The following is a 144,179-nucleotide window of genomic DNA, read 5'->3' as shown; positions in this document are numbered from 1 at the left end:
CCAGCTCAATGAGGATTGGTCTGGCCCACAGCTTAACTATCCCATCCCCTGTTATAATCGCTTTAGCGGCTTGGAGGGAGTCGATTGACTCCCATCCAAGTCATCTGGCCCAAGTAGCAGTGGGGAAGTGTTAGCTATCCCTGAAACTTATTCTAACACAACCAGGGAAGGTCTAGTTCGCTTAGGTGAACCGGAACCTAGTACCCCAATTACATCTAGGGATCAACCTTTGGTCACAAAACCTATTAATATCTTGTCTTGGAACATAGCAGGATTAAAGAAAAATCTAGCAAATCCCGAATTGAATGATTTTATCAATACTTTCCATATATGTATGTTCCAAGAAACCTAGTGCTTGAACCCGCATTATAAAAATGGTTATTCTACATTTTTATCCCCGCTGTCACGCTGGGGAAAGGCCGCCCTTCTGGAGGCTTGCACATTTGGGTTAAAGTGTCCCTGAATTGTGTTGTCACAATACACAATACTGGTTGTAATGACATTTTGCATATTACCCTTAAAAGTGAGTTAGGGGGTTGGAAGTTGGAGCTTTTTTGTATTTATGCTAGAGGCCTCCAGAGTGGGCTAGCCTCGCCAATCATTGAGCTCTTAGATGGGATGTTATTAGATCTTCCCCCCAGATCCAAAATACTAGTTGGAGGGGATTTCAACTGTACTTTTGAACCCCTAGACAACGACGATTCCCTGGGTTTCAACACAGAGGATCGGGCTCAAGTCATACCACCTTTATCCCTGGATCCCATTAAGAAGTGGACAGCCAGAGCAATCCAGCTGAATGCTCTGGTATTGGACCACAACCTAAGGGCTCTAAACGGGCGAACAGCGTCAGATCGTGAGGGGGCGATGACTTACAACAAGTTGGGCTGCCCCTCGCGAATTGATTATATCTTCCTAGATACACTATCTTGGCCAACCCTAGTTGGCATGGAGGTCAGGCAATCCTCGGATAGTGACCACAATCCATTATGTATGTCAATCAAATGGTTAAATGGGTCCGATTCGAGGAAATCTGAGATGATCACAAAAGAGGTCTTTCCAACATATTGTAATCGGAAACTAAAATGGAATGTGGTCAAGTGTGAAGAGGAGAAACTCCAATGCATCAAGGAGTTAGTATCTTACGAAACTTGTAATCTTACGGGAGTGGTTCAGGCAGTAGCAGACCCCCCCGGATTTAACTTGCAATCCTCCTATAAAGATTTAATAACCAAGTTAGGTATTTACTTCACCAAAAAATCCCGGGAGAACCCCTTGCCAAACCACGAACTATCTAAATGTAACCCTTGGTACACGGAAAACTGCAGGACAAAAAGGAAAGCTATAATTTTAGCGATAAAAAGTAAGGACCCCGTAGCAGTCCGTATGGCCAGAAAGGAGTATCGTAGTAGTATAAATTCAGCCAAAAAGGAATGGGAGGAGGAGCATTGGCAACAGCTAAAGACTGCAGCCAGTGGCAAAAATTCGGTTATTTTCTGGAAACTGATTAATACCCTTGATAGAAGGGGAGGTGAGCCTATTTTAAATCATATAACAGAACAGCAATGGTTCTCTCACTTCTTAAATCTATATTGTGAAGACAGCCTGAATGGCACAATAACATCTCTAGCTATTGATCTCCAAAGTAAGACGGCCATAGAGCAAAGCCCTACGGAAGGCAAATTTACCAAGTTAGAAGTGCAGGACGCCATTTCTAAAATTTTACCGGGTAAGGCGGCTGGCTCAGATGGCCTTCCAGGAGATTTACTATTACACGACCCGAAATTATGAGCAGATTTTATAGCGTGTTTGATGAATCTTATTCAGCAGGGCCACCCAGTTCCAGAGTCCTGGAAAGGAGCAGAAGTCATCACCATATTTAAAAAAGGCAACAGAGAGGACCCTGCCAACTACAGACCAATAAGTCTAATAGACACTATCCAAAAGGTAGTTGGCAGGGTCATAATAAATCGTACAGAATCATGGCTTATGGATGAGGATATTTTATCCCATTTCCAGGCGGGGTTTAGGCGCAACGTCGGTGCAATGGACCAGGTCTTTCGATTCTGTGCAGTCTACTGGGAGTCTGTGTTAATTGCCAAAGGTAGTTTATATTTGGCTTTCATAGACCTCAAAACAGCATTTGATGTTATTCCACGCGCCAAACTCTGGTCGGTCCTTTATGATATGGGTTTCCCCAGCTATTTGCTGCAATTCATTATTAAACTCCATGAAGGGAACTTTGCAAGGATTCGTTGGGGAAGCCAGGGCCAACTAACAAGGCCGATACCGGTCAATAGAGGAGTAAGACAGGGCTGTGTGATGGCCCCCACTCTCTTTTCCCTTTTTATAAATGGTGTGGTGGACCACCTGAGGGAGAACCCTGCGGATGCACCAGTTCTTGCTGGTGAGAAAACACCAACACTCCTCTTCGCAGATGATACCCTCCTGTTATCTAAAACCCCTATAGGGTTGCAGAGGCTACTCGATCGCTTTTGCACCTTTTGTCAAGACCGAGGTTTGACGGTCAACACCACCAAGACTAAGTTGATGGTGCTGTCCGCCAACAAAAAGATCAGGAGGGTTAACCTCTCTCTTAATGGCACCCCCCTGGAGGTAGTGGCAGAACTCGACTATCTGGGAGTGAGGCTTAGTAACACCATGAACTGGAATTCCCACATATCCAAAATGGTCCTGAACCTTAAAAGGTCATCCGGAGCTATTCTTAAAAATCAGCGCCTTTCCGTCTGTAGACCCGTAGCTCCCGCTTTGGCAGTCTACGGGGGAAAGGCGCTGCCTTCGGCAGAATATGGCTCTGAACTTTGGGGTGCGGAGAATACTAAAGCATTGGTAGTGGCAGAAAATAAATTTATGAGAGACATTGTCTCGCTACCTTCTTCGACCCCTTTGAAACCATTATTCCTTGACATGGGCCAAAAATCTATTTCTGATGTAGTTCAACTCCGCCCTTTGTTATTTTGGGTACGTCTCAGAAGGACCCCTGAACTATCTAGTTATGCACTAGTACTAGAAGAGCTCCTTAGTTTGAACACTGCGAATAAAATAAAATGGCTTAATAATTTCAAAAAGCTGGTTGTATCCATAGGACTGGGTGAGTCCTGGGCCTCCCAATCCCCCCCCCCCCGAAACAAACCGTTAAAAAACTATATTGGGATTGGATTGAGGCAAAGGAACTAAAAAACTCAAAATGGGGATCTTTGACGAATAACTTCCTTGAACACAAGCCCTTTAGGAAGCTTGAGCCATTTCTAGATTTTATCCAGACTCCCCGTGATAGAACCTTGTTCCTTAAACTAAGATATGGAACCCTCCCCCTCAATATTTTCAAGGAGGGGTGGAAAGATAGGAGGGAGGCAGACTTGAAATGTCCGGGTTGTTCGTGTCCGAAAGATTCACTTGGCCATTTTATGTTTGCTTGTACTGCATATAATCAACCTAGATCTAAATGGTTAAAACCCGTTTGCAGAGCTCTTGGAGTAAGGGACTATAGATTAGCCATGCGTATTATTCTAACTAATGCCTCTACTATGTATATTGTCTGCGGGGTCGCTAAATATGTGTCTCGCGCCTGGCTCATCAGATCCAAATTGTTACCCAATGGGTAACCTGTATTATCTGTTAATGCTTGTTTCCGTGATGCCTTTTTTCGCTTTTTTAATGATATTTAATATGGGAATGTAATGCCAGTAATACAGTTTTAGGTATTTTTATATGTGTGAATGTTTGTACTTTTATGGAAATTCTTTTTCGAATAAAGTATTACAAAAAGGTAATCGGTCTGGTTTCCAAACCCCTGAGGACAGCCTTTTCGAATGCTAATACCTCAGGTGGGACCATGTTATCGGTAGTAACCGAAGTGTCTTGGGGGCACACAAAGCAGACTGGGGAATTGCCCTGGGGGGGTATCTACTAATCTCCTGGTGGTATCTCCTCATCCTGAGGAGTAATGCTCTTATTTATTTTTATTTATTTATTTCTGTGTTTTATAGAGCGCGAACTTGACCCGTTAGGGTATCAGAGCGCTCTACGGGAAAACATAGCATTGCATTGACAGGCTTAGCATCAACATGTAAAGGATCGAGTAGGGGGGGCAGGATACATATGAGAGCGAGGGCACGTATTTACAGATTACATTCACAGTTACTCAAAGCGAGACAATATATTTACAGGTTACATTTACAATTACTCGAGATAAGTTCCCTGAGTTCTTGGCGGGGTGATTAGGTAATCCGAAGGGAGGCAGTAAGCAGCCGAAGATCAGGGCCGTAGTGGTGGATGAGGCTAAGGTTAAACGAGAAATGTACCCATCAGGAAGGTTTTGGCATCCTTTTTGAAGCGAGCCAGAGAGTGGATTCTTCTGATGACAGGTGGGAGAGAGTTCCATATTTTTGGAGAAGCCCCGATTGTAAGTTATTTCCCTCCAAAAGCATGCAGGTTGGAGCAGGAGGTCTCTGGCCGACCGGGAGTTTCTGATTCCTCCAGAAATCACAAGTTTCTGTGCAAGGTATACAGGGGAGTTAGAATATAAAGCCTTGTGCATGATGCATGCTAGTTTGAGCTGTATTCTTGCTTCAATGGGAAGTCAATTCAGAGCTTTCAGGTGTGAGAAATATGGTTGAATTTCCTAGTGCTGGTAAGTAGTCTGGCGGCCGCATTGAGGCAGGCTTTTAAAGGTGCAAGGGAGATCTTGGGTAAAACCGAGAGGGTAGAACAGCCGTATTCCAGTCTAGAGATGGCAAGTGCTTGGTGCCATTTTTAGGTCTGGAGCATCGAGGAAGGGTTTCAATTTCCTAAGGTAGCTCAGGTGGAATCTGGCTAATTTGGCCATTGAATTGATGTGGTCCCGCATGTTCAGGTTGCTGTCAAGGTTGATTCCCAGGGATTTGGCTCTTGCCAAGTTGTTAACCGGTTCCAGTATGCGGTAACTATTTTTTACTGGGTGGTTTTTTTGTTCTTTATGTGCCCTCTGGTCCTGGAAAGAAATCCATTGGATATTGCCGTCTGTAGTTAGTAGAATCCCAGTTGAAGACAATAGAACTTGCCATACATGTTAGAATTCAGAAAAATAGGCTTTTAGTCAATAAGGATAAATTAGCCAATTACTAGATTGTGTTTATTAATACTTGACCAGCCAACTGATATTTCTTTTATAAATCTGCTTTTGTCTTAGCGGCTCAGAGCAAGCAATTTGATCAACTATTGTAAAACATAACATCTGCCTTTAATTTCTAAGTAAACATATAATAATCACCAAAGAATTCTTCAAAATATATCAAAAACATTAGTTTACTTTAATTGTGGATATTTTGACCCTGATTATGAGTTCGGGTATTTCACCAAGATGGACAACTTCAGATGAAATTGTGCCATTCTGAGTGCCTTCTGGCCCACAGCTATAGGGTCTGCAAACTCCAGAGACAGCATAGACTTTCAGATGTTGCAGGGACCATGGTTGATAGGATTGCCTGTTTTAAAGATTTAACGAAAAATAACACAACGAAAAGGGGAAAGCGCCATTAGTAGTTAATGGTTGCGGTAGACCAGCACGTATTCGGCTATTTCACGTTGACCACAATTGAGTGGGTTGGATACACCAATGAGGTTTGACTGGACCAGAGATTTTCCTTTTGGACTTAGTTTCATTTTTTGGAGCTCAGAACCCTCTAGCGGGGCCATGCTGCGGTTATGTCCAATATTGAGTTCCACAAGGCGGGATATCATCTCATCGAGGTTCCACAGAATCACATTTGCTATTGTGGACAATCTCTAAGTGGGAGAAACCTGATTTATAAGCCAAGCGTGGTCAATCATTGGTCAGGTAGGCTTATGTGGTTTGTCCTGATCCTCCAGTGCCTAGAAGTTGAAAAATGTTTCAAACCCAAATTTTCAGAGGAAGTCTAGTTGGACATAGCCAAGGATCCCAGGACTTCAGGAACTGCCCTTTGGGGCCAAGACTCACTTCAGCTGTGTCCACTAGGAGGGTCCAGGTCAGTTCCATTAAATCAATCAATCATGAGTTTTTATAGCGCAAGCTACTCACCCGAAAGGGTCTCAAGGCGCTGTGGGATAAGGAGAAAAAGGGGGTAGGGGCTTCCAGGTCCCGGCTAGGTGACAGAGTTCCATCCCCAGGTCACGGAGGTCCAGTTGGCAATGGTTATCAGGGAACTTCAGGAAAAGACACAGCCCTGTAACCATGTAAGAAGTCTGTCAGTTGTTTCTTGGAGTCTATGTCTTTGACCTGGTACAAGGGGAAGCAAGTCCAATACTTCAGGGCTACTCTTAGGTCAAAGACAGCAGGTCCAGTCCTCCTCTGTTCTTCCACAGGTCCAGAAGGTGATCTGAAAAGGGTGCCTATGTTTGACACATTTATGCCTGTCCCTAGCTGGTGGGCTGGATCACTTCTTGTCCCTACCAAACAAATGGGGTAGAAGTTCTCTGGGATAATCCTACCCATTTTTGCAGCAGATCTTGTTTGCCCTACTGCAAACAATCCCACAGTGCCCTTCACTCTTAAAATTCAAGATAGGGAGCTGTTCTCCACTTAAGCAGAACGTTTGTGCCCGCCCAGAGGTATGGTTGGGGTAATGAGCAGTGCGCTCCTCCTTTGTCACTTCAAACCAGTTATAGGGTAGCTCTCCCCCCCCCCCTCCCCAGTGGGCTTGGTGCCTTCCTGAATGGGAGGAAAAAACCTGAATCCTTTACAGGTTTCACCTAGCTTGTGTTTGTGATAGGGAAATCACTTTTGAAGTAAATTCAATTCCTGAGTACATATAGACTGGTCTTCCTGCCAGGGGAAGAGATCAATCAATCAATCAATCAGTCATTTGTTAAGCGCACTACATACCGGCGAGGGTCTCAAGGCGCTGGGGGGGAGGGGGGGATCGCTACTGACCAAACAACCAGGTCTTTAGTATCCTCCTGAAGGTCAGCAGGTCTTAGGTCTATCGTAGGCTCAGTGGGGGGGTGTTCCATGTCTTGGCGGCGAGGTGGGAGAAGGATCTCCCGCCGGTGGTTGTTCTTCAGATGCGCGGGACGGTGGCGAGTGAGAGGTCGGCGTAGCGTAGCTGGCGGTTGGGGGTGTAGAAGGAGAGCCGTCTGTTGAGGTAGGCTGGGCCGGTCTTGTGGAGTGCCTTGTGTGCGTGGATGAGGAGCTTGAAGGATATCCTCTTGTTGACGGGGAGCCAGTGCAGGTTTCTCAGGTGGGGGTGATGTGGCCGTGTCGTGATACATCTAGTATCAGTCGTGCCGAGGCGTTTTGGATGCGTTGTAGTCGATTGATGAGCTTGGTCGGAGCTCCTGCGTAGCGGGCGTTTCCGTAGTCGAGTCTGCTGCTGACGAGGGCCTGGGTGACTGTCTTTCTTGTATCTGTCGGGATCCACCTGTAGATCTTGCGGAGCAAGCGGAGGGTGTTGAAGCTGGAGCAGGAGACGGCGTTGACTTGCTTGATCATTGAGAGCGTTGAGTCGAGGATGATTCCCAGGCTGGGGGTCGGGGCTGCCACCAATGCCGTTGGCCACCAGGAGTCATCCCAGGCTGACGGGTTGGAGCCAAGGATGAGGACCTCCATCCGAGTTCAGCTTCAGACGGCTGATCTTCATCCAGCCGGCGACGGCCTCCATTCCTTCATGGAGGTTGGCTTTGGCGGTGATGGAGTCCTTGGTGAGGGAGAGGATCAGTTGAGTGTCGTCGGCGTAGGAGATTATGTTGACGGGCGACGTGTGCGTGCAGGGCCTTGTAAATGTTGAACAGTGTCAGACTGAGGGAAGATCCTTGGGGTACGCCGCAGATGATCTCGGAGGCTTCGGAACGGAACGGGGGAGGCGGACGCTCTGGGTTCTGCCGGAGAGGAAGGAGATGGTCCATTCCAGAGTCTTGTCTAGGATCCCTGCGGCGTGCGCGTTGTGTGCGGTGGCAGACGGTGTCGAAGGCGGCAGAGAGGTCTAGGAGGATGAGTGCTGCAGCCTCCCCGTTGTCTAGCAGGGTCCTGATGTCATCAGTGGCGGCAATGAGGGTGGTCTCGGTGCTGTGGTTGCTGCGGAACCCTGACTGGGAAGGGTCCAGAAGAGATATCACCTCCCCACACCAAAACCATTTTTTCTGCCCTGGAAGTACTGTTTACACCTCATCAAGGCTATGTACTCACTCCGCCACTGCAAGTTAATAGAAATTAGTTTCTTAAGAGTAGGCTTTTGGATGTAGCAGGAAGTATGGCGCCTTGCTTTGTGTGCTTATGATGTGTGTGGTGCATGTATGACACGGTGCAGCCAGGTCAGGGGAATTAACCTATTACCCCTGTATGTGTGTGGGTAGAAACCCGCAACAATTTCAGAAAAGCAATGTCCTGGGCACATGTTATTGAGTGAAAACAATTGTTAATACAGTCTCGTACATTTGGACAGTTATCATGTAAGGACCACTCAAGTAGTTTAAAGTCTCTTCAGTTATTTAATCTTTATCGTAAAAGGACACAACCAGCCAACACATGTTTTGTCGCAGTGGGAAGTATCCAGTGACTTCTTCAGGGCTGGGAAGGATACAAAAAAGTAATGTAAACATATAACCTACAAAAATACAAGGTTCCGTTGGAGCAGCTCCTGGCGTTGTGAAGAATCAAAGCAATAGATCACCATTACGTGTGGAAACCCTAAAGGAAAAGTGTAGAGGCATTTTATAGTGACTTCAGACAGAAAACAACACAGACCTGGTGAAGACAACGCATGACAGTACCAGATGGCGTGGGTATTGTACAATAACCCTGGAGAATTCAAATTGCATTAGGGAGCGGCGCCCGAGCAAAAGCAATAACATGATGCGTGGTGATGTGACAAAACATGGTGCCATGAGGTGAAACTAGGCTCATGATTGGAAACATTTAGACATGTGATGCTCCAAAATGTGTACCTGTTTGAGAAATATAGAAACAATGCATACAGTACTGCATGGACATGATGTAGTGACAAGTCTTTTACTATGTTTCAAAGAGTAAAGGGAATGCAAGCATTCTTAGTAGTTGGTTGGTCTTACAGCCAAAAAATCTTTTTTTCAAGTAATGACTGAACCATAAGGTAAAGGGGTTGTTTCACAGGGCCTGAAAAAAGAGTGTCAGCACTTAAAAACAACTGGCACATAATTGTAGGGCGCAAGGATGCCAGGAAAGAGATAGGAACAATAAAGCAGGCTACCTGTATGAGAAAGCGTAGATGTCTTAGGGAAATCTAGTGAAAAAATAATATGAGTAAGGGGTAAAAAAAAATGTAATGAAAAGGTCTGCACCTAAAGAGAAAGGAGTAAAATGTAAGCTCCTCACTGCTCCGCCGGTGATAAGTCCGACCCGGCTGGTCTGGATTAAGGAAATAACATTTAACAGGGAAGTCCTTGGGAGTGTTAAAAGAAACAGGGAAGCTCCTGAAAAAAAGAAATTACTTCTTGAGTAAAGTGCGTGCATGTGTGACACAAATGAATGTATAGGACGTGTGGCACGATAGGATCTTACCGATTTAACGGAGATCCCAGAAAGTAAGTTTCTGTATGTGTGTTGAGGGTCAGGTCCGCCGCTTCAGCAAGACCTGTAATTAGCATGAGCTAAGGTGTGAAGGAGCTAATTAAAACTGCGTTAAAAAAAGGGCAGTAGCAAAGTTTTTTTAATAATAATGGATAGTACAGAGGTGTACAATGCAGACCTCTGTTCCGGAAATGGACAGAGTGTTGACCCGAAAGTGCCCTTAAATACTGGCAGCTAGAAGGAAAGACTAGACTGCAACCGTCAGCGAAGGAAACCAATTGAACAAACTTCATTGCTTTCCGCTATGGGGTAAATAAGGGATTCAAAAAGATTCCTATGTGCAGAAGAAAAAAGGGGTAAAAAGAAAGAAGAAAGGAGTACAGGAGAATAAAAATAAAAGTACAAAAACACAGGGCCGATATGCAACCTGGAGCAAGATCAATGAAAAGTCAGTAGGGGAGAATAGGCATTAAAGCCTGGGCGTTCTACTGAATATAGAAAAAATAGTTACGAGGGTAATGATGACCCATCCAATAGTTAGCAAGGACGAGAATAAGATAGGGAAAAAGTGAAAAAAGACAGGGTGCACAGCACCCTGAATACTACAGTAACTCAGGAAAAGATAGTGGGTAATTCGAATGGGAAAGATAGATTAGGATGTCTACTGACAATTGATCCAATATGGAGAAAAAAAGAGCTGATGAAAATATTAACAGAATTGCAGATTACACTGCATCTGTGTGAATCCTTGTTACCGTAAGCAGTTATAATCATCAAAGTTCAGAACATAGTATGTGAACACGGTGAATTATGATTTTTGTGAAGGCATGCTGGTGTTAATTTTGACTTCAAAGGATGCAGTGAATAAAACGATTACAGCTATTTCTTAGTCCTGTACTTAGCTGCCAAGAAAGTATGCATCTTGTGGTTACTGTTCATTCCGTGTTTCACTGTATAGAGGCGCATGATCCAGGTGGCTTCAATGCGTCTCAGCCTTAGTTTCCTGTCGCCACCTCTAATGCTTGGTTCCGTCACGTCTATGTCATAGAAAGAGAATCCTTTTTGGGGACCTTGGGATGGACAGGTTGCAACATGCACAGCCATATGGTATCTTTCATCTTGTTGATGAAGTGCTCTTACATGCTCGCTGATTCTTTCCTTGAGGTATCTGATGGTGCTTCCCACATACTGGCCCTTACATTCTATGATGTATACCACAAATTTGGTATTGCAATTGATGTTCTGTTTGATGTTGTAGTTGTTCCTTTTTATCAAAGCTGGTGAAATCCTTGGTTCCGTGTTTAGCCCATCTGCATACTCAACAACAGCCGCATTTGTAGAAGCCAATTGTGCGCGCTGTGAGCCATGTGTTGTCCACAGTAGTTCGTGGAAGTGTAGGACTGAGTCTATTCCTGAGCGTCCTGCTTTGTCTATAAGTGATCTGGGGTTGGGTGGCAATGAAGTCACTGAGTGTTCTGTCAGCTTGCAGGACTCCCCAGTGTTTAAGACTTTTCCTGAATACAACTCCCATGTCAGTGTAATCTGTAACACATCTCACTGGTTGTTTGTGGGGTTGGGTTCTAACCTTGTTGCGTAGTGTGTCATCGCTGCGTGTATTGGCGATTCTGTTCTCAGCTTTGTTAATATTAAATGGTTTGTAGCCCCTTTTCTTTAATCTGCTTTTCATATCTGAAATGCATTGCTTGAATTCTGATTCTTCGCTAAAGTTTCTTATAGCTCTAACAAATTCTCCATGGAGAATCGTCTGGAGTTGGTGTGCCGGGTTGGAACTCGCAGCATGCAGAATGGCGTTACAAGAAGTTTTCTTGCGAAAAAGTTGACTATGCAACTTGTCTCCCCTGATGTATAGTTCAACATCTTAAAAAGTGATGTTGGAAGAATTAGTGTTCTTGGTGAATCTCATATTCATGTTGTTGGAATTGAGATGAGTGCAAAAGTCTTCCAATTTCTCATGGGTACAAGACCATAGTAAAAGACAGTCGTCAATTTAGCGACCCCAAAAAATATTGGAGTCTACCCAGGGGGTTCCCTTTGGGCCCCAGATCCATTCAGCTTCCAAACCACCCATGTACAGATTTGCAAATGAGGGCGAAAATCTAGAGCCCATGGCAACCCCTTTGATTTGTTTGTACCATTGTTTGTCAAAAATGAAATTATTTTTTATTGAGAATCACCTCCATCATAGTGATCAGCATGGTAGTGTGTTGCCCCTGAGTGGCTGGCCTGTTGTGTAGTTGTCTTGTAATGACTTTTAGGCCTAGATCTGGTTTTATGCTGGTATAAATGGACACCACATCTAAAGTGGCCAGAATCATGCCTGGCTGCCTTTGTAAATCCGATAGGATGCTTAAGATATGTTTGGTGTCTTGGATGAAAGATGGTAAGTTCTTAACCATAGGTCCTAAGAAGATGTCAACATATTGTGCTTGTGTCTCTGTGGGGCTGCCTATGCTCGTGCTCGAAACAATAGGTCTGCCAGGTGGGAAAGATGCCTGTTTGTGTATTTTGGGTAAGTTGTATAGCCAAGGAAAGGTATGACTAAATACCTTCATGTATAGGTGCTCGTCTTCATCAATGAGACCTAATGTATGCCACTCCGCTAGATGTTTATTAATTTTAAGGCTCAAAAGTCCTATTGGATTGTATGTGAGTGGTTCATAGCAAGTTGTACCTAAAAATTGAGTCATATTTTCATTGTGATAGTCCTCCCGGTACATGACTACGACAGTCCCCCCTTTGTCGGCTTCTTTGATTATGATGTCAGGGTCTGTAATTAATGTTTTGAGGGTCAAATTCTCACTACTCGCCAGATTGTCATTTTATTTGTGTCTAGTCTTGGATCTCCTGTGGTCATATTTGTCTATGTCTTCAAGTATTAAGTTGTAGAAGGTGTCTATGGCGTTAAACCCTGGAAGGGTGGGAGTCCATTTGGACTTAAATAAGACCACTCGCTATGGTGTAGTCCGTGTCTATGTTGAGTTCTTTAAGAAGAAGCTCCATGTTGTATTGTGATTGTTCCAGGTCTGTTAGGGAAAGAAGAAGTTGTGTGGCTTGGGCATCCTGTATGCTTTGTACATTGGACAAATTGTCACAACATTTTTATTTTCATTTGTAGGTGGATTGATACTAAAATGCTTTTTCAATTTTAAACCCCTGATGAATTTAAAAAGGTCAATGTTGAGTCTGAAATACTCACCTTGTTCATGGGGATTTAAGCTTAATCCCATGCTGAGTAGTCAAATCATGTCGTTATTGAGAGTTTTGGAAGACAGATTGACTACCTGTACTTCCTTGTCTAGGTTATCTATTTGTTATTCCCGTTCCCCGATCTAAATTTCTTTTTGTACTCGTCTTTGTCCTGCTCTCTTGCCTCTGTGGGTTTTCTGTCTAGCGCTCCACTTGTGTTTTGCATTCTGTTCTCTCTCTGTATTGTTTGAACATCCCTTAAAAAAGAAGATTTGGTCTGCCTGTTCTGTTCAAATTATCTGACGGGTTCTCAGTTTCGCTGTTGCTGGTTAAGAGGGTGCTGAGGGAGGTAGAGCTGGAAGAGACTGAAGTGTTTCCTGATCTTACTGATCTGTCTCCAGAGAAAGCAGTTTGAATGAGTTGATCATTCTTTCTGGTGAAAGTAAACAACCTTCCCTCCCTAAAGTCTGCCTCATCTCTTTTGAATTGTCTAGCTTTTCTCTCCTTGATCTCATTTTGATGTTTTGACAGAATGTCATTCAGAATCACGTATTTCATTTCAGTGGCCACTTTAAAATCTAGGCCTGGAATTTCATTTTCTGGAGTAGAAATATCTACCTATAGTTTTGCTAACTTGCATTTTAAATCAGTATCTTGATGAGTGTATTAGAGTTTGAAGTGAGAGCCTACTCCCATTTGCCTAGTAAGTCATCATCCAGGTCATCAAAAGTAGGGAAGATCTGGGATCTGAGTACTCTTGGGACTCTGTTCAGTCTAAGATATTGTTTTAAGGTGGCACTGTCCCACCATCTGAAATTCTCTGTTTTCTTAAGCCTCTCTAGTCTTTTGAATTTTTTCCTGAGTCCTTCTTTGCGCACTGAGTTACCACTGGTAGAGGCTGCACTAGTAGCAATACCTCTAGCTACATTATCAAAAAGCTCTGCAGGAATTCTATCCCTATCAGGGATTTGGAAATAGTATTATGTACTGTTACGCTGCGGCTGCCCTTCTTGTGAGTATAAAGTATTGTTTCTTAAGAGTAGGGTTTTGGATGTACCAGAAAGTGTGGTGCCTTGCTTTGTGTGTGTATGATGTGTGTGGTGTATGTATGACACAGTGCTGCCAGGTCAGGGAAATTACCCTATAACCCCTGTATGTGTGTGGGTAGAATCCTGCAAAAATTTCAGAAAAGCAATGTCCTGGGCACACGTTATAGAGTGAAAACAATGGTTATTACAGTCTTGTCCATTTGGAGAGTTATCATGTAAGGTCCTCTTGAGTAGTTTAAAGTCTCTTTAGTTATTTAATCTTTATCGTAATATGACACAACCAGCCAACACATGTTTTGTCCCAGTGGGAAGTATCCTGAGACTTCTTCAGAGCTGGGAAGGATACAAAAAAGTAATGTAAACATATAACCTACAAAAATACAAATTTGCATTGGAACAGCTCCTGGTGTTGTGGAGAATCATTTCATTTTCATTTCAAGAATCTTTATTCGGTGTTTAGAAAACACCATAAAAGCACACATATATATACATAAATGAGAAAAACATTAAATCTTAATCAAAATCATGACACACTAGAAACACACATATATACACAGCTAAAAGAAGCATTAAATCTTTGTCAAGATCCTTGTGCATGAATACAATAAAAATCCCAACATACAGGGCCATAAATTTAAAATATAAAATCCCAGGTCGTTCATTCCTCTCCCTTCGTCATCCTTAAACGAACCGCCACCTTAATAAAATTCATAATACAACATAAGGTTAGCGGATCAGAAGCTTGTTGCAAATAAACTAAAGCATCCATGGCATGTTCCAATTTGGCTTTTTTTAGTATGTCTACTAAAAATCTGCGCCTGGGCATAGAAAAATAGGGGCAAAGCAAAGTAAAATGAAGGGAGTCCTGCGGAGACCGATTGTCGCAGCCGCAGGGTCCCTTCTGCTCAATAGACATGGTAAAACCTGGTGGAGAGGCCAACATAAAAGGAAGTAAGTTCAGTCTAAAACGACACATAAGGAATCTGTCCTGTGCATTATGTACAAGATACAGATAGGGCTCCATACCCTCCACACTCTTGATCAAGTTGTAAGCCCTCACGGACTTTTTCTCTCCTTCAACCTCCGCACGACATTGGGTTTTCCGCTCTAGGAAAATTTCCCCTACTTGTTTCTTGTGCTGTGCTAAGATGGTTGTGGGGTTCCTGAAAAAATTTCCGAACCCTAACTCTTCAAGAGTGTTTCTCACATATTTGAGCCAGGGGATGCGCATACAATGAGTCCTACTCAGGCAATCCAGTAGAATTTCTCTGGTTAAATATGCGTCTGGATTTGCCCAAATTTTTAGCCATGCCACAATTGGCCTCAATTTTAATGAGTCCCCCAGGTATGGCCTCCCTAGCTCCCTATGAGCAATATATCCAACAGTACTGGGTGGTACCCTCAGGATAGATTTCATGTGTCTATTCTCTTCCTGTTCAATTCTAGCCGTATTCACAAAGCCCCAGACTTCTGCCCCATAGCTTACTTTGGAACATGTTACAGAGTCGTACAGGATCATCATCTGTTCCGGGCTCCACCTGCCCAGCCTCCTGCCATAACCAGCTATAGCCCCATTTGAGGCAATCATTTTATTGCAGCGTTCTTCCACCAGGGACTTAAATTGGAGAAGACCATCAAAGGTTACTCCAAGATAGGAGAACGTTTTAACCTCCTCTAAGCGGTGGGTGCCTATTGTATAAACTGATTTAGAGGAGGGTTTTTGCCTGCCAGGAGCACATAAGACTTGCTTAAGTTGACAGATAGGTCCAAATCACTCATATAGTTGACGAACCCATCTATCAAAATTTGCAAACTTCGGGGTGTACGCGCGAGCAAGACCGCGTCATCTGCATAAAGCAGGACGGGGATTTGCCGCGACCCAATCCTTGGAGAATCTGCTTTTAGACCCAAGAGAGATTGTTCTAAATTATTAATATAAAGGGAGAACAAAAAAGGGGCGAGGATGCAACCCTGTCTGACTCCACTTTTGCATGGAAAGGACTCAGACAATCCCCCCTCCCTGTTAAATCTTACTGTGGCCGTGGTGTCAGTGTGTAGCTCTCTTAAAATGGTAATTAGACCGCTCTCAATCCCCAGACCTGTCATCATGTCCCACAACTTCCCTCTATTGACGTGATCGAATGCTGCTGCCAGGTCCATGAATCCCATGTAAATGGGCTCATCACTGGCCAGAGTGTATTTGGCAGTCAGCATATATAGGTTCAGGCATTGATCGCTGGTGGACCTCCCTGCCCTGAACCCGTATTGGGTATCCGAAAAGATGTTATTCTCTTCGGTCCACTCTGACAATCTGTTCAAAATTGCCCTTCCCAAAAGTTTGGCTGAGACGTCGATCAGGGAGATAGGCCGATAACATCTAGGCTCGTCCTTAGTGGAGAATCAAAACAATAGATCACCATTACGTGTGGAAACCCTAAAAGAAATGTGTAGAGGCATATAATAGTGACTTCACACAGAAAAAACAACACAGACCTGGTGAAGACAACACGTGAGGGTGCAAGATGGCCTGGGTATTGTACAATAACCCTGGAGAATAAAAACTGCGTTAGGGAGAGGCAAACGAGCAACCATATTTGTATCTAGTGCCAATCCACAGATTGCAGAATTATTCTTTGTAAGAAATTGGAGTATTATTTGATAGGGGTGAGAACCCACCTAAAAAAATAATCACAATCCTTGTCAGGGCGAACCAGTTAAGTCACTAAAAAATACCTGAGCTTAACCCTCTGGTAGCTTAGCACACAAGCATTCAGTCTTAACTTAGAAGCAATGTGTAAAGTATGTATGCAGTACTCATGCAAAAAAGGGGTCAAGAGGAGCACAATCCTAAGAACAAGTAGAAACAAGTGACTTATTAATCACAACAGTTTGTGTGGCACATGGTAACGTAAGTCCAGTTCCCTCCCCGGAGCGTCTGCACGCATTAGAGACAGAAAAAGGACCACACCAAAGCTGAACAGCTCGTATTGGTAGCAAAAACCCGAAAACGGAGCCGCCATTTTGGAAACGTATTGAGGCAATGTCAAGTGTTGTTAACAGGGAAATGTTGGCCCCGAGATCTAACACCGAAACTGAATTAAGTAATGACCTTGAGTTAGAATAATAAAAAGCCCTTAAACTAGTGGCTGACAAAAGGCAGCTAATAACTAGCAAAAAACTGGCAATCTGATTCGGAGTAGTGACAATAATAAATTGATAAATGACAACATTGAGCTGCATGGGAGTATCAGAACCACACTCCTTAAATCATCATATTAGGAATGGAGACAGTCAGAATAATACAGCAAAATGTAGAGTCTCCAAAGGGGAAAGGAGCATCTTGTCATGTACATTATGTAACAACTGTTATTTTTACAACACATTTGATGTGAGTTTTCCGCAATATTATCAATGTCAAAAACAATATCAAAGGCATATAATATGCATATTTGCACAAAAATGATCATCAAGATTACAAAACTATACATCTTGGAGCACAAGATGGAATAAATATGGTGTTACTTCATGTTGCATTCAGCAGATTACATAATTATGCTTAAAGCCATACAGCTACAATACATGATATCCAACGTGAAATGACATGTACAATAGGACGTGGACCTGTAGAATAAGTGTGTTAAGCAACAGCACAGAAACATGGCACATAGATATAGTAACAGAAAGCAAAGGTGATGCAGCAAACGGAATACATGTGTTCATGCTGGCAATTAATATTGTAGTAGATATAGATTGTTACTGCAAAAAGACATGCATCTCGCTGTCTGTATCAAGCCCCTGATCCACCGATCTTAATTTGATCAACCACTGTGCTTCCAATTTTCTGAGCGCTAATGTTTTATTGCCGCCCGAGGATCGGTCCTCAAGGTTGCAATTCCATGAAATTTGATGTTAATCATGTCCGATATTTTGTGGTCAGCATAATAATGTAGGGCTAGGGGGTAATTAGGGTTGTTGTTACGAATAGCCCTTATGTGTTCTTGTATGCGCTCCTTGAGCAGACGAATGGTGCTTCCTATATAGATTTTATTACACTGGCAGACTATACAGTAGACAACAAATTTTGTGTTGCAGTTGATGAAATCCTGCACATGGTAAGTCTTTTTAGTATTGTAACAGAATGTGGTAGTTTTATTGCAGGCAAATTGGCAAACGTTGCACATTGCGCATCTGAAGAAACCCTTTGGTTTCGGAGGTAGCCAAGTATTGGTACCCACATTGTCAGGACTACTGCCCGAGGGGCCCAAGATGTTGCGTAAAGTTCGACCCCTTCTGTATGTAATTTGAGGTCCATTTTTGATAAATGGATCCAAGTCACGATCAAGTTGTAAGAGATGCCAATGTTTGCGAAGTATGCAGTATAGTTCATTGCTGTGAGAATGATTTCTGTGATTATTGCTACACGTTTGTTTCCTGCCATGGTCTTCTTGCTTTTGTTGGCTTTGAGTAGATCAGTGTGTTTGCAATTTCTGATCCTGTTAGTTGCTTTTCTCAATGTATCAGAGTTGTATCCTCTTTGTGCAAAACGCATCGTAAGTTGGGTTAGCTCATTAGTAAAGTCATTCTCAGTGCTACAGTTTCTTCTAAGACGGGTCATTTCCCCAAAGGGAATGGCCCGGATTTAAGTCCCTGGATGAGCACTGGTGGCGTGCAAGACTGAGTTGCACGATGTTGATTTGCGAAAGAGTTTGGTCTCTAGAATCCCTTTCTTGACAAATAGTGTGACGTCAAGAAAATCAATTTGATGTTTATCAAAGCTGTGTGTGAAAGACAAATTGTAGTTGTTGTGCATAAGATAGTCAACAAACTCTGTTAGTGATCTGGTGTCCCCATTCCAAATAAGCAACACATCATCTATGAAGCGCCCCCAATAGATGATATTGTTAGTCAAATGATGGGGGCAACCCCTCCAGATGTGATGTAATTCGAAAAAACCCATGTAGAGGTTAGCAAATGAGGGCGAAAATGTTGCCCCCATTGCCACTCCCGAGTGTTGTCTGTACCAGTTGGGCAGATGTTGAAAATAGTTGCTCTCCAGTGTCAGCTTAGTTAACTCCAGTAGCATTTTAGTATGGTCATAGAGGGAGGCATCACGTTTGGATAGAAAAAAAGTTAATGCCTCCATGCCCCTATCCAGTGGTATGCAGGTATATAATGCATTGACGTCAAGCGTCACCAGGGTGTACTCATCTGACCAGGGAAATTGCTCAAGTTTATTGAGTAGATCCTTGGTGTCTTCAATAAAAGCAGGTAATTGTTTAACTATTGGTTTAAGGAATGTATCAATATATTCAGATATATGCTCTGTTAACCCACCTATTCCTGAGATGATGGGTCTTCCCAGGGGTCTAGTCATGTTTTTATGGACTTTGGGGAGTACATATATGTAAGCCGCCCTGGGTGTTGGATTGAAGAGGTATTTAAGTTCCGAGTCAGACAGAAGTCCTGCAATGTGCCAGTATCGAAGTGTTCTTTCAATCAATAAGTTTGTCGAGGGTGTTGGATCATGTGGCATTATTGTGTAGGACTGTGTGTCAGATAACTGTCTCGTGATCTCTTCCAGGTATAGACTATTGTCCATTAGGACAATGTTTCCTCCCTTGTCTGCCTCCTTAATAGTTAGATGGGAATAGCCATAGCCCCTGAGTTGTTCCAGAGCATTTCTTTCACCGACTGATAGGTTGTCTTTGAATCTAGGTGGCTTGATTTGAAGTTTATCCTCTAATTTGTGTAGGTCAGATGTTACCGCTCTATAGAAACAATCTACCATGTTCCCTGGTGCAAGAATATGAGTGAACATAGACTTCTTTTTAAGCCCACTATCTATTTCAAGATTTCTAGCAATATTAAGGTAATCTAAGATGTCATGAATGCTGGGAACTACTTCTAAGCTGTCATCAAGTGACATTAGCAGTCTGGTTGTTTCAATGTCCTCGATAGTTTGTCCACTCTTAGCAGCACTGTATATAGGTATACGACACGCATTGGGTTGGTTTGCAAAGAATTTTTTTAATTTTAAACCACGGACAAACTTGAATAAATCAACATGGATTTGGGTAAAATCTTGTTTGACTAATGGACAAAAACTCAAACCTTTTTTATAGACCTTAATTTCATTGTCATTAAGCACTTGTTGGGATAGGTTGATTATAGTCACATCATCAATTACATTGTTGACATTTCTCTCCATATCAGGGAGAGTGGTAACTACATTCACTTTTTCTGGTTCTTCAAGACCGATCTGGTGACCCTTTTGTCGTCCTGAGAGTCTGTGTTTGTGTCCCCCCCCTCCTGGTTCTTTTCTTGATAATGATTTTTGGTTGAAACCTAGTCTTGTGCCCTTTCTGAATCTTTCTAGCTCCGATAAAAAAGCCGAGGCACTATTGGAAGTGGTATTCTCATGTGTGGAGGTAGAGGGGGTCACACTTCCAGTCTCACTAATGTCACTAATAAGACTGGAAAGGTCTGAGTCACTAGCTGACTTTTGTTCAGATAATTTCTGACTGTGAAGATCTTTTACTCCTGCTCTCGGTTTTATGTCTTCATATTTCTTCGCAAACGTGAAGATGCGACCATTTTTGTAGTCGTTTTCATCCCTCTTCAGTTTGCGAATTTTCTTTTCACGTAAATATGTTTGGTGGGCATTAAGGACTCCTTTTATAATTTTGAAATTCTTTTCTGTATTGTCCGGTAGATCTAATTTTTTGATTTCATTCTCAATCTGCTCTATATCATCCAAAAGTTTCGCTCTCTTTCTCTCAGCATGTCTAATGAGCAAGTCCATCATCCCATAGGAGAATGACGAGATGAGAGTTTCCCATTCTTGGAGGAGATCCATGTCAAGATCCTCAAAAGTAGGAAATATAATGACCCTGAGACCTCTTGGAATTTGTTTGAGTTCCATATATTTCTTTAAAGTCGTGAGGTCCTACCATCTAGAGCGCTCAGGTTTGCGTAGCCTCTCTAATTTAATGAACAATTGTTTTAGGCCCTGGGGTTTATTTTCAACAGATGACATTTTAGTTGATTGATTACCCTGTCCTGTAAATATATCATTAAACAGTTTATCACGATCGTCATCAAAACTCGCCATGATCTTGGCTAAAGTTCAAGTAAAAAAATTATCTATCTCGAGATCAAGAAGAATGCCCAGAAAAAGTGAGTGCAGGTAAACACCTAATAACAATAATAGAACAATTTGGTAGTGGCGCTTCCCATATGGGAATAACCGCACCTACACTTGTTATATTCAATACAGAGTAATACTGGGTTTACAATATAATGTAAAACATCAAGCTGAGACGGAGTGCTACATGGACCACTGTCACTCACTACCAGGGGTGACTCTTGCCAATCAAAGGGTTGGCAAATCTATACATGCAAAAAAGGGGTCAAGAGGAGCACAATCCTAAGAACAAGTAGAAACAAGTGACCAATTAATCACAACAGTTTGTGTAGCAAATGGTAACAAAAGTCCAGTTCCAAGTATCATGGAGTCTTCATTCTTGGACAAGATAACAAAACAAAAAGTTCATATATGATTGTAATTCCATTTATTCAAAAAACGTCATGAAAATAGTTAGAGCATCAAACAGAAACAGCCAACACGTGTTTCGTCGGTACAACCAATCAGTACCACGACTTTCTCAAGGCTGTGGAATAGAAACAAAATGTAATCCATAAGTGACTGTACATAAAGGGCCATATTGCAAGTTAGTTAAAATTTAAGGTATATTCATTATAAATATAGGTGATACAATTGTGTTTCAGGCCTATATATAAAAACAGGAGAAACGGAAAAGAAAAGCGAAAGAGAGCATGAAAAGATCCCAAATGTGAATAAAAGCGCAGAAGACAAAAAGTGAGATTCACCTTCATATGTGACCAGAGAAGAGAGATATGTATGCAGTACTCAAACTGTAAAAAACTAAAAAACAAAACTCGAGAACAAACCCAAACAAATAAAAAAATAGAGTACATTGTAATTTTAAAAAATGGCACAGAAACAAAGGGAGTTATGAGTTTTTAAAACTTTAGGTAAAACTTATTCTCAAAAGGTACAAATCCCAACTTGCGTGTATCTGGTCACACCTGGCTGGGGCAAAGTCATAGATTCAGGCCAAACGTGATGGAGCATTGGGCAGATACAGGATAATATTCATCCCACTGGAAGTTTGATGTGAAGATGGTGCAGCACAGCTGTGCGTCACTCTATGTTGGATCTTGTGACGCCTTTAGTAGGAAGCTGCGTGGCTTTGCTTTGCGCCGCTTGGATCTGGTGACACCTTTGGGAAGGAGTCGCATGGTGCTGCTTTGGGGGGCTCTACATCGGATCCGATGAGGCTTCCAATTGGGAGTTGCACAGCAAGGCTCTGTGGGCCTCTGTACCACTCTGCATTGCATCTAGTGAAACATTCAGTTGGGCTGGGAGATATCCACTCTAACTCCAACCAGTTGTCAAGGACCTTGAAGACAGCATTCGGTGGACAGTACTCACTCCCATAGAGGCCAGCAGAGCGGACCTGGCCAGGGCCAGCTGGGTCTGGTCTGCTGGAGAGCAGGAAAGGCCTCTGGAACTTGTTTTATCCCTGTAGTTCACATAGGTGGTTAGGCAGCTGATCCTTGGAGACACTTCTGGGGTCCTTGGTTAAAGTCAAGCAAGGCCGTCTTTCGTCAGGCTTCACACAGCAGGGTAGTGCTTCTGAGTCTTTACAGGTTCAGGATTGTTCTGATTTCAGTTTCTGCGGATGCCACTTTATGCCCAGTGCCTGCCTGTGGATGCGGGACAGGGCATTTGTCTAACTCTAAAACTGGTTCTGGTTAGTTCTTCCCGTTTCCCTGGGTTTGACTCCAGTCAGTGGCCAGTGAAACAAAGACTAGGAGGGCCCAGTAGTGAGCTGTATTTGCCAGTGACAGAGAAGAGGTACAGCTCCTCTCCAGACATCCTGTCAGGAAGACTTGCACCTCTCAACAAACAGTTCTGTTGTCCATTGTCTAGGAGCAATACACCTCACACCACAGCAGAGCCATTAACAGTTAGGTGACCCGGGACACTAGCAGAAAGGCACGTTTGGCTTAGCCAGGAAAATGCAAGTAGCATTTTCAAAATAATCTTTTAAAATCTGACTTGAACATCAGATCAGATTTTAAATTTCCATTCCAATGAGTCCTTGAATATTTTTTCAAGCTAGTCCTATACTGAAGTTATGCATTATAAGGAGTTATAACATATCCCATTAATTTCCTATGGCTGAGCCAGCCTTGCCACAGTGAAAAATGACTTTGTAGATTTTTCACTGCCAAGAGATGTAAAACGTAAGTACACTAATAACTCATTTGTAAAAAAAAAGTCATGCTAGGAAGGAAAATGAGTTTGAGACTTATACGAAATGCAGCTTGTGCGCAATAAAATATGAATTTCACATTATTGAATACAATCTATTAGTTCTTCATTTATGTCAATTAATATTTGCATCTTCATAATGTAAGTATGAAATATCTATGTTAAAAAAAGTATAACACCTTACAGTCAATTCACATATTCATTTTTTAACACTCTTTTCATGTTACAAGCTTATTACACTATTCAGTAATTTAAAGCAACACTAAAATGTAACCTTTACAAAGCATAAATTATTATAGCATTTATTTTTCTCATTAATATCAGTGCTCACGTTACACATTCTCATGTTAATATGCATTTTCTTAACACATAAAATGACTTAAGACATAAACATATAAGAAATTTTATGTTATCGTTTGTCAGTTATTGTTCATTTATGCATAAAGAAAACATACACCATTAGCTTATTAAACTTCTCATTAGTGTAATCTGTGGTTAGGCGTCATCACAAATCTACATCTAACATTCTGCATGCTTTTATGATGCAGTATCTAAATCACACTTAATTTCGTACATGTTCTTAAAACATGATAACTCACATTTGTCATATCCATAAATTATTGTCATAAATAATTTTTCCAGGGAGAACTCATAGAGCTCAGATGAGCAATAACATCCAGGCTCTATCAATGCAAAACACAATGTTTATGCTGTTCAGCCTGTTCAAAATGCCAGATATTCTCCTGAACAATTTCTGGCTGTGGACAAATAAGAGAAACCCAGAAACATTTCAATTGTTGCGTAATCATACACTTTGATAATAAGCTCTCCATGGAGACTCATTTCAATAAGACAGCAGCAACATGTTTTGCACTGCTCCATAACTTAAGAACAATTGTACCAATGCTACCATAACCAGCAAGAACATTAGTATTTCAAAGTACTGTATTAAGTAGAACTGATTACTGTATTGCCCTGCTATTAGAAGCACCAGATTATTTAATAAAGAGACTGTACAGAGTGCAAGCTGCAGCAGCAAAACTGGCACTAAAAACACCAAGATATACCTCTTACTCTGGAACCATGAGTGCATTAATTGGCTTCCGATAAAGGAAAGAATTGAGTTAAAGTTATCATGCATGGTATTTATGGCAGTGCAGGAAACAGAACCCATAGCCTTATAATGGAAACAAATGCTATATACCATCGAGAAATTTACGTTCCTTCTCAATGAATCTCCTATAGATTCAGAAAGTTTGGAAAGGGAGATATGGAGGACGAGCTTTCTTAGTGAGGGCAGCACAACTATGTAACAAACTACCAGCCCCTCTGATAGCCAGAAAATACATTCCTCAGTTTAGGATAAATACTTGGCTGTTTCCCAAATAGACTTTCAACACTGATGAAGGCCATGCCTTGATTTAGTAGCTAACCTGTCTTATTTTCTGCTCTAATGAGGTCAGTGCCAGATCCCATCCTCGTCGCCACTGTGGAATCGAGGGTTCAGCCCCTCTCAATGACGAAGACCAAAGCTTATGGTGCAGTACTGCTTATTTATTTTCAACAGTATTCCAAGTAAACTCCACACAGGGAGAGCCATTGTCACGTCACTCCCAGCGTGCCTCACGGCAGTCACGTGATGCCGGAGGACTGGACCGCGACACAACAGATACCTTTGAGGTGAAAGATGTGCTTTACAAATCCAATAATAATAATAACAACAAAAATAATAATAATGTCCTACTTTTTAAATACCATGCACCCTGCGCTATGAGCATTTGGTTCCTATCCTACAGGCGATATAAGTAATAAAAAGGAACATTTGTGTCATGTTGAAATGGCAGTTTACAACTGCACTATAGGCTGCAATGGCAGGACTGAGACATGTTTTTCAGCAGTATTGTAGTGGGTGGCACAATGAGTTCTGCAGCCCACTTGTTGCATTTAATTTTCAGGCCCAAGGTACATACATTACCACATACCAGGGATTTATGGGTACATTAAAAGTGTCAATTAGGGGGGTGCCAATGTTTCCATGTTTCAAATGGAGAGCACAAGCACTTTACCTCTGATGAGAAGAAGTAAAGTGCACCTAAGAATGTTGCAAACAAAAGGGGTTCATCAAACATTGGGTAGGAAAGGCAATAAATCTGGAGGAATACCACACAAAATATGGTATGTTCCAACAGTATTTAATATTGCTTACCTCTGGGTGGCCAACAGCATGGCCGACTAGGACGTGCATTGCCGGAGCTCCGGCCGAACGGCACTAAATCCGACGATAAAGATTACCCTGAGTACCACGAACTTAATCCACACAGCCCCAAGACTTCCTGAGAGCTGGGGACTGCTCCGAGACTGCGGACCCGAGCTGGAACTGCCCGAAAGTTGGAAGAGGAGCAGCAGCCGTCTCTGCAGCACCCTGTGGGTCAAGTTGGCGACCGCGACCCACTGCTGAGGCGGAGGCGCAGAGGGACGACTCCGCGGCCCTGGAATCCGAGCACTGAGACACAGCCTTGCTCGGGCGCACCCGATGATACGGGGCGACTGCGATTGAGGTACCCGGTGGGGGTCCGGAGACTAAACAACAGCCCGGCCGCCTTTACCAAGATGGCGGCCGGTGCACTCTACGCCCGGTGAGCGGTGGAGATTGACGGCCGCCTCCGCGCCGCGGTGGGACGGGGAAACGGCGGTGCGGAGGACCGGAGGAGCGGTGGTGTCGCCTGTAGCCAGAAGCGGCGAACTCCTGGGACCGCGAACCAGAAGCTGCAGAGGTGCTCACGATAGCCTGGGGAGGCTGCACCTGCGAGGCGGCAACAGAAACGGTCAGTGGAGGGGGACGTGCGGGAATGCCGGGGGCGCACTGAAGAAACACTGTGCGGTAGTGCTCAGGCCTTGACCGCATTGCGCCGGCTTCCCCCCCCCTCCCCCCCCCCACCCGCTCGGCCAGAACCTGGAAACCCCGGCGAGTGGTGATACTACCGGGCCCGCAGTGCAATCTGGAGTGGTGGTGCGTGGGGAGGCTCGAAGAGTGAGCGAGTTACTGCTGAGACCCGGCCCCCCTGTATCGGTGCGGTGCCCGGACTGTCCTCACCGCAGGGACGAGCGAATGTTACACTGACACCTCCGGACAACGGTGAGGAGAGGAGGCAGGCAGTGGAGGAGTGAGAGTGTGGCCCGCAGGCAGAGATATTAACAGACGGGGACAGAACAGCGTGGGTGGCCGGAACGCACACAGCCGCCCAGAGCTGGTGGGGGCCCAGGGAGTTCGCCGGGTGAGCCTGCAGCAACAGTGAGATACGGCGGGGGAAGGCCGCGGCCTTCGCCCTCTGGCACTGCCGGCCTCGCCCTCCCTCCCGTGCCCGTCTGACGACGGAACATTCCTGGCACACAGGCCTCGGCCTGGGCGACGCCCGCAGGAACAGTGGGACGTTTGAATGCTGGAGTCCCGGGGAAGCCAGTGACTACGTTGGGAAATCGCGGTGGAGCGCAGGGGACATCCGCCAAGGCTTCGACGGAGTGGAGACCAGGGTGTGAGGTCGCGTTACTGGGGGGGGGGGGGGCACGAGGTGTACCCTGCTGGGAGGTGCACACGAAAGACATCCCCTTCCACACAACTGCGGCGCTGGGTGCTGCGAAACGAATTGTAAATAACGCCACCGGGTTGGCCTAATCCACGCTTTGGGAGTATCGGAAGTTGCTGGCGAGTAACATCGAGCGGGATTCTTCCCGGGGTAAAGACAGTCATGGGGAAGAGAGACCTGGTGCCTAAACCCACGAAGCAGGGCCCCATGGACAACTTTGCGGCGCCAAAACATGCCGCGGAGCAGCAGCGGGAGATGTCCGGTCCGCAGTCCGAAACTGCAATGCTACTGGCAGCCATCCAGGCATCAAGGAGTGACATTCAGGAATCCCGGGCGGCACTGGAGGTCAAGATTGGAGAGGTGGGCTCCGAGATAACACTGCTGCGACAGGACTTTCGGAACCTGACTGACAGGGTGGCAGAAGCCGAAACGAGAGTTACTGAACACGATGCTTCGATCACGGCCCTGAAGAAAGACATGGCGGAGCTGCAGGCCTCGCACCGTCACCTTCAATGGAAGGTGGACGATGCCGAAAATAGATCGAGGCGCAATAACCTTCGCTTCGTGGGTTTTAGGGAAGGAATTGAGGGGAGGGACATGGCCTCCTTCCTCCACGCCTGGCTGACGACTACTTTTCCGGCGGCGCAGTTCTCCACGTGCTTCATTATTGAGAGGGCACACAGGGCTCTCCTAGCCAAACCGCCGGAGGGCGCAAGGCCGCGACCGGTTATAGCGCGATTCTTGAACTACGCTGATAGGGATCTAATCCTACGGGAAGCCAGGAAGTTGGGAGAGATCCGGATGGAAAATACAACTATAATGATCTTCCCGGATTACAGTCAGGAAGTATCGAAACAGCGCCGCTCCTTTGATTCTGTCAAGGCAAAACTGAGATCCATGAACATTACATACATGCTCCTTTTTCCTGCAAAACTCAAGGTGATTTATAAGGACAAGTCTATTTTCTTCTCGCATCCGGAGGATGTGTGGCAATGGCTCGAAGAACGTCCCATCCTGAATGGCAGAGAGGCAGCCGGACGAGACGCATTGGACAGGTCAGTGCGGGAGAGGCCACGATGGGAGCTTCCCAAACCGCAGCGAAGGAGACCCGGGAGGATGAAGAAACAAACGCCGGCAACGCCTTACCAAACCCGCGGCACCAGTGGCAGGAGGGGGGGCAGATCGACATCCCCGGGACATAGCTCGGATGCGGGCTCCAGGTTCCGCTGCTTACGAAATGGTATCCGCTCAGAGGAAGAAGAGGGGGATGAATCAGAGGGACGCGCCTCTGGTGGTGAGGAGAACGATGGCGTTGGAGACTCAGTTCACCCGCTGGTTAAAGAAATCCACAACCTAGAGCAGGACTCGTCGGGCCAGGGGCCCACTATGGACACACAGGACTCGCACTCATAACCGATGAGGCTCAGAGACTAGTGAGATCGCCGTTCGGCTAATGGGAGCACGCAAGTTGACACGCCCTTAAATGTTGTTCGGGTTGCTTATACAGTTCTTTGGTTTGTGATGGGTGGGCAATGTGGGAGGGCGACAGGCCTTCTCCCGTGGATAGTCTGGTCCCATGTTGGGATGCGACTGGAAGGGGAGGGAGGTGGGGAGGGGGTTGGAGAGGGGGGAAGGTTTTCGAATTCTCTCAAGTTGGGGTTCTGGAGGGTTGAGGGGAGGAGGGGAGGGACAGTTAAGGAGCAGCAGCATCACACCTGGCCACGCTTTGTAACACTTCCACTACAGAGACCCACCTGGAATACATGTCGTAATGCACGATGGCGGGTACACTAGACGCCCTGCAAGTGGGTGACACGGGGGTCACCGTCTTAACGTGGAATGTGAATGGGTTAGGGTCAAAGATCAAGAGGGGCTTAGTGAACGCCTACCTCCAGAGGGTGACGCCGGATATCATTCTTTTGCAGGAAACTCACCTTCGCGGCAATAAGTGCGCGTTTATAGCTAGAGGCCGTTATGCTGTGCTAGCCCATGCTGGGTACACTACAGACTCCAGGGGGGTGGCGATCCTCGTAAAGAAAACTGCACCATTCACTGTCACCCGTACCTGGCTGGACACACAGGGGACCTACGCAGGCATGCAAGGGACCTGGAAGAGGCGTAGATACACGATTATCTCGGTATATGCCCCCCCAAAGCTACAGACACGCACCCTCAAAGGGATCACCGCCATACTCATGGATACAGCAGATACGATACAAATAGTGGGAGGGGATTTTAACGATGTTATGTGCGAAGCAATAGACCGGTCAGGAACACCACGTACTCAGGGGACATGCACGGCCTTAGCACGGCAGATGGATGCCATTGGACTCACTGATGTCTGGAGATGGCTCCACCCCACCCAAGAGGCATACTCCTACTACTCCAGGGCTCACAGGGTCTTTTCAAGACTAGATTATATATTCATGTCCAGGCAAAACCTTACACCGAGTGACAGGGCGGAATACAAAGCGAGAGGATTGTCAGATCACTCTCCGTTGTATGCACAGTTGGGGAGGGGAGGGGGAGAGAGGAAGACAGAATGGCGCCTAGCGGCTTGGGACCTCCAAACGCCGGAAATACGGCGGGGCATCAGAGCAGACATTAAGGTTTATGTGGCCGAAAATGAGGGTACGGTAGATTCAGGGATCACCTTTTGGGAGGCGATGAAGCCGGTCCTGAGGGACCGAATACAGAGCAGGTTGGGAGAGAGGCGGCGAATGCAACAGGCTGAGGTAGCTAGTATGGAGGCGTCTATCCTAGCCCTGGAGACGGACTATCAGAGACAAAAGGAAGAGGTACTACTGCGAAAACTATTGGATGGGCAAAGACAGCTCAGGGAGCTGGTCACAGATGAGGCACGTACACAGGCATTGGCAACCCTGCACCGGTTGTACGACGTGGGGGACAAGTCCGGCAGACTCCTAGCATGGCTTGGACGCAAGGAAAGGGCGGCGAGGTGGGTGGATCGGATCACATTGACCGACGGCGGACAAGTACACACAGACGAGGCTATAGCGGACGCCTTTGCGGCCTACTATGAAAGCTTCTATAGAGCCAGGGACTTGGGTACGGAGGAGGACGCGCTGCAGTATATGGGCGACATGGAAATACCGACTCTGTCCCCCGAGGCTAGCGCGGCGCTAGAAGCAGAGGTGACTCTTGAGGAAATATCTGATGCCATAGCCTCGCTGAAACCAGGGAAGACCCCTGGGCCGAATGGCTTTCCAGCTGAGTTTTTCAAACGGGCTGCAGATCTACTGCAGCGTCATCTAAAAACCCTGTTCTTGGAGGCGTGCCAGACGGGGAGCTTGCCGCCAGATCTCGCCTTGGCCAATATTGTCCCGGTTTATAAGGAGGGCAAACCGAAGGACGAATGTGCCTCCTACCGCCCCATCTCTTAGCTAAAAGACTGCGGTCGGTAATAACGGACCTCATACATATGGACCAGTCAGGATTCCTCCCGGACAGGGCAACCAAGTTGAACCTCCGTCGCACGCATAACTGGCTACAGGAGGTCAATGGAAGAAGTGAGCCCCACTGGTTCCTCTCCCTAGATGCGGAGAAGGCCTTCGACGCGGTGCACTGGCCTTTCCTTATGGCGTCGCTACAGAGGTATGGGTTCGGCCCTAAGTACCAGACATGGGTCCGGCTCCTGTACTCGGCACCGAGGGCGCGTGTTCGGGTTAACGGACGGTTGTCCCGCGAATTTCTAATCGGCAGGGGCACCCGCCAGGGCTGCCCGCTATCCCCCCTTCTATTCACACTCACTATTGAAATTCTAGCGATCAAGGTCAGACACAATCAAGGGATTAGGGGTTTCTCGCGGGGCGATATCGACTCGGCGCAGGAGAAAATATCCCTATACGCCGACGACGTGTTATTGTTTGTAACCGAACCAGACACAACGATCCCGGAATTGTTCAAGGAGCTGGATGGCTATGGCGCTAGGGCAGGCCATACCGTGAACTGGCACAAATCAGTCCTCTACGACCCACACGGTCTGGAGCGGGGGGAATACCTACCGGGGCAACTCATACATACCAAGGAAGGCTTTCAATACCTGGGAATATTCATCGCTCATGACAAGGGATTATCCTTTAGCAGGAATATTGCCCGAGTCGTGGACTGTGCCTCGACGGAGATGAACCGATGGCGACAGCTCCCGCTCACCCTATTGGGACGAGCGGCAATATGCAAAATGATTCTCCTACCGAAGTTTCTGTACGCGCTACAGAACGAGTATTACCCACTGCCAACAAAAACGTTGAATAAAATCCATGCGGACCTTAGGGCCTTCCTGTGGTTAGGGAAACAGCCGAGGGTGGCCCTTACAACGCTGCAGCGTCACCAATATAGTGGAGGGATCTCCCTTCCTAACCTGGAGGCGTATTACTGGGCGGAACACCTTGCACCGATTAATGAATGGTTGCATGCGGCAGCGGATCACCCCACATACGCGCTAGAGAGGGCTAAGTTGTCCGCCAAAAACCTATTATACTACCTATACGGAGGGACGATGGGGTCGTCGCTTCTACCGGCCACGGTGATCACATTAACAGCATGGAAAAAGGCCACGGTGCGAATGGGATGGGACAAGAGGCCCACCCGGCAGACACCGTTATGGAACTGTAAATGGCTAGGGGAACTCAGTAAATTGCGTGGCTTCGGGAGGTGGGACGATATAGGTATCTCAACAATTGGTGATGTGATTGCAAGAGGGGAACTGAAGTCCTTCCAGATGCTCAAGAAGGAATTTGGTCTGCACAACACTCAGTTAAACAAATACGCACAGTTGCGACATGCATGGAGGGCGCAAAACATCACACTCACAGACATTCCAGAGTACGCTCCACTGGAGGGTAGGTTGCTTCAGGAGCAGATACTGGGACGGGCGGTATCCCTCACATATAAAACACTTACTAACAACATGTTAGGCGACTTGCAAGGATTACGGAGTAAGTGGGAGGCAGACGTGGGAGGTATGGAAGATCTGGATTGGGAGATGGTCCTCATGCACCCCCGTGAGGTGGCGATTAAATCGAGGCTACGCCTAATCCAGATGAACGTGCTCCACAGAACCTATTTTGATAGAGTGCGGCTTTTTAAAATGGGAAGGATACCAGATTCGACGTGCCTTAGGTGTCGCCGCCAGAGTGGTGATTTTTTCCACACGCTATGGGCATGCGACGCCATACAAACATATTGGGATCACATATTCACGGAGCTGAGTGAGGTTCTGGGAGTGGCTCTAACGCGAGACCCTAGGCTGGCCCTGCTAGGTATGACAACTGAGGTGGACTTGGCACGACCTCTGCTAATCTTCTTGGTCCTTGCATTGGTGGTGGCAAAGAGGGATATTGCAAAATACTGGGGGGCGGCCGAAACACCAGATATAGAGGAGTGGAGGAGGGGCCTGGACTTGTATATGGCCGCAGAGAGAGTAACGTACAAAGCTAGAGGGTGCCCTAAGAAGTTCCGGAGAGTGTGGGCAAAATGGAGACAATACCATGGTCTGGAGTAAAGCCGATATGGAGAAATGTTGAAGGACAGGAGGGTTTTAGTACGCAGTAGCTTTGCCTGAGATCCTTGCAAGGGCCACACGAGTGCTGCCTGACTAGACTAGGTGAGAGAGAGAGAGGAGGCCTTTCAAGGGGGAGGTAGGGTGGGTCTGAGGGGGTGGTGGGGGGTTGGGAGTGTATGCTGCTGCTTTGGGGGGTGTTTTATTATGTTCTCGTTGATACCTTGCATTTTACTCTGATACTTATGGAACAAAAGTTGCGACACTGACGGACGGAGGCGGAATGTTGACGCCCTGCCGGCTGCTGATTTTCTGCAAATAAGGATGCTTTTTGATGCAACAATAAAAAGAATTAAAAAAAAAATATTGCTTACCTCTGTTATTCCTCGGGGCAGCCAACCTTGCTACTATGAAATTAGCTTTTGAGTTCTAGTCACTGTAATGACATGTTTACATTAAACTGTATGTGTCATATTTTTAAATGCCATGCACCCTGCCTTGTGGGCTTCAATGCCTACATATTAGTGAATTATCCATATTTAAAATGAATGTTTTCTCCTGTCAAAAAGAGTTATTCTGACAAGTAAGACTGTAGGTTTTAAACTGCAGCTACCAGGCTACAGTGGTAAGCCTGGAATCATGTTTGCCTGGTCACACTAGTGGATGGCACAATAGTGGTATATTCCATAGGTCAAACTTAACTTACCATACCATGGATGGATTTTGGGCACCATATACAAGAGACTTATAGCAATGTTGAACATGCCAATTAGATGTTAACCAACTTTGAGATGTTTTAGGGGGTCAGGGCATATGCACTGGGGCCTGGGTAAGACAGAGTGGTAGGACAGAGTTAAAAAAACAGCAGCATTGGTCAACACAAAATGGGGGTGCTGCACAAAAATAGGCATTTTCTCACACCTGATATATTCGGGTCTGTGTGATTATTGCCTATTCTGAAAAGAATACTCGAAGTATAGGAATTGTTGTCAGGATTAGGGTCGAATTGGAGATGTCAGCCCTATTTCATTCACATATCAAATTCTGGACAACTTCTATTTGTTCAAGATGAGCAAAACATTACTGAGTGAACAATGCATATTTTAAAGTTATCAGCAGCATATGTGAAACATGCACTCAGAAATAAAGAAATATAGTCAATGAAATATTTTTTCATGTAACTCCATGAAGCATGTATTGAACAACATAACACGGCTCTAAACAGCTGGCTTTTGATTTCGGTACCGCGATTAGCCCAGTAAGGTTATTACTAATCCAGATACATTTTCAGAGGAGCTTTTAGAGAAAATAAGTTTCCTTCCTCAAAATGAAAATATGTATTGACTTCTCAAAATCGTCAGATTCTCATTACAAGGTTAGGAAATTATTGATAAAAAAAATCCTCAGGTGGTTTCTCCAGCAGCGACCGATTTACTTATTGTTCCTCATGGCCAAACAAAGCGTTTCTCTACCCTTCATTCACAGCTCATGTCTTTCCCTGGGGATCTGGCAAACAGCATCTCCTGCAGTAGCCGATTACTGTTTTTTCCCCACAAGACTGCATACACTTATTAGTCTGTGGCTTACTAAAATGCGAATAACAAAGGGCTGAATCTGGTGTCATAATCTCAAAATGTCCCAAGTTATTAGAATGTCAGCATCTGCGTCGATGACTCCGCTCTGTGTCAAGCATCTGGGTCTCAAATTATTTTTTAGCATATAAATGTCAGATCAAATGTCAATCTGTCAGGATGAAAGTCAGAATTGATCCATCTGCAGGGCTCGCACATGCAAGGATGGTCTATGTGGTGCGAGCTCAGGTCAGCCAATATTTGTTTAACAACGAGAAGAGACTTTCATTTTTAGAAACTTACCTCCTGCTTTGGTTTTGTTGAAGGTGTCCAGGCTCAATCTGGAAGAAATTTGATTTGTTCATGCTGACGGTGACAAGCGGTGCAGTTAATGTGAGGAAGTATCTCCTCAAGAAAGGCTGACTTCTACATTCTGTTCTACAGAAGTCAAGCATCATCAGAGAAAGGTGCAGCTTAGTTCTCTTTACCACACCTACTAATAATTGTAGCTGCTGCACTTGGTAAACGAACATATATTTGTTTTGCAGAATGAGAATGGCTGTGTCTTGCTGTCCATAATTCATCTGTGCCACTGTAGCAGTTTTTTTTAAGTCCAAAAGCAGTTTGTGAAGGGGCACCCTACTTCATTCATGGGTCTTATTTATTTTATTTTACTACACTGGGGTGGGACTTGGTTGAACTTTAAACAGGTGTCGCACAAGCTCTGCTGTGTCTTTGCCTGTAGCCAGTGAACAAGGACCGAGTACTTTCCGTCATCAGCAGTGCAGTGCGGCGGCGCAAGTTATAGTTAGCTGAACTAACTAGAACAGGGGAATTTCTATCGTTTTGTATGAGTGAAATGTCCAACTAACTATAACGTTCTTGAAACCTATTTTTTTTTTCAGTGAATTTCTAAGGTTTTTTAAATGCGGTCGCACCAGCTGCTAGTTTGGTATGCGACGGGTACGCATTACCGAACCGCACATAAAGTGATGTATGTATGGGGTCGCACCCGCTGCGCGTTGTGTATGCGACGAGTGCACGCTGCTTGGCCCTGTCTTACGTCATAGACGTATGGTATCGCGCCGGGTACGCCATTCCCTAATTTTTTTTATGTCTCAAAAGTATATGGAAATAACTTTAAAGTGTATATGAGAGCAACCGATAATCTAAAATATTTTAAACATTTATATATTTCTAACTGTAATAAACTTATAGTAAATATATTTTCTTAAAATCATGTTGGGTGCAGTCTCCTTGCGCACTGAGTTCGCGATTGCCATGTGACCTTAAAAAAAAAATCATTAGTTCATAACATTTTACATTGTATCTGTTGCAAAACACCACCCATTTTACTCATTCTCTCTACAGCATTTGATGAGACACACCTCACCTGCTTAGAGAGCTTTTTTGAGACTTTTTGCTATGTACACATATCTTACACTACACACAACATGCAACCATCATCCTCATCAATATTCATGGTCTGTAAAGTAGCCTTCCACCTGTGATAGCCATACACCTAAAAGTTACATAACCAAAATTTCCCCACTACCAGAGGTAACATGGTTGCATACGCTGTCCACAGCACAATGTAATGTAGTACGGCCCTGGGGCAGTATCATGCATAGATAATGAACACACGGACACAGATAGATAGTTGAAGTGGGTACAGGCACGTGCGTTCGACTCCTTTTTATTACCAGGGTCACATATCCAGTGAGGTCTGTGGTGGATGTTTGTGGAGTGAGTGTAAACCAGCCCTCAGAGAATGGTTGCTGCTATCATCAACTACAACAGTAATCATTGGATCACACACAGACATTCAATAATGCTGCAGTAAGGTAGGGACAGTAAATGTGAAATAACACAGAAAAATATTCTATCGTAAAAGAACCGCAACTTGTGGTATACTGAGACACAATCAATAGATCTGAAATAATACACAAAAAGATTGTATCATAAAGGGTCCATCAGTTCTAGTGCACTCAGATAGCCACATCAAAAGCATTCAGCATGTGCACAGCCAGCGATGATGCCTGCTGCGGGCTGGGCGTACTAGGAGTAATATCTGTTGCCGTCAACACAGCATTATCTGCAATAGCGACTTGATCTAAATTGTGAACACTGCTTTCTGAAGTGTAGGACAGAGAGAGCGGTCAGCAAGGACCCACAGCTACGTAAGGTGGACTTGAACTACACAGTTTATCATACGCGAAGCAACAAAAAGCACGTCCAGAGCCTGTAATAATAGGTATGCATTGTGCAGACAGAGCGCACTGGAGCAATGTCTTTTCGTACAGGACTGCGCCATCTACAATAGCGACTCGATCTGAATTGTGAACACAGCTGTCTGCAGTGTTAACTGAAGGCAGTACTCCCACAGACAACCATGAATACTTTTTCTCACTCCCTCTTCACAAAATACAACAACATAAATTACAGAAAACTGCAATAAATAAATCAAAACAATTCGAATTGCGATTTCTGATGTCCACAGTGTTGACTATTCAATGTTCCTTTGGACTTGCAAGAGGAATTCGGTCATTGTGGTGAAGCTAGAAGGCATCTAAAAAAAATTCTTCAAGCAAGCATACTAAAAGGATATTGTGTATATTTCAATAGACGTAGTTACTTGACTACTGGATTCTGTAATTAAACAATCACCACTCAATCTGAATTGTGAGCCATGCTGACCGCAGTGTAGGCCAGAGGCAGTATTCGTTAACGCCTCACAGCCACGTACCGTTGAATTAGAAAGCATGGAGTTAGTTGCACCAGATCGGAGGCGGTACACAGAAATAATCACAGACTTTAACTTCTGACATCCTCAATCATTGAATCAAGACCCCGTTTCATTGTTCGGACCTGCTGTACCGCGGTGTACTCCGCCGACTGGTGTCAACCAAGCACAATAACCATGTGCAACAGTTAGCTATGCAAGCACAGAGTCTGATGCACCTCAACGGAGGGAGTTCTATGAAAACCAAGCAGCAGGTAATATCGGACTTCGTCCACTTTGGGATCAAGACACCGTTCCACTGTTGTGACCTAGAGTTGGTTGCATCTGGTCGGAGGTGGTACACAGAAATAATCACCGACTTTAACTTCTGACATCCTCAATCATAGAATCAAGAACCTGTTTAACTGTTCGGACCTGCTGTACCGAGGTGTAATGTAGGGACTACAGTCAACCAAGCCCAATAATGCTATACAACAGTTAGCTATGGAAGCACAGAGTGTGATGCACCTCAACAGAGGGAGTTCTGTGAAAAGCAAGCAGCAGGTAATATCGGACATCGTCCATTGTGGGATCAAGACACGTTTCACTGTTGGGACCTAGATTTGGTTGCACCTGGTCGAAGGGGGTACACAAACATCATCACAGACTTTAACTTCTGACATCCTCAATCATAGAATCAAGACCCCGTTTCACGGTTCAGACCTGCTGTACCGCGGTGTAGTGCAGCGACAACAGTCAATCAAGCCCAATAATTATTTGCAGAAGTTAGCTACGGAAGCACAGAGTCTGATGCACCTCAACGGAGGGAGTTCTATGAAAACTAAGCAGCAGGTATCAAGACACCGTTCTACTTTGGGACCTAGAGTCGGTTGCACCTTGTCGAAGGGAGAACCTTCATCTCCACTCTCAGATGCAGTTCTAACATCGTCCATTGTGGGATCAAGACACCGTCCCACTGTTGGTACCTGTTCGACTACTGTGTTAGTAGTATACAGAGCACTCCACGCTGCTGGGTCTCAGGCTGGGCGCTGTATGCCTGTGTCTCGGTAGCCAGCATTGATCTCAGGAGCCTTCTGAGCTCGCAGACCTTGGCCCAGGAGCTTCCGCCGGCACGTGGTGGGCCCTCTTTCACATACGGCAGTGTCGAAAGGTGAACTGTGCGGCATATATGTGTTGCAGCGTACATGACGGTTTCCGAGTATCAGCACGCTGAGAGCATCATTCATGCAGCCACCTTCACTCACGTGGGCAACCTCGTGGCGGTGTAAGCTGCGCAGACCTGGAAGACACGTTCGCCATTCCATAAGAGAACCACACCCAGAGAAACGTGCCTTTCATTCATACCCCTATGCTAGCCTTGCGTATGCAGAGCCAGCCCACTGCGCTAAAGATTTGGGGGGGGAGGGGGCACGTACGTGCTACGTTTCTGTAATCTTCCCTACTGACTGTACTATCATGGTTGCGTCCACTATCCACTTCATTCAATACACCATCAGTGTATGTTGCAATATACATGTCTGTGATCTATATACTTAGGTCTGTCCGGCACATCTCCTCAACACTTTGCATTGTATACTTTTATAATCAAGAATCACTTGCCACCTTCGCACATACTTTGCTCCTATCTCTCCCGCATTCTGCATTGTGTAACAGAGGTGCCATGCCATATTTGGTTTGTGTACATAGCTAGCCACGGTTCCCACAGTACGTGATGTTGTTGTGTCTGCTAGGTGTACATGTTGTTTGTCATGTTGTATGTGATTACATAAGGTAGCGCATTTATTTGTGAGCAGTGGTTTCTCCCATTTACATATCACTGTCTTAAAGAGCATACAGAAGTTTATTTGTCACAGGTAAAAACTGCGACCACAATGGCAGTCAGTCATTATTATCCAATGATGTCCAACTACACAACGCTTCTAAGCTTACAGCCCCCAATCTTGCGTGCTTTCTTAAAAGCATGCCAACTCCCACAATTAGACCAACATTCACAAAGCTTTCTAATGGCAGTTATCTGCTTCTCAATAACATGCACTCCTATGGAATGTCAGCTGGCATACCGTATGTCTTACTGTTTCAAACCGAGTAACTTCCTGTGGCAATGTCTATTCCCACCCACACAAAGTAACTCCCAGACTTCAACTTGGCCTTCAATCCCTACTTTGAAAACAGATTTCATTAAACTAACCAAACTGAAAGGGCTTTTGTTCAGAACAGAAGTGTCCCTCACGTCTGCAAAATGTATCGACTGCAGATAGCACAAACTTCAAGTAAAATACAGTCCCTTTTAAATACGAACCTCCCATTACATTTTGTGAATTGTTACACAATTTTCAACACATCTCACACTCAAGGTCTGGCACACTTTTTTTAATAGTAAATGAATTGATTAGGTGCACAGCCAAAGTTTCTCAAAGTTTTATAAACAAATTTTAGTTAGTGTATTCCAAAAAAGGTAGGGTGCTGTATGCCGGTTAGTTTTTCACGAGCACTTTTCAAAGACACGTCGCATTCACCCTGATTTACAGACACGTCGGTCACTGGCACACCAAGAGCATGACCTTATGTCACTTGTGAAGACTCATGTGTATGCCTATTTATATAGTAATTGGATATATCTCATTTTTTCAAATCATAGGTCTCCTTGATAAAGGGCTAGGAAGCCCGAAATGCATTGGAGTAATTAACGGAATGATTTATAAACAATGTTCATGGCTTAAATACAAAGCTGATGGAATTGATATGATGTGAAATATCGCAAATGAACTTTTGCTAACTGTTAATAAATATCAACATTCAAATAGCACGAAGAGGAGTCTGTTATGTAGAACCCATGGAATGCCCTGAATCAGGGATGCATTCACAGTTGATGTATGCACTTATAACACTTTTTTTAACACTGTCTCCTCCAGCCTTCTCACAGCCTTTCAAACTGTTTTTGGTATAATACCAGACTTCATTCATTCGATCATCTCTGGAATAACAGGAACAGTGCATATAATTCTCGCTCTGTTTGCGTCCATCCTACTACTATTTTTGCTTGTAAAAAAATGGCTGCGCTCCCTGTGGTAACAACCCTGGCAGACAAAATACGCCTCTACGCAAAGCTACATCAATATCGCAAAAAAATTGAACTACTTTTCGGCTGCCTGCCTCGATCTATTATCGGAGCCAGCTACAACATGACATTTATTTACACATATGCAATTTGCATGCAACCATCTTTTTATTGCAAAACTTGCCCATTCGACTGGCGAATGGATCTATGCCTTGCCAACATCCCAACAGTCGCTTCCGATATCCAGCAGGCAATGCAGTATCTTGAAAACCATGAACTTGATTGTGCGGGCACTGGCGGATGCCACGCATAAAAGTATCGTGGCAGAATGGGATTTCTGTGCAGCCGCGAAAGATCTCCCGCAACGTGCGACCTTTGACAACATCGCAGATTGCCTGCAAATTCAAATTGCCACTCCAACATTCGAGGAACATTACTGTCCCTTCGAGGATATGAATTGGATTGCATCGCTTTTCTCACACGATGGCAACAATGACCTCTTGGAACATTACGCATCTAAAGCCACTGAAGAACTTCCGGACTGCAATATCCAAGACTTGTAAGAAACTCATGTTATTCTTGAATTGATTTTTTCCATTTTTTTTAACTTTTTCCTTTAATTTTTTTTAATACACTTTAATTGTACTACTTTCATATAATAATTTTCTAAGTATGCTCACGCGTTTGAACTCGGTTTCATTATTGCCCCTTACAACTTCACTCGAAACCAGGGATCGGTGATGTATGGCCTATGCAAATACACTATTTACTTGCTAAGTTACCCTAAACCCGACATCCATTTTGAAACCATGTCTATTCTTTGTGCACACGTCTCTCTGCCTGCCTGTTATTCATGAAGCCCTTTCACACAAATTTACTCTTCCTCAGCCTGTGCTCACAAGCTGGCGATCAAGATCAAAAAGCACAACATTGTTTAGGAACTGGTTGCCAGAGTGTGGTAATCGCATCCTACCCTTTTTTTCATTATACAATTTAGTCATTTATGTCTAATTGCTATTGTTCATGTCACATGGAACTGTAACATATAATGTGGAATTCACTGATGCAGTAGCTTCAGTTTCAATACAGCAGAAGCGGTTGGAGTTTGCGTCAGCTCGATGCCTTAGCGCTCTGCACAAGAATGTTTTTTTAAAACAGCTGAAGACAATAATGTATAGTTTGACCAGAAGGGTACCGAATCTGCTTCTCAGAAGCGCAATGTTTGTATTCCTCCTCAAAGTTCCAATGTGGGTATTACCAATTCTGACACACAGCAGATTGAATCTACTGTACAAAAGATTGCTGACAGTTCTACTGTTGATAATTTTGTGTTACAAAAAAGCAGTACCAGTGTACCTAAAAAGTTTGATGATTACATTTTGCAATTTTTTTTCGTCTTTGTTTTCTTAAAGGATACATGTGGTAATCGTATCCTACCTTTATTTTCTTCATAGAAATTTAGAATCGTTCAAGTCTAATCGGTATTTTTATGTGACATGGAACTGTAACATGTAATGTGGAATTCATTGATACAGGAGCTTACATTTGAATCCAGCTGAACAGGTTGGACTTTGCCTCAGCTGGATGACTTAGCTCTTGCACCAGTGGGTCCATTTATGGCACTTCAATAAAGACACATTTTAAATAACTTTCAAACTCCATTGCTTTATTACACACAGCCACTTTCTTAGACACACCTGATTTCACCATTTGTCTTCTGTGGCATTGCAACATTCTGCATTATATTCATCCGATTATTTCTTTATTCCTGCTTGCTAAAACACTGCATTCGAGTCTTTAGACTGGTAGGTGTGAGTAGTTCGCTTCCCACTCCCTGTATAGTATAAAGGCATACTAACACTACTTGCGCAGGTAGGCTACAGCGGCCAGTATCCTACAGCACCCACAGCACATCACTTTACAGAAATCAGCTGAGGGCTTAGGCTCACGGTTTCATCCCGGAGTCTTCAGACCTGTACCAGTGAGTAGTTTGCTTCCCACTCCCACTATACTCTAAATGCATCCTAACACCACCTGCACAGCTATGCTATAGCGGCCAGTATGCTACAGTGCCCAGAGCACATCAGTTTACAGCTCACGATTTAGGCGCACGCTTTCATCCCCGAGTGTACCAGCACCTCACCTCAGCACCAACTCACAGTGGGCAAAACAGCACTTTCACACCAGTACGGGTAAATACTAGGGGTAGGCGGAATTTGCGAAGTTGCCTTTCGCAAAATTCCATGAAACAGCAAGAAATCTCTGCATGCACGTGAAATTGAGCGTGCTCGCTGAGATTTTGCTGCACCCATCGAAACTCGAAAGTATCGCCTGTAAGTGTAAAGTGGCGCTACTGTGTTTGTGTGAGAATAAAACCAACCTGGTCACCATGTCTTGCTTCATTTATTCATTTATTTGCCGCTTTGTGGTCAACGTGCCGTGCTTTATTTATTTTTTTATTTATTTTTCACCTTTTCCTAAACTTTTTTTTCTGCCCTTCTCCATCCAGAGACGCTGCACTTTGAAAGAGAAAAATGAAAGAAACAGATTGCTTTTCCAGCAACAGAGTTTCATTTGATTTCACTGGGGAACAAATGGAGGAAGTTTGCCAGTAAGTCAGTATGATGGAGATTGAGGTAGAGTTGGACGGAAAGAAAGAGAGGGAGGGAGGGAGGCAGGCAGGCAGTCAGAGAAGTGGACACTCGGGCTCCTGCAAGTGTCTCCATCCAGGCGCTGCATATTCCGAGAATAAGTTCACAAGAGGATAACTATCAGTCAGGATTCTTTGGAATAAGGTTAGGAAACATGACATCGTGAACAATAGAACTCAATCTCCCAGCAGTCACTGGGCCACGCAAGGATATGGACATAGTTGACTGAGGCTTTGAACCTATAATACCCAACTCATAACTGCTTGTCACGCCGTAGTGATGATAGAAAAGCAAGGATATCCCACCCTTTGTGCATGTTACTGATAAAGAGACCTTAAAATGAACAGCTTTCAGATAAGGCACAACTATAACAAGGCTCTTTGTTTCTCGAAGAAAGAAAAATAGAACTCCATCTCTCTGCAGTCACTGGGTCATGTAAAAATACTGGCAAAGGTGACCCTCATTAGAGATTGGTGCACGGATATGAAAGGTAATGACATGCATTGTGGGCACATACACAGAACATGGGTGTTTATACTTTATGTATCCCTTCAACAGGGGTATATGGGGTCGCAAAGCAAACAAATCCCATGTGCCCAATATCCACAATTGAACGGCTTGAGACTACATTTCCCATGTAGCATAGGGGCCTGCAGATGCATACACACAGGAACCCTTTTTTTGGAATACCACAAATCATCCTGAGTCGATGAGGTTGGTACTATATATCCAATGAAGCATGGGGCTGCGCAATGACGTATGGATGTGTGTGCCCGGATGAAAAAGCTCAAAAACCCCCGTACACACAGCAGTCTTTCAACATTCAGGGCTTGGAGGACAAGATTATGTATGCCGGCAGGTGTGAACCTTTGATGAAGTAAGTCTTGGGGGCATATTTTCTCAGAGTACTTACTTTACTTACTTTCCTTACCAAAATGGCAAATTTAAAACAAAATTGAAAGAAACAGACTGCTTTTCCAGCAACAGAGTTTCATTCGATTTTGGATCCATTTCACTGGGGAACAAATGGAGGAAGTTTGCCAGAAAGTCAGTAGGATCGAGATTGAGACGTACGGAAAGAAAGAGCCACAAGGACCCACCACAGTTTTATGACGAGGAACAGCCCATGTCATGCCCCCGAATTCCGTTCCGCCGCGGAACGCGGACGTTTCGACATTTTTGCGTTCCACGCGGAAATGCCGAAATTTCACAAGTTCCGTGAGCGGAACGGGATTTGCCACCCACCCCTAGTAAATACTTTGCTTCGGCCAGTATGCTACAGCGCCCACAGAATATCAGTTTACAGCACTCATCTCACAGTTTAGACGCAAGCTTTCATCCCTGACTGTACCGACACTTCATCTCAGCACCATCTCACTCTGGGCAAAACAGCACTTTCACACCGGGATGGGGGTAAATACTTCACTTCACACTCCCTGTATAGAACACCCTAAACACCCCACAGGGGTACAGTGCTCCTACCCTCCATTTTCCTACTTTTTTCCCTTACTCGCCTTAACGGAAACACAAACTGGCTTCCAACACTTCCTAGTTCCAACCGAGCACCCAGAGCACATGAGTTTACAGCACTCAACTCACGGTTTACGCGCACGCTTTCATCCCAGAGTGTACCAGCACCTCGCCTCAGCACCATCTCACTGTGGGCAAAACAGCACTTTCACACTGGTTGGGGTAGCACACCCTATACAGGGTGTGCTATACACTCCCTGTATAGCACACCCTAAACACCCCACAGACGTTGCAGTGCTCCTACCCTCCGCTTTGCTACTTTTTTCGCGCTTTTTCCCCCTTACTCGCTTACGGAAACACAAAATGGCAGCCAACACTTCCTAGTTGCAACCGTTTGCAGCCAATAAGCAGCAAGCTTGTAACGCCTCAGCCAATCAGATGACAGAATTCCCAAATATCGATTCTGTAAATTTCAATATTTCTCCAAAACTACTGAACGGATTGAAACCAAATGAACAAAAGCGTGCTTTCTAGACCAAGGCCCTTCTCCCTGCCAAATGTGGGGTAATTCCGATCACCCGTTCGACCTGTAACCTTGTCTAAAGTTTCCTATGGAAATTAACATGGAGAAAACACGCCAAAGTTCTAAGCAAAACAAAAAATGCTCTTCCTATGGAAACTTGGTCCTAACTATAACTACCTACTGGCGCGCGCCAGTTGGTAATATATATATATGTATATGTGTATATATATATACATATATACGTATATGTATATATATGTAGATAGATAGATAGATAGATAGATAGATAGATAGATAGATAGATATTGCTGACTTCATAATATTTTCAATGGCAGCATCATCCTCTGAATCTATTTCCAACAAGCATAAGAAAAGAAAGAAGGCTGCATTTCCACCACTATTGAAATCTAAGAACCATTGCTGGGGAAGGTTTTAGAGCAATTAAAAGCAACACATACGAATACAGATTTTTGCAGCACTGATATTAAGAACATTCAGAGTGGATTGGCAAACCTATGAATGAGAGTGTCGGATAACTAAATTATGATTAAGGACAAACATCACTTCCATTAATTAACTTACTGGTATTGTTGGGCAAGTAGGCCCAGTGACACAATCATTAGTGGATCAGGAAAACAGGAATGGGCAGTACAATCTGTTGCAGGTTAGAGCTGTAGACTATATTTGTAAAATTTAACACGGGAACTCTTACTTTTAAATTCCGCAGAGAACTTTGACATTTATAATGCACATCATAGAGCTAACCAGCATAAGCCTAGACAAGTTGTAGTCAAAGTGTGTTGAAAAAAATCCCTCAATCAAGACACGAAGAGCAGTTCATGAAGTTACATTTTTAACGGGATGGGAGTAAATTCTGCATGTACAGGAATTTTGCTAAATAAATAGTGGCTCTATTTAATTAATTCAGCTTGCTAAGACCCATATTGATGGAATCTGGCTACAAATATGCCACCAACGATGATAATTTGAAGAATGATATGTCAAAGCCCTTTCATTCTTCAACAGATTCAATTACCTGCCTTGAACAATCTATTCCTGTACTAATGGATTATCAGGATTTGATGGACTTTAGAATGCTGTAATAATAATTTTAGGAGTCCATACAAAGCTCCTTAACTAGAGTAGGAGTAGCAGGTATGTTTCATGGTTTTCTCCTCTATGTAATCAACTGTGTTTATGCGATTGTTTTTTTAAAGCCATTATAAATTGATTGTCTTAGTTGTCAGTTTCATGTGAGCTGCAGGTTGTTCTTAGCATATTTTGTATATTAATATTTACCTACATGCCTTCTTTCTTCGATTATCTATGAGTTAACTCTGCAATCTTAAAATGACATCCCTTAATGTGAAAGGTTTGCATCATCTAGTCAAGAGGACGAAGAATATCGATTATTTAGCTAGGAATAAATCTGATGTTTCTTTTTATTACTGACGATGCATATAAATGATAAAGTTCTATCATCTATGAATAGAAATTGGGTCGGTAATCTAGTGTCTTCTTCCTTCCAAAGGTAAAATTAAACTTGATAAATATGTCATCTATCATGTTAATATATATTGTTCATCAAATAATACTCTTTCTTGGAGAATATGACTTTAGAAATTATTTACATTGTTAAAATATTGTAAATATTAGGCGGTGAATTTAACTTAAATCATGCTACATTAATTGATAGGCATTTTCCTATTAAATTCAGATGTTTTAAATCCTGTATACATTTTAAAGCTTTTTTTAAAATACAAAAGTGGCTGACATTTGTCGTCTTCATTTTCCTATGCATAAGGATTATCAATTTTTTCTAACACACATAATTATTATATAATAGATTTTATACTAGCTTTATGTCCCTCAAATTCTGATCATAGAATCCATCAAACTGACCTTTCGGACCATCCTTTAATTTTAAATGAGAGGATTTCCCTTCTCCTTTTTGTAGTTGGAGATTAAATACTAAAAGGTTTTTGAATGATAACAGTAAAATTAAAATGATGCCTGATATTAATTAGCATTTTTCTCATAAAATAATATGCACATGTGTAGGATAACACACTGGGATGCATTTATTAGAGAACGGGCTATTTCTTTTATGGATTTTAAAAGTACATCAATTGACTTCTCCATCAAAAAATTAGAGACAGGAATATCTAAGTTAGAAAGATTTTACATTCCTTCAAATAATATCAGTTATGAAAATGAGCTGTAAACACTTCAACATGAATATAATTCCATACTTAGTAAAAGTTTAAGTCTACAGTTATCTAATGACAAAAAGCAAGACCTTAATTTAACTCCAATGGACCTGAGACACGTTAAGCTTTGTTTTTATGCATTAAAAAGATTCAAACTGAACTCCATGCTATTGCAAAATAAGGTGGTACATTGTGGATCTCCATTTAAAATATAATTAGCTATTTCATGTTGTTTTAAACAAACCTCTAAGGCAAATCACCAAATATTCCTTCTAATGATTTAGTAAGATTATTGGAAGCATGTAACTTAGTTTCTATCGGTAATCATAAAAAGTTATAATATATGCTACCTGCACTTCATATTAAAGAACCACTTATATTAGCTCCTTTAACTCTGGGAAATCTCCAGGACCAGATTGTATACTTGTTGAGTTTTATGGAATAATCACTCATCAATTATTACCCTATTTTCTGCCATTATTTGTAGAATTACATAATAATGTGTAAGGGTTCTTTTCATGAGGCCATTGTCATTGTTTTCCCAAACCAAATGTATATCATGCTCTTGTGTCTATTTATCATCAAATGTCAATAATAAATCATGATTATAAAATAAATGCAACAAATCACACTTAATTTAAGTACTGGATGCCATTAAATACCATGTTTAAACGCTTTGCAATAATATCATTTTGATACATATTTCAAAGGCCTATAAACATTTCCAAAAGATAATTAATGGTGTTACTTCTAAAGCTCTTCAGTAGTCTAATGGTACTAAATAAGGATAGGTTCACACAAACAAGGGGGGGGGGTCACAGGAGAAATTTAAAGAGCTTCAAGGGTTGCTCCCCTATTTTACTATTTATCTCAGACAAAAAGAACCCTCAGGGCTCAGAAATAGGACGCGAGCAGGTGGGTATGCAAGAAGGTGACTCACCAAACCCTTGGATATCCCTTTTGTAGGACAAAATCCCTCACCCATGATGAGTTTCTAATCAGGTCAGGTGAGAGGTGCAGCGCAAGAAAAGAGTGATAGTGAAAAAGTTAAACTAGCACCCTGGTACATAATGTACCTTTCTTGATACATCCTGGGGCTATGGTTAAAAATAGGGCACTGGTAGGGAAAACATATACCTGCAGTTAGTGACGATAGTGGTTTAAATTGTTTAGCCTATTGACCCTAAGAAAAACGTGTTGTGGCTTTCATCAGGGCTGATTTGTGCTGTGTACGAGTCATGCCGTGGCTTATGAGGAAAACTGAAAATGGCGCATGCATGAAACGAGGGGTTGTCTGAACAGAGATGACCCACTCAAACCGTGCTAAACCTTACCTCTCTGTAGGTACCCCAGGCAGATTAGACTGCTACCAGTTCGTGAAGGCACTGAGGCAGCTAACATGCCATGTTTAATACGGGGCCGGGGGAGGGGCATGTTGCACGGTCGTGTAATTAGTGACGGTAAGCAGCGTCACAAAGTTGTCTGTGATTCTGGGAAGTGTAGTCCCTCAGTGTACCTGTAACGGGGGAAAACGCAAGCGCAAGTACTGCTTGTGTGTAGAATTTACACTCATCTGAAAGTAGTGATGATGCAAGTATTAACAGTAATGTTGGGGCCATTGATGTCACAGTGTAGCCTATATACCCAGTTCTGTTCTCTTATAAAAAGGAAACTCTTGATATCCCCAATGTGTGATGGAATATAGGGCTGGTCTAGAACTGTCCACTTCAGGTTTTCTGCTGTGTGGCACTTCTCTAGGAAGTGGTTAGTCAGTTTTGCAGCGTATGGTACTCTTATGTTCCATGATCCTGGTCTTGATTTTTTGAGTGGTCATGCCTACATAGCATAGTTTGTATGGGCATGTAAAGAGATAAATCAGTTTCTCACTGTTACAGTTAGTGTGTCTATTTAGTTCCCACAGTCTGTCCATCCCGATGTCAATGGAGGTTGTATGACGTGTGTTTACAGGCCCCTCATGAACCACACGGGGAATGACCCTTCACCGCAGGTAGTACACATAAGGTTTCTTGACGAGGGCGTCTATTGTCCCTTGACCTCGCGTGTACCAGACTGTCTCTCAAATGACTGCTTCTTTTGAAAGCGAATAAAGGGATTTCAATTGAAGTGTTGCCTTCATTCAGGATTTTTAAGTTCTTGATGATCGATTTCTTAATCTGGTTAGAGAATGTGCAGTAAGTGTTTACACAAATCAATTTGAAGTTTGGTTCCTTAGGAGGGGCAATTTTTAACAGAGCATATCTGTTATTATTCTGTGCCCTCTTCGCAGATCTGCATACCAGGCGTCTAGAATAGTCTCTCTTCTGTAGCTATAAGTGTCAGGGTCTCTGCATGTTCGTTGTATTTGGCAATGGACGTGCAGTTCTTCCTGAGGCATAAAAACTGCCCGAAGGGAAGGTTGTCTCGTAGGGATTTCGGATGAAAGCTGTTGTAAAGCAGCAGGGCATTCCGGGCCATTGTTTTTCTGTAGAGTTCAGTCATGAGGCCTTCTCCAGAGGGACAGGTGAGCAAGTCTAGGAAGGGATGTATGACATCACAACGCATACTTTCACAACGCATGCCAACGCATGCCATTACGATGCAACCTATACAACGCATACCATTACAACGCATAGTGCTTTGGGGCGCTGGATAGTGAATAGTTTAATTTACTATTCCAACTCCAGTCCCCGTGGACACTAGGGAAGGTTATAGGATAGTAAATTAACCTATTCCCTATCCTAAAGCGCCCCCCAGCGCAATGCGTTGTAATGGTGTGCGTTGTAAAAGTTGCGTCGTAATGGCACTTCGTAGTAAAAGTTGCGTTGTAAAGGTTTTCTCCCCTAGGAAGGGTTGCCTAGACCTACTGTATTCAAGGGTGAACCTGAGGAAGTTGTTCTGGTTGTTCAACCACTGGTGAAAAGTATTGATGGTCTCAGCCTCTCCACGCCAGATGACAAAAATGTAATCGATATATCTTTTCCACATAATTATGTGGGCCCTGAAGGGGTTGTTAGCTGTCAGTATCTGGCTATCTTTAAAATAATGCATATACATGTTTGCCTGGCTCTGGGCAAATGTAATACCCATCAAAGTATCTGGTGTTTGGAGGTAAGGGGTGTCTTTAAAGCGGAAGAAGTTTTCTTTAATCGCTATGCACGCGCAGTCCATTATGAATTCGACTGGAGTAATGGTATTGAGATCTCTCTCCTGTAGTAGGATCTCAATGGTTGTGGGCATCTCATCTTGCGGTATACAGGTATATAAATATTCCACATCGAATTATACCATGTAATCTGTTTCAATGGCAAAGGATACCTCTGTCAGATGTCTTGGGACATCAGTGGTATCTTGTAAGTATGTAGGCATCTCATTGACCAATGGTCCGATGAAATAGTTCACGAATTGGGATAATGGCTCTAGTAGGGAGCCAATTCCTTAAAAGTCAATAAAACTGAATGTTTCCTTTCTTTATATATATATATATATATATATATATATATATATATATATATATATATATATATATATATATATATTACCTACTGGCGGTCGCCAGTAGGTATATATAGTTAGGATTTTTTCTCTATGGGATTTTTGAAAATTCTATGTCTAATAACTTTGGCGTTTGTGGACGGAATTGGCTGAAATTTTCAGGAAAATGGCACATTTTGTTTCTGAGCAGCCCTTGAAAATTTGGGGGGGGTTCGTCAAGGGGGGGCCGAGAAAAAAGGGGGGTCCCAAAACGTGTTTTTAACATTGAGTTTTCCGTAGGGCGGTTGGCCTCACTTTTAGCCCGAACTGCTGAATGGATTTGCACGAAACTTGGCAAAATTGTAGGGACTGGTAGCCCGATGTGCCTTTGCTAGGTCTCAATATATGTGCTTCAGTGGATTTTGAGAAATTAACGTTCAAAAAAAGATATATATCTGTAACAGCGGACCGGGCAGCGCTCCGGTTCGCGGACTTTTCGCGGTACGGAGCTTTGTGAAGCGAAGCTGATTGGTTCTCCGGCGTCTGTGAACATTCCAAACAGTCCGTAGCGGCCGCCATCTTGTCTCTCGGTAGGATCGAGAGACAAGAGGAGGCCAAAGCGAAGGGGCAAATGACCATAAGGGGGCATAGTAGATCCTCCTTGACCTCTTAGGTTTGATGTGGAGGTTTTAAAAGGGCCCCGCGGGGCAAAAAAAATAATAATAATAATAATCTAACGGCTGAATGGATTTGCACGAAACTTGGCAAAATTGTAGGGACTGGTAGCTCGATGTGCCTTTGCTAGGTCTCAATATATGTGCTTCAGTGGATTTTGAGAAATTAACGTTCAAAAACAAGATATATATCTGTAACAGCGCTCCGCTTCGCGGAGATAAAATTATCTCTGTATTACCTAGCTGTTGCTAACACCAGTTAGCGACGGCTAGTAGGAGATAGCGACCATCTTGGGCCCCACTTTGCATGTGAGTGATATTTATCACTAATGACATGCAAAGTGGGCATGCCAAGATGTTAGCGACTGGAAACAGTCGCTAACATCGCTATCTCCTATTACCAACTTTTGGAAATATTCGCGATAAGCGCGAATATCTCCAAAAGCTACCACCTGCCCTGAGCAGTTCTTAGCCATGTTATCCAATGGGAGGTGGATAACATGGCTAAGAGCATTAGCTCGGTAATGCATGAATATCGCTGAGTTTTTATCGTATTTGCGATAAACCTTGATAATAGCAAGGTTTATCTGCGATAATTTCTGAAGATGCTTAGCGGTAAAAAATTCGTTGCTAAGCATCGTTAGGGATAAATATCGCTTAACTTTGGTAATATGCCCCAAAGTCTGTTAACGTTCGATTCGAAGGAAATCAGGAAGTGTTGAAAAACATTGTCTGCGCCATCTTGCCTTTTTTCAAATGCCACACTTTTGTCGTGCACGGCAGTCATTTTAGATGCCTTGACCAGACCCACTCTCTGCACGCTGTCGATCCTTAGCATGGCTCCCCACCCTCGCAAGCATCTCCCCCAGGCAGTGGTCACCCCCGCTCTCTGTCTTATGCATGGGTAATAAACCACCCCCCATCTGCGCTGCTCTTCCCTGAGAATCACACCCTGTGCCCGCCCGACACCTCCCTTTCGCCCTATTCACTACCGCACCCTCTGACACTCCTTTTCCTCTGTGTCCGATTGTCCAGGCCGGTCCTAGGGTATCAGCTAGCCCTGCAGATGTAGTTTATGGCCCCAGCTGTAAAGAATCACCCCTCTTCAAAGGAGTTATAGTAGATCAAGGCCCACACTCGATGAGATCCGTCACAGCAGACGCGTTCCTATTATCTGAAAACCATCCTGTATTGTGATTGGGGAGGGGACCGAGCCTGAAGCGGAAGATTCCAGGGATGACTCTTTGTACATCAAAGTTTTTACAATTATGTGTCACATTAAAAATATATAGCACTCCAACAAAGTAGTAAGATTATAAAACTTTAATAACTTATAAATATATACAAGAAAACAAAAACAGTAATAACATATAAACATTTTTAGGGAAAAACAACGAAGTAGCGGTCGGCTGTGCGAATAGTCCCAACGCAGCACAACGTCCAGATTTCACTGATTTCGGAATCCGGCGTGGGGCGTCGCGGGGGGTGGGTCATCAGTAGCAAACTGTTGTGCGAATAGTTCCAAGGCAGCAGAACGATGGCACCAAGGTGATGTCCAGTAAGTTGCCGCACTGGTTTTGGTATCCTACAATGCTGCTCCGAATAACGGCGTGGGGCGCCCCGGGGGAGGCGGCGTGAACGGGCCTCTCCAGGTGGAGTCTCGTCTGTTGTAGTGGGGCGCCCCTTTACCGTTTCAGTTGCCATTCCGTCCGCTTTTGGTCCACTGTGTCAAAAGCCGCAATTCAGCTGAGTTGCGCCCACTCTTGCGGTGCAGCGATAGGCGGCTGTCACGGGATTCTCAAAATGTCGGCAGGCTGTTTCCTTTTTGGGCCTAGTCCACTGAAATGGCCCTGGGACACCTTGGAAATCGGACGCTTGTCTGCTAGGTCTTGGACCCCATTCTCGAAAGCGTCCCCTCCGCCTTGAGGATTCATCAAAAGTTTTGGGGACCCCCGACTCCTGCAGGCTTCTGGTGGGGAGCGGCTGCCATGATTGCTCGCGGAATGACTACGACGGAGCCACGAGATGGTGGTGCTTTCATGGTGACGCCAGCTTCAGTCTGAAACATCCAGAAACAAGGTGGGGCTTTCATCGTTTGGGGAAAAAAAAAGTTTTCATCCAATGAAAAGTGTTGTTTTTAGGTCATATGATCAAGCCTTCCATCATTAGGAAACCAAAAGTAAAATGAACCAATGAAAAGTTTTATAAACAAGTCACATGACCTGTTATGCGGCATAGGGTATAAAATGCGGAGAAAATACGTTGGCACGTGAGGCGGCGTCAGTAGCGGACCGATGTGCGAATAGGCCGAAGGCAACACAACGCGCCAAGATCCGGATGGCACCGAGGTGGTGTCCAGCAAGTTGCAGCACTGGTGTGGCCATCCTACAATGCTGAAAGTCGGCGTGGGGCGCCCTGTTGGCCTGTGAGTTCGCGTGAGTAGCGGACCGATGTGCGAATAGGCCGAAGGCAGCACAACGCGCCAAGATCCGGATGGCACCGAGGTGGTGTCTAGTAAGGTGCACTGGTGTGGCCATCCTACAATGTTGAAAGTCGGCGTGGGGCGCCCCGTTGGCCTGTGAGATGGCGTCAGTAGCGGACCGATGTGCGAATGGGGCCAAAGGCAGCGCAACAATGTTTTCTGAATAGAAGACACCACAAGGCGCTGAGATGCCAAGATCCGGATGGCACCGAGGTGGTGTCTAGCAAGTTGTGGCACTGGTGTGGCCATCGTACAATGGTAAAAGTCGGCGTGGGGCGCCCTGTTGGCCTGTGAGATGGCGTCAGTAGCGGACCGATGTGCGAATGGGGCCAAAGGCAGCCCAACAATATTTTCTGACTAGAAGACACCACAAGGCGCTGAGATGCCAAGATCCGGATGGCACCGAGGTGGTGTCTAGCAAGTTGCCGCACTGGTGTGGCCATCCTACAATGTTGAAAGTCGGCGTGGGGCGCCCCGTTGGCCTGTGAGATGGCGTCAGTAGCGGACCGATGTGCGAATGGGGCCAAAGGCAGCGCAACAATATTTTCTGTATGGAAGATACCACTAGGCGTTGAGATGCGAAGATCCGGATGGCACCGAGGTGATGTCTAGCAAGTTGCTGTACTGGTGTGGTCATCCTACAATGCTGAAACTCGGCGTGGGGCGCCCCATTAGCTTGTGAGATGGCGTCAGTAGCGGACCGATGTGGGAATGGGGCCAAAGGCAGCGCAACAATATTTTCTGAAGAGAAGACACCAAAAGGCGCTGAGATTCGGTTACCACCGAGGTGATGTCTAGCAAGTTGCCGCACTGGTGTGGCCATCCTACAATACTGCTCCGAATAACGGCGTGGGGTGCCCGAAGGGGGGGGGGGGGGAGGCGGCGTGATCGGGCCTACCTAGGTGGAGGCTCGTCTGCTGTAGTGGGGCGCCCCTTTACCGTTTCAGTTGCCATTCAGCTGAGTTTCGGCTGCTCTTGATGCTACAGCGACAGGCGGCTGCAACAGGACTCTCAAAATGGCGGCTTGTTCTTTGGATTTGGGCCTGGTCTACTAAAATGGCCCTGGGACACTTTAGAACTCGGACGCTCGATTTTTTTTTTCCTTTCCTGTACATGCAAAAAAATGTAAATGCCTGGTACGTTACACGCTTCATCTGCCACGATGTACTCTCCAGAGGAACCGAAAAAAAATATAGTTATGGTAACTATACCATGCATCGTCATATGGAGAGGTGGCACTAATTAATTATAGTGCTGCATAAAAGAGAGATTTGGAGGAGAACCCCCGACCTGCCAGTACATTCATCAAAGAAGTGGCACTGACAGCATCAGAGGCAAGGGAAATGGTCCCAAATATTTAGAACTTTGGAAAGATTAAAATGACATGTTTAGATTGTGGCAAATTAATTTCATGTGGACAGATGAGTGTTACTCTAATAAATACAGCATATGAACATCATCATGGTCGATGGTTGGTAGAGACATTTTGACTATATCCTGGACCTGCCCGTCCTCACCCAAAATGGCGCCGGAATAAATGGGACTCGTAACTCCTTGTTGTGTACTGGTTGCAGAACCTTGAAATCACGAGATACGTATGCAGTTTTGAAGGATATGGCGGGCGGGGACGAGAATTGATTGAATATTTCGACATCCCTATTGATATTAAGTTCTGATGTGTTATTGATTACTGTACTATTGAAAGTTCGAATTAACGTCACCCATGGTACTTGCCCGCAAATGTATATCTAGATAATTTTATTGTAACTGGCCCTGTCGTATTTTAATTATAAAATGTACGTCCACCGATTCCGCAACTGTTAGACACCTTAGTTCTTTCAACCTAATGGCCCGCCCGTTACGTTCCTCTACAGTGTAAATGTCTACTCATCATATACGATTACAGTTTGCTCCGTGGCCGGCCCACGTGGTTATAGGCTCGTATTTGTATAATGAAATTTTCACAATAAAGGTTTTTAAAAGAAAACATGGTAGTAGTATATACATTGGTAAAGTTTTTAATAATAGTCACTGTTTTAGAATCATTAAAAGGCAAGTGAAATAAAGCAGACCAATTACATGAAGGGTAAAAGGTATAATACGCAGGAACGCAGTAAAGATAAATGGTCAAGGGCTGTTGTGTTTTCTACTCCTGCAACATAAAGTGATCGATAAGAATCTCATATTCAGGCGTATCGGCGACTAAGACAGCAGGTCGACCCTCTTTTGCTCAACGGTTCCGTCATGGGACGAAGAAACGCTCTTTTTCTCGAAAAAAGAATATATTTTACTTGCAGGACAGTTGTAAATTTTCCGGGAAAGTACATTAGCCTGGAACATTATAACATATATTTAAGAAAAAATAATGTTCGGAAGTAATAAAAAGCGTAATTTTTAGGTCATATGACCAAGCCTTTCATCATTAGAATAAGAAAAGTAAAATGAACCAATGAAAAGTTTTATTAACAAGTCACATGACTTGTTATGCTTACGTTACGCGCTGCGCGTCGCGCCCCGGATGACTTCCGGATGCGCTAACGCGGCGCGTCATATGACGCATTACGCGACAACGCAGGTCCAGAATATAGTCAAAATGTCTCCACCAACCAGCGGTCGGAACACAACCCCTTTCAGCAGGCTAAATAGTTCTGTTAAATGACAACAGAAGGGACAGGCAACAAGAACCATCAGTCAAAGAGGGGAGGGCTAGTTCTTCTCTACCGGGTTACATTGGGGCGCTACCGGAACTGATCGAATTGGTAGTCTACAGTGTTTCTGGATGTTTCAGACTGAAGCTGGGGTTAGCATGAGAGCACCACCATTTCGTAGCTCCGTCGTGGCCATTCCGCAACCAATCATGGCAGCCGCTCTTTATCGTTATTTTGGGCGGGGTGGGTGGCGGAGCCGAGCTGTTTTGCAGCCATCATTGTGTGGAGTTCAGTTCATCTCACTAGTTTTGTATTTGTCATGAGGGGTTGTTCCTAATGTTTCTATTTTAGCGAGGTCAAAAAGAGATCCCATTAGTGGCCTACTGATTTTGCTCGATTCCTTTTCTTTTTTTTTACACGATTTTTCGTTATCTGCAAAGACTAAACAGAGTATTGCGACTCTGTGTCTGTTTGTAAATAGAGAATGAACCAAAGAGAACCAATTCTAAAACAGTAAATGCTTGGATAACAATCAATCAAATGGAGAGAGAAGCAGGCACGACGTATTACAACGGGGGCAAAGGCCTGCGTTAACTACCTTTCACTATCTGCAAAGAGAGAGTACTCCTAATAGAAATGAGGGGGGGGGCACCATTCAAAGCAGATCAGTGTGCATAAACACGAAAATGTTTTCACTTACCACGTACTTGACATTCGACAGCTTATGATATTTGCTATTAAAAAACCATTGAAATTCACTGAAAAAACCATAGGTTATAGACCATATATAGTTAGGAATTAGCATTTACAAAACCTTGAAAATTCACTGAAAAAACCATAGGTTATAGACCATATATAGTTAGGAATTAGCATTTAAAAAACCTTATTTTACTCACACAAAACCATTGAAATTCCATATATAGTTAGTTGCACTAACTATATATCGCGCACCCGCAATCCACTGCTGATGATGTCACATATTACATCATTCATGACATGGTCAGTGACATCACTGATGACATCACTGATGACATCTCAAATGACATCACTGATGACATCACTGATGACATCTCATTTGACATCAATGACCACATCACTGATGATATCATTCATGTGACAATACAATGCATCTCCTCACATTTTAATATAACCTCTGTTTCACCCAGTGTTAAATACAGAGTATAATTTTTGAAACCATTGACACACCAATACTAGTTACTACATACGCACTCACTGATTCCTACGTCTACACACACATTCACTCATTCACCCATACAATCATTCATACATACAATCACTCATCTTTACTACACTATCATATGCACTCATACACCTATATAGACACTCACACTCTGCCACTCATCCATGGAGTTACTCACACACCTAGTCAGTCCTGTAAAGAATCAATCACACTTCCATTTTCTTGTCTATACAGTTAAACATAGAGCACCTTACATTTTCAAACATATACTAACACATACTTACTTTCTTATACAATCATTGATACAAGTACACATTGATCTGCAGAGAGTCACACACCTCCCAGCCAGCCACACACACACTCAGTCTCCCATACAAATACTTGGACAATCAATCAATAACCCATATAGTTAATCATATAGCTACTGATCAACACATGCAGCAGTTTACAGAACAACAGACATAATGATGCACAAATTAAGACAGTTTAGTCACTAACCCATGCACTCAGTGAGACACATTTAATCACTCACTCATACATTCAGTCATGCACCTACTAAATCCTTCGTCCAGACACTTATACATCTACTGTCAAGAAAATTCCACCAGTGCACATCCCTGTTTGTGAATTCTCTCCAATTATGTCGTAATTCGATCACTTTAGTAGAACAATTTCTTTCAAAGTCCTCAGATATTCAAATAGTACACAGTCCATCGATCTTTCAAAATCCTGTTTATTGATTTATGATTTTTTCTTGCCACATCGTCACAGCCGACGCGCGTTTCGCCCTCCACGGGCTTTTTCAAGGCTGCAAATCAGTATACAAATACATACAATCAGTAAAATCTTACAATCTAGGCCACCTTTGCCCATCAGTGTTTGACCAAACACTCTAAATCATATTTGGCAGAATTCCAATTTCCAGTATGTATCATACATCAATGATCTTTGTTCTAGTATGATAAATGAAATCTGAGTCCCTACACATTACCAGAAAGGCAATAGCGAGCATACAATTGTTGAAAAAATCACTTGCATATCTTATTTGGTGGTCAGCCTCCTTCACACCATTATTTCATCATGTCTATTTAAATTATAATTATCAATCCTTTTGCGCCTGATGACCACCACTTAAGCCTCAGTTACTTCATATGCAATAAGTAGCAATTCAGTGTGCCCATGATCACCACAATCTGTCCAAAATGAAAATTGATCATATTTCTCCTGCCCAGTCAGACTCTAAGTGCAAACATGTAGCCAACTAATGTTTAAAACAATCCACTTACCAAAAACAAAGTAGAATGGTGAGTGGCGTAATCTTGTACAAATCAATAAAAGATAAAAAGTCCTTCCCTTATTTCTCCTGTAAAACCAAAACGCTGGTATTAAGAATATGTCATCATCCAAACAGTTTCACCAGGCCCCATCCCATGTTCAACGGCTTACCTTAGAGCCTTTCAATAGTCGAAGTGAACGTTATCCCTTAGAGTAGTAATGCTTCTATTGTCATTCCTCATTTAGTAGTCCATACATTTGTCTAGAGTTCAAGGAGCCTTGATAAGTCCCATCTGGAAAAAGAGGTTCATATCCCATTTCAAATATTCACAAGGGCCAAAGCTTGTAATATATGTCTCTATAGTGTCATAAATATCACCAAACAATAAATTTCTTGTGATTATTCCCAATTTCCATGCAAGCTGTCCGATACACAGCCTGACCAAATACCGGTCTCACGCTCCCATAAAAACACCAATGTGCCCCACAGCTCATTCTTATATTTCACGTATAATACCAACCCTGATAAATTGCCCCTCATCATGCTCTGACTGTCATTCTGCCAGAAGTACGCCCGTTTTACCTGGCCATCCTGTGGCTTTACCTTTTCCACACCCCGTCAGTGTATTACTCATTATATCGGGAACTTGAAGAGGAATCAAGTCACTGATTCACCTAGCTATTTCACACCGATGGCCACATATAATGCAAACAGTCAAAGCAATAATCGAGCGCGTCCGCATGGTTTTAACACCACGCCCGATTTGACTTTCCTTCAGCCCGCGAAGTCCCCTCACCGCTTCAAATGGACAGTCAATGCCATAAACGTTGCTTAGTGTACGTCAAGCCGTAAGGCATAAGACAGATGTAATCGCGGCTCCAGTGCCCAAGTGCCTTCATTAATGAGGACTGAGCCGCGACCTTCACGCAAATGATTATAACATTATTAAGCCCGGGTTTTCAAGATTTAAGGCTCGGCCCGGTATTGCTGCAACGCGGGGACCACGTCTTCCTCACACATGACTGCATCGACTGAGTGCCTCAAAAAATCAGTTTTAAACTTACCGCCACCTTAACGCAAATAATTAAAGCATTTCTCAGCCCGGGTCTTCAAAAATTAAGGCTGCGCCCGGTATTACTGTACCGCGGACCGCGTCTTCCTCATTATGAACCGCATTGACTAAATGACACAAAAAAACAGTTTTAAACTTACCGCCATGCAGAGCCGATCGCGTCTCAGCAAGGCGTCTCCCTTCCGCGTTCGTCTGGCAGAAAGTGGCTGAATGACCCTGGCCCACCCTTTATGTTGGACACTAAGGAAGGACTAAAATGAAAAGTTACTTCGAACTGAGGTGAAAATCGTGGCCATCTTGGAACAATTTATCAAGCCTTATACCATATATATAACGGGCATATTCTTCTTGATCAAAAGGCAAAATCACACAATAAATGCAATGTAAGGACACAAAAACAACAACAAATCCTTTACATCTCTTCTGATCTGTTATTAGTCAAATCAAAGTACACACATATTTTCATTGGACATGAATGTGTAAATATTTATGGGCAAATTAGGTTGTTCACATCTCATTCCTCTTTACCCAATTTTGATGAACCTAACATCTTAGGTATTTACAAAAACTCACACATCTCTTTGTCCATATTTGCTCCCTTCTCCACCGCTCTCAGAGAAATAATCCATTTACTTTCCAATCTTCGCAATTGCTGCTCACGATTACCACCCCTGTTACCTGCCATCACAACATCTATTCCATGGAACCTTATTTTATGCAGATCATTAGGTTGGTGTTCCAAGTTGAAATGTGACGCCAGGGGATATTGTGCATTGTTGTTGCGCATGGCCCTGATATGTTCCTGGATTCTTTCTTTTAATGGCCTTATCGTGCTGCCCACATAAATCCAATCACATATGCATTTTATGCAATATACTGTATAGGTGGTATTACAGTTGATAAAATTACGTATTGTATGCAGTTTTGGACTATTGTACCTAAACTGCAATGTTTTATGTGACGCAAAGCAGCATATGCAGCAATTACCACATCTGTAGAACCCTTTGGGAGAGGTAGGCATCCAATTTTTTGCCCTTGGTGGAGGGATGAAACTCGGACATAGCTCTTGTCTCAGAGTTCTTCCTCTACTCCAAGTGATTGAGGGTTTAGTTCCCACTTTGTCATGCAAACTGGGATCTTCCAATAGCAAGTGCCAGTTTCTGTTTAAAATCTTGTACACATCAGTACTTACAGTGCTATATGGAGTAATAAACCTTATCTTTTTCTTTTTTCTCTCAGGTTTACGTGTTTTTTTGACAAGCAGTGAGTTTCTGTTGATTTTATCAATTCTATTTCGGGCCTTTGTCACTATTTCAGTACTGTAACCCCTAGACAGAAACCTCTTCTCCACTGATTTCAGTTCTGTGTCCAATCTTTCATGATCACTACAATTTCTTTTAGTTCTTAGCATTTCCCCATAAGGGATTGCATTGATTTGTGAACTTGGATGTGCACTTTGTGCGTGCAACAAGGAATTACAGGCTGTGTCCTTTCTATAGGGAACAGCATGCAATTTGTCCTTCTTGACCACAATCGTGACATCCAAGAAATTAATCCTAGAAACGCTTTGCTCCTTTGTAAATTTTAGGTTAAAAGGATTGTCGTTTAGGAAATCAAAGAACATGTCCAAATCCTCCTTGCTGCCCGACCAAAACATCAGTAGGTCATCAATATAGCGACCAAGGTACAGTATACTTTCTGTTAATTCACTTGGGCATTTGCGCCATATGTGGATTAATTCAAAATAGCCCATATAAAGGTTTGCCAGCGAGGGGGAAAATTTGGCCCCCATGGCTACCCCCCTAATCTGGCGATACCATGCCCCGTTATGCAAGAAAACATTATTGGCTAGGACCAATTCGATCATCGCCATCAGCATATTTGAATGGGCATAGGTCTCGATGGGTCTGCTCTCTAAGAAATGGCGTACCGCTAGTAGTCCCCTGTCACAGGGAATGCTCGTATAAAGAGAGCACACATCCAATGTGACAAGCATGTGGCCCTCTACCCAATCCACATCTCCAATTTTATTCAGAACATCCCTGGTATCTCTGATATATGTCGGCAGGTTGACAACTAATGGTTGTAGGAACAGATCTATATACTCAGAGATTTTTTCAGTTGGAGATCCAATTCCTGCTATGATAGGCCTACCCGGAGGGAAGTCAGATTTTTTGTGTACCTTTGGCAGGCAATATATGCAAGGATAGGTTGGACTTTCATTGTACAAGTATTTGAATTCTGTTTCAGAAATCAAACACTCATCTTTCCAGATTTTGAGATGATCGTGCACTTTTACATTAATCTCTTTGATGGGGTTACATCTCAACTTTACATATGTGCTCGTGTCGCCTAGTTGTTTATCAATTTCTCCAATGTATTCATTGCGGTTCATCAGGACGATATTCCCTCCCTTGTCCGCCTCACGGATGACAAGGGAGTCCTTCCTTTTCAGGTCCGTCACTGCCTTACGTTCCCTCTCGTTGATGTTCTGTGTTTTGTGTCTAAATGTACTTGAGTATTGATCCTCCAACGCGTATAGTTCCTGGGTCACATTATGTTGAAACCTGTCTAGATTATTATTGCCCTGTAATTGTGGTGTAAATCTGGATTTGACCTTAAGACCACTGTTGATTTCAGTGTATGTATCCAGACACAAACTGGTTGCTACAGATTCCATACTTTCCATACCATCCTCTGCATTAATGCTGACTAACAAGTGTGTATCTCTAATGTCCCTGATCGAAGGGTTTGAGCTATTCATATGTATACTCGATACTCCTTGTACCCTCTGTGGTCTGTCAGCAAAATATTTCAACAGTTTAATGTTTCTAATAAACTTAAAACAGCTTATATGAAACAAAGTGAAGTCTGGAATATTACTTGGACAGAAACCCAATCCTTTGCTCAGTATGTTTATTTCTGGTTGCAATAATTCATGGTCAGACAAATTTACAATGGCAATTTCATTACAGGTTACAATTGGTTCAATTGCATCTTTTGGTTGCGAGTCACTGATCTGGTTGCTACCCCCGCTCTTCCTCTTTCTTCCTGATCTCTTGTTCCCCCTCCTTGTCCTTTTGTGTTTGTATCCTTCTTGAATGTTTCCTTGTTTCCCTGTCTGAAACGCTGTAGCTCTAAAAAAAAGGGATCTTGTACAGGACCTTGGGCACCTCCCTCTGCCCCTATGGAATCAATGCTTGTTAGGCTACCAAGACTTGTAATGTCAGACATGCTACTGCTACCCGCTGTCTGCGAGGTTGCCTCAGAGCCAGTTCGATTATCTGGTGGTTTAATGTGATCGAACTTTCTCGCGAAGGTATATACCCTTCCACACTTATAGTCTCTTTCATCCCTTTTTATTTTTTGGTATTTTTTATCTCTTAGGTAGATCTGATGTTTCTGGAGTTGTTCTTTCATGACGACCCAATTTTTATCTGCCACTTCTGGCAAACCCATATCCTTAATCTCCTTCTCTAAACTTGCTATCTCCACTAGCAATTTATCTCTCTTCAACTCTGCATCCCTTATGAGGATGTCCATCATACCCATTGATGAATTCAACAATAGTTTCTCCCATTCTTTTAAGTGTCCCTTATCTAGGTCCTCGAAGGAGGGGAAAATGAGCACTCGTAAACCTCGCGGTACCTGTTCCTTGCTGATATATTTACGTAAGACAGTGGCATCCCACCACCGTGAGAGTTCCTGTTTCTTTAGCCTTTCTAACCTTACGAACTTTTGTTTCATACCCTCATTCGCAGCTGTCTTTGGTGAGGGGTTTCTGTTTAGATTTCCATTGAACAAATCATCTAATAGGGCATCCCTATTATCATCAAAGGTGGCCATACCTGTTAGCTTGAATTACTTGTTGGTTCTCAATCACTACCTACAGATATGTAATACGTTATCTATTCACGTTCTGTGTTCAAAAAATACAATTATAAGCAAAGTAGAACTGGGAATTGAGTGCTTGATCAGCAAACTTAGACATGCATCAACAAAAAGAAAGGGTGAACTTGCTATTATGATCAGCACATCACTATTGTGTCTTTCCCATCGTAATCATAATCCAATCATACAAAGAATACTCAATTTTGGAGTGCCCAACTGGTAAGATGCTTATTCACCCTTAAGCAATTGCCGTCACAAAAAACTACCCACAGAAACTGTAGTAGAGTTTCATGAACCGTATGTCAAGAAAATTCCACCAGTGCACATCCCCGTTTGTGAATTCTCTCCAATTATGTCGTAATTCGATCACTTTAGTAGAACAATTTCTTTCAAAGTCCTCAGATATTCAAATAGTACACAGTCCATCGATCTTTCAAAATCCTGTTTATTGATTTATGATTTTTTCTTGCCACATCGTCACAGCCGACGCGCGTTTCGCCCTCCACGGGCTTTTTCAAGGCTGCAAATCAGTATACAAATACATACAATCAGTAAAATCTTACAATCTAGGCCACCTTTGCCCATCAGTGTTTGACCAAACACTCTAAATCATATTTGGCAGAATTCCAATTTCCAGTATGTATCATACATCAATGATCTTTGTTCTAGTATGATAAATGAAATCTGAGTCCCTACACATTACCAGAAAGGCAATAGCGAGCATACAATTGTTGAAAAAATCACTTGCATATCTTATTTGGTGGTCAGCCTCCTTCACACCATTATTTCATCATGTCTATTTAAATTATAATTATCAATCCTTTTGCGCCTGATGACCACCACTTAAGCCTCAGTTACTTCATATGCAATAAGTAGCAATTCAGTGTGCCCATGATCACCACAATCTGTCCAAAATGAAAATTGATCATATTTCTCCTGCCCAGTCAGACTCTAAGTGCAAACATGTAGCCAACTAATGTTTAAAACAATCCACTTACCAAAAACAAAGTAGAATGGTGAGTGGCGTAATCTTGTACAAATCAATAAAAGATAAAAAGTCCTTCCCTTATTTCTCCTGTAAAACCAAAACGCCGGTATTAAGAATATGTCATCATCCAAACAGTTTCACCAGGCCCCATCCCATGTTCAACGGCTTACCTTAGAGCCTTTCAATAGTCGAAGTGAACGTTATCCCTTAGAGTAGTAATGCTTCTATTGTCATTCCTCATTTAGTAGTCCATACATTTGTCTAGAGTTCAAGGAGCCTTGATAAGTCCCATCTGGAAAAAGAGGTTCATATCCCATTTCAAATATTCACAAGGGCCAAAGCTTGTAATATATGTCTCTATAGTGTCATAAATATCACCAAACAATAAATTTCTTGTGATTATTCCCAATTTCCATGCAAGCTGTCCGATACACAGCCTGACCAAATACCGGTCTCACGCTCCCATAAAAACACCAATGTGCCCCACAGCTCATTCTTATATTTCACGTATAATACCAACCCTGATAAATTGCCCCTCATCATGCTCTGACTGTCATTCTGCCAGAAGTACGCCCGTTTTACCTGGCCATCCTGTGGCTTTACCTTTTCCACACCCCGTCAGTGTATTACTCATTATATCGGGAACTTGAAGAGGAATCAAGTCACTGATTCACCTAGCTATTTCACACCGATGGCCACATATAATGCAAACAGTCAAAGCAATAATCGAGCGCGTCCGCATGGTTTTAACACCACGCCCGATTTGACTTTCCTTCAGCCCGCGAAGTCCCCTCACCGCTTCAAATGGACAGTCAATGCCATAAACGTTGCTTAGTGTACGTCAAGCCGTAAGGCATAAGACAGATGTAATCGCGGCTCCAGTGCCCAAGTGCCTTCATTAATGAGGACTGAGCCGCGACCTTCACGCAAATGATTATAACATTATTAAGCCCGGGTTTTCAAGATTTAAGGCTCGGCCCGGTATTGCTGCAACGCGGGGACCACGTCTTCCTCACACATGACTGCATCGACTGAGTGCCTCAAAAAATCAGTTTTAAACTTACCGCCACCTTAACGCAAATAATTAAAGCATTTCTCAGCCCGGGTCTTCAAAAATTAAGGCTGCGCCCGGTATTACTGTACCGCGGACCGCGTCTTCCTCATTATGAACCGCATTGACTAAATGACACAAAAAAACAGTTTTAAACTTACCGCCATGCAGAGCCGATCGCGTCTCAGCAAGGCGTCTCCCTTCCGCGTTCGTCTGGCAGAAAGTGGCTGAATGACCCTGGCCCACCCTTTATGTTGGACACTAAGGAAGGACTAAAATGAAAAGTTACTTCGAACTGAGGTGAAAATCGTGGCCATCTTGGAACAATTTATCAAGCCTTATACCATATATATAACGGGCATATTCTTCTTGATCAAAAGGCAAAATCACACAATAAATGCAATGTAAGGACACAAAAACAACAACAAATCCTTTACATCTCTTCTGATCTGTTATTAGTCAAATCAAAGTACACACATATTTTCATTGGACATGAATGTGTAAATATTTATGGGCAAATTAGGTTGTTCACATCTCATTCCTCTTTACCCAATTTTGATGAACCTAACATCTTAGGTATTTACAAAAACTCACACATCTCTTTGTCCATATTTGCTCCCTTCTCCACCGCTCTCAGAGAAATAATCCATTTACTTTCCAATCTTCGCAATTGCTGCTCACGATTACCACCCCTGTTACCTGCCATCACAACATCTATTCCATGGAACCTTATTTTATGCAGATCATTAGGTTGGTGTTCCAAGTTGAAATGTGACGCCAGGGGATATTGTGCATTGTTGTTGCGCATGGCCCTGATATGTTCCTGGATTCTTTCTTTTAATGGCCTTATCGTGCTGCCCACATAAATCCAATCACATATGCATTTTATGCAATATACTGTATAGGTGGTATTACAGTTGATAAAATTACGTATTGTATGCAGTTTTGGACTATTGTACCTAAACTGCAATGTTTTATGTGACGCAAAGCAGCATATGCAGCAATTACCACATCTGTAGAACCCTTTGGGAGAGGTAGGCATCCAATTTTTTGCCCTTGGTGGAGGGATGAAACTCGGACATAGCTCTTGTCTCAGAGTTCTTCCTCTACTCCAAGTGATTGAGGGTTTAGTTCCCACTTTGTCATGCAAACTGGGATCTTCCAATAGCAAGTGCCAGTTTCTGTTTAAAATCTTGTACACATCAGTACTTACAGTGCTATATGGAGTAATAAACCTTATCTTTTTCTTTTTTCTCTCAGGTTTATGTGTTTTTTTGACAAGCAGTGAGTTTCTGTTGATTTTATCAATTCTATTTCGGGCCTTTGTCACTATTTCAGTACTGTAACCCCTAGACAGAAACCTCTTCTCCACTGATTTCAGTTCTGTGTCCAATCTTTCATGATCACTACAATTTCTTTTAGTTCTTAGCATTTCCCCATAAGGGATTGCATTGATTTGTGAACTTGGATGTGCACTTTGTGCGTGCAACAAGGAATTACAGGCTGTGTCCTTTCTATAGGGAACAGCATGCAATTTGTCCTTCTTGACCACAATCGTGACATCCAAGAAATTAATCCTAGAAACGCTTTGCTCCTTTGTAAATTTTAGGTTAAAAGGATTGTCGTTTAGGAAATCAAAGAACATGTCCAAATCCTCCTTGCTGCCCGACCAAAACATCAGTAGGTCATCAATATAGCGACCAAGGTACAGTATACTTTCTGTTAATTCACTTGGGCATTTGCGCCATATGTGGATTAATTCAAAATAGCCCATATAAAGGTTTGCCAGCGAGGGGGAAAATTTGGCCCCCATGGCTACCCCCCTAATCTGGCGATACCATGCCCCGTTATGCAAGAAAACATTATTGGCTAGGACCAATTCGATCATCGCCATCAGCATATTTGAATGGGCATAGGTCTCGATGGGTCTGCTCTCTAAGAAATGGCGTACCGCTAGTAGTCCCCTGTCACAGGGAATGCTCGTATAAAGAGAGCACACATCCAATGTGACAAGCATGTGGCCCTCTACCCAATCCACATCTCCAATTTTATTCAGAACATCCCTGGTATCTCTGATATATGTCGGCAGGTTGACAACTAATGGTTGTAGGAACAGATCTATATACTCAGAGATTTTTTCAGTTGGAGATCCAATTCCTGCTATGATAGGCCTACCCGGAGGGAAGTCAGATTTTTTGTGTACCTTTGGCAGGCAATATATGCAAGGATAGGTTGGACTTTCATTGTACAAGTATTTGAATTCTGTTTCAGAAATCAAACACTCATCTTTCCAGATTTTGAGATGATCGTGCACTTTTACATTAATCTCTTTGATGGGGTTACATCTCAACTTTACATATGTGCTCGTGTCGCCTAGTTGTTTATCAATTTCTCCAATGTATTCATTGCGGTTCATCAGGACGATATTCCCTCCCTTGTCCGCCTCACGGATGACAAGGGAGTCCTTCCTTTTCAGGTCCGTCACTGCCTTTACGTTCCCTCTCGTTGATGTTCTGTGTTTTGTGTCTAAATGTACTTGAGTATTGATCCTCCAACGCGTATAGTTCCTGGGTCACATTATGTTGAAACCTGTCTAGATTATTATTGCCCTGTAATTGTGGTGTAAATCTGGATTTGACCTTAAGACCACTGTTGATTTCAGTGTATGTATCCAGACACAAACTGGTTGCTACAGATTCCATACTTTCCATACCATCCTCTGCATTAATGCTGACTAACAAGTGTGTATCTCTAATGTCCCTGATCGAAGGGTTTGAGCTATTCATATGTATACTCGATACTCCTTGTACCCTCTGTGGTCTGTCAGCAAAATATTTCAACAGTTTAATGTTTCTAATAAACTTAAAACAGCTTATATGAAACAAAGTGAAGTCTGGAATATTACTTGGACAGAAACCCAATCCTTTGCTCAGTATGTTTATTTCTGGTTGCAATAATTCATGGTCAGACAAATTTACAATGGCAATTTCATTACAGGTTACAATTGGTTCAATTACATCTTTTGGTTGCGAGTCACTGATCTGGTTGCTACCCCCGCTCTTCCTCTTTCTTCCTGATCTCTTGTTCCCCCTCCTTGTCCTTTTGTGTTTGTATCCTTCTTGAATGTTTCCTTGTTTCCCTGTCTGAAACGCTGTAGCTCCAAAAAAAAGGGATCTTGTACAGGACCTTGGGCACCTCCCTCTGCCCCTATGGAATCAATGCTTGTTAGGCTACCAAGACTTGTAATGTCAGACATGCTACTGCTACCCGCTGTCTGCGAGGTTGCCTCAGAGCCAGTTCGATTATCTGGTGGTTTAATGTGATCGAACTTTCTCGCGAAGGTATATACCCTTCCACACTTATAGTCTCTTTCATCCCTTTTTATTTTTTGGTATTTTTTATCTCTTAGGTAGATCTGATGTTTCTGGAGTTGTTCTTTCATGATGACCCAATTTTTATCTGCCACTTCTGGCAAACCCATATCCTTAATCTCCTTCTCTAAACTTGCTATCTCCACTAGCAATTTATCTCTCTTCAACTCTGCATCCCTTATGAGGATGTCCATCATACCCATTGATGAATTCAACAATAGTTTCTCCCATTCTTTTAAGTGTCCCTTATCTAGGTCCTCGAAGGAGGGGAAAATGAGCACTCGTAAACCTCGCGGTACCTGTTCCTTGCTGATATATTTACGTAAGACAGTGGCATCCCACCACCGTGAGAGTTCCTGTTTCTTTAGCCTTTCTAACCTTACGAACTTTTGTTTCATACCCTCATTCGCAGCTGTCTTTGGTGAGGGGTTTCTGTTTAGATTTCCATTGAACAAATCATCTAATAGGGCATCCCTATTATCATCAAAGGTGGCCATACCTGTTAGCTTGAATTACTTGTTGGTTCTCAATCACTACCTACAGATATGTAATACGTTATCTATTCACGTTCTGTGTTCAAAAAATACAATTATAAGCAAAGTAGAACTGGGAATTGAGTGCTTGATCAGCAAACTTAGACATGCATCAACAAAAAGAAAGGGTGAACTTGCTATTATGATCAGCACATCACTATTGTGTCTTTCCCATCGTAATCATAATCCAATCATACAAAGAATACTCAATTTTGGAGTGCCCAACTGGTAAGATGCTTATTCACCCTTAAGCAATTGCCGTCACAAAAAACTACCCACAGAAACTGTAGTAGAGTTTCATGAACCGTATGTCAAGAAAATTCCACCAGTGCACATCCCTGTTTGTGAATTCTCTCCAATTATGTCGTAATTCGATCACTTTAGTAGAACAATTTCTTTCAAAGTCCTCAGATATTCAAATAGTACACAGTCCATCGATCTTTCAAAATCCTGTTTATTGATTTATGATTTTTTCTTGCCACATCGTCACAGCCGACGCGCGTTTCGCCCTCCACGGGCTTTTTCAAGGCTGCAAATCAGTATACAAATACATACAATCAGTAAAATCTTACAATCTAGGCCACCTTTGCCCATCAGTGTTTGACCAAACACTCTAAATCATATTTGGCAGAATTCCAATTTCCAGTATGTATCATACATCAATGATCTTTGTTCTAGTATGATAAATGAAATCTGAGTCCCTACACATTACCAGAAAGGCAATAGCGAGCATACAATTGTTGAAAAAATCACTTGCATATCTTATTTGGTGGTCAGCCTCCTTCACACCATTATTTCATCATGTCTATTTAAATTATAATTATCAATCCTTTTGCGCCTGATGACCACCACTTAAGCCTCAGTTACTTCATATGCAATAAGTAGCAATTCAGTGTGCCCATGATCACCACAATCTGTCCAAAATGAAAATTGATCATATTTCTCCTGCCCAGTCAGACTCTAAGTGCAAACATGTAGCCAACTAATGTTTAAAACAATCCACTTACCAAAAACAAAGTAGAATGGTGAGTGGCGTAATCTTGTACAAATCAATAAAAGATAAAAAGTCCTTCCCTTATTTCTCCTGTAAAACCAAAACGCCGGTATTAAGAATATGTCATCATCCAAACAGTTTCACCAGGCCCCATCCCATGTTCAACGGCTTACCTTAGAGCCTTTCAATAGTCGAAGTGAACGTTATCCCTTAGAGTAGTAATGCTTCTATTGTCATTCCTCATTTAGTAGTCCATACATTTGTCTAGAGTTCAAGGAGCCTTGATAAGTCCCATCTGGAAAAAGAGGTTCATATCCCATTTCAAATATTCACAAGGGCCAAAGCTTGTAATATATGTCTCTATAGTGTCATAAATATCACCAAACAATAAATTTCTTGTGATTATTCCCAATTTCCATGCAAGCTGTCCGATACACAGCCTGACCAAATACCGGTCTCACGCTCCCATAAAAACACCAATGTGCCCCACAGCTCATTCTTATATTTCACGTATAATACCAACCCTGATAAATTGCCCCTCATCATGCTCTGACTGTCATTCTGCCAGAAGTACGCCCGTTTTACCTGGCCATCCTGTGGCTTTACCTTTTCCACACCCCGTCAGTGTATTACTCATTATATCGGGAACTTGAAGAGGAATCAAGTCACTGATTCACCTAGCTATTTCACACCGATGGCCACATATAATGCAAACAGTCAAAGCAATAATCGAGCGCGTCCGCATGGTTTTAACACCACGCCCGATTTGACTTTCCTTCAGCCCGCGAAGTCCCCTCACCGCTTCAAATGGACAGTCAATGCCATAAACGTTGCTTAGTGTACGTCAAGCCGTAAGGCATAAGACAGATGTAATCGCGGCTCCAGTGCCCAAGTGCCTTCATTAATGAGGACTGAGCCGCGACCTTCACGCAAATGATTATAACATTATTAAGCCCGGGTTTTCAAGATTTAAGGCTCGGCCCGGTATTGCTGCAACGCGGGGACCACGTCTTCCTCACACATGACTGCATCGACTGAGTGCCTCAAAAAATCAGTTTTAAACTTACCGCCACCTTAACGCAAATAATTAAAGCATTTCTCAGCCCGGGTCTTCAAAAATTAAGGCTGCGCCCGGTATTACTGTACCGCGGACCGCGTCTTCCTCATTATGAACCGCATTGACTAAATGACACAAAAAACCAGTTTTAAACTTACCGCCATGCAGAGCCGATCGCGTCTCAGCAAGGCGTCTCCCTTCCGCGTTCGTCTGGCAGAAAGTGGCTGAATGACCCTGGCCCACCCTTTATGTTGGACACTAAGGAAGGACTAAAATGAAAAGTTACTTCGAACTGAGGTGAAAATCGTGGCCATCTTGGAACAATTTATCAAGCCTTATACCATATATATAACGGGCATATTCTTCTTGATCAAAAGGCAAAATCACACAATAAATGCAATGTAAGGACACAAAAACAACAACAAATCCTTTACATCTCTTCTGATCTGTTATTAGTCAAATCAAAGTACACACATATTTTCATTGGACATGAATGTGTAAATATTTATGGGCAAATTAGGTTGTTCACATCTCATTCCTCTTTACCCAATTTTGATGAACCTAACATCTTAGGTATTTACAAAAACTCACACATCTCTTTGTCCATATTTGCTCCCTTCTCCACCGCTCTCAGAGAAATAATCCATTTACTTTCCAATCTTCCCAATTGCTGCTCACGATTACCACCCCTGTTACCTGCCATCACAACATCTATTCCATGGAACCTTATTTTATGCAGATCATTAGGTTGGTGTTCCAAGTTGAAATGTGACGCCAGGGGATATTGTGCATTGTTGTTGCGCATGGCCCTGATATGTTCCTGGATTCTTTCTTTTAATGGCCTTATCGTGCTGCCCACATAAATCCAATCACATATGCATTTTATGCAATATACTGTATAGGTGGTATTACAGTTGATAAAATTACGTATTGTATGCAGTTTTGGACTATTGTACCTAAACTGCAATGTTTTATGTGACGCAAAGCAGCATATGCAGCAATTACCACATCTGTAGAACCCTTTGGGAGAGGTAGGCATCCAATTTTTTGCCCTTGGTGGAGGGATGAAACTCGGACATAGCTCTTGTCTCAGAGTTCTTCCTCTACTCCAAGTGATTGAGGGTTTAGTTCCCACTTTGTCATGCAAACTGGGATCTTCCAATAGCAAGTGCCAGTTTCTGTTTAAAATCTTGTACACATCAGTACTTACAGTGCTATATGGAGTAATAAACCTTATCTTTTTCTTTTTTCTCTCAGGTTTATGTGTTTTTTTGACAAGCAGTGAGTTTCTGTTGATTTTATCAATTCTATTTCGGGCCTTTGTCACTATTTCAGTACTGTAACCCCTAGACAGAAACCTCTTCTCCACTGATTTCAGTTCTGTGTCCAATCTTTCATGATCACTACAATTTCTTTTAGTTCTTAGCATTTCCCCATAAGGGATTGCATTGATTTGTGAACTTGGATGTGCACTTTGTGCGTGCAACAAGGAATTACAGGCTGTGTCCTTTCTATAGGGAACAGCATGCAATTTGTCCTTCTTGACCACAATCGTGACATCCAAGAAATTAATCCTAGAAACGCTTTGCTCCTTTGTAAATTTTAGGTTAAAAGGATTGTCATTTAGGAAATCAAAGAACATGTCCAAATCCTCCTTGCTGCCCGACCAAAACATCAGTAGGTCATCAATATAGCGACCAAGGTACAGTATACTTTCTGTTAATTCACTTGGGCATTTGCGCCATATGTGGATTAATTCAAAATAGCCCATATAAAGGTTTGCCAGCGAGGGGGAAAATTTGGCCCCCATGGCTACCCCCCTAATCTGGCGATACCATGCCCCGTTATGCAAGAAAACATTATTGGCTAGGACCAATTCGATCATCGCCATCAGCATATTTGAATGGGCATAGGTCTCGATGGGTCTGCTCTCTAAGAAATGGCGTACCGCTAGTAGTCCCCTGTCACAGGGAATGCTCGTATAAAGAGAGCACACATCCAATGTGACAAGCATGTGGCCCTCTACCCAATCCACATCTCCAATTTTATTCAGAACATCCCTGGTATCTCTGATATATGTCGGCAGGTTGACAACTAATGGTTGTAGGAACAGATCTATATACTCAGAGATTTTTTCAGTTGGAGATCCAATTCCTGCTATGATAGGCCTACCCGGAGGGAAGTCAGATTTTTTGTGTACCTTTGGCAGGCAATATATGCAAGGATAGGTTGGACTTTCATTGTACAAGTATTTGAATTCTGTTTCAGAAATCAAACACTCATCTTTCCAGATTTTGAGATGATCGTGCACTTTTACATTAATCTCTTTGATGGGGTTACATCTCAACTTTACATATGTGCTCGTGTCGCCTAGTTGTTTATCAATTTCTCCAATGTATTCATTGCGGTTCATCAGGACGATATTCCCTCCCTTGTCCGCCTCACGGATGACAAGGGAGTCCTTCCTTTTCAGGTCCGTCACTGCCTTACGTTCCCTCTCGTTGATGTTCTGTGTTTTGTGTCTAAATGTACTTGAGTATTGATCCTCCAACGCGTATAGTTCCTGGGTCACATTATGTTGAAACCTGTCTAGATTATTATTGCCCTGTAATTGTGGTGTAAATCTGGATTTGACCTTAAGACCACTGTTGATTTCAGTGTATGTATCCAGACACAAACTGGTTGCTACAGATTCCATACTTTCCATACCATCCTCTGCATTAATGCTGACTAACAAGTGTGTATCTCTAATGTCCCTGATCGAAGGGTTTGAGCTATTCATATGTATACTCGATACTCCTTGTACCCTCTGTGGTCTGTCAGCAAAATATTTCAACAGTTTAATGTTTCTAATAAACTTAAAACAGCTTATATGAAACAAAGTGAAGTCTGGAATATTACTTGGACAGAAACCCAATCCTTTGCTCAGTATGTTTATTTCTGGTTGCAATAATTCATGGTCAGACAAATTTACAATGGCAATTTCATTACAGGTTACAATTGGTTCAATTACATCTTTTGGTTGCGAGTCACTGAGTTATACATCTACTCATTCTTCAATATGTAAAACATATTTAAACTTTACAGAAACACACAGTCACTGGATGATGTCATCAGTGATGTCATCAGTGATGTCATTTGAGATGTCATCAGTGATGTCATCAGTGATGTCACTGACCATGTCATGAATGATGTAATATGTGACATCATCAGCAGTGGATTGCGGGTGCGCGATATATAGTTAGTGCAACTAACTATATATGGAATTTCAATGGTTTTGTGTGAGTAAAATAAGGTTTTTTAAATGCTAATTCCTAACTATATATGGTCTATAACCTATGGTTTTTTCAGTGAATTTTCAAGGTTTTGTAAATGCTAATTCCTAACTATATATGGTCTATAACCTATGGTTTTTTCAGTGAATATATATATATATATATATATATATATATATATATATATATATATTTTTTTTTTTTTAATAGTACCTCGATATACTTAACAATACTGAGATTTTTTGGTGTGGTAAAACTATGAAGTATCTTGGCATTATCTTTTCAAAATTGTAGCTCTATTACAGATACTGTTGCTCTGCAATGTAAAACCGTACTATCAAAGAAAAGAGAGAGGTTTAGTAAGTGCTTTTCCTTGCATCTAAACTGGTGGGGAGCATCTAAGCAGTTCAAAATAGTTATTTCCCCATCGATATTATATACACTTTCATGCTGTGAGAAAATTCTCAGAATGTTGTGCCAGACAGCCCTAATCAACTTTTACTGCCTTGCTGTGTGTTTTTGCTAAGGATGGGTGGTAAACTCTGCTCCTCCAGCGGAGTTCATGGAGTTTTGCTCACTCTGAGTTCAGCTTGGACCATGAAGTTTCGGAAAAACTCCACCAATCGCAACGTGAAAGGGCTTTTTCCCACACGCGACTTGCAGGTGTTAAATTGGTGAGTGAGGAAAATCGAGTGCTAGACCGCCTCCTTATGAGATTTCTCAATGCGGGCGGTTGCGGCAAGTCGCTACTGCTTGCGTGAGCTGCCTCTCACATTGAGAAAGCTGACGCTCAGGCAGAAAGGAGGAGCGTCTGCTGCTGCACCACGTTGTGCCATTTGCACTGATTTTACAGTGTGGGACAAGTTCCCGGCGCTAACAATCAATGCGAGCATCGCGGCATAGCAAACCGGCAGCTCGCAGAACTTTGCGGAATCTCACACAGTTTTAGGTAACTCTGCAGCATCCCGCAAAGTGAAACTCCGTTCCGCCCACCCCTAGTTTTTGCCCTTGTTGACAAAACATGGTGAACTGTCTAGCTCTGTTCCAGGATTTAATGACATTTACCAGCAGAATGCAAGACTCAACTGGTTCAGTGGTACCAGCACAGTGCAAGTCTCTGGGGATGCAGCCAAGTTTTATCCCACTACATTCAATAATGTTTTCGGGCAAAATACAAGGCTAAGAGGCTGCATGCTGACTGAAAATTGACTGCAACTCATCATAGCTGAAGACCTTTGGACAGGATTAGGCACAGTCAAGGACTACATTTAAATATTTTAATTGGGAAGTATACAGTTGTCAAACAGGGTAGACTATATTTGGCTTTCGTAGATCTAACTGCAGCCTTTGATGAAAGCAAGGAGGTGCACCAAGAAAGCAGATCCAGTCCAGTATAATTCTGGAAGAAGAATAAAATTGCACTGCAGCAGTTCGAGCTCGTGGCCTCCTCCGACCCAGCTAACTCTAAGCCAGGTACACCTTTTCACCATGTCCTTGTATCCTTCTCTGGAAGATCTTAAGGTTGACAAAGTAATTCAGCCCTGACGAAGTTCCATGAATGTATTTTGGGAACGAAACGCCTTGACTGATTGTTCATTTAATGTGCATGAATTTGAAAAAAAAGGATTTCTTCAAGAATTATACTGGACTGGATTTGCTTTCTTGGTGCACCTCCTTGCTTTTTACAGTGGCACTAAAGGGAGACAAGTGACGGATGATTTGGGCACAGTTCTAAAAATGGAAACTGAATGAGGTGCAACCTGGCTAGTCAGTCGCCTCTTTCAGTCTCGGTTTTCTAACTGCATCCTTTGACTGCGTAGAAAATAATAAACTATGGACCATATTGGCTAATATGGGCGTGAAAGCTCCACTCTTACATTTTTTGAGGCAGCTTCATGCTGGTATGAAAGCAAGGGTACGATATGGGCCAAAGGGTGAATGTACTCTACCATTTGGCATAGAGACTGGGGTAAGACAGGGCTGTGTGTTGGCACCTTTTTTATTTACGCTTTACACCAATGGATTGGGTCAAGTATTAGCAGATCAGTGCCATGATTTGCCACAAATTGATAACCGCCCTATACCTGCCCTTCTCTATGCTGATGATGCAGTCCTGATGTCTCGTTCACAATTGGGGCTCCAACAGGTGTTGACTAGCTTCACCGCGTATATGCAGAATTTGGGTCTCTGATTTAACATCGCAAATACTTTTATTATGAAGTGCGAGAGAGGGAGCATAAAATGTAGAGACATATATATAGATGAATAAAATATAACCTACAAAGACATTCCCCTATTTAGGTATCCTTTTCAATCAAAAGGGGACCTGGTCCCCGGCAGTTAAAGCCAGGAAGCTCTTATTTCTAAAAGCCACGGCTGCTCTAGCGAATTTCACAAGAAAACTTGCGAAAAAAACCTCCCAAAGAATTGTTAAGTATATATATAGTGCAAAATGTGTTACCACAACAATATATGGTGCTGGTGTATGGGGTTAGAATGATACCCGGCCCCTCCAGTTGGTGGAGAACACCTTCTTAAGATTTCTTTTCCCTCCCCTAGACAGTTCCTCTACCTACATATGTCATGCAGAGTTGGGGGTATCCTATATAACTGACGTATTAAAATTCAACTAGTTATTTTGTGGCACAGGATTTGGACCACTACGAAAATGTATTTTAATAGGGATAACATTAGAGACTGCACCAGGCTCTACCGGACTTGTAGTCACAAAGAAAGTGCCCCTATGGCTACCAGTACACTCGCCATACAGATCTTACACACGGCCTCACACCAGTAACATGAGTGGACATGAAGGATGTGATCACCTCTCTTTTTCTTGGGGGTCTACCGGACTTGTGACATCCCATGATTGAAATATATTAAAACATTTATGAATGATTTGGGACATCAGGAATAGTATGACAATCCAATCTCTATACATTCTGTTTCCAGAAAAGACGTCAAAAGAGAGTGTATGACACTTTTAGAGACGAATAGACTTTCCATAGAAATATTGAGGACAACTGTGAAGTCCAACTAGTTAATATTAACTGCATACGGTATCCAGCCCTACCTTAAAACATTGAAGATTTACAGGATAGATTTGCTCCAACTCATTTTCTGCTAGGTATCTTCCATCTACTAATAACTTTCCCTCTAATTAATGATTGGTTGAAAACGCTAAATAAATGTCCGTATGATGACATATCAGTTCAGTCTATATTACATATAGTCCTCTTCTGTAAATGGATTTGTCTAAGACAATAATAAAACAGAACACTACTATTAAGCATGCTCCATGAACTCCTTTCTATTAAAACGTCGAATTTCACTGTGTGCGTTTTTAGAATGTACCTGGTATGGAGTTAAATTAACGTGTCCAGCTTGCAGTTCTATCATAAGGATTTGCAATGATGCTATATGGCCCCTGTCTGGATGCAGCACGACTAGGCTGAAGTGAACTTCAGGGATTACTGAAAAAATAAAGCAGAACAGCCCTTATTAAACTGGCTCAGCCCTGCCCTGAATTAAAGAAATACTTGTTTGCTACAAATGTGCATACCTTCACCGAACAGCTGCCACTCTGAAAGTCTTTCCATGGCTCTCTCCGTAATTTTCTTATTGCTCCAAACTGTGAACAACAATTAGCGGTAATGAATCTACACTCTATTGTTGGTTCCACTGTTTAGATTATTATACACTAAAGCGGTGATGGCTTACCTCGACGGAAGCAATCCCGCAGGTCTCTCTAATAGTTTACTCGCTCACATCGTGTAGCTTTTTGCTGGAAGCAGAATGGGGAGTTTTAGAGGTTGAACTATGTTTTGACAAAGCGTGACAAACAGGGCTCAAGTCCTAAAAAAAGAAGTGGGGGGACTCTCCAATTTAGGTCGTGTCACAGGAAGTGACATCACGGCAGGAAGTGATATCACAACAGGTAGTGACATCACGGCAGGAAGTGGCATCACATGTGAGGCAGATCTATCATTTGCACATATTGCAAGATTTAACGATTGAAGCTGCTCAGTACTTAAGCCTGTGACTTAAGGTCCCTGTGTGGGGGAATTAACAGCCCAAATATGGATGAAGTTTGGCATACAACTACATTAGTCAAGCCATTAAGCGCTGTAAGTGAGCATACTAAAACATGGCACCATGAACAAAAGCAGAGTTAGTGCGTTGAAAAAAACCCAAAGAAAACCACATGCTAGAAACCACAATAGTGATTATCAAAACTATAAAATGTATTACGCTACCTAGAACACCACATTTAGATAGGCTTCCGACACAACTCCAGCAATGCTCCTCTTTTTGCACTGACAGATACGTCAGTTATACTGACATATCTGTCCTTCTTTGCAACATGATGCGTCATATTGTAAATATGACGCATCATTGGTGTCGCAAGGAGGGTACACCGAAAAGTGGTGCATCGCTGCTTTCACGCAGCGATGCGCCACTTCTCGTAAATGAGGCCCAAAGTGATTTGCCCAGAATCACAGGATGTTGAACTAATGTCGGGAATCCAACATAGTTCCAGAGTTCCAAAGTTGGAATCTCTGTTCAAGGTAGCCTCACAGCTAGGCCTGTGCAAACACATCAGTGCCCCCCTCCCCCCACACACCTTACACTCAGTGCAGAAAGACACAGCCTAAGATGACAACACCTGGCCCCTAGCAAAGCCCTTGAATATTCTCTCCCTCTCTGTCCACCAACGCCTGAGTATGATGTGATGGCCCAGTGGGGGAGAGGCCAGGGGAAAGACAGTGCTTTTGGGCTGGGTCGAACCCAAGGTGGTGATGTGAGAATGACTTCCCACTCACCCCCTCCCCAGCCCACTACAGCCTCAGGGATATGGCCTGGCAGAAGTGGAAGGAAGCAAAGAACAAAGCTTCTGGGCCGGCCTCTGAGGTTGTGGGTGGAGGGGGTAATGGCGGCTGAGGTGAAGATGGGCCATCGGCCGTTATCACCTGACACTGAACCACCCAGTGAGGCTGCTTTATTCTTCGGGTCCTGTCTCTGTTTGACAGCCCAGCAGGGGAGAAGAAACACTACTTTGTCTGTGCAGCCCCCGAAGGGCTAAGCTGAGGTCGCTATGGCAAGCCTTGTGACGCAAGTCCCTGCCCTGACAGTCAGCCTGTCTTACAATACCGGAGCCTGGCTGGGGGGCTGCTGAAGATAGCAAGGTTCTGTGAGCCAGGTGACACGGCTTAAAAAACGGCCCACGGGTGACTCTTGGGTGCCAGTCCCTCGGCCAATGCCCGACTGCCTGTCTTCCCAATCCGACCCTGCTGGTAGGTCACTGTGCAATGCAAAACATACTTCTGAGTAGCTCAAATTACATTATTTGTCATTTACCTCAGTAAATAAACAGCCAAAAACAAGATTTCCACCTATTCACATTGGCTTGAGTCATCATGCCTTTATTTCCCAATGCTAAACAGCATTGGCAAAAAGCACTGGCAAAACCAATAGCCGAGAAAAGCTATTCTTTTTATGTTAAAGTCACTACTGACTGGCTCGTCTGACTGCGCTTGACAAGCAGAAGAATTTTAAGAGAGACTTTACACCTCAATTGCCACAAATAAATAATTAATAAAACAAAGAAAATGAGGAGGTCTTGGGAGCCCTCACAGAGTTTGCTCCCGAGTTACAGCACAGCGCTTGAAGTAAACTTATGAGATGTGTAGCACTGCTGGAGAGAGATACACATGTTCTGCCACGGGTTAAACTGAAGTTTCCACTCCACTCTAAAACTGGGGGATGAGGAGCCATAGGACACTTTCCTCTGCGCCCCCACAACTCCAAAATTTGGGAGAGATAATCTCCCTCCCCCAATACCCCGGCCTGGGTTTTTACGAGTATGCATGTGGTTCAGACAATCCCTGCAGTAGCGCTTAGTTCCAGAAAACCCTCCAGTGTCCTCGGCTATACTTCAGTGAAAGCGCTCATCCGTCATCAGGCCGAGATTGCCGTTCTGACACTGCAGATTTCCAGTGAGCTGCTGCTTCCTACATTTATTTTCTCACAATCCAATTTACTTTGTTTTAAGGTACCGGATTCCTGGATTCCTGCGCTCCCGCGCACCCACAAACGAGGCTGATAGAATGATAGAAGATGACGTGGCTAGCTATCAGTGAAACCGGCCATTCATGAAAGCTGGTCACCAGAGGCCACGTCGCACAATGCATGCTTCCAAGTGATCAAGAGTAATCCCTGCTGACCCGGGCCCGCGCTTAGAACACATGTGCCCTGCCAACACAATGTTTATTAAAATCCCATCTAAGATAGCCATTCTGAAGAAAGTAATCAATGCTGCTAATGTAAAAAGTCTTCGGCACTGCAGCCTTTAACTAACCCTAGGTGCAGGGGCGTGGGGATCAGTAAGCAGTCCGAGGCTGGTTTGGTCGGTGCCCGCTGTGCGCTCTTTATCGCATTTTGAAGGACCAAATCCAGCCCAGGGTGGACGGTGTTTTGATAAGTGTAATGTTGGGCATGGAGGTGCGGGGTGGACTCCCGGTCACCTCCTTATGGATTTTCAGGCCCGGGGCACAGCACACGCCCCGCGGGCCTCTTGGCGGCCGGCGCCGCTTCCCCAGGGGAATGCTCTGCACATGGGCACTTCCCTTCTTCTTTCCCGGGGATCTTCAGCTGCGGCACGCGTGGCTAGCGTCCGCCTCGTCGCCAATGTAATGTTGGGGGCCCTGGGCCCTCATTGCTAAGAATGACTGACGCAGACACAGTCAGCTACTGGTACAACTGGCCTCGAGCACGTGCGCTCGGCCCCTTTTATTAAAGCTGTGTCACCTGACCAGTGACATCAGTGGTGGGTGGGTGTTCAGTGTGCTGGCTTACAAAGCACTAGACTGCTGACCGTGATTCTGGATCACTACATCAAGCAGGGGGGGTGGCGCCCCCCCCTGGAAAATAAGTGGGGGACGCCGTCCACCCGGGTGGTACCCCGACTCGAGCCCTGGTGACAAATCGCTGTCATAAAAAAGGAAACACGGAGGGCTTACCGAGTTGTGGAAATCGATAAAGATTCTAAGTATTCCAGCAGTGCACTTGTGCTCTCAGAGAAGCAGTTTGGCGTTTACACGTCCTCCATTAAGCATGATAACCAGTTCGGGCACTTGGGTGTTGTAGTTTTTAAACTAAGCCAATCGGGATTCGTTGGCAACTACTGACTGTGCTAGATGCACTCTGGGACACGTAGTATCAAACTTACAATGGTGTCATGTAATGATAAGAGTTACGCGTTTAAACACATGTGCAGAACATAATAATAATTCACGCCCTTGAAAGCTCAGTCATCAAGTTCAGACCTGTTATGGCACTGATAAAATTCAAAATCAGATATGCCTCTTTCTGAAGTAAGAGACTGTCAACGTCCCTCGCATAATTTGAGGCTTTATGGGAGAAGAGAACAGTCCCCCTAAAATCGTTCTCACTGTGTCACTCTGCAATAAAGTGCTCTACCATCGGTGCAGTGAGTACCTTTATTTAAATGCTGGAGCGATGATGAGGGATCCTCTGGTTCACTTGTCAGTTTGTTTTGCCTGTATATACCTTATTCCATGGGCATATAATGGCATCAACCACATTCTTAGTCTTACAGGTGGTAAATGCAGCATGTTTCCATTTTATGGATTTATGTACAAATTCTATGCCTTCCAAAGACTTGCTGCAAGCAACACAATTGCCACATTTCTTGTGGCCTTCAATAGGTTTTAATTGCCACTGTGAGCGTAAGTCGCTTTTGTGGGAAAGATGTCGGCCCTCACTATTTTTTGGCAAATACATTGATTTCTCTTTCAGGCGAACAGCGGTCTATGTTAAGTGCTGTCAATATTTTGCAGCAAATGCCAATTTCTCATAATTATTTGTTTGAATGTATTCGTGGCCGGACCAAATGTAGAGACAGACATGCCTGTACAGTGGAGGTTTCTCTTTGATTTGTAACAAGGCTTCTCGAGGTGGGTTCCACGCTTTTTTTTGGTTGAATGCCTGAGCAGCTTTTTTGGATACCGTCTAGCGGCCATTTCCTTACAAAAGACTGCAGCGTGGATTTGAAAATCAGCTCTATTTGAACAATTTCTACTTATTCTCAGTACTCAGTAACTGACCAAAGGGGAGGTTCTCCTTTAGACTTCGTGGATGCGCACTCTTATGGTGTAAGATTGTGTTTCTATCAGTACCTTTTCTATAAAGAGAAGTAATTACCTTGTTTTATCTTACCTGCACTTGGACATCTAGAAAAGTCAGGTCAGTTTGACTGTACATGATAGAAAATGTAATGTCTTTGTGTCGCCTGTTAAGCCACTCATGAAACCGTCAAAGTTCCTCTACAGATCCTTGCCACAAACACCAGATGTCATCGATGTAACCCAGCCATTGCTGCACATTTTCTTTGAAAGGCTTGTTGCCATGAAAAGGACTGCCATTTCTGGAATGAATGGTGTTGTATGTTGATGCGGACAGATGACAGGATACTTCGGATTGATTACATATAGATTTAATGTAGGACACAGCTGAGTACAAAACCTCGCCAGCTGACCAGACCACCAACTGACACCCATGGAATTCTCCAGGTGGAAGTCAGAACATACAAAGGCATTGTGGTAGACAGAGAATGAGAGAACACTAAGAAAGGACTAAGACAACAGGCAACCATATTACATGAAGAAACAATGTACAACACATCTCCCTCCTTTATAGAAAAGAAATGAAATAAAGCAAAAACAGAGATTACAATACAAGAGACTGCAACAACAACCATAAAGACAAAAGAGTCTTCAAAGACAAAGAATGAAAAGTGAAGCGTAGGATGAGGCACTACACACAAACAACCAAACAACACCTACCCCATGTAGTACAATAACAAGATACACAAAACCAATTAAGTACCACACGAGGTATCAGAAATATCACTACACACTCCATCCTCCTCCCTTAGAGAAACCAAACAAGGTTTAGAAGAATGAAAATCAATGCAACAAGGAAAGGTGCTCACACCCACGACCTCCCCAAACACGGGTACACCACAGGGTCAGGTACCCTATCAACCAAAAGTAGGTGTAAACACAAACCCTTGGAAGAAACACAACATACCCAATGACAACCTGGGAACTGATATGTGGCATTGACTAACATCCAACACTATTTCTCCAAAGGAGGGTACAACACAGAGTTCACACCCTGGAACTAAAATTACATCATGCCCTACAAAGGGTATACCACGGATACCGACAGGCCCCACACCCTCCCCAAAGAAGGGTACACCATTGGGTAAAAGACACCGCCATAAGAAAGTACAGCCACAACAGCTCTCAAAACACTTTCCACACTGACCCCCAAAACACACAATATGCTACACAGGCTTCACACCCTGGAATTAAAACTCCAACATGCCCTACATAGGGTATACCATGGGTACTGACTGGTCCCACACCCTCCCCAAAGAAGGGTACACCATTGGGTAAAAGACACCGCCATAAGAAAGTACAGCACTCAAAACACTTTCCACACTTACCCCCAAAACACACAATAGGTTAAACACACCAGGTAAAAACACACCTCTCCTAGATAGAGTACAATAGGGAAATAGATCATTCTAATTAGCCCTATGTGGCTCCATGAAGATTGTCCTCTACTAATATCAACAAGTCAACCCAACCAATAACAAAGATAATGAGACTCGCAGCAGGCAAGACCAGTCAACCGTCATAGTGAACCTGGTGTTGATCTAGTACAGGCATTCTCATATCAGAATCATGCAGCATTTACCAACACACTTGGTGACGTAATCACCTACAACACAACCAAACAGGGGTGACCACAAACAACATAACCCCCCCAATACACAATAATGAGTTGCCTAACATCAAAACACAACTCACACACAACCATTGTTGTGGGACAGCTCGTAATCCTGGTTCCTCTCAGAACCTCTCTGTTACAACTCTCTGTCATGAATCTGGGACCTTAGACCAGGTACGTCTTGAAGCTCTACTGTCACAATTTTCCTCATGGATCAGGGACTTAAACCTTCTTCTTTATTCAACTGGAAACTTCTCAGTCACAATCGCTCCGACACACAATCCCCTCCTTGCTTCTTTGACATGCTTCCGGACTCATTGTCCCATTTCAGATTTTTCCAAGCTTTGAAGTCACCAGACTTACAGTCATTATTCTGTACAATTTCAGTCCTGGACACTTGATGATGAACTTCGTTCTCTCCCTGCTAGACACTGGGATCCATGACTCTTTCCAGTCCCGTGACACACCTCGATCTTTCCCAGTAACAATCCCGGGTTCCTTGTCCCCGTTGTGGACCTACAGCCCAGAGACTCACTTACAACATGCTGTCCAGAGTCTCACCTGGGACATTTGTCCCCCATTGTGGACTTTCCATCCAGAGACTCACCAGGGACTCACCATCCAGAGTCTCTCCAGGAACTTTCGTCCACCGTTGTGGACCTACTGTCCATAGATCCTCCTTGGACTTACAGTCCAGAGACTCGCCTTTGACCTTTGTCAAGAACCCCTTTACCATACAAAGGCATTGTGATAGACAGAGAATGAGAGAACACTAAGAAAGGACTAAGACAACAGGCAACCATATTACATGAAGAAACAATGTACAACAAATGGACAACCCATGGCAGTACCCTTCACCTGGATGTAAAACTGATCTTCAAATTTAAAATAGTTTTTCTTCAGGGCAATCTTAGCTAACTGAACAATAAATCCGGTGGGGACCCTATGGAGTCTTTGTCTCTTTTCAGGGTAAAGTTCAATTACCTGGAGTGCCTCTTCTTGGGGTATTTGTGTATACAGTGATGTCACATCAAAAGACACCAGCAGTTGTGTTTCTTCATGAAATTCAAAGCCCTCAATCTTGGTGATAAAATCCGTCGTATCCCTCAAATACGATGGTACCACAATCATGAAGGGCTTCAGGAAGAAGTCGATTTATTTGGAAATTGGCTCTAACAATAAGTCTCAACCCGAGACTATGGGTCTTCCCGGAGGTCAAGCATTCTCTTATGGATTTTTGGCAAAAAATATAGAACAGAGTTCTAGGAAACTGTTTCATTAAGTACTCAAACTCTTTTTTGCCCAAAATGCCATCATCAAGGCCAGTTTTTAATATGGCGCCTATAATTCCCTGGACCACTCTAGTTGTATCATCTTTTAACTGATGGTACCACTCTTGATTAGTGACCTGCTTCTTGCCCTCTACAATATACATATCTCTAGGCCAAATCACCACATCTCCTCCCTTGTCCGCCTACTTTATGACCACCGAAGTATCGTTTCTGAGGTCCTCTAAAGCATTCTGTTGATTTTGGGATATATTTCTTTTACAAAATGTGTTCTTATTTTCCAGCTGGTTAATTAAGGACAAAACTGTCTGTTCATAAGCAATGACTTCTTTGGGAATGCCTGTATTTGGTGGGATGAAGCATATTCCTGCCCTTGCTATTTGGTGCTTGCAGCCTGTTCGAGGTGGCGTTACAGGGTGTAGTTTGCAGTTGGGCTTTGTTTATTTCTCCCAAACAGTCACAATGGAGGGATTAGGTGTGCCTGAATGAGCCATCAGCTGGCAGGATGGGGGGTGCAACTCAATAGCTTGTGCACTTCCGTCGCATAAAGGACTTGTCACCACTGCATTATTCCTGCAGCCAGCTTTAATCCAGGGCAGGGAAGTCAGGAAATGTAAGAACTTCAAAGAGAAACTTCTAGAAACTTCTACTTTAAAGAAGGCCCAAGGTATAAAAACGGGGCCCTCTGACTTACTCTTCAGTTCAATTTCTGAACCTGTGGAAGGACTCTCAGAGGATTGCCTGCTGCTGTGGGCTGTTGTTTTCCTGGAAGGACTGCTTTGCTGCCTTGAATCCTAATACGTTTGCCTTGCCGCTTGAGCCCTGCCACTCCACCTGCACCCTACCAGAGAGACTGCAAGGGCTAGTTTGCTTGCCTCCTGTTCAGAGCCACAGGGACATAACAGGCTCCCACCATCTCAAACCTTCACCCGAACCCAGCCTGAGTCCTAACCCCCGAAATGGTTCCCTTCCCATCCTGGACCCTAGGTGGTGGCGCTAAGGTGCCTAGATTGCCAAAATCCAAAACTTTGGACTCAGAACATTTTTTTTGTTAAAAACTGCTCTGAGAGCTTAGGAAAGACCAGGAGAAACCTGCTCGTCGATTCGCCCAAGGTACATCGCACGTCAGCCTGACTTCTTTTCTGTACCTGCTTCATTCTTACCTGCACCGCACATCCCATTAAGCAGTGATTCGCCAAAGGAGTATCCAGCCTCCTGGAACTCTCATTGGCTACATCCTCCTGCCTTGTCCCCATGGAGATGTATAACATCCATAAAAGTGACTAAGTCTGAATGTAGAACTCTTCTCTGCAACTTCATCCAGTGGATCCCCAACAGCGATGCTCCCTCCGCAAGCACCTACTGCAATCTTGTTCCTTTTTACTTTCTCAGATCTTTTTCACCAGAAGTTCTTCTAAGTCTGAAGGTAAGCGCCAACCACGCCCAATCCACTTCTTGTATTCGATCCATGCTCCTGTGCAGTCAGCCATATTGTCCACAGTTGGCGCTTCGATCTTTTGGGTGCTAGTTTTTACTAAAAACTTTAAATGTTCATAACTACGGTTCTACTGATTGGATGATTTTTGTCATTTTGGTGTCAGATACTTTGGTAAAATCTACTCTATTTTTCTAAATTGGTCTGAGATTTTATTTGTATTGTGTTTTCACTGTATCACTGTTTGTGTGCTGCATAAATATTTTAAACATTGCCTCTAAGTTAAGCCTGGCTGCTTCTTGTGCCAAGCTACCCAGGGTTAAGCACAGGTTAATTTAGTGACTTGTTGTGGTTCACCCTGAGAGGGACTGTGGCTGTTGCTTGACCAGGGCTAACATGCCAGTCAACAAGCAATCCAATTTCTCACAATGAAGAAAGACAAATACTAACAGGGACACAGAACTAAGGACTCCATGGCCTAGAGACAGTTCATAAAGATAATGGAAAAAATTAGCTCTCTCGGTTTGCTTTTCACTGCAGCTTTAGCTGTAAAATGCAGACAAAGGTCATGCCAAGACCACTGCATGTTCACTTGCTTTATATATTTAATTTGAAATTATGTGGATTCAGAGATATGGCATTTACTCACAATCTTTTGTCTCTTGTGATCAGGTCCTGTGAAGTGTGAAAGAAAGAGAGACCAAAAGCTACCAATGTAAAATCCTCTCCTTTTTAAAGTCTACAATTATCAAAAATGTGATTTATTGGGGCTTTTAGTTGTGGAATGTTGTGGCAGACAACTTTCAAAACACTTTGTGAAAACAAACCAACACACTTTAATTTTACCCTGCTCAGCATGCATGGCTAACACCACTTTGATTTATTAATGCTCTCTTTTAAACTATTCTATTTTTTAATTATAAAAAAATCCCACAATTTATTTGTGTATTTCAGAGTATTACGTCAAATACACCATTGCCCCACATGATCATAATGATTCTTAGACTACCACCCCCTCACATCTTTGAAAAACACACTCTTCCCACTTAAAGGTTTTTGCTTGTTTGCTGCACTCTCCCTTTCAGTAAAATTCAGAAGTTTTTTTTTTCTCCTATAACTTTAGTACGCTGATGCCCCTGGTGAGGCAGTAGGACTGAACCATGCATGCCTTTACCCATGTCCATTACAACGCATATGCCTTTGCCACACATTTTTATCACGCATTTGCCTTTAGGACACATGCCTTTAGGACACATGCCTTTACAATGAAATGTAAGTATTTTGCAGGTAAGTTTAAAGCATACACGCACACACACATACATGTGTGTATATATATATATATATATATATATATATATATATATATATATATATATATATATATATATATATATATATATATTACCTACTGGCGGTCTCCAGTAGGTATATATAGTTAGGATTTTTTCTCTATGGGTTTTTTGAAAATTCTATGTCTAATAACTTTGGCGTTTGTGGACGGAATTGGCTGAAATTTTCAGGAAAATGGCACATTTTGTTTCTGAGCAGCCCCTGAAAATTTTGGGGGGGTTCGTCAAGGGGGGGCCGAGAAAAAAGGGGGGTCCCAAAACGCATTTTTCCCATGTTAATTTCCATAGGGCGGTTGGCCTCACTTTTAGCCCGAACGGCTGAATGGATTTGCACGAAACTTGGCAAAATTGTAGGGACTGGTAGCCCGATGTGCCTTTTGTAGGTCTCAATATATGTGCTGCAGTGGATTTTGAGAAATTAACGTTTAAAAAAAGATATATATCTGTAACAGCGGACTGGGCAGCGGCCCAGGACGCGGACTTTTCGCGCAACGGAGCTTTGTGAAGCGAAGCTGATTGGTTCTCCGGCGTCTGTCAACATTCCAAACAGTCTGTAGCGGCCGCCATCTTGTCTCTCGGTAGGATCGAGAGACAAGAGGAGGCCAAAGCGAAGGGGCAAATGACCATAAGGGGGCATAGTACATTGTCGCTGACCCCCTAGGTTTGATGTGGAGGTTTTAAAAGGGCCCCGCGGGGCAAAAAAAAATAAAAATAATAATAATCGAACAGCTGAATGGATTTGCACGAAACTTGGCAAAATTGTAGGGACTGGTAGCCCGATGTGCCTTTGCTAGATCTCAATATATGTGCTCCAGTGGATTTTGAGAAATTAACGTTCAAAAAAAGATATATATCTGTAACACCGCACCGCTTCGCGTACTTTTCGCGTTACGGAGCTTTGCGAAGCGAAGCTGATTGGCTCTCCGGTGTCTGTAAACATTCCAAACAGTCCGTAGCGGCCGCCATCTTGTCTCTCGGTAGGATCGAACAGCTGAATGGATTTGCACGAAACTTGGCAAAATTGTAGGGACTGGTAGCCCGATGTGCCTTTGCTAGGTCTCAATATATGTGCTTCAGTGCATTTTGAGAAATTAACGTTCAAAAACAAGATATATATCTGTAACAGCGCTCCGCTTCGCGGAGATAAAATTATATGTGTATTACCTAGCTGTTGCTAACACTAGTTAGCGACGGCTAGTAGAAGATAGCGACCATCTTGGGCCCCACTTTGCATGTGAGTGATATTTATCACTAATGACATGCAAAGTGGGCATGCCAAGATGTTAGCGACTGGAAACAGTCGCTAACATCGCTATCTCCTATTATCAACTTTTGGAAATATTCGAGATAAGCGCGAATATCTCCAAAAGCTACCACCTGCCCTGAGCAGTTCTTAGCCATGTTATCCAATGGGAGGTGGATAACATGGCTAAGAGCATTAGCTCGGTAATGCATGAATATCGCTGAGTTTTCAGCGATATTAATGCATTGCGGTCGTTTTTTATCGTATTTCCGATAAACCTTGATAATAGCAAGGTTTATCTGCGATAATTTCTGACGGTAAAAAAATCGTTGCTAAGCATCGTTAGGGATAAATATCGCTTAACTTTGGTAATATGCCCCAACGTCTGTTAACGTTCGATTCGAAGGAAATCAGGAAGTGTTGAAAAACATTGTCTGCGCCTTCTTGTCTTTTTTCAAATGCCACACTTTTGTCGTGCACTGCAGCCATTTTAGATGCCTTGACCAGACCCACTCTGTGCACGCTGTCGATCCTTAGCATGGCTCCCCACCCTCGCAAGCATCTCCCCCAGGCAGTGGTCACCCCCGCTCTCTGTCTTATGCATGGGTAATAAACCTCCCCCCATCTGCGCTGCTCTTCCCTGAGAATCACACCCTGTGCCCGCCCGACACCTCCCTTTCGCCCTATTCACTACCGCACCCTCTGACACTCCTTTTCCTCTGTGTCCGATTGTCCAGGCTGGTCCTAGGGTATCAGCTAGCCCTGCAGATGTAGTTTATGGCCACAGCTGTAAAGAATCACCCCTCTTCAAAGGAGTTATAGTAGATCAAGGCCCACACTGGATGAGATCCGTCACAGCAGAAGCGTTGCTATTATCTGAAAACAATCCTGTATTGTGATTGGGGAGGGGACCGAGCCTGAAGCGGAAGATTCCAGGGATGACTCTTTGTACATCAAAGTTTTTACAATTATGTGTCACATTAAATATATATAGCACTCCGACAAAGTAGTAAGATTATAAAACTTTAATAATTTATAAATATATACAAGAAAACAAAAATAGTAATAACATATAAACATTTTTAGGGAAAAACAACGAAGTAGCGGTCGGCTGTGCGAATAGTCCCAATGCAGCACAACGTCCAGATTTCCGGCGTGGGGCATCGCGGGGGGTGGGTCATCAGTAGCAAACTGTTGTGCGAATAGTTCCAAGGCAGCAGAACGCGCCGAAATCTAGATGACACGAAAGTGATGTCTAGTAAGTTGCCACCCAGCAAATAACGGCATGGGGCGTCGCGGGGGGTGGGTCATCAGTAGCAAACTGTTGCGCGAATAGTTCCAAGGAAGCAGAACGATGGCACCAAGGTGATGTCCAGTAAGTTGCCGCACTGGTTTTGGTATCCTACAATGCTGCTCCGAATAACGGCGCGGGGCGCCCCGGGGGAGGCGGTGAACGGGCCTCTCCAGGTGGAGTGTCATCTGTTGTAGTGGGGCGCCCCTTTACCGTTTCAGTTGCCATTCCGTCCGTTTTTGGTCCACTGTGTCAAAAGCCGCAATTCAGCTGAGTTGCGCCCACTCTTGCGGTGCAGCGATAGGCGGCTGTCACAGGACTCTCAAAATGGCGGCAGGCTGTTTCCTTTTTGGGCCTGGTCCACTGAAATGGCCCTGGGACACCTTGGAAATCGGACGCTTGTCTGCTAGGTCTTGGACCCCATTCTCGAAAGCGTCCCCTTCGCCTTGAGAATTCATCAAAAGTTTTGGGGGCTCCGACTCCTGCAGGCTTCTGGTGGGGAGCGGCTGCCATGATTGCTCGCGGAATGACCACGACTGAGCTACGAGATGGTGGTGCTCTCATGCTGACGCCAGCTTCAGTCTGAAACATCCAGAAACAAGGTGCGGCTTTCATCGTTTGGGGAAAAAAAAAAGTTTTCATCCAATGAAAAGTGTTGTTTTTAGGTCACATGATCAAGCCTTCCATCATTAGGAAACCAAAAGTAAAATGAACCAATGAAAAGTTTTATAAACAAGTCACATGACCTGTTATGCGGCATAGGGTGTAAAATGCGGAGAAAATACGTTGGCACGTGAGGCGGCGTCAGTAGCGGACCGATGTGCGAATAGGCCGAAGGCAATACAACGCGCCAAGATCCGGATGGCACCGAGGTGGTGTCCAGCAAGTTGCAGCACTGGTGTGGCCATCCTACAATGCTGAAAGTCGGCGTGGGGCGCCCCGTTGGCCTGTGAGTTTGCGTCAGTAGCGGACCGATGTGCGAATAGGCCGAAGGCAGCACAACGCGCCAAGATCCGGATGGCACCGAGGTGGTGTCTAGTAAGTTGCCGCACTGGTGTGGCCATCCAACAATGCTGAAAGTCGGCGTGGGGCGCCCCGTTGGCCTGTGAGTTTGCGTCAGTAGCGGACCGATGTGCGAATAGGCCGAAGGCAGCACAACGCGCCAAGATCCGGATGGCACCGAGGTGGTGTCCAGTAAGTTGCCGCACTGGTGTGGCCATCCTACAATGCTGAAAGTCGGCGTGGGGCGCCCCGTTGGCCTGTGAGTTTGCGTCAGTAGCGGACCGATGTGCGAATAGGCCGAAGGCAGCACAACGCGCCAAGATCCGGATGGCACCGAGGTGGTGTCTAGTAAGTTGCCGCACTGGTGTGGCCATCCTACAATGCCGAAAGTCGGCGTGGGGCGCCCCGTTGGCCTGTGAGATGGCGTCAGTAGCGGACCGATGTGTGAATGGGGCCGAAGGCAGCGCAACAATATTTTCGGAATAGAAGACACCACTAGGCGCTGAGATGCCAAGATCCGGATGGCACCGAGGTGGTGTGTAGCAAGTTGCCGCACTGGTGTGGCCATCCTACAATGCTGAAAGTCGGCGTGGGGCGCCCCGTTGGCCTGTGAGTTTGCGTCAGTAGCGGACTGATGTGCGAATAGGCCGAAGGCAGCACAACGCGCCAAGATCCGGATGGCACCGAGGTGGTGTCTAGTAAGTTGTCGCACTTCTGTGGCCATCCTACAATGTTGAAAGTCGGCGTGGGGCGCCCCGTTGGCCTGTGAGATGGTGTCAGTAGCGGACTGATGTGTGAATGGGGCCAAAGGCAGCGCACAATATTTTCTGATTTGAAGACACCACAAGGCGCTGAGATGCCAAGATCCGGATGGCACCGAGGTGGTGTCTAGCAAGTTGTGGCACTGGTGTGGCCATCGTACAATGGTAAAAGTCGGCGTGGGGCGCCCTGTTGGCCTGTGAGATGGTGTCAGTAGCGGACTGATGTGTGAATGGGGCCAAAGGCAGCGCAACAATATTTTCTACTATATTTTCGGAGTAGAAGACACCACAAGGCGCTGAGATGCCAAGATCCGGATGGCACCGAGGTGATGTCTAAGTTGCGGACCGATGTGCGAATGGGGCCAAAGGTAGCGTAACAAGATTTTCTGTATGGAAGATACCACTAGGCGTTGAGATGCCAAGATTCGGATGGCACCGAGGTGATGTCTAGCAAGTTGTGCCACTGGTGTGGCCATCGTACAATGGTAAAAGTCGGCGTGGGGCGCCCTATTGGCCTGTGAGATGGTGTCAGTAGCGGACTGATGTGCGAATGGGGCCAAAGGCAGCGCAACAATATTTTCTGACTGACACCACAAGGCGCTGAGATGCCAAGATCCGGATGGCACCGAGGTGATGTCTAAGTTGCGGACTGATGTGCGAATGGGGCCAAAGGCAGCGTAACAATATTTTCTGTATGGAAGATACCACTAGGCGTTGAGATGCCAAGATTCGGATGGCACCGAGGTGATGTCTAGCAAGTTGGTGTGGTCATCCTACAATGCTGAAACTCGGCGTGGGTCACCCCATTAGCCTGTGAGATGGCGTCAGTAGCGGACCGATGTGCGAATAGGCCGAAGGCAGCACAACGCGCCAAGATCCGGATGTCACCGTGGTGGTTTCATAGTTGAGAGGCACTTCATCTGCAGTGGGGCGCCGAGATCCGGATGGCACCGAGGTGATGTCTAGCAAGTTGCTGTACTGGTGTGGTCATCCTACAATGCTGAAATGTAGTGGGGCGCCCATTTACCGTTTCAGTTGCCATTCAGCTGAGTTTCGGCTGCTCTTGATGTTATAGCGACAGGCGGCTGCAAGAGGACTCTCAAAATGGCGGCCTGTTCTTTGGATTTGGGCCTGGTCCACTAAAATGGCCCTGGGACACCTTAGAACTCGGACGCTCGATTTTTTTTTCCTTTCCTGTACATGCAAAAAAAGGTAAATGCCCGGTACGTTACACGCTTCATCTGCCACGATGAACTCTCCAGAGGAACCGGAAAAAAATATAGTTGTGGTAACTATACCATGCATCGTCATATGGAGAGGTGGCACCAATTAATTATAGTGCTGCATAAAAGAGAGATTTGGAGGAGAACCCCTGACCTGCTAGTACATTCATCAAAGAAGTGGCACTGAGAGCTTCAGAGGCAAGGGAAATGGTCCCAAATATTTAGAAGAACTTTGGAAAGATTAAAATGACATGTTTAGATTGTGGTAAATTAATTTCATGTGGACAGATGAGTGTTACTCTAATAAATACAGCATATGAACATCATCATAGTCGATGGTTGGTAGAGACATTTTGACTATATCCTGGACCTGCCCGTCCTCGCCCAAAATGGCGCCGGAATAAATGGGACTCGTAACTCCTTGTTGTGTACTGGTTGCAGAACCTTGAAATCACGAGATACGTATGCAGTTTTGAAGCACATGGCGGGCGGGGACGAGAATTGATTGAATATTTCGACATCCCTATTGATATTAAGTTCTGATGTGTTATTGATTACTGTACTGTTGAAAATTCGAATTAACGTCACCCATGGTACTTGCCCGCAAATGTATATCTAGATAATTTTATTGTAACTGGCCCTGTCGTATTTTAATTATAAAATGTACGTCCACCGATTCCGTAACTGTTAGACACCTTAGTTCTTGCAACCTAATGGCCCGCCCGTTACGTTCCTCTACAGTGTAAATGTCTATTCATCATATACGATTACAGTTTGCTCCGTGGCAGGCCCACGTGGTTATAGGCTCGTATTTGTATAATGAAATTTTCACAATAAAGGTTTTTAAAAGAAAACATGGTAGTAGTATATACATTGGTAAAGTTTTTAATAATAGTCACTGTTTTAGAATCATTAAAAGGCAAGTGAAATAAAGCAGACCAATTACATGAAGGGTAAAAGGTATAATACGAAGGAACGCAGTAAAGATAAATGGTCAAGGGCTGTTGTGTTTTCTATTCCTGCAACATGAAGTGATCGATAAGAATCTCATATTCAGGCGTATCGGCGACTAAGACAGCAGGTCGACCCTCTTTTGCTCAACGGCTCCGTCATGGGACGAAGAAACGCTCTTTTTCTCGAAAAAAGAATATATTTTACTTGCAGGACAGTTGTAAAATTTCCGGGAAAGTACATTAGCCTGGAACATTATAACATATATTTAAGAAAAAATAATGTTCGGAAGTAATTAAAAGCGTAATTTTTAGGTGATATGACCAAGGCTTTCATCATTAGAATAAGAAAAGTAAAATGAACCAATGAAAAGTTTTATTAACAAGTCACATGACTTGTTATGCTTACGTTACGCGCTGCGCGCCCCGGATGACTTCCGGATGCGCTAACGCGGCGCGTCATATGACGCATTACGCGACAACGCAGGTCCAGAATATAGTCAAAATGTCTCCACCAACCAGCGGTCGAAACACAACCCCTTTCAGCAGGCTAAATAGTTCTGTTAAATGACAACAGAAGGGACAGGGAACAAGAACCATCAGTCAAAGAGGGGAGGGCTAGTTCTTCTCTACCGGGTTACATTGGGGCGCTACCGGAACTGATCGAATTGGTAGTCTACAGTGTTTCTGGATGTTTCAGACTGAAGCTGGGGTTAGCATGAGAGCACCACCATTTCGTAGCTCCGTTGTGGCCATTCCGCAACCAATCATGGCAGCCGCTCTTTATCGTTATTTTGGGCGGGGTGGGTGGCGGAGCCGAGCTGTTTTGCAGCCATCATTGTGTGGAGTTCAGTTCATCTCACTAGTTTTGTATTTGTCATGAGGGGTTGTTCCTAATGTTTCTATTTTAGCGAGGTCAAAAAGAGATCCCATTAGTGGCCTACTGATTTTACTCGATTCCTTTTCTTTTTTTTACACGATTTTTCGTTATCTGCAAAGACTAAACAGAGTATTGCGACTCTGTGTTTGTTTGTAAATAGAGAATGAACCAAAGAGAACTAATTCTAAAACAGTAAATACTTGGATAACAATCAATCAAATGGAGAGAGAAGCAGGCACGACGGATTACAACGGGGGCAAAGGCCTGCGTTAACTACCTTTCACTATCTGCAAAGAGAGAGTACTCCTAATAGAAATGAGGGGGGGGGGGCACCATTCAAAGCAGATCAGTGTGCATAAACACGAAAATGTTTTCACTTACCACGTACTTGACATTCGACAGCTTATGATATTTGCTATTAAAAAACCATTGAAATTCACTGAAAAAACCATAGGTTATAGACCATATATAGTTAGGAATTAGCATTTACAAAACCTTGAAAATTCACTGAAAAAACCATAGGTTATAGACCATATATAGTTAGGAATTAGCATTTAAAAAACCTTATTTTACTCACACAAAACCATTGAAATTCCATATATAGTTAGTTGCACTAACTATATATCGCGCACCCGCAATCCACTGCTGATGATGTCACATATTACATCATTCATGACATGGTCAGTGACATCACTGATGACATCACTGATGACATCTCAAATGACATCACTGATGACATCACTGATGACATCTCATTTGACATCAATGATCACATCACTGATGATATCATTCATGTGATAATACAATGCATCTCCTCACACTCTAATATAACCTCCGTTACACCCAGTGTTAAATACAGAGTATAATTTTTGAAACCATTGACACACCAATACTAGTTTCTACATACGCACTCACTGATTCCTATGTCTGCACACACATTCACTCATTCACCCATTCATACATACAATCACTCATCTTTACAACACTATCATATGCACTCATACACCTATACAGACACTCACACTCTGCCACTCATCCATGGAGTTACTCACACACCTAGTCAGTCCTGAAAAGAATCAATCACACTTCCATTTTCTCATCTATACAGTTAAACACAGAACACCTTACATTTTTGAAACATATACTAACACATACTTACTCTCTTATACAATCACTGATACAAGTACACATTGATCTGCACAGTCACACACCTCCCAGCCAGCCATACACACACTCAGTCTCCCATACAAATACTTGTGCAACCAATCAATAACCCATATAGCCACTCATATAGCTACTGATCAACACATGCAGCAGCTTGCACAACAACAGACATACTGATGCACACTTTCAGACAGTTTAGTCACTAACCCGTGCATTCAGTAAGACGCATTTAATCACTCACTCATACAGTCAATCACGCACCTACTAAAACCTTCATTCAGACACTTATACATCCACTCATTCTTCAATATGTAAGACATATTTAAACTTTACAGAAACACATAATCACTGGATGATGTCATCAGTGATGTCATCAGTGATGTCATTTGAGATGTCATCAGTGATGTCATCAGTGATGTCACTGACCATGTCATGAATGATGTAATATGTGACATCATCAGCAGTGGATTGCGGGTGCGTGATATATAGTTAGTGCAACTAACTATATATGGAATTTCAATGGTTTTGTGTGAGTAAAATAAGGTTTTTTAAATGCTAATTCCTAACTATATATGGTCTATAACCTATGGTTTTTTCAGTGAATTTTCAAGGTTTTGTAAATGCTAATTCCTAACTATATATGGTCTATAACCTATGGTTTTTTCAGTGAATATATATATATATATATATATATATATATATATTACCTACTGGCGGTCGCCAGTAGGTATATATAGTTAGGATTTTTTCTCTATGGGATTTTTGAAAATTCTATGTCTAATAACTTTGGCGTTTGTGGACGGAATTGGCTGAAATTTTCAGGAAAATGGAACATTTTGTTTCTGAGCAGCCCCTGGAAATTTGGGGGGGGTTCGTCAAGGGGGGGGCCGAGAAAAAAGGGGGGTCCCAAAACGTGTTTTTAACATTGAGTTTTCCATAGGGCGGTTGGCCTCACTTTTAGCCCGAACGGCTGAATGGATTTGCACGAAACTTGGCAAAATTGTAGGGACTGGTAGCCTGATGTGCCTTTGCTAGGTCTCAATATATATGCTCCAGTGGATTTTGAGAAATTAACGTTCAAAAAAAGATATATATCTGTAACAGCGGACCAGGCAGCGCTCCAGTTCGCGTACTTTTCGCGTTACGGAGCTTTGTGAAGCGAAGCTGATTGGTTCTCCGGCGTCTGTAAACATTCCAAACAGTCCGTAGCGGCCGCCATCTTGTCTCTCGGTAGGATCGAGAGACAAGAGGAGGCCAAAGCGAAGGGGCAAATGACCATAAGGGGGCATAGTAGATCCTCCCTGACCCCCTAGGTTTGATGTGGAGGTTTTAAAAGGGCCCCTCGGGGCAAAAAAAATAAAAAATAATAATAATCGAACAGCTGAATGGATTTGCACGAAACTTGGCAAAATTGTAGGGACTGGTAGCCCGATGTGCCTTTGCTAGGTCTCAATATATGTGCTCCAGTGGATTTTGAGAAATTAACGTTCAAAAAAAGATATATATCTGTAACAGCGCTCCGCTTCGCGTACTTTTCGCGTTACGGAGCTTTGCGAAGCTGATTGGTTCTCCGGCATCTGTAAACATTCCAAACAGTCCGTAGCGGCCGCCATCTTGTCTCTCGGTAGGATCGAGAGTCAAGAGGAGGCCAAAGCGAAGGGGCAAATGACCATAAGGGGGCATAGTAGATCCTCCTTGACCTCTTAGGTTTGATGTGGAGGTTTTAAAAGGGCCCCGCGGGGCAAAAAATAAATAAATAATAATAATCGAACGGCTGAATGGATTTGCACGAAACTTGGCAAAATTGTAGGGACTGGTAGCCCGATGTGCCTTTGCTAGGTCTCAATATATGTGCTCCAGTGGATTTTGAGAAATTAACGTTCAAAAAAAGATATATATCTGTAACAGCGCTCCGCTTCGCGGAGATAAAATTATCTCCCTATTACCTAGCTGTTGCTAACACCAGTTAGCGACCGATAGTAGGAGATAGCGACCATCTTGGGCTCCACTTTGCATGTCAGTGATATTTATCACTAATGACATGCAAAGTGGGCATGCCAAGATGTTAGCGACTGGAAACAGTCGCTAACATCGCTATCTCCTATTACCAACTTTTGGAGATATTCGCGCTAAGCGCGAATATCTCCAAAAAGTAACACCTGCTATGAGCAGTTCTTAGCCATGTTATCCAATGGGAGGTGGATAACATGGCTAAGAGCATTAGCTCGGTAATGCATGAATATCGCTGACTTTTCAGCGATATTAATGCATTGCGGTCGTTTTTCATCGCATTTGCGATAAACCTTGATAATAGCAAGGTTTATCTGCGATAATTTCTGACGATGCTTAGCGGTAAAAAATTCGTTGCTAAGCATCGTTAGGGATAAATATCGCTTAACTTTGGTAATATGCCCGAACGTCTGTTAACGTTCGATTGGAAGGAAATCAGGAAGTGTTGAAAAACATTGTCTGCGCCATCTTGCCTTTTTTCAAATGCCAAACTTTTGTCGTGCACGGCAGCCATTTTAGATGCCTTGACCAGACCCACTCTCTGTACGCTGTCGATCCTTAGCATGGCTCCCCACCCTCGCAAGCATCTCCCCCAGGCACTGGTCACCCCCGCTCTCTGTCTTATGCATGGGTAATAAACCTCCCCCCAACTGCGCTGCTCTTCCCTGAGAATCACACCCTGTGCCCGCCCGACACCTCCCTTTCGCCCTATTCACTACCGCACCCTCTGACACTCCTTTTCCTCTGTGTCCGATTGTCCAGGCCGGTCCTAGGCTATCAGCTAGCCCTGCAGATGTAGTTTATGGCCCCAGCTGTAAAGAATCACCCCTCTTCAAATGAGTTATAGTAGATCAAGGCCCACACCCGATGAGATCCGTCACAGCACACGCGTTCCTACTATCTGAAAACCATCCTGTATTGTGATTGGGGAGGGGACCGAGCCTGAAGCGGAAGATTCCAGGGATGACTCTTTGTACATCAAAGTTTTTACAATTATGTGTCACATTAAAAATATATAGCACTCCAACAAAGTAGTAAGATTATAAAACTTTAATAACTTATAAATATATACAACAAAACAAAAACAGTAAAAACATTTAAACATTTTTAGGGAAAAACAACGAAGTAGCGGTCGGCTGTGCGAATAGTCCCAACGCAGCACAACGTCCAGATTTCTGGACGGCACCCAGGTGATGTTGCCTGGGTGCCGCACTGATTTCGGTATCCGGCGTGGGGCGTCGCGGGGGGTGGGTCATCAGTAGCAAACTGTTGTGCGAATAGTTCCAAGGCAGCAGAACGATGGCACCAAGGCGATGTCCAGTAAGTTGCCGCCCTCCGAATAACGGCGTGGGGCGCCACGGGGGGGGGGGGGGAGGCGGCGTGAACGGGCCTCTCCAGGTGGAGTTTCGTCTGCTGTAGTGGGGCGCCCCTTTACCGTTTCAGTTGCCATTCTGTCCGCTTTTGGTCTACTGTGTCAAAAGCCGCAATTCAGCTGAGTTGCGCCCACTCTTGCGGTGCAGCGATAGGCGGCTGTCACAGGACTCTCAAAATGGCGGCAGGCTCTTTCCTTTTTGGGCCTGGTCCACTGAAATGGCCCTGGGACACCTTGGAAATCGCACGCTTGTCTTGTAGGTCTTGGACCCCATTCTCGAAAGCGTCCCCTCCGCCTTGAGGATTCAACAAAAGTTTTGGGGGCCCCCGACTCCTGCAGGCTTCTGGTGGGGAGCGGCTGCCATGATTGCTCGCGGAATGACCACGACGGAGACACGAGATGGTGGTGCTTTCATGTTGACGCCAGCTTCAGTCTGAAACATCCAGAAACAAGGTGGGGCTTTCATCGTTTGGGGAAAAAAAAAGTTTTCATCCAATGAAAAGTGTTGTTTTTAGGTCATATGATCAAGCCTTCCATCATTAGGAAACCAAAAGTAAAATGAACCAATGAAAAGTTTTATAAACAAGTCACATGACCTGTTATGCGGCATAGGGTATAAAATGCGGAGAAAATACGTTGGCACGTGAGGCGGCGTCAGTAGCGGATCGATGTGCGAATAGGCCGAAGGCAGCACAACGCGCCAAGATCCGGATGGCACCGAGGTGGTGTCTAGTAAGTTGCCGCACTGGTGTGGCCATCCTACAATGTTGAAAGTTGGCATGGGGCGCCCCGTTGGCCTGTGAGATGGCGTCAGTAGCGGACCGATGTGCGAATGGGGCCAAAGGCAGCGCAACAATATTTTCCGAATAGAAGACACCACTGGGCGCTGAGATGCCAAGATCCGGATGGCACCGAGGTGGTGTCTAGCAAGTTGTCGCACTGGTGTGGCCATCCTACAATGTTGAAAGTCGGCGTGGGGCGCCCCATTGGCCTGTGAGATGGCGTCAGTAGCGGACCGATGTGCGAATGGGGCCAAAGGCAGCGCAACAATATTTTCTGACTAGAAGACACCACAAGGCGCTGAGATGCCAAGATCCGGATGGCACCGAGGTGGTGTCTAGTAAGTTGCCGCACTGGTGTGGCCATCCTACAATGGTAAAAGTCGGCGTGGGGCGCCCCGTTGGCCTGTGAGATGGCGTCAGTAGCGGACCGATGTGCGAATGGGGCCAAAGGCAGCGCAACAATATTTTCTGAATGGAAGATACCACTAGGCGTTGAGATGCCAAAATCCGGATGGCACCGAGGTGGTGTCTAGCAAGTTGCTGTACTGGTGTGGTGTTGGTTTTTTAACTGTCCCTTGTGACAACTTGGTTTTTAACTGTCCCTTGTGACAACCTGATTTTAATTATCCCTAACTAGACACTTTTGTTTATTCTTAACGAAAATAATTGTTTTTTAACTGTTTTTGGTATCAACTGTATCACTTTATAAATGATGTACATGGATGTGTAAATACATTTTTTGATGTTAGGCACTGTTAATGCTTAGAACAAATTTATGTAAAAATGAAATAAATGGTACAAATGCACAAAAAGTTTTTGCTGTTTGTTTAAATATATGTAATAATTAGTGTGGTGGCAAACTGTAAGGGTCTCTTGAGATATGGCGGTATACAGACAACAAACCATTGTGTGGTAACTATAGGGTCCCCCCTTTTTTTTGCTGTACTGGTGTGGCCATCCTACAATGCTGAAAGTCGGCATGGGGCGCCCCGTTGGCCTGTGAGGTGGCGTCAGTAGCGGACCGATGTGCGAATGGGGCCAAAGGCAGCGCAACAATATTTTCTGACTAGAAGACACCACAAGGCGCTGAGATTCGGTTACCACCGAGGTGGTGTCTAGCAAGTTGCTGCACTGGTGTGGCCATCCTACAATACTGCTCCGAATAACGGCGTGGGGTGCCCGAAGGGGGGGGGGGGAGGCGGCGTGAACGGGCCTTCCCAGGTGGAGGCTCGTCTGCTGTAGTGGGGCGCCCCTTTACCGTTTCAGTTGCCATTCAGCTGAGTTTCGGCCGCTCTTGATGCTACAGCGACAGGCGGCTGCAACAGGACTCTCAAAATGGCGGCCTGTTCTTTGGATTTGGGCCTGGTCCACTAAAATGGCCCTGGGACACCTTAGAACTCGGACGCTTGAATTTTTTTTCCTTTCCTCTACATGCAAAAAAAGGTAAATGCCCGGTACGTTACACGCTTCATCTGCCACGATGTACTCTCCAGAGGAACCGAAAAAATATATAGTTATGGTAACTATACCATGCATCGTCATATGGAGAGGTGGCACCGATTAATTATAGTGCTGCATAAAAGAGAGATTTGGAGGAGAACCCCCGACCTGCCAGTACATTCATCAAAGAAGTGGCACTGACAGCATCAGAGGCAAGGGAAACGGTCCCAAATATTTAGCAGAACTTTGGAAAGATTAAAATGACATGTTTAGATTGTGGCAAATTAATTTCATGTGGACAGATGAGTGTTACTCTAATAAATACAGCATATGAACATCATCATAGTCGATGGTTGGTAGAGACATTTTGACTATATCCTGGACCTGCCCGTCCTCGCCCAAAATGGCGCCGGAATAAATGGGACTCGTAACTCCTTGTTGTGTACTTGTTGTACAACTTTGATATCACGAGATACGTATGCAGTTTTGAAGCACATGGCGGGCGGGGACGAGAATAGATTGAATATTTCGACATCTCTATTGATATTAAGTTGTGATGTGTTATTGATTACTGTACTATTGAAAGTTCAAATTAACGTCACCCATGGTACTTGTCCGCAAATGTATATCTAGATAATTTTATTGTAACTGGCCCTGTCGTATTTTAATTATAAAATGTACGTCCACCGATTCCGCCACTGTTAGACACCTTAGTTCTTGCAACCTAATGGCCCGCCCGTTACGTTCCAATACAGTGTAAATGTCTCCTCATCATATACGATTACAGTTTGCTCCGTGGCCGGCGCACGTGGTTATAGGCCCGTATTTGTATACTGACATTTTCACAATAAAGGTTTTTTAAAAAAAACATGGTAGTAGTATTTACATTGGTAAAGTTTTTAATAATAGTCACTGTTTTAGAATCAGTAAAAGGCAAGTGAAATAAAGCAGACCAATTACATGAAGGGTAAAAGGTATAATACGCAGGAACGCAGTAAAGATAAATGGTCAAGGGCTGTTGTGTTTTCTACTCCTGCAACATAAAGTGATCGATAAGAATCTCATATTCAAGCGTATCGGCGACTAAGACAGCAGGTCGACCCTCTTTTGCTCAACGGCTCCGTCATGGGACGAAGAAACGCCCTTTTTCTCGAAAAAAGAATATATTTTACTTGCAGGACAGTTGTAAATTTTCCGGGAAAGTACATTAGCCTGGAACACTATAACATATATGTTTAAGAAAAAATAATGTTCGGAAGTAATAAAAAGCGTAATGAACCAATGAAAAGTTTTATTAACAAGTCACATGACCTGTTATGCTTACGTTACGCGCTGCGCGTCGCGCCCCGGATCACTTCCGGATGCGCTAACGCGGCGCGTCATATGACGCATTACGCGACAACGCAGGTCCAGAATATAGTCGAAATGTCTCCACCAACCAGCGGTCGGAACACAACACCTTTCAGCAGGCTAAATAGTTCTGTTAAATGACAACAGAAGGGACAGGCAACAAGAACCATCAGTCAAAGAGGGGAGGGCTAGTTCTTCTCTACCGGGTTACGTTGGGGCGCTACCGGAACTGATCGAATTGGTAGTCTACAGTGTTTCTGGATGTTTCAGACTGAAGCTGGGGTTAGCATGAGAGCACCACCATTTCGTAGCTCCGTCGTGGCCATTCCGCGAGCAATCATGGCAGCCGCTCTTTATCGTTATTTTGGGCGGGGTGGGTGGCGGAGTCGAGCTGTATTGCAGCCATCATGGTGTGGAGTTTAGTTCATCTCACTAGTTTCGTATTTGTCATGAGGGGTTGTTCCTAATGTTTCTATTTTAGCGAGGTCAAAAAGAGATCCCATTAGTGGTCTACTGATTTTGCTCGATTCCTTATTTTTTTTACACGATTTTTCGTTATCTGCAAAGACTAAACAGAGTATTGCGACGCTGTGTTTGTTTGTAAATAGAGAATGAACCAAAGAGAACCAATTCTAAAACAGTAAATGCTTGGATAACAATCAATCAAATGGAGAGAGAAGCAGGCACGACGTATTACAACGGGGGCAAAGGCCTGCGTTAACTACCTTTCACTATCTGCAAAGGGAGAGTACTCCTAATAGAAATGAGGGGGGGGGCAGCATTCAAAGCAGATCAGTGTGCATAAACACGAAAATGTTTTTACTTACCACGTATTTGACATTCGACAGCTTATGATATTTGCTATTAAAAAACCATTGAAATTCACTGAAAAAACCATAGGTTATAGACCATATATAGTTAGGAATTAGCATTTACAAAACCTTGAAAATTCACAGAAAAAACCATAGGTTATAGACCATATATCGTTAGGAATTAGCATTTAAAAAACCTTATTTTACTCACACAAAACCATTGAAATTCCATATATAGTTAGTTGCACTAACTATATATCGCGCACCCGCAATCCACTGCTGATGATGTCACATATTACATCATTCATGACATGGTCAGTGACATCACTGATGACATCACTGATGACATCTCAAATGACATCACTGATGACATCTCATTTGACATCAATGATCACATCACTGATGATGATATTCATGTGAAAATACAATGCATCTCCTCACACTCTAATATAACCTCTGTTACACCCACTGTTAAATACAGAGTATAATTTTTGAAACCATTGACACACCAATACTAGTTAATACATACGCACTCACTGATTCCTATGTCTACACACACATTCACTCATTCACCCATACAATCATTCATACATACAATCACTCATCTTTACAACACTATCATATGCACTCATACACCTATACAGACACTCACACTCCGCCACTCATCCATGGAGTTACTCACACACCTAGTCAGTCCTGAAAAGAATCAATCACACTTTCATTTTCTCATCTATACAGTTAAACACAGAACACCTTACATTTTTGAAACATACGCTAACACATACTTACTCTCTTATAGAATCACTGATACAAGTACACATTGATCTGCACAGTCACACACCTCCCAGCCAGCCATACACACACTCAGTCTCCCATACAAATACTTGTGCAACCAATCAATAACCCATATAGCTACTTATATAGCTACTGATCAACACATGCAGCAGCTTGCACAACAACAGACATACTGATGCACACTTTCAGACAGTTTAGTCACTAACCCGTGCATTTAGTAAGACGCATTTAATCACTCACTCATACAGTCAATCACGCACCTACTAAAACCTTCATTCAGACACTTATACATCCACTCATTCTTCAATATGTAAAACATATTTAAACTTTACAGAAACACATAATCACTGGATGTTGTCATCAGTGATGTCACTGACCATGTCATGAATGATGTAATATGTGACATCATCAGCAGTGGATTGCGGGTGCGCGATATATAGTTAGTGCAACTAACTATATATGGAATTTCAATGGTTTTGTGTGAGTAAAATAAGGTTTTTTAAATGCTAATTCCTAACGATATATGGTCTATAACCTATGGTTTTTTCAGTGAATTTTCAAGTCTTTGTAAATGCTTATTCCTAACTATATATGGTCTATAACCTATGGTTTTTTCAGTGAATATATATATATATATATATATATATATATATATATGTATATATATATATATATATATATATATATATATATATTTGTTAGCTTCCAAAACACCAGCCTGCCGCACTCTAGAACGGGTGCCTGCGTAACGGGGGTGCACCCGTCAACAATATCCAGCTCCAAACATCCAACTGGTCATAAACCTGTTAAAGACAGCAGCACTCACGGGGGTGGTTTTCAACAGATATTTTATTAGAAAAGCGTGTCAGCACATCAAGACGCGTTTCGGCGTTTAGCCTTCGTCAATTGTTGCACGGTAGGCGCCGCGGCCATTAGTGCTATTTAACTATTTCATGTTTGCCATTGACATCAAAAGAGGACACACCGTGAACATTGTGGCTAGCCGCCATATTGTATCGGTCAAACCAATACTAGAAACGTTATATAATGTATGCCCAGACTGCAGGGTTATATTATATCATATGCGCACCATCACATTTAAAATAACCGAGGTTACAAAACAGATAAAGTGCATATAGTGCATATAGTTCCTTAAAGCCATGGATGGGCATAGCCTACATTATTCAAATACACGCTGACCTCCTGAATATATATCACGCCCTGGATGGGGTTTCTTAGTGTCCGATAGTATACACAATTCCACAAATCACAAATAACATACTAATCGATATTCACAATAAATACAATCCATTACTAACTCGTTGTCATCAAATCATTTCAGGAGATTAATAAATACATGTTACAAAAGGAAAATGAAAATCACAATTATACTATACAGCTTATCCCAAATGCACTGCTAATTCCTCATGCATATTAAGACCTGTCGGCATCTTGCTCTGTAAGTCTATAATATATCGCGATTCTAACCGCCTAAGTTTCTGTAGGCGATCTCCCCCTCTTACACTCGCGGGAACACTATCCAGGCACATATAGGACAATAGGTCCCTATTCTGTCCATGTGCCTTGTTGAAGTGTCTCGCGACAGGGTAGGCTTCATCTACATTATTGATAGCTCGCATGTGTTCCAATATGCGTATTTTGACCGGATGGGTCGTGCTACCTATATATCTCAGTCCACTAGGACATGCCAGACAGTAGATGGCATAGGGCCTGGAACATGTCAGGAATTTCTGTATTTTCTTGGGTGTCGCGAGTACGTTTGCTGTATTTACAGGCTTTACAGCGACCACATGGGTAGAAAACATTCAGTGGTTTCAGAGATGATTGGACAGATTGTCCCTCATGGTGGCTATGAACTAGGTGGTCCTTTAGTGCCCTAGCTTTCTTAAAAGTGACCAGACGGTTCGAGGGCAGATCCTTTCTAATGATATTATCGGTGAGCAGGATATTCCAGTTCTTACGTAATATCCTTTGAAGCTGTCCTGCATTATCAGAAAATGTGGTAACTAATCTAAGCGTTCCACTATTGGCTTTTTTGCTCGTAGTGGTCAGTAGCTCGTCTCTCTGTATGTTGTTAACTTTCATTAGAGCTTGTGTCAGTACCCCATCACTGTAACCTCTTACTTTGAACCGTTGTAAGCTCTGCTTTGCTGCCTTCTGGAACTCTTCATCACTCGTGTGGTTTCTTTTAAGTGGTAACAACTCCCCATAGGGGATGCTGTTTATTAGCTTCTTTGGATGATTGCCAGTGGCATACAGTGTGGAGTTACCCGCCGTAGATTTGCGAAAGAGTTTTGTGTGTATTCTACCTCTTTCTATGTACACAGTAAGGTCTAAATAGTTAACTTCAGAACTACTTATTTCTCCTGAGAACTTCAAATTCACATCATTTCTGTTCAACACATCAACATATGCTGCTGCCAATTCAACAGGGCCGTCCATTATAATGAAAAGATCGTCTATATAACGATACCAACCTTTGATTTTACTGTTCCATTCATGGTTCACATCGGCCCAGGCCACCTGCTCCTCCCACCAGCCCACGAAAAGGTTTGCGTAGCTGGGGGCGGAGCAGGTACCCATGGCCACGCCCAGCATTTGTTTAAACAGTTGTTTGTCAAACAAAAATATATTGTTGTTTAAACAAAAAATGATAAATTCGGACAACATCTTATTGTGTTAATAAAATCTTATAGGACGCATGTCCAAGAAACTCTGCACTGCTTTTAAGCCATCCCCATGTGCTATGCACGTGTATAGACTTGTTATGTCTAGTACCAACATACAGTACCCTTCTTTCCAATCGATATTGTCAATGCAATTAAGAAAATGTTTCGTGTCTTTGAGATAAGATTTTAATGTAACAACGTGTGGGAAAAGAAAGGAGTCAATATACATAGATAGGTGTTCAGTCAAACTTCCTTGTGAGGCCACAATGGGCCTTCCGGTTGGATTGTGCTTGTCCTTATGCACCTTGGGAAGGTGATAGAATGTAGGCGTGATAGGACTCAGGCATCTCAAAAATAAATATTCATCAGAATTTAACATGTCTATTTTATACCATTTAGAGATCATATCATGGTATTCAATAATACTTTGATTGTAAATTCTGTCAGTGATTTTACAGTACGTGTTGGCATCCTCCAATTGTCGGAGAGCTTCTGTTTCGTATTGAGTTTTAGTTAGTATCACAATATTCCGCCCTTTGTCCGAAGGTTTGCAGACCAGAGAGGAGTCCTCACACAGTTTCTTTAGTGCCAATTGTTGTGTCTTCGAGAAATTCCTTTTCTTATTGATATATTTGTTATAATTCCTCAAACGTACCAGATCTTTTACCACTGCACCTGCAAAGGTATCTATAGCGTCTGTTCTCATGGTTGGCATGAAACTGGAGACAGGTTTAAATGAGCTTGCTCCACCTTTTTGCTGTATCTCCATGTCCACCAACATTTGAGTATTGCCAATATCCAAATCGATGCCTTCATTGATTTCCAATCTTAGTCCCTCCATCGTTCTCACACCCGCCAAATCACTGCACCTCAAACCCCCCCTTTCCATATTACCTACAGCCGTAGGTCTCATGGGAGGCGGCTTCATTTTGAAAAATGTGTGCAGTTTCAACTTACGAGTGAACTTGAATAAGTCTGGGCAAATTCCATGTTTTTTGGGGGGCAAAAGGAAAGACCAAGTTTCAAAATTGACTCTTCTTCGGTGGTTAATACTTTTGGTGTCAAATTGATTATGGTCAAATTATCCTCCTGATTTAATTCTTTTTCTTGTAGAAATTGTTGCTGCGGGTCACTGGTGGAGAGCCTACGACGTTTCTGGCCCCCACCCCCGCGCCTCGTCTTCCTCTTCCCGCTTTTCTTTCTGGAGGCTTGCCTCTGCCTCCCTCTAGTTGTTGCTTCCTCATTAGTTTGAATTCTGCGTGAAAAGGTGAAGGATCTGTTTGCCCATCTTCACTAGATACTTTGTCTCCTGTTACCTCTGATTCAGAGGTCTCTGGCACTATTGGTGTCGGGCCCGTTGGCTTCTTTCTGAGTTCCTTTCTAGGGTTATCGTACTTCTTGGCAAAAGTTAGTACTCTGCCCATACTATAAAGTCCCGTTCATCTCTATCAAATTTCTCCTCTTTACGTTGTTTTATTTTTTGTTCGTATGATTTTAAACGTTTTTTCATTAGTTCCCGTTTTTCATCCACTTTACTCTGATCTTCCTCTTTGTATAGTTCATTTTCCAAATCTTTAATGAGAACCAAAGCTTTCTCACGGTCACTCCAAGCAAAACGTACCAAAATTATTAAACTCCCTTTACATGATTGGGCCGTGTGTTCCGCCCAAGCATCCAGAATTAAAGGGTCCGGATTCTCATACGCTGGTATCGTATAGATCCTAAGGCCTCTGGGGACGCGATTCACCTCTATATAGTTTTGTAGAGAGGTCGCCTCCCACCACTTTCTTATTTCTCGTTCATATAAGCGCTCTAATGTGCCCAGTTTCGAATTTAAATCAGATGTACTTTCGCCTGCTTGATAGTGTCCCGCTTTCTGATTGTCATTGTGCTTTTTCTTATTTTTAAACATGCCTAATTCCGCCTCGCGCCGTTCCGTTTCACAAAACATAATCTTCAATGATACGCTGCGTCTGCAGCTTCTAGATTAACGTGCTGATCCCCCTTCGCTCTATGGAAATAGTGTCTATCAAATGTCTTTCAAGAAATTAATTTCATGCCACTGGCACCTTACCGGATCAATGGCGTGTTGTGCGCTCCTGCGTTACTCACGTCCATACACAACGTTGCCGGTACTCGTGCTATATTTGGCTCCACTTCCTCTCACATCCACGGTGCGGCTGGAAATATCAATGTTAGCTTCCAAAACACCAGCCTGCCGCACTCTAGAACGGGTGCCTGCGTAACGGGGGCGTACCCGTCAACAATATCCAGCTCCAAACATCCAATGGGTCATAGACCTCAGCACTCACCGGGGTGGTTTTCAACAGATATTTTAATAGAAAACTGTTAGCACATCAAGACGCGTTTCGGCGTTTAGCCTTTGTCAATTGTTGCACGGTAGGCGCTGCGGCCATTAGTGCTATTTAACTTTTTCGTGTTTGCCATTGACATCAAAAGAGTACACACCGTGAACATTGTGGCTAGCCGCCATATTGTAACGGTCAAACCAATAGAAACATTATATAACGTATGCCCAGACTGCAGGGTTATATTATATCATATGCTTACCATCACATTTAAAATAACCGAGGTTACAAAACAGATAAAGTGCATGTAGTGCATATAGTTCCTTAAAGCCCAGGATGGGCATAGCCTGCATTATTCAAATACACGGTGACCTCCTGAATATATATCAGCACACGTTATATAACGTTTCTAGTATTGGTTTGACTGTTACAATATGGCGGCTAGCCACAATGTTCACGGTGTGTCCTCTTTTGATGTCAATGGCAAACATGAAATAGTAAAATAGCACTAATGGCCGCGGCGCCTACCGTGCAACAATTGACGAAGGCTAAACGCCAAAACGCGTCTTGATGTGCTGACGGTTTTCTAATAAAATACCTGTTGAAAACCAACCAGTGAGTGCTGCGGTCTTTAACAGGTTTATGACCCATTGGATGTTTGGAGCTGGATATATATATATATATATTCACTGAAAAAACCATAGGTTATAGACCATATATAGTTAGGAATTTGAATTTACAAAACCTTGAAAATTCACTGAAAAAACCATAGGTTAGATGCCATATATAGTTAGCTGGACATTTTATTGACATAAAACCAATGAAATTCCATATATAGTTAGTTGCACTAACTATATATCGCGCACCCGCAATCCACTGCTGATGATGTCACATATTACATCATTCATGAAATGGTCAGGGACATCACTGATGACATCACTGATGACATCACTGATGACATCTCAAATGACATCACTGATGACATCACTGATGACATCTCAAATGACATCACTGATGACATCATCTAGTGTCTGTGTGTTTTTGTAAAGTTTAAATATGTTTTACATATTGAAGAATGAGTGGATGTATGGAAGACTGAGTGTGTGTGTGGCTGGCTGGGAGGTGTGTGACTCTGTGCATATCAATGTGTTCTTGTATCAGTGATTGTATAAGAGAGTAAGTATGTGTTAGTATATGTGTGAAAAGTATGGTGTTCTGTGTTTAACTGTATAGATGAGGAAATCGAAGTGTGATTGATTCTTCACAGGACTGACTAGGTGTATGAGTGCATATGATAGTGTTGTAATAATGAGTGACTGTATGTGTGAGTGATTGTATGGGTGAATGAGTGAATGTGTGTGTAGACGTAGGAATCAGTGAGTGCGTATGTAGTAACTGGTATTGGTGTGTCATGATGTCATCAGTGATGTCATTTGAGATGTCATCAGTGATGTCATTTGAGATGTCATCAGTGATGTCATTTGAGATGTCATCAGTGATGTCATCAGTGATGTCACTGAAGTATGGTGTTCTGTGTTTAACTGTATAGATGAGGAAATGGAAGTGTGATTGATTCTTTACAGGACTGACTAGGTGTGTGAGTAACTCCATGGATGAGTGGCAGTGTGTGAGTGTCTGCATAGGTGTATGAGTGCATATGATAGTGTTGTAATAATGAGTGACTGTATGTATGAGTGATTGTATGGGTGAATGAGTGAATGTGTGTGTAGACGTAGGAATCAGTGAGTGCGTATGTAGTAACTGGTATTGGTGTGTCATGATGTCATCAGTGATGTCATTTGAGATGTCATCAGTGATGTCATCAGTGATGTCATTTGAGATGTCATCAGTGATGTCATCAGTGATGTCACTGACCATGTCATGAATGATGTAATATGTGACATCATCAGCAGTGGATTGCGGGTGCCCGATATATAGTTAGTGCAACTAACTATATATGGAATTTCATTGGTTTTATGTCAATAAAATGTCCAGCTAACTATATATGGCATCTAACCTATGGTTTTTTCAGTGAATTTTCAAGGTTTTGTAAATTCAAATTCCTAACTATATATGGTCTATAACCTATGGTTTTTTCAGTGAATTTCATTGGTTTTTTAAAAGCTAATAGCTATAGCTGTAAAATATATTCTTTATTACGTGACGTATCACGTAGCCACGTGAGACGCCTCATGACGCGTCGCATAACCGTGACGTATCGGCTCTGCAGCGCAAACAAAACCCGTAACGTAAGCATGCCGGAGCACGCTTACAGATATATATTTCTTTTAACCTTAATTAGACAAAATCCACACGTGCACATATCTTGAGGCCTTGCAAAGGCACATCAAACAAACAGTCCCTACAATTTTGCCAAGTTTGCTGGAAATCTATTCCCTTAATTTTTTTTTTACTGTTTCTCTTGGTTTTCCCCTTGTTACGCTTACCGGGACGCTACCCGGTACGCGAATCGGACGCTCCAAAAACACAAGATGGCGGACTCCCGTTACGCTGCCGGTTAGCTGCCCGGTTCGCGTACCGGGAAGCGCCTCTACCGCGAAAAATCGCGGGGGACTTTAATATCCCCCTCATCAATCCTAGGGGGTCAGGAGGGGTTTACCTTGCCCCCTTTCCTTCATTACCCCCTTCTTTTTTCACCACATCTTGTCTCTCGAACCTACCGAGAGACAAGATGGCGGCCGCTCCGGACTGTTTACAATGTTGACAGCTACGCTGCCGGTTAGCTGCCCGGTTAGCTGCCCGGTGAGCTGCCCGGTGAGCTGCCCGGTTCGCGTACCGGGACGCGCCTCTACGGCGTAAAATCGCAAAAAAAAAATATTTTTTTATTTTTTGCCCCGCGGGGCACTTTAATATCCCCCTCATCAATCCTAGGGGGTCAGGAGTGGTCTACCTTGCCCCCTTTCCTTCATTTCCCCCTTCGTTTTTCACCACATCTTGTCTCTCGATCGTACCGAGAGACAAGATGGCGGCCGCTCCGGACTGTTTAGAATGTTGACAGACACCGGAGAGCCAATCAGCTTCGCTTCGCGAAGTTCCGTTACGCGTCAGGTACGCGAACAGGGGCGCTAACCGGAGCGCTGTCACAGATATATATATTTTTTTAAACGTTAATTTCTCAAAATCCACTGGAGCACATATATTGAGACATAGCAAAGGCACGTCGGGCAAACCATATCTACAATTTTGCCAAGTTTCATGTAAATCTATTCAGCCGTTCGAGCTAAAAGTGAGTCCAACCGCCCTACGGAAAAATGAATGGGAAAAACGCGTTTTGGGACCCCCCTTTTTTCTCGGCCCCCCTTGACGAAACCCCCCCAAATTTTCAGGGGCTGCTCAGAAACAAAATGTGCCATTTTCCTGAAAATTTCAGCCAATTCCGTCCACAAACGCCAAAGTTATTAGACATAGAATTTTCAGAAATCCCATAGAGAAAAAATCCTAACTATATATACCCACTGGCTATCGCCAGTAGGTAATATACATATATAAACATATATAATCTTCATATCTATATAAATATAAATGCATGCATACATATACATATATGCATACATATGCATGTTATTTACATGAAAGTTTTAAAAACACTAATAAAAGCAAAGCTAAAAAGCCACCTCATTACAAACAGAATGGCTTTAACTTAAACGAGGGCGAGATCTATTGCATTTTCAATGCTTGTTTACTTTGGTTCTATCAAGAAGGCATTCAGATGTGTCACACATTTGCCATAAATTCTGAATGTTAGCACTCTAGTTGCTCATTAGATCACTGTAGTAAAGCTAGTGCTCACCAGGGAAGTCTGCTGCTAATCATGGTTTGCAGCCATTTTCCCACATTTTTTATCCCGCAGACTTTCAGTCCGCATACCATTATCCCGCAAGGTCATTGACCTCGCATACCATTATCCCGCATTTTTTCAAAACGCATGTGCATTTATCGCGCATGCCTTTACAAAGAATTACGTTTTAAAGGCATGTATGGTAAATGCATTTGCGTTGTGAAAACCACGATGACGAGAGAGGTAAGTGGGTTTGTGTTAATTTTTTCGTGGGTTAGTGATTGTGTAGTGTAGTGTAGTGTTGTGTAGTGTAGTGTTGTGTTAGTGTAGTGTAGAGTTGTGGTGGTTGTTTAGTGTAGGGTCATGCTGGGGGTAGTGTTTTAGGGTTTAGGGTTGTGTTGTAGTGTTTGCGTAGTGTAGGGTCATGCTGGGGGTAGTGTTTTAGGGTTTAGGGTAGTGTTGTAGTGTTTGCGTAGTGTAGGGTCATGCTGGGGGTAGTGTTTTAGGGTTTAGGGTTGTGTTGTAGTGTTTGCGTAGTGTAAGGTCATGCTGGGGCTAGTGTTTTAGGGTTTAGGGTAGTGTTGTAGTGTTTGCGTAGTGTAGGGTCATGCTGGGCGTAGTGTTTTAGGGTTTAGGATAGTGTTGTAGTGTTTGCGTAGTGTAGGGTCATGCTGGGGGTAGTGTTTTAGGGTTTTGGGTAGTGTTGTAGTGTTTGCGTAGTGTAGGGTCATGCTGGGGTGTAGTATTTTAGGGTTTAGGGTAGTGTTGTACTGTTTGCGTAGTGTAGGGTCATGCTGGGGGTAGTGTTTTAGGGTTTTGGGTAGAGTTGTAGGGTTTGCGTAGTGTAGGGTCATGCTGGGGGTAGTGTTTTAGGGTTTTGGGTAGTGTTGTAGTGTTTGCGTAGTGTAGGGTCATGCTGGGGTGTAGTGTTTTAGGGTTTTGGGTAGTGTTGTAGTGTTTGCGTAGTGTAGGGTCATGCTGGGGTGTAGTGTTTTAGGGTTTTGGGTAGTGTTGTAGTGTTTGCGTAGTGTAGGGTCATGCTGGGGGTAGTGTTTTAGGGTTTTGGGTAGTGTTGTAGGGTTTGCGTAGTGTAGGGTCATGCTGGGGGTAGTGTTTTAGGGTTTTGGGTAGTGTTGTAGTGTTTGCGTAGTGTAGGGTCATGCTGGGGTGTAGTATTTTAGGGTTTAGGGTAGTGTTGTACTGTTTGCGTAGTGTAGGGTCATGCTGGGGGTAGTGTTTTAGGGTTTTGGGTAGTGTTGTAGGGTTTGCGTAGTGTAGGGTCATGCTGGGGGTAGTGTTTTAGGGTTTTGGGTAGTGTTGTAGTGTTTGCGTAGTGTAGGGTCATGCTGGGGTGTAGTGTTTTAGGGTTTTGGGTAGTGTTGTAGTGTTTGCGTAGTGTAGGGTCATGCTGGGGTGTAGTGTTTTAGGGTTTTGGGTAGTGTTGTAGTGTTTGCGTAGTGTAGGGTCATGCTGGGGGTAGTGTTTTAGGGTTTTGGGTAGTGTTGTAGTGTTTGCGTAGTGTAGGGTCATGCTGGGGGTAGTGTTTTAGGGTTTTGGGTAGTGTTGTAGTGTTTGCGTAGTGTAGGGTCATGCTGGGGGTAGTGTTTTAGGGTTTTGGGTAGTGTTGTAGTGTTTGCGTAGTGTAGGGTCATGCTGGGGGGTAGTGTTTTAGGGTTTTGGGTAGTGTTGTAGTGTTTGCGTAGTGTAGGGTCATGCTGGGGGTAGTGCTTTAGGGTTTAGGGTAGTGTTGTAGTGTTTGCGTAGTGTAGGGTCATGCTGGGGGTAGTGTTTTAGGGTTTAGGGTAGTGTTGTAGTGTTTGCGTAGTGTAGGGTCATGCTGGGGGTAGTGTTTTAGGGTTTAGGGTAGTGTTGTAGTGTTTGCGTAGTGTAGGGTCATGCTGGGGGTAGTGTTTTAGGGTTTAGGGTAGTGTTGTAGTGTTTGCGTAGTGTAGGGTCATGCTGGGGGTAGTGTTTTAGGGTTTAGGGTAGTGTTGTAGTGTTTGCGTAGTGTAGGGTCATGCTGGGGGTAGTGTTTTAGGGTTTAGGGTAGTGTTGTAGTGTTTGCGTAGTGTAGGGTCATGCTGGGGTGTAGTGTTTTAGGGTTTTGGGTAGTGTTTGCGTAGTGTAGGGTCATGCTGGGGTAGTGTTTTAGGGTTTAGGGTAGTGTTGTAGTGTTTGCGTAGTGTAGGGTCATGCTGGGGGTAGTGTTTTAGGGTTTAGGGTTGTGTTGTAGTGTTTGCGTAGTGTAGGGTCATGCTGGGGGCAGTGTTTTAGGGTTTAGGGTTGTGTTGTAGTGTTTGTGTGGTATAGGGTCATGCTGGGGGTAGTGTTTTAGGGTTTAGGGTAGTGTTGTAGTGTTTGCGTGGTGTAGGGTCATGCTGGGGGTAGTGTTTTAGGGTTTAGGGTAGTGTTGTAGTGTTTGTGTGGTGTAGGGTCATGCTGGGGGTAGTGTTTTAGGGTTTAGGGTAGTGTTGTACTGTTTGTGTAGTGTAGGGTCATGTTGGGGGTAGTGTTTTAGGGTTTAGGGTAGTTTAGTTGTTTAGTGTATGCTAAAGGCATATTCGTTCTAAAGGTTTTCGTTATTTTAATTTGTGGCCTAATAGTACATGCGGGATTTTTTTTGCGGACTGATGGTATGCGGGATTTCGTCATATATTCGCTAATCATACTTTCTATGGCAAAATGAACCCCCTCATTTTGTTCCTTTTTAAATTAAATGTTTTAAGAGTTACCACTTTATTCCAATCAAGATGGCTTCAGGTGTGCCATACCTTTGTAATAAGTAGGAATGTTAGCACTCTAGTTGTTCTTTAGAACACTCTGGGACATTCTGTAATTGGGCTATAGTTGGGCTACATCTGGCTGATATTTGGGCTACATTTGTTTTTTGTTTGTCTCTGGTGGCCATCTTTGGGCTACATTGGGCTACATTGGGCTACATTTGGGCTCCAACATATATATAGCCCAATGTAGCCCAATATATATTTTTCAAAGTTAATTTTCGTAAAAACCACTGGAGCCTATATCTTGAGAAATAGCAAAGGCACATAGGGCTACCAGTCCCTACAATTTTGCCAAGTTTGGTGTAAATCCATTCAGCCGTTCAGGCTAAAAGTGAGGCCAACCGCCCTATGGAAAATTGCATGGGAAAAACACGTTTTGGGACCCCCCTTTTTTCTCGGCCCCCCCTTGACGAAACTCCCCCAAATTTTCAGGGGCTGCTCAGAAACAAAATGTTCCATTTTCCTGACAATTTCAGCCAATTCTGTCCTCAAACGCCAAAGTTATTCGACATAGAATTTTCATAAATCCCATAGGAAAAAAATCCTAACTATATATACCTACTGGCTATCGCCAGTAGGTAATATATATATATATATATATATATATATATATATATATATATATATATATATATATATCCGAAGAAGGGAGCAGAGCCTAAATGCATCACGCTGCGCAACTTTCAGAGAATAAAGGGCTTCCTTTTTAATCCCCACTGTGTCCTTGAAGTCACTTCTACTCAGGTGCTTTTTTTGGGCATATATATATATATATATATATATATATATATATATATATATATATATATATATATATATATATATATATATACATTTCTGCCTTCTTGCATCTTCACACCATTGGAAAAAACCAAGGGACGTTAGAGTTAGGCTCAGATTTCACTCCTACAAAACCATAAAAATCCAATAGTTATTGTTACTTGAGCTAACTATAACTTATGCCCCTGCAATGCACTGCTTATAACCTCACATATTACATCACTCATAACATGGTCAGTGACATCACAGATGAAATTTCTGATTACATGATCCAGTGATTGTGAGTGTTTTCTAAACATTTGAGTGTTAAACATATATACTAAGGTACTTCAAAAGTTCAATGAATATACTTTGTGCACTCCTAATGGGTAATACTATTTCTAACATATGTGAGTGGTTGTGCGACTGTGTGTATTCATGTGTGAGTAGGTGTATGGGTGAATAGGTGGGTGTGTGAATAGCTGTATGGGTGAGTGAGTGGCTGTGTGAGTAGCTGTATTGGTGAGTGAATTGGTGTGTGAGTGGCTGGGTGAGTGACTGAGTGTGTAAGTGGCTGTATGGGTGAATGAGTGACTGCTTGGTTACCTGAGTGGAGAGTGACAGTATGAGTGGCTGTATGGGTGAGTTATTAGACATGTTTGCATCGATGTGTGAATGTGATTGTAAGTGGTTGTATGGGTATGTGAGTGGCTGTGTTGAGAGGCTGTATGGGTGAGTGACTAGGTGTGTGAGTAGCTATATTGGTGACTAAGGGGGTGTGTGAGTGGCTCTATGGATGAGTGAGCGTCTGTGTGAGTAGGTTTATGGGTAAGTGAGTGGCTGTGAGTGGATGTGTGTGAGAGTGATTAGTTGTATGAGTGGCTTTGTTGATGAGTAAGTGGGTGTGTCAGTGTTTGTATGGGTGTCAATGAGTGTATGAGAGGTTGTGTGGGGGGTGGGTGGATAAATGAGTGATTCTGTAGATGATGTCATTAGTGATGTCATTTATGATGTTATCAGTGATGTCACCGACCATGTCATGAATGATGTAATATGTGAGGTCATAAGCAGTGCTTTGCGGGGCATATGTTATAGTTAGCTCAAGTAACAATAACTGTTGAATTTATATGGTTTTGTAGGAGTGAAATCTGAGCCTAACTACACCATCCTTGTAACTTTCTAGTTACTAACTATAATGTCCCTGTACCCTTTGGTTTTTTAAGTGAATTTCGACAGTATTTTTATGTTATTTCCTAACTATAATGTCCCTGTTAGCTTTATTTTCTTTTAGTTTCCTGTAACCTTTGAGAGTGGGTGTGTGCGTGGCTGTATAGGTTGATGACTGGGTGTGTGAGTGGCTGTATGGGTTGGTGACAGGGTGTGTGAGTGGCTGTATGGGTGTGTGAGTGGGTAGGTGTGTGTATGGGTTTGTGAGTGGGTGGTAGTGAATTTGTGAGTTGGTGAGTGTGTGCGAGTGACTGCATGGGTCTGTGAATGGGTGTGTGAGTGGTTGTTTGTGGATTTGTTAGTTGGTGACTGGGTGTGTGAGTGGCTGTATGGGTGAGTGAGTGGGTGTATGGATCTGTAAGTGGGTGTGTGTTTCTGTATGTGTGTGAGTAGTTGTGTTGGTGTGTGAGTGGCTGTATGGGTCTGTGAGTGTATTTTTGAGGGATCTGTGGGCGTGTGAATGACTGTATGGGTAGGTAAATGGATGTGAGAGTGGCTGAATCGGTGTCTGAGTGGGGGGTGTGAGCGTCTCTGTGGGTGTGTCAGTAGCTGTGTGAGTAACTGGACCAGAACAGAACCTCACCTGCCCCTTTATCCAACAAGAGTCCAGTGGGTGTGAGAGTGTCTGAGTGGGACTGTGAGAGAGTGTCTGAGTGGGTCTGTTAGTGGGTGTGTGAGTTTCTGTTGTTGTTGACTGGGTGTGAGAGTGTCTGGGTCTGTGATTGTGAGTGGGAGTAAGAGTATCTGAGTGGGTGTGACAGTGTCTGAGTGGGTGTGGGTGTCTTTGTGGGTCTCTGAGTGGGTGTGCAGGTGTCTGAGTGGGCTGGTAATTGGGTGTGAGAATGTCTTAGTGGATCTGTGAGTGGGTATGAGTGTCCTAGTGGGTCTATGAGTGGGTGTGAGGGTCTAAATGAGTCTACCACCCACTCACTGAGCGGGTCAGTGAATGGGTGTGAGAGCATCTAAGCATCTAAAAAAGATATATATCTGTAACAGCGGACCAGGCAGCGCTCCAGTTCGCGTACTTTTCGCGTTACGGAGCTTTGTGAAGCGAAGCTGATTGGTTCTCCGGCGTCTGTAAACATTCCAAACAGTCCGTAGCGGCCGCCATCTTGTCTCTCGGTAGGATCGAGAGACAAGAGGAGGCCAAAGCGAAGGGGCAAATGACCATAAGGGGGCATAGTAGATCCTCCCTGACCCCCTAGGTTTGATGTGGAGGTTTTAAAAGGGCCCCTCGGGGCAAAAAAAATAAAAAATAATAATAATCGAACAGCTGAATGGATTTGCACGAAACTTGGCAAAATTGTAGGGACTGGTAGCCCGATGTGCCTTTGCTAGGTCTCAATATATGTGCTCAAGTGGATTTTGAGAAATTAACGTTCAAAAAAAGATATATATCTGTAACAGCGCTCCGCTTCGCGTACTTTTCGCGTTACGGAGCTTTGCGAAGCTGATTGGTTCTCCGGCATCTGTAAACATTCCAAACAGTCCGTAGCGGCCGCCATCTTGTCTCTCGGTAGGATCGAGAGTCAAGAGGAGGCCAAAGCGAAGGGGCAAATGACCATAAGGGGGCATAGTAGATCCTCCTTGACCTCTTAGGTTTGATGTGGAGGTTTTAAAAGGGCCCCGCGGGGCAAAAAATAAATAAATAATAATAATCGAACGGCTGAATGGATTTGCACGAAACTTGGCAAAATTGTAGGGACTGGTAGCCCGATGTGCCTTTGCTAGGTCTCAATATATGTGCTCCAGTGGATTTTGAGAAATTAACGTTCAAAAAAAGATATATATCTGTAACAGCGCTCCGCTTCGCGGAGATAAAATTATCTCCCTATTACCTAGCTGTTGCTAACACCAGTTAGCGACCGATAGTAGGAGATAGCGACCATCTTGGGCTCCACTTTGCATGTCAGTGATATTTATCACTAATGACATGCAAAGTGGGCATGCCAAGATGTTAGCGACTGGAAACAGTCGCTAACATCGCTATCTCCTATTACCAACTTTTGGAGATATTCGCGCTAAGCGCGAATATCTCCAAAAAGTAACACCTGCTATGAGCAGTTCTTAGCCATGTTATCCAATGGGAGGTGGATAACATGGCTAAGAGCATTAGCTCGGTAATGCATGAATATCGCTGACTTTTCAGCGATATTAATGCATTGCGGTCGTTTTTCATCGCATTTGCGATAAACCTTGATAATAGCAAGGTTTATCTGCGATAATTTCTGACGATGCTTAGCGGTAAAAAATTCGTTGCTAAGCATCGTTAGGGATAAATATCGCTTAACTTTGGTAATATGCCCGAACGTCTGTTAACGTTCGATTGGAAGGAAATCAGGAAGTGTTGAAAAACATTGTCTGCGCCATCTTGCCTTTTTTCAAATGCCAAACTTTTGTCGTGCACGGCAGCCATTTTAGATGCCTTGACCAGACCCACTCTCTGTACGCTGTCGATCCTTAGCATGGCTCCCCACCCTCGCAAGCATCTCCCCCAGGCACTGGTCACCCCCGCTCTCTGTCTTATGCATGGGTAATAAACCTCCCCCCATCTGCGCTGCTCTTCCCTGAGAATCACACCCTGTGCCCGCCCGACACCTCCCTTTCGCCCTATTCACTACCGCACCCTCTGACACTCCTTTTCCTCTGTGTCCGATTGTCCAGGCCGGTCCTAGGCTATCAGCTAGCCCTGCAGATGTAGTTTATGGCCCCAGCTGTAAAGAATCACCCCTCTTCAAATGAGTTATAGTAGATCAAGGCCCACACCCGATGAGATCCGTCACAGCACACGCGTTCCTACTATCTGAAAACCATCCTGTATTGTGATTGGGGAGGGGACCGAGCCTGAAGCGGAAGATTCCAGGGATGACTCTTTGTACATCAAAGTTTTTACAATTATGTGTCACATTAAAAATATATAGCACTCCAACAAAGTAGTAAGATTATAAAACTTTAATAACTTATAAATATATACAACAAAACAAAAACAGTAAAAACATTTAAACATTTTTAGGGAAAAACAACGAAGTAGCGGTCGGCTGTGCGAATAGTCCCAACGCAGCACAACGTCCAGATTTCTGGACGGCACCCAGGTGATGTTGCCTGGGTGCCGCACTGATTTCGGTATCCGGCGTGGGGCGTCGCGGGGGGTGGGTCATCAGTAGCAAACTGTTGTGCGAATAGTTCCAAGGCAGCAGAACGATGGCACCAAGGCGATGTCCAGTAAGTTGCCGCCCTCCGAATAACGGCGTGGGGCGCCACGGGGGGGGGGGGGGGGAAGGCGGCGTGAACGGGCCTCTCCAGGTGGAGTTTCGTCTGCTGTAGTGGGGCGCCCCTTTACCGTTTCAGTTGCCATTCTGTCCGCTTTTGGTCTACTGTGTCAAAAGCCGCAATTCAGCTGAGTTGCGCCCACTCTTGCGGTGCAGCGATAGGCGGCTGTCACAGGACTCTCAAAATGGCGGCAGGCTCTTTCCTTTTTGGGCCTGGTCCACTGAAATGGCCCTGGGACACCTTGGAAATCGCACGCTTGTCTTGTAGGTCTTGGACCCCATTCTCGAAAGCGTCCCCTCCGCCTTGAGGATTCAACAAAAGTTTTGGGGGCCCCCGACTCCTGCAGGCTTCTGGTGGGGAGCGGCTGCCATGATTGCTCGCGGAATGACCACGACGGAGACACGAGATGGTGGTGCTTTCATGTTGACGCCAGCTTCAGTCTGAAACATCCAGAAACAAGGTGGGGCTTTCATCGTTTGGGGAAAAAAAAAGTTTTCATCCAATGAAAAGTGTTGTTTTTAGGTCATATGATCAAGCCTTCCATCATTAGGAAACCAAAAGTAAAATGAACCAATGAAAAGTTTTATAAACAAGTCACATGACCTGTTATGCGGCATAGGGTATAAAATGCGGAGAAAATACGTTGGCACGTGAGGCGGCGTCAGTAGCGGATCGATGTGCGAATAGGCCGAAGGCAGCACAACGCGCCAAGATCCGGATGGCACCGAGGTGGTGTCTAGTAAGTTGCCGCACTGGTGTGGCCATCCTACAATGTTGAAAGTTGGCATGGGGCGCCCCGTTGGCCTGTGAGATGGCGTCAGTAGCGGACCGATGTGCGAATGGGGCCAAAGGCAGCGCAACAATATTTTCCGAATAGAAGACACCACTGGGCGCTGAGATGCCAAGATCCGGATGGCACCGAGGTGGTGTCTAGCAAGTTGTCGCACTGGTGTGGCCATCCTACAATGTTGAAAGTCGGCGTGGGGCGCCCCATTGGCCTGTGAGATGGCGTCAGTAGCGGACCGATGTGCGAATGGGGCCAAAGGCAGCGCAACAATATTTTCTGACTAGAAGACACCACAAGGCGCTGAGATGCCAAGATCCGGATGGCACCGAGGTGGTGTCTAGTAAGTTGCCGCACTGGTGTGGCCATCCTACAATGGTAAAAGTCGGCGTGGGGCGCCCCGTTGGCCTGTGAGATGGCGTCAGTAGCGGACCGATGTGCGAATGGGGCCAAAGGCAGCGCAACAATATTTTCTGAATGGAAGATACCACTAGGCGTTGAGATGCCAAAATCCGGATGGCACCGAGGTGGTGTCTAGCAAGTTGCTGTACTGGTGTGGTGTTGGTTTTTTAACTGTCCCTTGTGACAACTTGGTTTTTAACTGTCCCTTGTGACAACCTGATTTTAATTATCCCTAACTAGACACTTTTGTTTATTCTTAACGAAAATAATTGTTTTTTAACTGTTTTTGGTATCAACTGTATCACTTTATAAATGATGTACATGGATGTGTAAATACATTTTTTGATGTTAGGCACTGTTAATGCTTAGAACAAATTTATGTAAAAATGAAATAAATGGTACAAATGCACAAAAAGTTTTTGCTGTTTGTTTAAATATATGTAATAATTAGTGTGGTGGCAAACTGTAAGGGTCTCTTGAGATATGGCGGTATACAGACAACAAACCATTGTGTGGTAACTATAGGGTCCCCCCTTTTTTTTGCTGTACTGGTGTGGCCATCCTACAATGCTGAAAGTCGGCATGGGGCGCCCCGTTGGCCTGTGAGGTGGCGTCAGTAGCGGACCGATGTGCGAATGGGGCCAAAGGCAGCGCAACAATATTTTCTGACTAGAAGACACCACAAGGCGCTGAGATTCGGTTACCACCGAGGTGGTGTCTAGCAAGTTGCTGCACTGGTGTGGCCATCCTACAATACTGCTCCGAATAACGGCGTGGGGTGCCCGAAGGGGGGGGGGGGAGGCGGCGTGAACGGGCCTTCCCAGGTGGAGGCTCGTCTGCTGTAGTGGGGCGCCCCTTTACCGTTTCAGTTGCCATTCAGCTGAGTTTCGGCCGCTCTTGATGCTACAGCGACAGGCGGCTGCAACAGGACTCTCAAAATGGCGGCCTGTTCTTTGGATTTGGGCCTGGTCCACTAAAATGGCCCTGGGACACCTTAGAACTCGGACGCTTGAATTTTTTTTCCTTTCCTCTACATGCAAAAAAAGGTAAATGCCCGGTACGTTACACGCTTCATCTGCCACGATGTACTCTCCAGAGGAACCGAAAAAATATATAGTTATGGTAACTATACCATGCATCGTCATATGGAGAGGTGGCACCGATTAATTATAGTGCTGCATAAAAGAGAGATTTGGAGGAGAACCCCCGACCTGCCAGTACATTCATCAAAGAAGTGGCACTGACAGCATCAGAGGCAAGGGAAACGGTCCCAAATATTTAGCAGAACTTTGGAAAGATTAAAATGACATGTTTAGATTGTGGCAAATTAATTTCATGTGGACAGATGAGTGTTACTCTAATAAATACAGCATATGAACATCATCATAGTCGATGGTTGGTAGAGACATTTTGACTATATCCTGGACCTGCCCGTCCTCGCCCAAAATGGCGCCGGAATAAATGGGACTCGTAACTCCTTGTTGTGTACTTGTTGTACAACTTTGATATCACGAGATACGTATGCAGTTTTGAAGCACATGGCGGGCGGGGACGAGAATAGATTGAATATTTCGACATCTCTATTGATATTAAGTTGTGATGTGTTATTGATTACTGTACTATTGAAAGTTCAAATTAACGTCACCCATGGTACTTGTCCGCAAATGTATATCTAGATAATTTTATTGTAACTGGCCCTGTCGTATTTTAATTATAAAATGTACGTCCACCGATTCCGCCACTGTTAGACACCTTAGTTCTTGCAACCTAATGGCCCGCCCGTTACGTTCCAATACAGTGTAAATGTCTCCTCATCATATACGATTACAGTTTGCTCCGTGGCCGGCGCACGTGGTTATAGGCCCGTATTTGTATACTGACATTTTCACAATAAAGGTTTTTAAAAAAAAACATGGTAGTAGTATTTACATTGGTAAAGTTTTTAATAATAGTCACTGTTTTAGAATCAGTAAAAGGCAAGTGAAATAAAGCAGACCAATTACATGAAGGGTAAAAGGTATAATACGCAGGAACGCAGTAAAGATAAATGGTCAAGGGCTGTTGTGTTTTCTACTCCTGCAACATAAAGTGATCGATAAGAATCTCATATTCAAGCGTATCGGCGACTAAGACAGCAGGTCGACCCTCTTTTGCTCAACGGCTCCGTCATGGGACGAAGAAACGCCCTTTTTCTCGAAAAAAGAATATATTTTACTTGCAGGACAGTTGTAAATTTTCCGGGAAAGTACATTAGCCTGGAACACTATAACATATATGTTTAAGAAAAAATAATGTTCGGAAGTAATAAAAAGCGTAATGAACCAATGAAAAGTTTTATTAACAAGTCACATGACCTGTTATGCTTACGTTACGCGCTGCGCGTCGCGCCCCGGATCACTTCCGGATGCGCTAACGCAGCGCGTCATATGACGCATTACGCGACAACGCAGGTCCAGAATATAGTCGAAATGTCTCCACCAACCAGCGGTCGGAACACAACACCTTTCAGCAGGCTAAATAGTTCTGTTAAATGACAACAGAAGGGACAGGCAACAAGAACCATCAGTCAAAGAGGGGAGGGCTAGTTCTTCTCTACCGGGTTACGTTGGGGCGCTACCGGAACTGATCGAATTGGTAGTCTACAGTGTTTCTGGATGTTTCAGACTGAAGCTGGGGTTAGCATGAGAGCACCACCATTTCGTAGCTCCGTCGTGGCCATTCCGCGAGCAATCATGGCAGCCGCTCTTTATCGTTATTTTGGGCGGGGTGGGTGGCGGAGTCGAGCTGTATTGCAGCCATCATGGTGTGGAGTTTAGTTCATCTCACTAGTTTCGTATTTGTCATGAGGGGTTGTTCCTAATGTTTCTATTTTAGCGAGGTCAAAAAGAGATCCCATTAGTGGTCTACTGATTTTGCTCGATTCCTTATTTTTTTTACACGATTTTTCGTTATCTGCAAAGACTAAACAGAGTATTGCGACTCTGTGTTTGTTTGTAAATAGAGAATGAACCAAAGAGAACCAATTCTAAAACAGTAAATGCTTGGATAACAATCAATCAAATGGAGAGAGAAGCAGGCACGACGTATTACAACGGGGGCAAAGGCCTGCGTTAACTACCTTTCACTATCTGCAAAGGGAGAGTACTCCTAATAGAAATGAGGGGGGGGGGCAGCATTCAAAGCAGATCAGTGTGCATAAACACGAAAATGTTTTTACTTACCACGTATTTGACATTCGACAGCTTATGATATTTGCTATTAAAAAACCATTGAAATTCACTGAAAAAACCATAGGTTATAGACCATATATAGTTAGGAATTAGCATTTACAAAACCTTGAAAATTCACAGAAAAAACCATAGGTTATAGACCATATATCGTTAGGAATTAGCATTTAAAAAACCTTATTTTACTCACACAAAACCATTGAAATTCCATATATAGTTAGTTGCACTAACTATATATCGCGCACCCGCAATCCACTGCTGATGATGTCACATATTACATCATTCATGACATGGTCAGTGACATCACTGATGACATCACTGATGACATCTCAAATGACATCACTGATGACATCTCATTTGACATCAATGATCACATCACTGATGATGATATTCATGTGAAAATACAATGCATCTCCTCACACTCTAATATAACCTCTGTTACACCCACTGTTAAATACAGAGTATAATTTTTGAAACCATTGACACACCAATACTAGTTAATACATACGCACTCACTGATTCCTATGTCTACACACACATTCACTCATTCACCCATACAATCATTCATACATACAATCACTCATCTTTACAACACTATCATATGCACTCATACACCTATACAGACACTCACACTCCGCCACTCATCCATGGAGTTACTCACACACCTAGTCAGTCCTGAAAAGAATCAATCACACTTTCATTTTCTCATCTATACAGTTAAACACAGAACACCTTACATTTTTGAAACATACGCTAACACATACTTACTCTCTTATAGAATCACTGATACAAGTACACATTGATCTGCACAGTCACACACCTCCCAGCCAGCCATACACACACTCAGTCTCCCATACAAATACTTGTGCAACCAATCAATAACCCATATAGCTACTTATATAGCTACTGATCAACACATGCAGCAGCTTGCACAACAACAGACATACTGATGCACACTTTCAGACAGTTTAGTCACTAACCCGTGCATTTAGTAAGACGCATTTAATCACTCACTCATACAGTCAATCACGCACCTACTAAAACCTTCATTCAGACACTTATACATCCACTCATTCTTCAATATGTAAAACATATTTAAACTTTACAGAAACACATAATCACTGGATGTTGTCATCAGTGATGTCACTGACCATGTCATGAATGATGTAATATGTGACATCATCAGCAGTGGATTGCGGGTGCGCGATATATAGTTAGTGCAACTAACTATATATGGAATTTCAATGGTTTTGTGTGAGTAAAATAAGGTTTTTTAAATGCTAATTCCTAACGATATATGGTCTATAACCTATGGTTTTTTCAGTGAATTTTCAAGTCTTTGTAAATGCTTATTCCTAACTATATATGGTCTATAACCTATGGTTTTTTCAGTGAATATATATATATATATATATATATATATATATATATATATATATATATATATATATATTTGTTAGCTTCCAAAACACCAGCCTGCCGCACTCTAGAACGGGTGCCTGCGTAACGGGGGTGCACCCGTCAACAATATCCAGCTCCAAACATCCAACTGGTCATAAACCTGTTAAAGACAGCAGCACTCACGGGGGTGGTTTTCAACAGATATTTTATTAGAAAAGCGTGTCAGCACATCAAGACGCGTTTCGGCGTTTAGCCTTCGTCAATTGTTGCACGGTAGGCGCCGCGGCCATTAGTGCTATTTAACTATTTCATGTTTGCCATTGACATCAAAAGAGGACACACCGTGAACATTGTGGCTAGCCGCCATATTGTATCGGTCAAACCAATACTAGAAACGTTATATAATGTATGCCCAGACTGCAGGGTTATATTATATCATATGCGCACCATCACATTTAAAATAACCGAGGTTACAAAACAGATAAAGTGCATATAGTGCATATAGTTCCTTAAAGCCATGGATGGGCATAGCCTACATTATTCAAATACACGCTGACCTCCTGAATATATATCACGCCCTGGATGGGGTTTCTTAGTGTCCGATAGTATACACAATTCCACAAATCACAAATAACATACTAATCGATATTCACAATAAATACAATCCATTACTAACTCGTTGTCATCAAATCATTTCAGGAGATTAATAAATACATGTTACAAAAGGAAAATGAAAATCACAATTATACTATACAGCTTATCCCAAATGCACTGCTAATTCCTCATGCATATTAAGACCTGTCTGCATCTTGCTCTGTAAGTCTATAATATATCGCGATTCTAACCGCCTAAGTTTCTGTAGGCGATCTCCCCCTCTTACACTCGCGGGAACACTATCCAGGCACATATAGGACAATAGGTCCCTATTCTGTCCATGTGCCTTGTTGAAGTGTCTCGCGACAGGGTAGGCTTCATCTACATTATTGATAGCTCGCATGTGTTCCAATATGCGTATTTTGACCGGATGGGTCGTGCTACCTATATATCTCAGTCCACTAGGACATGCCAGACAGTAGATGGCATAGGGCCTGGAACATGTCAGGAATTTCTGTATTTTCTTGGGTGTCGCGAGTACGTTTGCTGTATTTACAGGCTTTACAGCGACCACATGGGTAGAAAACATTCAGTGGTTTCAGAGATGATTGGACAGATTGTCCCTCATGGTGGCTATGAACTAGGTGGTCCTTTAGTGCCCTAGCTTTCTTAAAAGTGACCAGACGGTTCGAAGGCAGATCCTTTCTAATGATATTATCGGTGAGCAGGATATTCCAGTTCTTACGTAATATCCTTTGAAGCTGTCCTGCATTATCAGAAAATGTGGTAACTAATCTAAGCGTTCCACTATTGGCTTTTTTGCTCGTAGTGGTCAGTAGCTCGTCTCTCTGTATGTTGTTAACTTTCATTAGAGCTTGTGTCAGTACCCCATCACTGTAACCTCTTACTTTGAACCGTTGTAAGCTCTGCTTTGCTGCCTTCTGGAACTCTTCATCACTCGTGTGGTTTCTTTTAAGTGGTAACAACTCCCCATAGGGGATGCTGTTTATTAGCTTCTTTGGATGATTGCCAGTGGCATACAGTGTGGAGTTACCCGCCGTAGATTTGCGAAAGAGTTTTGTGTGTATTCTACCTCTTTCTATGTACACAGTAAGGTCTAAATAGTTAACTTCAGAACTACTTATTTCTCCTGAGAACTTCAAATTCACATCATTTCTGTTCAACACATCAACATATGCTGCTGCCAATTCAACAGGGCCGTCCATTATAATGAAAAGATCGTCTATATAACGATACCAACCTTTGATTTTACTGTTCCATTCATGGTTCACATCGGCCCAGGCCACCTGCTCCTCCCACCAGCCCACGAAAAGGTTTGCGTAGCTGGGGGCGGAGCAGGTACCCATGGCCACGCCCAGCATTTGTTTAAACAGTTGTTTGTCAAACAAAAATATATTGTTGTTTAAACAAAAAATGATAAATTCGGACAACATCTTATTGTGTTAATAAAATCTTATAGGACGCATGTCCAAGAAACTCTGCACTGCTTTTAAGCCATCCCCATGTGCTATGCACGTGTATAGACTTGTTATGTCTAGTACCAACATACAGTACCCTTCTTTCCAATCGATATTGTCAATGCAATTAAGAAAATGTTTCGTGTCTTTGAGATAAGATTTTAATGTAACAACGTGTGGGAAAAGAAAGGAGTCAATATACATAGATAGGTGTTCAGTCAAACTTCCTTGTGAGGCCACAATGGGCCTTCCGGTTGGATTGTGCTTGTCCTTATGCACCTTGGGAAGGTGATAGAATGTAGGCGTGATAGGACTCAGGCATCTCAAAAATAAATATTCATCAGAATTTAACATGTCTATTTTATACCATTTAGAGATCATATCATGGTATTCAATAATACTTTGATTGTAAATTCTGTCAGTGATTTTACAGTACGTGTTGGCATCCTCCAATTGTCGGAGAGCTTCTGTTTCGTATTGAGTTTTAGTTAGTATCACAATATTCCGCCCTTTGTCCGAAGGTTTGCAGACCAGAGAGGAGTCCTCACACAGTTTCTTTAGTGCCAATTGTTGTGTCTTCGAGAAATTCCTTTTCTTATTGATATATTTGTTATAATTCCTCAAACGTACCAGATCTTTTACCACTGCACCTGCAAAGGTATCTATAGCGTCTGTTCTCATGGTTGGCATGAAACTGGAGACAGGTTTAAATGAGCTTGCTCCACCTTTTTGCTGTATCTCCATGTCCACCAACATTTGAGTATTGCCAATATCCAAATCGATGCCTTCATTGATTTCCAATCTTAGTCCCTCCATCGTTCTCACACCCGCCAAATCACTGCACCTCAAACCCCCCCTTTCCATATTACCTACAGCCGTAGGTCTCATGGGAGGCGGCTTCATTTTGAAAAATGTGTGCAGTTTCAACTTACGAGTGAACTTGAATAAGTCTGGGCAAATTCCATGTTTTTTGGGGGGCAAAAGGAAAGACCAAGTTTCAAAATTGACTCTTCTTCGGTGGTTAATACTTTTGGTGTCAAATTGATTATGGTCAAATTATCCTCCTGATTTAATTCTTTTTCTTGTAGAAATTGTTGCTGCGGGTCACTGGTGGAGAGCCTACGACGTTTCTGGCCCCCACCCCCGCGCCTCGTCTTCCTCTTCCCGCTTTTCTTTCTGGAGGCTTGCCTCTGCCTCCCTCTAGTTGTTGCTTCCTCATTAGTTTGAATTCTGCGTGAAAAGGTGAAGGATCTGTTTGCCCATCTTCACTAGATACTTTGTCTCCTGTTACCTCTGATTCAGAGGTCTCTGGCACTATTGGTGTCGGGCCCGTTGGCTTCTTTCTGAGTTCCTTTCTAGGGTTATCGTACTTCTTGGCAAAAGTTAGTACTCTGCCCATACTATAAAGTCCCGTTCATCTCTATCAAATTTCTCCTCTTTACGTTGTTTTATTTTTTGTTCGTATGATTTTAAACGTTTTTTCATTAGTTCCCGTTTTTCATCCACTTTACTCTGATCTTCCTCTTTGTATAGTTCATTTTCCAAATCTTTAATGAGAACCAAAGCTTTCTCACGGTCACTCCAAGCAAAACGTACCAAAATTATTAAACTCCCTTTACATGATTGGGCCGTGTGTTCCGCCCAAGCATCCAGAATTAAAGGGTCCGGATTCTCATACGCTGGTATCGTATAGATCCTAAGGCCTCTGGGGACGCGATTCACCTCTATATAGTTTTGTAGAGAGGTCGCCTCCCACCACTTTCTTATTTCTCGTTCATATAAGCGCTCTAATGTGCCCAGTTTCGAATTTAAATCAGATGTACTTTCGCCTGCTTGATAGTGTCCCGCTTTCTGATTGTCATTGTGCTTTTTCTTATTTTTAAACATGCCTAATTCCGCCTCGCGCCGTTCCGTTTCACAAAACATAATCTTCAATGATACGCTGCGTCTGCAGCTTCTAGATTAACGTGCTGATCCCCCTTCGCTCTATGGAAATAGTGTCTATCAAGAAATTAATTTCATGCCACTGGCACCTTACCGGATCAATGGCGTGTTGTGCGCTCCTGCGTTACTCACGTCCATACACAACGTTGCCGGTACTCGTGCTATATTTGGCTCCACTTCCTCTCACATCCACGGTGCGGCTGGAAATATCAATGTTAGCTTCCAAAACACCAGCCTGCCGCACTCTAGAACGGGTGCCTGCGTAACGGGGGCGTACCCGTCAACAATATCCAGCTCCAAACATCCAATGGGTCATAGACCTCAGCACTCACCGGGGTGGTTTTCAACAGATATTTTAATAGAAAACTGTTAGCACATCAAGACGCGTTTCGGCGTTTAGCCTTTGTCAATTGTTGCACGGTAGGCGCTGCGGCCATTAGTGCTATTTAACTTTTTCGTGTTTGCCATTGACATCAAAAGAGTACACACCGTGAACATTGTGGCTAGCCGCCATATTGTAACGGTCAAACCAATAGAAACATTATATAACGTATGCCCAGACTGCAGGGTTATATTATATCATATGCTTACCATCACATTTAAAATAACCGAGGTTACAAAACAGATAAAGTGCATGTAGTGCATATAGTTCCTTAAAGCCCAGGATGGGCATAGCCTGCATTATTCAAATACACGGTGACCTCCTGAATATATATCAGCACACGTTATATAACGTTTCTAGTATTGGTTTGACTGTTACAATATGGCGGCTAGCCACAATGTTCACGGTGTGTCCTCTTTTGATGTCAATGGCAAACATGAAATAGTAAAATAGCACTAATGGCCGCGGCGCCTACCGTGCAACAATTGACGAAGGCTAAACGCCAAAACGCGTCTTGATGTGCTGACGGTTTTCTAATAAAATACCTGTTGAAAACCAACCAGTGAGTGCTGCGGTCTTTAACAGGTTTATGACCCATTGGATGTTTGGAGCTGGATATATATATATATATATTCACTGAAAAAACCATAGGTTATAGACCATATATAGTTAGGAATTTGAATTTACAAAACCTTGAAAATTCACTGAAAAAACCATAGGTTAGATGCCATATATAGTTAGCTGGACATTTTATTGACATAAAACCAATGAAATTCCATATATAGTTAGTTGCACTAACTATATATCGCGCACCCGCAATCCACTGCTGATGATGTCACATATTACATCATTCATGAAATGGTCAGGGACATCACTGATGACATCACTGATGACATCACTGATGACATCTCAAATGACATCACTGATGACATCACTGATGACATCTCAAATGACATCACTGATGACATCATCTAGTGTCTGTGTGTTTTTGTAAAGTTTAAATATGTTTTACATATTGAAGAATGAGTGGATGTATGGAAGACTGAGTGTGTGTGTGGCTGGCTGGGAGGTGTGTGACTCTGTGCATATCAATGTGTTCTTGTATCAGTGATTGTATAAGAGAGTAAGTATGTGTTAGTATATGTGTGAAAAGTATGGTGTTCTGTGTTTAACTGTATAGATGAGGAAATCGAAGTGTGATTGATTCTTCACAGGACTGACTAGGTGTATGAGTGCATATGATAGTGTTGTAATAATGAGTGACTGTATGTGTGAGTGATTGTATGGGTGAATGAGTGAATGTGTGTGTAGACGTAGGAATCAGTGAGTGCGTATGTAGTAACTGGTATTGGTGTGTCATGATGTCATCAGTGATGTCATTTGAGATGTCATCAGTGATGTCATTTGAGATGTCATCAGTGATGTCATTTGAGATGTCATCAGTGATGTCATCAGTGATGTCACTGAAGTATGGTGTTCTGTGTTTAACTGTATAGATGAGGAAATGGAAGTGTGATTGATTCTTTACAGGACTGACTAGGTGTGTGAGTAACTCCATGGATGAGTGGCAGTGTGTGAGTGTCTGCATAGGTGTATGAGTGCATATGATAGTGTTGTAATAATGAGTGACTGTATGTATGAGTGATTGTATGGGTGAATGAGTGAATGTGTGTGTAGACGTAGGAATCAGTGAGTGCGTATGTAGTAACTGGTATTGGTGTGTCATGATGTCATCAGTGATGTCATTTGAGATGTCATCAGTGATGTCATCAGTGATGTCATTTGAGATGTCATCAGTGATGTCATCAGTGATGTCACTGACCATGTCATGAATGATGTAATATGTGACATCATCAGCAGTGGATTGCGGGTGCCCGATATATAGTTAGTGCAACTAACTATATATGGAATTTCATTGGTTTTATGTCAATAAAATGTCCAGCTAACTATATATGGCATCTAACCTATGGTTTTTTCAGTGAATTTTCAAGGTTTTGTAAATTCAAATTCCTAACTATATATGGTCTATAACCTATGGTTTTTTCAGTGAATTTCATTGGTTTTTTAAAAGCTAATAGCTATAGCTGTAAAATATATTCTTTATTACGTGACGTATCACGTAGCCACGTGAGACGCCTCATGACGCGTCGCATAACCGTGACGTATCGGCTCTGCAGCGCAAACAAAACCCGTAACGTAAGCATGCCGGAGCACGCTTACAGATATATATTTCTTTTAACCTTAATTAGACAAAATCCACACGTGCACATATCTTGAGGCCTTGCAAAGGCACATCAAACAAACAGTCCCTACAATTTTGCCAAGTTTGCTGGAAATCTATTCCCTTAATTTTTTTTTTACTGTTTCTCTTGGTTTTCCCCTTGTTACGCTTACCGGGACGCTACCCGGTACGCGAATCGGACGCTCCAAAAACACAAGATGGCGGACTCCCGTTACGCTGCCGGTTAGCTGCCCGGTTCGCGTACCGGGAAGCGCCTCTACCGCGAAAAATCGCGGGGGACTTTAATATCCCCCTCATCAATCCTAGGGGGTCAGGAGGGGTTTACCTTGCCCCCTTTCCTTCATTACCCCCTTCTTTTTTCACCACATCTTGTCTCTCGAACCTACCGAGAGACAAGATGGCGGCCGCTCCGGACTGTTTACAATGTTGACAGCTACGCTGCCGGTTAGCTGCCCGGTTAGCTGCCCGGTGAGCTGCCCGGTGAGCTGCCCGGTTCGCGTACCGGGACGCGCCTCTACGGCGTAAAATCGCCAAAAAAAAATATTTTTTTATTTTTTGCCCCGCGGGGCACTTTAATATCCCCCTCATCAATCCTAGGGGGTCAGGAGTGGTCTACCTTGCCCCCTTTCCTTCATTTCCCCCTTCGTTTTTCACCACATCTTGTCTCTCGATCGTACCGAGAGACAAGATGGCGGCCGCTCCGGACTGTTTAGAATGTTGACAGACACCGGAGAGCCAATCAGCTTCGCTTCGCGAAGTTCCGTTACGCGTCAGGTACGCGAACAGGGGCGCTAACCGGAGCGCTGTCACAGATATATATATTTTTTTAAACGTTAATTTCTCAAAATCCACTGGAGCACATATATTGAGACATAGCAAAGGCACGTCGGGCAAACCATATCTACAATTTTGCCAAGTTTCATGTAAATCTATTCAGCCGTTCGAGCTAAAAGTGAGTCCAACCGCCCTACGGAAAAATGAATGGGAAAAACGCGTTTTGGGACCCCCCTTTTTTCTCGGCCCCCCTTGACGAAACCCCCCCAAATTTTCAGGGGCTGCTCAGAAACAAAATGTGCCATTTTCCTGAAAATTTCAGCCAATTCCGTCCACAAACGCCAAAGTTATTAGACATAGAATTTTCAGAAATCCCATAGAGAAAAAATCCTAACTATATATACCCACTGGCTATCGCCAGTAGGTAATATACATATATAATCTTCATATCTATATAAATATAAATGCATGCATACATATACATATATGCATACATATGCATGTTATTTACATGAAAGTTTTAAAAACACTAATAAAAGCAAAGCTAAAAAGCCACCTCATTACAAACAGAATGGCTTTAACTTAAACGAGGGCGAGATCTATTGCATTTTCAATGCTTGTTTACTTTGGTTCTATCAAGAAGGCATTCAGATGTGTCACACATTTGCCATAAATTCTGAATGTTAGCACTCTAGTTGCTCATTAGATCACTGTAGTAAAGCTAGTGCTCACCAGGGAAGTCTGCTGCTAATCATGGTTTGCAGCCATTTTCCCACATTTTTTATCCCGCAGACTTTCAGTCCGCATACCATTATCCCGCAAGGTCATTGACCTCGCATACCATTATCCCGCATTTTTTCAAAACGCATGTGCATTTATCGCGCATGCCTTTACAAAGAATTACGTTTTAAAGGCATGTATGGTAAATGCATTTGCGTTGTGAAAACCACGATGACGAGAGAGGTAAGTGGGTTTGTGTTAATTTTTTCGTGGGTTAGTGATTGTGTAGTGTAGTGTAGTGTTGTGTAGTGTAGTGTTGTGTTAGTGTAGTGTAGAGTTGTGGTGGTTGTTTAGTGTAGGGTCATGCTGGGGGTAGTGTTTTAGGGTTTAGGGTTGTGTTGTAGTGTTTGCGTAGTGTAGGGTCATGCTGGGGGTAGTGTTTTAGGGTTTAGGGTAGTGTTGTAGTGTTTGCGTAGTGTAGGGTCATGCTGGGGGTAGTGTTTTAGGGTTTAGGGTTGTGTTGTAGTGTTTGCGTAGTGTAAGGTCATGCTGGGGCTAGTGTTTTAGGGTTTAGGGTAGTGTTGTAGTGTTTGCGTAGTGTAGGGTCATGCTGGGCGTAGTGTTTTAGGGTTTAGGATAGTGTTGTAGTGTTTGCGTAGTGTAGGGTCATGCTGGGGGTAGTGTTTTAGGGTTTTGGGTAGTGTTGTAGTGTTTGCGTAGTGTAGGGTCATGCTGGGGTGTAGTATTTTAGGGTTTAGGGTAGTGTTGTACTGTTTGCGTAGTGTAGGGTCATGCTGGGGGTAGTGTTTTAGGGTTTTGGGTAGTGTTGTAGGGTTTGCGTAGTGTAGGGTCATGCTGGGGGTAGTGTTTTAGGGTTTTGGGTAGTGTTGTAGTGTTTGCGTAGTGTAGGGTCATGCTGGGGTGTAGTGTTTTAGGGTTTTGGGTAGTGTTGTAGTGTTTGCGTAGTGTAGGGTCATGCTGGGGTGTAGTGTTTTAGGGTTTTGGGTAGTGTTGTAGTGTTTGCGTAGTGTAGGGTCATGCTGGGGGTAGTGTTTTAGGGTTTTGGGTAGTGTTGTAGGGTTTGCGTAGTGTAGGGTCATGCTGGGGGTAGTGTTTTAGGGTTTTGGGTAGTGTTGTAGTGTTTGCGTAGTGTAGGGTCATGCTGGGGTGTAGTATTTTAGGGTTTAGGGTAGTGTTGTACTGTTTGCGTAGTGTAGGGTCATGCTGGGGGTAGTGTTTTAGGGTTTTGGGTAGTGTTGTAGGGTTTGCGTAGTGTAGGGTCATGCTGGGGGTAGTGTTTTAGGGTTTTGGGTAGTGTTGTAGTGTTTGCGTAGTGTAGGGTCACGCTGGGGTGTAGTGTTTTAGGGTTTTGGGTAGTGTTGTAGTGTTTGCGTAGTGTAGGGTCATGCTGGGGTGTAGTGTTTTAGGGTTTTGGGTAGTGTTGTAGTGTTTGCGTAGTGTAGGGTCATGCTGGGGGTAGTGTTTTAGGGTTTTGGGTAGTGTTGTAGTGTTTGCGTAGTGTAGGGTCATGCTGGGGGTAGTGTTTTAGGGTTTTGGGTAGTGTTGTAGTGTTTGCGTAGTGTAGGGTCATGCTGGGGGTAGTGTTTTAGGGTTTTGGGTAGTGTTGTAGTGTTTGCGTAGTGTAGGGTCATGCTGGGGGGTAGTGTTTTAGGGTTTTGGGTAGTGTTGTAGTGTTTGCGTAGTGTAGGGTCATGCTGGGGGTAGTGCTTTAGGGTTTAGGGTAGTGTTGTAGTGTTTGCGTAGTGTAGGGTCATGCTGGGGGTAGTGTTTTATGGTTTAGGGTAGTGTTGTAGTGTTTGCGTAGTGTAGGGTCATGCTGGGGGTAGTGTTTTAGGGTTTAGGGTAGTGTTGTAGTGTTTGCGTAGTGTAGGGTCATGCTGGGGGTAGTGTTTTAGGGTTTAGGGTAGTGTTGTAGTGTTTGCGTAGTGTAGGGTCATGCTGGGGGTAGTGTTTTAGGGTTTAGGGTAGTGTTGTAGTGTTTGCGTAGTGTAGGGTCATGCTGGGGGTAGTGTTTTAGGGTTTAGGGTAGTGTTGTAGTGTTTGCGTAGTGTAGGGTCATGCTGGGGTGTAGTGTTTTAGGGTTTTGGGTAGTGTTGTAGTGTTTGCGTAGTGTAGGGTCATGCTGGGGTAGTGTTTTAGGGTTTAGGGTAGTGTTGTAGTGTTTGCGTAGTGTAGGGTCATGCTGGGGGTAGTGTTTTAGGGTTTAGGGTTGTGTTGTAGTGTTTGCGTAGTGTAGGGTCATGCTGGGGGCAGTGTTTTAGGGTTTAGGGTTGTGTTGTAGTGTTTGTGTGGTATAGGGTCATGCTGGGGGTAGTGTTTTAGGGTTTAGGGTAGTGTTGTAGTGTTTGCGTGGTGTAGGGTCATGCTGGGGGTAGTGTTTTAGGGTTTAGGGTAGTGTTGTAGTGTTTGTGTGGTGTAGGGTCATGCTGGGGGTAGTGTTTTAGGGTTTAGGGTAGTGTTGTACTGTTTGTGTAGTGTAGGGTCATGTTGGGGGTAGTGTTTTAGGGTTTAGGGTAGTTTAGTTGTTTAGTGTATGCTAAAGGCATATTCGTTCTAAAGGTTTTCGTTATTTTAATTTGTGGCCTAATAGTACATGCGGGATTTTTTTTGCGGACTGATGGTATGCGGGATTTCGTCATATATTCGCTAATCATACTTTCTATGGCAAAATGAACCCCCTCATTTTGTTCCTTTTTAAATTAAATGTTTTAAGAGTTACCACTTTATTCCAATCAAGATGGCTTCAGGTGTGCCATACCTTTGTAATAAGTAGGAATGTTAGCACTCTAGTTGTTCTTTAGAACACTCTGGGACATTCTGTAATTGGGCTATAGTTGGGCTACATCTGGCTGATATTTGGGCTACATTTGTTTTTTGTTTGTCTCTGGTGGCCATCTTTGGGCTACATTGGGCTACATTGGGCTACATTTGGGCTCCAACATATATATAGCCCAATGTAGCCCAATATATATTTTTCAAAGTTAATTTTCGTAAAAACCACTGGAGCCTATATCTTGAGAAATAGCAAAGGCACATAGGGCTACCAGTCCCTACAATTTTGCCAAGTTTGGTGTAAATCCATTCAGCCGTTCAGGCTAAAAGTGAGGCCAACCGCCCTATGGAAAATTGCATGGGAAAAACACGTTTTGGGACCCCCCTTTTTTCTCGGCCCCCCCTTGACGAAACTCCCCCAAATTTTCAGGGGCTGCTCAGAAACAAAATGTTCCATTTTCCTGACAATTTCAGCCAATTCTGTCCTCAAACGCCAAAGTTATTCGACATAGAATTTTCATAAATCCCATAGGAAAAAAATCCTAACTATATATACCTACTGGCTATCGCCAGTAGGTAATATATATATATATATATATATATATATATATATATATATATATATATATCCGAAGAAGGGAGCAGAGCCTAAATGCATCACGCTGCGCAACTTTCAGAGAATAAAGGGCTCCCTTTTTAATCCCCACTGTGTCCTTGAAGTCACTTCTACTCAGGTGCTTTTTTTGGGCATATATATATATATATATATATATATATATATATATATATATATATATATATATATATACATTTCTGCCTTCTTGCATCTTCACACCATTGGAAAAAACCAAGGGACGTTAGAGTTAGGCTCAGATTTCACTCCTACAAAACCATAAAAATCCAATAGTTATTGTTACTTGAGCTAACTATAACTTATGCCCCTGCAATGCACTGCTTATAACCTCACATATTACATCACTCATAACATGGTCAGTGACATCACAGATGAAATTTCTGATTACATGATCCAGTGATTGTGAGTGTTTTCTAAACATTTGAGTGTTAAACATATATACTAAGGTACTTCAAAAGTTCAATGAATATACTTTGTGCACTCCTAATGGGTAATACTATTTCTAACATATGTGAGTGGTTGTGCGACTGTGTGTATTCATGTGTGAGTAGGTGTATGGGTGAATAGGTGGGTGTGTGAATAGCTGTATGGGTGAGTGAGTGGCTGTGTGAGTAGCTGTATTGGTGAGTGAATTGGTGTGTGAGTGGCTGGGTGAGTGACTGAGTGTGTAAGTGGCTGTATGGGTGAATGAGTGACTGCTTGGTTACCTGAGTGGAGAGTGACAGTATGAGTGGCTGTATGGGTGAGTTATTAGACATGTTTGCATCGATGTGTGAATGTGATTGTAAGTGGTTGTATGGGTATGTGAGTGGCTGTGTTGAGAGGCTGTATGGGTGAGTGACTAGGTGTGTGAGTAGCTATATTGGTGACTAAGGGGGTGTGTGAGTGGCTCTATGGATGAGTGAGCGTCTGTGTGAGTAGGTTTATGGGTAAGTGAGTGGCTGTGAGTGGATGTGTGTGAGAGTGATTAGTTGTATGAGTGGCTTTGTTGATGAGTAAGTGGGTGTGTCAGTGTTTGTATGGGTGTCAATGAGTGTATGAGAGGTTGTGTGGGGGGTGGGTGGATAAATGAGTGATTCTGTAGATGATGTCATTAGTGATGTCATTTATGATGTTATCAGTGATGTCACCGACCATGTCATGAATGATGTAATATGTGAGGTCATAAGCAGTGCTTTGCGGGGCATATGTTATAGTTAGCTCAAGTAACAATAACTGTTGAATTTATATGGTTTTGTAGGAGTGAAATCTGAGCCTAACTACACCATCCTTGTAACTTTCTAGTTACTAACTATAATGTCCCTGTACCCTTTGGTTTTTTAAGTGAATTTCGACAGTATTTTTATGTTATTTCCTAACTATAATGTCCCTGTTAGCTTTATTTTCTTTTAGTTTCCTGTAACCTTTGAGAGTGGGTGTGTGCGTGGCTGTATAGGTTGATGACTGGGTGTGTGAGTGGCTGTATGGGTTGGTGACAGGGTGTGTGAGTGGCTGTATGGGTGTGTGAGTGGGTAGGTGTGTGTATGGGTTTGTGAGTGGGTGGTAGTGAATTTGTGAGTTGGTGAGTGTGTGCGAGTGACTGCATGGGTCTGTGAATGGGTGTGTGAGTGGTTGTTTGTGGATTTGTTAGTTGGTGACTGGGTGTGTGAGTGGCTGTATGGGTGAGTGAGTGGGTGTATGGATCTGTAAGTGGGTGTGTGTTTCTGTATGTGTGTGAGTAGTTGTGTTGGTGTGTGAGTGGCTGTATGGGTCTGTGAGTGTATTTTTGAGGGATCTGTGGGCGTGTGAATGACTGTATGGGTAGGTAAATGGATGTGAGAGTGGCTGAATCGGTGTCTGAGTGGGGGGTGTGAGCGTCTCTGTGGGTGTGTCAGTAGCTGTGTGAGTAACTGGACCAGAACAGAACCTCACCTGCCCCTTTATCCAACAAGAGTCCAGTGGGTGTGAGAGTGTCTGAGTGGGACTGTGAGAGAGTGTCTGAGTGGGTCTGTTAGTGGGTGTGTGAGTTTCTGTTGTTGTTGACTGGGTGTGAGAGTGTCTGGGTCTGTGATTGTGAGTGGGAGTAAGAGTATCTGAGTGGGTGTGACAGTGTCTGAGTGGGTGTGGGTGTCTTTGTGGGTCTCTGAGTGGGTGTGCAGGTGTCTGAGTGGGCTGGTAATTGGGTGTGAGAATGTCTTAGTGGATCTGTGAGTGGGTATGAGTGTCCTAGTGGGTCTATGAGTGGGTGTGAGGGTCTAAATGAGTCTACCACCCACTCACTGAGCGGGTCAGTGAATGGGTGTGAGAGCATCTAAGTGGGTCTATGATTATGTTTATGAGTGTGTAAGAAGTGTGTTTTTTTCCAGCAGAATTTTCGAATTCACTTCATATTTACACAGGGGGCAGTGCTGAGTGTCATGGCAGATTTTTGAAACCTCACACAAGGTCAAGTCAAGTCAAATCCACTTTATTCGATTAATTAAAATTATAAAAGTATGCTATACAAAAATACAAACAATTAAAAACATTTAGAAGAATTAAAATTACACAATTGTATACAAAATACATTTCCATAAAAAGCTCATAATAGTGAACCTATTACATTTATTCTTCAAGGCCATATTTCCCAGGTACGAGAACTTGTTTAAAAGGAAATAGCTTACAACATTGAACATCCAGTCCAGACCTCCTTATTCTAACAGATGCTGCCAAGAAACTGGCAACACAGTACATAGTTTCCGGCGTTTCCATCATTTGGAGAAATAATAGGGCAGGTTTGTATTGTTTAAAGTTCAACTTTTTCAATAATGGTGTGATGAACCGTTTCCGAGGCACAGAAAACAAACTGCAGAAAAGCAAAAAATGTACAGTATCCTGGGGAGAAAGATCATCACATTTACAGGGGGGAATGACCTCCGGCCTACCCCAACCTTTCACATCCCATAATAGCATAAACATTTGATTAAATCGAAATTTCGTCAGTAACCATCTGTGAGAAAAATTTGTCACAACCGATAGATAGGGAGCCAACCTTAAAGACGTGGTAACCAGTACGTGGGCCCTTACTGAAGGTTTACATAGCTCAACCGCTTCTCGCTCGGCTTCACGGAGCCTGATGAAGTTAATCTTGACCCACACTAGATCAGCTTTACACAGAGAATCTGGTCTAGAGAAAATCTCTGGATGCCCAAGCTTCTCAGCCAGGCTCTTAATGTAGGACAGCCACTGAATTTCCCTCACATAATCTAAATTAAGACAATCCATTATAATTTTTCGGTTTAGGGAGAGTTGCGGATTCAGCCAGATCTTAATCCAGAGCAGGATAGGTGCTAATTTAATTATATCTATAATGTATCCCAGACCCAGCTCAAGATGGATAGAATAGGTGGCTGAAGACGATGGAAGGCCAAGAAGAGACCGCAAAAACTTGTTCTCCTCAATTTGAATGCGGTCAGAATTAATGAACCCCCAGATTGCTGCTCCGTACCTTGCAATTGAAACCGTCTTGGCTTTATAGATTGCCAGGATTGCCTCGGTTGGTTTCCCCCCTAGTCTTTTGGCAAACCCCAATACTGCAGCGGAAGAGCTTCTCACGGCATTAGATTTTGTAGTAAGCTGTGGGGTCCAACTACTCCTATCATCGAATAAGACTCCCAAATATGTAAATACCTTTACTCTGCTGATAACCTCGGTACCACAATAAAAAGTTTTAACATTGTTTCTTGAACTCCCCATAGACATTATGTGGGATTTCCCGGTATTAATCAACAAATCAAGACTATTCATAAAATTACTGAAGGAGTCAAGCAGCCTCTGCAGTCCAATTGGGGTTCTTGCCAGTAAAACCGCATCGTCAGCGTAGAGGAGCCCCGGAATTGGCGTTCCCCCCATGCGCGAAATATCCTGCGTGACTGCTGTCAGGTCAGTCTCCAACGAGTTTACGTACAACGTGAACAACATTGGGGCTAGGATGCAGCCTTGGCGCACCCCCCTACTGGACTTAAAACTTGCTGTGCATTTCCCCTCAGATGTCATCCTGATAGAAGCATTCAAATCCCTATGCAACTCTGCCAAAAAGTACACCAGCGAACGATCAAGGCCCATCTTAAGCAGCATGGTCCACAGCCTTGATCTATTAACTAGATCAAAAGCTGTGGACAGGTCCATAAAACCCAAGAAAATAGAGCCCCTTTTAGCCCTTGTGTATTTGGCTATAATTAGATTAAGGTTGCGACATTGGTCCTCCGTACTCCTCCCCGCTCTAAAGCCATATTGGACATCAGTCAATATGTTATTCTCCGAGGCCCAAGATGTTATTCTGGCCAAGACAACATTCCCTAGGATTTTAATAGAGGAGTCTAACAATGAAATAGGCCTATAACATCTCGGGTCTCCCCTCTGCCCTTTTTTGAACACAGGGATTATGATCGATCTGGACCAGGATTTGGGGAACCCTACGGTTGCAGAGGCATTAAAGACTTTAGTCAGAATTTCAGCCCAGTACACTGGGTTGGCCTTGTACATGTCGGAGGGAACCCCATCCGGACCTGGAGCCTTATGCCCTGCCGT

The sequence above is a fragment of the Lissotriton helveticus genome, chromosome 5_1 (genome assembly GCF_964261635.1).
Source record: "Lissotriton helveticus chromosome 5_1, aLisHel1.1, whole genome shotgun sequence".
Lineage (NCBI taxonomy): Eukaryota > Metazoa > Chordata > Amphibia > Caudata > Salamandridae > Lissotriton > Lissotriton helveticus.
The sequence above is the reverse complement of the archived record's forward strand: the minus strand, read 5'-3'. Positions refer to the sequence as shown.